Here is a 136498-nt window from a genome sequence, read left to right as displayed (position 1 = left end):
CTGAGAATAATACACATCTGATTAAACACTGGTGTTGTGTAAACAATAGTCAGCTATGCATTCTCGGCCTTAATGTCAGAACTGCAAGGTTACTGCCTCCTGACCTCAAAGAACAACTTACAGCCAATGGTGAAACTGCAAGGAGGCAGAGCTATTGGTCATATCTACATTTAACAGACTTAAAAATAAAGTTCCATTTTTAAAAATCTCAACATGACTCATTTATTCTGTGACAGCACGTCAGGAATACTGATTGTATCTTTCCGAGTGTCCAATGATTTCAGTAGCCTGTTCTTGCATTTTTCATTTACTGTTAATAGCCTCCTGCTTCAGGATAAATGTGAAGCTTAGACAATCTAGCAATCCCCCGGGGAGAAGTGGTTCCTGGACTTTAATTGTCTGCCACACTGTGTAATTATCTCAAAATGCTTAACTGTGGATTACACCATCAGAACATTCTTCGATAATCAGCATCATCACCATCAAAGTGAATCGTATAGAAACATCCCTGCCATAATGTTGAAACAGAACAGGAGTCTGTCACTGTGTCAGCAAGATTTTATTCTTAAGGGTTTTTATTCAGTTCCAAATTTGGGGTATCATTTTCCTTTTGAGTGCTATCAGTTTTGTGCACGGGCCTTTCTTGAGGTGCCCACCATCTCTGGGTTGTTCACAAGGCTTGCTCGGATCCTCTAGGCTGAGGTAGATCTCGACATTGCTTCCATCGTCAGCCTTTCTGCACAACCTTTAGAATTTTAATTTTCTAAAGTTAAAATGAGGAGGCCATTCAGCCCCTCAAGCCTTGCACTGCCATTCAGTCAGGTCGTGCCTTGTCTGTACCTCAGCTCCATCTACCCACTTCTGCACCATATCCCAAAAACACCTATCAATCTGCCTTGAAAGCTCCAACTGACCCCTCAAAACCAGATTCCCACCACCATTTCATATGACAAAGTGCTTCCTGAAATTACCCCTGAAAAGCCTAGCTCTAACTTTAAGGGTTATGCCCTGTTGTTCTGACTCCCCTGACCAGGGGAAACAGTTTCTGTCTCTTTATAGCCAATCAAGTCCTTTAATCATCTAAACACCTCAATTAGATCATCTCTTAATCTTCCAAACTCCAAGGAATACAAATTTACTCAACCTGGCCTCTTAATTTACCCCTTTTAACCCCAGTAACATTACAGTTCATCTGAATTACCCACCCTCCAAAGCCAATATACTCTTCCTGAGGTGTGACGACCAGAATTGCAGGGATAGTAATTGCTTCAAATCTGGTTCCGGGTGTAGCTTGGACCTCATGCCTGATAGTGCGGCTGAAACTAAGGCCACAAATTGGTGCACCTGAATACTTTAAATAAAATCGATGAACTTTCAACAGCCATTCTGTTCACTGATGGATCTCCCAATGGGAGGGGTGGGGGGGGTGGAGAGGTGGGCGCCAATATTACCCTTTCGTCATGCCATTTGAAGACAGCCTGCACCTCTTAAAGAAGTCGCAGGTGTGAACTACAAGCAAGTGTCACTAAGATTGTGACCAAGACTAAGTGGAAGCTATATGGTGATAGTTTGCCTGTGGTGCCAGCCTCTTAACTACTGCCCTTGTTGGTGCCAGACAGCTGGGTCAGACTTTTTTCTTTCTTTCATGGGATATGGATGTCCCTGGCTAGACTGGCATTTCTTGCCCATCCCTAATTGCCCTTGAGAAGGTGGTGGTAATCCTCCTTCTTGAACCGCTGCAGTCCATGTGGTGTAGGTACACCCACAGTGCTGTTAGGAAGGGAGTTTCAGGATTGTGACCCAGCGACAGTGATATGTTTCCAAGTCAGGATGCTGTGTGAGTTGGAGGGGGCCTTGCAGGTAATGGGGATCCCATGTGTCTGCTGCCCTTGTCCTTCGAGGTGGTGGCAATCGCGGGTTTGGAATGTGCTGTCAATGAAGCTTTGGTGATACAAATAGTCGTTTGATAGTACAGAACTTGAGTATTGCTGAAAAAGGATATTTTTTTGTCAGAGATTTTCATCCTGCATCAGGACAGCTCACAAGAAAATGCCAGTGTCAAGGGATACAACATATTTATACTGTATAAGAAAAGAGTGCTGATTGGTTGGCAAGTGGATTGTGATTGGTAGAGGCATTGCCATGAATAATGCTCCAGTTGACTGTGACTGACAGTTAAGTGCCAAGCATTGTTTGAAATTTAAACCAGGCAGCTTGATCTGATTGTTGAAGACATTGCCCTGGGCTATGAACCAGTGAGTAGCTGTCACTTATTTTGTTTATTAAAACAGGCGCAATGTGTGTACATGTTTTTTCGGTCTGCAAAGATTAGGGCCCTGTGTATTAATATATGTAGCTCCAGTACACGCAAATGCAACCTCACCTCTGGAGTTCAGCTCTTTTGTCCATGTTTGGACCAAGGCTATAATGAGTTGTAGAGTTGAGCAGCCTTGGTAGAACCCAAACAACATCAGTGAGCAGGTTGCTGTTGTGTAAGTGCCACTTGATTGCATTGTCAATGACACCTTCTCCCTATTTGCTGATGATCAAGAGTGGACTGATGGGGCAATAATTAGCTGGATTGAATTTGTTCTGCTTTTTGTGTATAGGACATACCCGGGCAATTTTCCACATAGCCGGGTAGATGCCAGTGTTGTAACTGTACTGGAACAGCTTGGCTAGGAGTACGGCAAGTTCTGGAGCACAAGTCTTCAGTTCTATTTCCGGAATATTGTCAGGGCCCATAGCCTTTGTAGTATCCAGTGTCTTCAGCCCTTTCTTGATAATTGGAGTGAATTGAATTGGCTGAAGAATGGCTTCTAAGGCTGAAGACCTTATGAGGAGGCCGAGATGGATCATCCACTCCGCACTTCTGGCTTAAGATGGTTGAAAATGCCTTATCTTTTGCACTGATGTACTGGACTCCCCATCATTGAGGATGGGGATATTTGTGGAACCTCCTCCTTGTTTAATTGTCCACCATCATTCACAACTGGATGTAGCAGGGCTGTAGATCTTAGTCTGAATTCATTGGTTGTGGGATCGCTTAGCTCTGTCTATCGCATGCTGCTTCCGCTGTTTAACTTGCAAGTTGCTTCACCAGGTTGACATCTCATTTTTAGGTATCCTGGTATGCCCTCCTACACTCTTCATTAAACAATGCTTGGTCCATTGGCTTGATGGCAATGGTAGAGTGGGGGATATGCTGGGCCATGAAGTTATAGATTGTGGTTGAGCACAATTCTGCTGCTGCTGATGGCCCACAGTGCCTCATGGATACCCAGTTTTGAGCTGCATGATTTGTTCAAAATCTATCCCATTTAGCATGATGGTCGTGTCACACAACATGATGGAGGGGATCTTCAATGTGAAGACGGAACTTCATCACCACAAGAACTGTGTGGTTGTCACGCTTACCAATATTATCATGGACAGTTGCATCTGTGACAAGTAGATTGGTAAGGACAAGGTCAAGTAGGTTTTTCCTCTTGTTGTTTCCCTCATCACTTGTCTTAGACCCGGTCTAGCAGCTATGTCCTTCAGGATTCAGCTAGCTCAGTCAGTAATGGTACTACTGAGTCATGCTTGGTGATGGACATTGAAGTCCCTTACACACGGTACAATCTGTGCACTTTCTGCCCTCATAGTGCTTCTTGAAATTCTTGTTCAACATGGACGAGAACTGTTTCATCAGATGAGGGGAGTGGGGTAGTGGGGATGGGGGGGACAGTGGCGGTATGTGGCAATCAGCACGTCTGACCTGATGTCATGAGACTTCAAGGGATCCAACATTAATGTTGAGGTCTCCTAAGGCAACTCCCTTTCACTGTATACCACCTCTGTCTGTTGGTGGGACAGGACATAACCAGGGATGGTGATGGTGGTATTTGGGACGTTATCTGTAAGATATGATTCTGTGAGGATGGCCATGTCATGCTGTTGCTTGAGTAATCTGTGGGTACAACTCTCCCAATTTTGGCACAAGTCCCCCAGATATTAGTAAGGGGGGCTTTGCAGGGCCAATAGGGCTGGGTTTGTCATTGTCATTTCCAATGTCTAAGCTGATGTTGAGTGGTCTGTCCGGTTTCATTCCTTTTTGACTTTGTAGAAGTTTGTTACAAATGAGTAGTCTGCTAGGCCATTTCAGAGGGCATTTAAGAGTCAACCACATTGGGTCTGGAGTCACATGTAGGCCAGACCAGGTAAGGATGGCAGATTTCCTTCCCTAAAGGACATTAGTGAACCAGATGGGTTTATAACAAATTATTTCTGAACTGATGGCTCGGCTGTTTTATTGATAAACATGGGCCAGCATTTTGTGACCCCTCCTGCCGGTGGGATATTACAGTCCCATCAAACTGAATGGAGATTTAAATAGCTCGCTGCATCTGCTGGGGGTAGACACGCTGCCACAGGGCCATAAAATCCTGGCCAGGGTGAAAAAAATGACACAAACTGGAAATGGATCAATATCCTGGTCATCTGAGTTCATGATGTTGGTTGAGGGATGAATGTTGGCCCGCCTTCAAATAGTGCTGTGGCATCTTTTATACCCCCTAGAGAGGGCAGACTGCGCTTGGTTTAACATCTCATCCAAAAAATGGCACCTCTGACAGTACAGCACTCCCTCAGTACTGCACTGGACTGTCAGCATAGATCATGTGCTCAATCCTCTAGAGTGGGTCTTGAACCTGCATTCTTTGTTGTGGATGGAAGGCTGTTGACCTAGAACAAAGCCAGTATCTCCCCCCCAGCAGTGGGAATTGTGGAGGCTGGAGGGAAAAAACTCTCTTTCCTGATGGTGGGATAAACTGTTGGAAGTTTCTTCTCCCAACTTTCTCAGTGGGTTAAAGGGGGGGGAGGGGTCAAACTTCCCAACATACGGTGTTGGAAATCCTATTTGCATGCATTAGTATGTCATGAATGCTCATTAAAAGGCCACCTTGCTGGAATTAAATTCACCCTTCGAATTTAATTCACCACCAGTGGGTAATCAAAATGTTAATTTTACTACTGCATATAAGTGGCGTGCACCTGGCGGACTTCACTTTGTTCACGACTCTGAGGTCAGTGGACACTGCTTTTGTCTACTGGGGACCATTTATCAGATGCTAATAGAAAAAACTGCATCGAGGCTGGGAACAGGAGGCAGGGCCAGTGGGCAAGGGTGAGATGGAGGCAGGAACGTGGGGGGGACCAGAGAGGATGGGTGGGATGGAGGCAGGGTTAGGTGGGGGGTTGATGCGAAGGACCAGAGGGGAAAGATGGGAGACTATCTGGGGAAGGAAGCCAGACTGTTCAGGGCATGTTAGAGGGGTCAGCATGGCATGCATGTCTTGGTCCCAGTTTTGGACGGGGGAATGTCTCTCTGGGCAGTGACAGTCTTAGAGAAACATGTCGAAAGGGTTTGGAAGGATGCTGCTGGGGTGGAGAGTACACAGTCACATTCAGGGGAGACAGCTGGATCCGGTATGTGGATCTTCAAGCCTGATGGTGGGGGGACGGGGGGGTGATCTCTAATAGTGAGGCTGCAGCCAGCCTCGAGAACTGGGGTGGGGGGGGGGGTCAAATTCACAAGAGGACATCAGCATTGAAGGAACAGGGATATTAACATAAATAATAATCGGGTCAAGGGTAATGGGCAGGAAAGGAATTAGCAGGTGGTGACTGTGGAAGAGGGTGGGAGGATCTTAGTGACAGGGGGAGGTTGGAAGAGTGCTAGAAGCACTCACAAATTATGTTTGCACCATCTTGGAGTCTCGAAAGTAATGACACAGTTCTAAAAAAAAGCTACTGGATGTGGGAGGTGTCTCAAAGAGAGTGGGAGGAGTTAATGACTCCTTTTTTGGGCAATGAAGGGGCACCCTATAAATGATTTGATCCAGTTATGGTGAACCAGGATGAGGTGTTCACGAGGTTCAAATGTCCATTGAAGGAGCATTGCTCCATGATGAATGAGTCATAAACCTGGGAGAATCCATTCAGGGTTTGGAGCTGGTGTCGAGTAGGTGTGATTGGTCATCTGTACCTGACAGAGGCAGGAAAGAGGGGATGTAGGTGAATTCATCTAAGGGGCATAGATGCTGGGTGGCAGCTAGTTATACACTCTGAACCTCCAAACTCCCAGCTAAACGGTCATGGTTGACAAGGCGTAGTGCAGAGAGCCTTTCCATCCTGCCAAGGTTATGGTCTCTCTGTAGAGTGTCAATGGTAACGGAGAGAAGCACACAGCAGTCATACCTGGGGAAATGAACAATATCTCCATGCACAATCAGGTATGAAGGGGAGCATCAGCCACGTGTGGTCCTCCAGAATGTTCACCTGGAAGGGGTGGGCTGGGGTGATATGTCCTGCTGGTCTGCTGGCTTGGAGATGGAGGGAAACCTGTCAAGGGTTCGCTCAATCAATATGTCAATTTGATTTGTTCACAGACCCAAAAAGCCATCGAGGATGCAGGCTGCGGGCAATCCTGTCTGGCTTCTATTTCTTTATTAATTCATAGGATGTGGGCATCACCAGCTGGGCCAGCATTTATTGCCCATCCCTAATTGCCCTTGTTCAGAGGGCATTTGAGAGTCAACCACATTGCTGTGGTTCTGGAGTCACATGTAGGCCAGACCAGGTAAGGACGGCAGATTTCCTTCCCTAAAGGACATTACAGAACTAGGTGGGTTTTTATAACAATCGACAATGATTTCACGGTCATCATCAGACTTTTAATTCCAGATTTTTTTTTTATTGAATTCAAATTCTACCATCTGCCGTGGCTCTCATACAAATGAGGAGAAGAAGAGTCCATTGCCACAGGGCCAGGAGGAGAAGCAGCCTGAGCTGCAGGAGGGAGCATGGCCCTACAAAGTTTAAGATGCCCCTGAGGGGGGATAATGCAATGGCAACCACTGGCCAGACCACAGGTATAGATGCTGTTCATATATGGAAATTAGCAAAAGACAATGCCACAGGCACCTCCACTTGTCCAGGGATGTGCCAGCTTCTGTCGGATGAACTATGGCCGCAAGGACTTGAGGGACACCCCATGCCGGTGGCATTGAAGGTCACTGCCACGTTGAACTTTTTTGCCAGCCATTCCTTCTAGGCTCCATGGGGGACCTGCATGGCATACAGGTGTTAGGTGCCCTGTTCACTAGAGTTCAACAATTATGTCCAGTTTCATATGTATGTGGAAAGCCAGTGGGATTCGCAGTCATATCTGGTTTTCCCACAAGTGCAGGGCACCATAGGCTGCACAAATGTGGCCTTGAGAGCTCCCTGGCAGCAGCTGGTGAGACTCATCAATCAAAAAGGATTTCACCCTGAACTAGTTTGTGATCACAGAAAGCAAATCCTGCATGTTTGTGCTCTGTTTCCAGAGACCCCTTACGACCGTTACGTTTTGAATCACTCACGGGTCTCAGAGATTTTTGAAGGATCTTGCAATTGCAGGGCTGGCTTCTCAGGGACAAGGGATACTCCCAACAGACATGGCTAAGGAGGCCAGTTGGCTGTCCACAAGGTGCTGCAGCAAACGCACATGCAGCAAACGCCTCCATGATCGTCTGGTTGAGCAGACGATAGGCCTCCGGAAGGTGAGGTCCAGGTGCTTGGGCCACTCGACGGGTCTCTGCAATACTTACCACGGAGTGTGTGCTGGACCATCATTGTCCGCTGTGCCTGCACAACCCAGCACTGCAAAAGGACGATGCCTTGCCTGAGGGAAACATGGGGGAATCAAGATGTCTCCTCCGATGAGGAGGACATTGAAGGGGATGGAACTGACGGGGCCGAGATACCATCACAGCATGAGGCAATAGCAGGGATTCAGTATGGAAGACACGCCATGACAACCTGAAAGCTACCGGCAGAGCCCTCCCTACGGAGGTGCGGGGCCCCGGAATAACACACGGTGTGGGGCCTCGGTATAACACACAGTGCAGGGCCCTGGTATAACACACGGTGCGGGGCCCCGGTATAGCACACGGTGCGGGGCCCCGGTATAATACACGGTGCGGGGTCCCGGTATAACACACGGTGCGGGGCCCCGGTATAACACACGGTGCGGGGTCCCGGTATAACACACGGTGCGGGGTCCCGGTATAACACACGGTGCGGGGTCCCGGTATAACACACGGTGCGGGCCCTCGGTATAACACACGGTGCGGGCTGCCCGTAACATTTTTATACAACTTTCCTCTGATGCTGGGCCCCTGAGCGTGTGCATGAAAAGGAGCCCAGCAGCGTCCCAGCTACTGAAGGCTCGGTTACCCAGCACACACTGAACTGCTGACTGCGATCGGCGGGCCCGGGAGTGGCCAGGGAACGGAGCGCTGCACGCGATCGGCCCCACCCGCGATTTCACGCTGGCTGGCTGGCCAATGAACGGCGCACTCCCATGCATGAAGCGCTCACTCCCGCACATGAGGCGCTCACTCCCGCACATGAAGCGCTCACTCCCGTGCATGAAGCGCTCACTCTCGTGCATGAAGCGCTCACTCCCGCACATGAGGCGCTCACTCCTGTGCATGAAGCACTCACTCCCGTGCATGAAGTGCTCACTCCCGTGCATGAAGCGGTCACTCCCGTGCATGAAGCGCCCACTCCCGCACATGAAGCGCCCACTCCCACGCATGAAGCGCTCACTCCCGTGCATGAAGCACCCACTCCGGCGCATGAAGCGCTCACTCCCACGCATGAAGCGCTCACTCCCACGCATGAAGCACTCACTCCCGTGCATGAAGCGCCCACTCCCGTGCATGAAGCGCCCACTCCCGTGCATGAAGCGCCCACTCCTGCGCATGAAGCGCTCACTCCCGTGCATGAAGCGCTCACTCCTGCGCATGAAGCGCTCACTCCTGTGCACGAAGCATCCACTCCTGTGCATGAAGCGCCCACTCTCGTGCATGAAGCATCCACTCCTGTGCATGAAGCGCTCACTCCTGTGCATGAAGCGCTCACTCCTGTGCATGAAGCATCCACTCCTGTGCATGAAGCGCCCACTCTCGTGCATGAAGCATCCACTCCTGTGCATGAAGCGCTCACTCCCGCGCATGAAGCGCCCACTCCTGTGCATGAAGCGCTCACTCCCATGCATGAAGCGCTCACTCCCGTGCATGAAGCGCTCACTCCCACGCATGAAGCGCTCACTCCCGCGCATGAAGCGCTCACTCCCGTGCATGAAGCGCCCACATCTGTGCATGAAGCGCCCACTCCCGTGCATGAAGTACCCACTCCTGCGCATGAAGCGCCCACTCCTGCGCATGAAGCGCCCACTCCCGTGCATGAAGTACCCACTCCCGTGCATGAAGTGCTCACTCCCGTGCATGAAGTGCCCACTCCTGCGCATGAAGCGCCCACTCCCGTGCATGAAGCGCCCACTCCCGCGCATGAAGCGCCCACTCCTGTGCATGAAGCGCTCAGTCCCATGCATGAAGCGCCCACTCCCGCGCATGAAGCGCTCACTCCCACGCATGAAGCGCCCACTCCTGTGCATGAAGCGCTCACTCCCGTGCATGAAGCGCTCACTCCCGTGCATGAAGCGCCCACTCCTGTGCATGAAGCGCCCACTTCCGTGCATGAAGTACCCACTCCTGCACATGAAGCGCCCACTCCTGCGCATGAAGCGCTCACTCCCGTGCATGAAGTATCCACTCCTGCGCATGAAGCGCCCACTCCTGCGCATGAAGCGCCCACTCCCGTGCATGAAGTACCCACTCCCATGCATGAAGCGCTCACTCCCGTGCATGGAGCGCCCACTCCTGCGCATGAAGCGCCCACTCCCGTGCATGAAGCGCCCACTCCTGCGCATGAAGCGCCCACTCCTGTGCATGAAGCGCTCACTCCCATGCATGAAGCGCCCACTCCCGCGCATGAAGCGCCCACTCCTGTGCATGAAGCGCCCACTCCCATGCATGAAGCGCCCACTCCCGCGCATGAAGCGCCCACTCCTGTGCATGAAGCGCCCACTCCCATGCATGAAGTACCCACTCCTGTGCATGAAGCGCTCACTCCTGTGCATGAAGCGCTCACTCCCGTGAATGAAGTACCCACTCCTGTGCATGAAGCGCCCACTCCCGTGCATGAAGCGCCCACTCCCGTGCATGAAGCGTCCACTCCCGTGCATGAAGTGCTCACTCCCGTGCATGAAGTACCCACTCCTGTGCATGAAGCGCTCACTCCCGTGCATGAAGCGCTCACTCCCGTGCATGAAGTACCCACTCCCGCGCATGCGCAAAGTTCAGGCTTGCCTGACTCCGGCACCACCCCCCCAGCCCACACAGGCAGCGCTGAGTGCTGTCGCCTGCGTTTCACACTGGTCGGGCCTTAACTGGCCCTCCAGCATGAAATCACCTTCCGGCCCCAAACGCAGGCAGTGGTCAGCTTCCCAACCTCCCCCGCCCATCCTCCCCGCCCCTCACCCACCCTCACCTGCCCTCGCCCGCCCAGCATGGGTGAAATTCTGCCCTTGAGGTTATAGGAAATAACTAACGCTAATCATAACATGTTAATAATGTTGCAAAAATGATGCAACTTTTAATTTCACCTTACTGGATAGTCAGACAAACATATGAAAGAAAATTATACTCACGAAATCCAATATGGTTATATGAGTATTTGAAGTATCTCTGTCTCAAAACCCAGGGAGGGGGAATTCAACAAAGGAACTCGAGCCCCTTTGAGTCCCAAGATGGCTGAATGCTGACTGACCTGTCTTAGCTCATAGTGTATACTCCTAGAGTCAGTTTAGCTGAGATTAAAAAAAAGGCTCACTGACTTCTCCTAACTAATAGTCAAGTTTTTTTAAAGGAATATGTTCAGCTGTAAGTCACAGAATCTTTAATTATTCATTATATTTGTGTTGATGAAAACATTATGTTATCTTACCTGAGAGTGCCCTCGGTTTATTAAAGTCTCATTTATGAATGCTAAAGTCTGCAGACACGCACCTGGGTATTGTGGCTGTGTCCCAATTCCTCTCACAATCTGAACAACCTTCTTTACTTTATACAAATTGGTGATAATTCAAGTTAGTAACCATTTTTATATCAAGCTGACATTCTATTGTGTTATCTTGGGAGTATTACTGTAAAATCTTAGGTGCTCCATGAGGTTTGCGAGTCTCTTTGTGCCTGATTGGACTCCGATGGGGGCCAACATTCCAGAGACTTAACTGACCATGGGACATTGAAGAAATTATTAGCGAGACAGATTCCAAGAGACTTGCAAATGGCTAAATTGAGAATTTACTTGTAAGTGTGCAGAATACATACAATGAGGGGACACCCCTGCCACCTGCGTGTCTTTAATACTTCTTAATCTTTTTTTCCTCTACCGCTACATCTTGGTGCAGCCCTGACATCGGTAGCTGAGGTGGAGGCAGCCTGCTGACTGCTGTGTCCTGTCGACTGAGATGACTTTGGTAATCATCCTCTGGTAACTCGAGGCCTAGAGGTCCCAGACTGCTAAGGGCCTCCTGCTAAGGTGCAGACTCCTCAGCCTGAACTGTTGGAGGTGATAGAGTCACTGGCAGAGAGGAGGTGCAGAGGTAGGGCACCTTTAGAGTGCCCTGGGGTGAAGACCCCAGTGTCCCCGACAGGCACTCCCTCACCCTGTGTGAGTCTGATGGCACCTCGCTGACTCCTTGAGGAGAAGGAGCACCTGGAAGGAGGTTGTGATGCCCCATTCCCTCTCACCGAGTCATTGTTGCGCTGCACCCATGGCTAGAAAGATGGAGTGCAGGTCCGAGCATATATCCAGCAGTCACTGTGTGTTCTGCTGGACCTGGGTCTCCAAGGTGACTGCTACCTTTTCAATGGAGACAGCCAAGCACTCACATGCCGGAACCAGGGCAGCAGACAGAACATAGAAGGACTTCTCCGGCCTTTGGCCCAGACTGCGGACGGTATCTGACAACTCTACCTGATGGCCCACTGCCTGCTTCTGCTTCTCCAAGAGGCCTGTTAGGGCTGAGTCCAGAGGCTCATCATCTGACTCATGTTCAGCAGGGGCCTGGCCTCCGGCATTCCTCTGAGTGTCAGAGACCTCGGCTGTCCTGCCTCCACTTGCTGTGGGCACATGTCTGTGGGGTGATCATCAGATTGTGAATTCGAGCCTGTTCTAGAACTAGGACCCGCCGAGGTGTGTGTATCTGCGTTGGTGGAGGATGCACATGAACGCAGTGACAGTGTTTCCTCTAAGGATACTGAAACTTCCTCTGCAGAGTTGGGTTGGGGCTGCTGCCTTCTTAATGTCCTCCCCTGTTTTTTGATGGTATCTGGAATAAAGAAAAGAGAGATTTAGTTGATTGACTAAACAGGCTCATACTTTAGAGATCACTCACAGTCAATGCCTGAATAGTGGAGCTGCAGACATCCTCACCAGATTCCTGAGTGGTGTCTGACCTTGCCTGCTGCACAGATACGCTCACACTCCTCCCTGACTATCTCGGCTGACTGCTCCTCAGATGTGGTGAGCGAACACGTTCTGCTCTGTTCCTGGCCCTGCTGGCCAGCCATGTGATTTGCTGTACTCCTCACAGACGCATAAATAATGGGCCGAACAGCGCAAAATCGCAGGTGTTCAGCTGTCCCACCGCCCACTGGGAATCACTCCGATTTCCACACCCACCACCGACTTAGGCTTCGGAGTGAAAGGTTCCTCCCTTAGTTTTAATCGGACATGGATGTTGCTGGGTGCTGGGTAGAAACTGGACCGATTTATAAACTATGTGAGTGAGGTGAAGTGACAGATCATTATTCCCCACAGTAAGTCACTTTGGACAAAGGACTTAAACTGTTTAAAATGCAGAACAAAATAAAATGCAAAGCACCACGATTAAATGAAGCAATGTGTAATGAAGGTTACAGCAATATCAGTCTGGTTTACGCTATCAGATAATGTCAAGATCTTTATCTGTATTACGACTCAATTAAATCCCAGAGCTGGGATGCTTTCTAAAGTACATTATACCCATTAGCTGAAACTAACTGCTCACGGCAGCAAAATTAAAAATAGCCCCTTTCATTTTGTCTGGAGTGGGGTAAACCTGTCATCCAAAGCTCACTGTTGTAGATGTTAACACTGGCCTATGCTCAGGGAGTCGAGACCAGTCAAGTGTGGAACTACAGTGGCATGAGACCTTCTCTCAGCCTAGGTTAGAAAATAAGATGGCAATTGAAAGCTTTTCCCATTAGCCACATCCTTAAAGAAGTTCACTCATAGCAGATCTCCAGGTATACTGGTCTGCGGCAGGCACCATGAGCATAACGTGAATCCTCATTCATTGTACTCGCAAGTACAGCATATCCTGGCTTCCTAGGGTGAGTTGAGTTAATCGAGTTAACAAAAATAAGTGAATAATAATTAGCGAAACAGCCATAAACGATTATAATTACAACACGTGCTCAGTCAAAGTTCCTCTAGTACTAAACCTCACACTGCGACAAATCCAACCCAAATGTATATCCAACCTGAGAGTCCCAGTAGGCTGAAAATTAATCCAATTATATGGAATAACGCCAGAGAAATGTCAGCTTGTGAAAGGAAACAAATTACTCCTGGAAGCTCTAGAGAATAAATCACAGAACGTTGAATATTTAAGCGATTATTAGATTTATTCTATACTTTGGCAATTAACCAAACACTCATCAAAAAACTTGTACATTTGTTTCACTAAAAAGCAATGGAGGAACACAGATAGCACATCCCATCTGGTTCTTGGGATTTCTATTAAAAGACAGTTAAAGTATTTACAAGATGTTACACAGTGCAAATATTTACAGCCACACGTTTTTTTGCAAGCAACCTGTCCTAGAGAATCTGTGTCTGAGATCCATTGTTTCTTTTAATTCTCATGATAATTTCATTTTCCTTGTGAATAGAGTTAGGCAATTCCCTTTGTGTGGTTATGTGCAATCTGTCTATCTGTGTGGTCCACTGAAACTGGGAATTAGAGTCTTATGTTGGGCAGGGTTGCCAAACCTCCACAACTGTCTTATGTTCTCCAGGAATTACAGAGTAATCTCCAGTCGCTGCTGTGAACACCTGGGGACATTATCAATTATCAAAGCATAAGAATAAAAACAGAGAATGGTGGGAATACTCAGCAGGTCAGGCAGCACCTGTGGAGAGAGAAACAGGGTTAATGGGTGGAAACATCCGTGCCCGCTGGAGTCAGGCGTGTTCGTCTGTGTGAGCAGCCAATATGGTGAGAGGGCCGAAAATTGGTTTCACAACGTTGTGAAGGCAGTTTGTGATCCTCCACTCAGCCTGCTGGTGACAGGCTGCGCTTCCCACCACCAGACGTCAGGAACCTCATTGTAAAATATGTACATATCGTGATATGTCCAGCCCGCCGGACTCAGCACCCCCCCCTCTCCCCACTGGATTGTCCGCCCATGTCAGTGTGATTTCACTCCGACGTGTTTCACATCAGCTTATAAGAGGTGTGTACTGGGCGGGCTGCACTTTGAGGGGAACTCAGAGGTGAATGGACATAACATAATGAGGTTCCTGACATCGGATGGTGGGAAATGCGGCCCACCGTCGACAGGCTGAGCGGATGATCGCAACCTGGTTTCATGCCGTTGTGAAATTGATTTTTGGCCTTCTCGCCAGGTTGCCTGTTGGACTTCAAGGTTGAGGCGTGTTGCGAGGTGGGGGCAGGGGGCAGAGCTCGGCAGAGGCTGCCCCCCGGTTGAAGGTAGCACAGAAGCATGTGTGGGGTGGGGGGTGGGGGAGTGTGGAGGTGGGGGTGGGTGAGGGAAGCGGTCACGCATTAGGGACACCTTGTATAAAGTGACCATTCCTCCGCAGCTGAGACAGTTCAGGCACAGCCACAATGATACGATCAGAGTTGGGCTTTTAGCTTATCTGCCCACTCAAGCAACACAGAGGTCTGAAAGTGCCACCAAGCGCTCCAGAGCTTTTCATCCCTCAGGCACAGGCTGCAAACTAATGAGCGTTTTAGTGGGCTGCAGAACAGTTGGACAACTGGGCACATTGTACAATCTCCTTGTTAAAGCTGGCCATGGAGCAGTCACTGCTGGAGGTGCTCACAGCCCTTTGCAATGTCATCATTCAGGTTTGGACCAGTCTCCCGCATGGTTCAAGCTAACCAGTGTAGCCTTGCAGTGTGGGTTAGGAGAATGCCTGTGCCTGAGCTGAGAGCACAGCCTGCAGTCCAGTGGGCAAAGCTGCTGCCAATCGGTCAGGTGGAGTGGGGCAGAGGAAGGTGGGGTTTTGGGCAGCCATACAGCGCACTAAACTCTGACCATCCAAGTGGTGGCCAGCACTTTCCAGGATGCATTAAGGGGCCTTCAGACTTAACCAAGAGAGGTTCTTAGTACACCCAAGCTAACCCACGTGTCTCTCTCTCTTTCATCCAGCAGGAGGAGTACATCAGGAGCATGGAGCCTGGTGAACTAGCTGTATGCCTCGTGGTGTACAGAGCAAAGATGATGGATAAGACAGAAACTGAGGCACCTGGTTGGGCAGAGGGAGGAGCAGCACATTCAGGAAGAAGCAGCGGCTGGGTGTCCCGCACACGCTGCTGAAGAGCCACAGTGACTCGTCACTGGTTGGTGCCTAGAGACACCCAGGGTCTATAGGCATCGCCTTTCTTTCCTGTAGATGACCAAGAACCAGTGTCACCAAAGACTGCGCATAAAAAGCGAACTGGTCGGTCACATCTGCCAGCTACTGCAGTATTTGGCGCCACGGGGACATGGAGGGCATCCACTGCCAGTGGCTGTGAAAGTGACAATGGCACTCAATTTCTACACCAATGGCTCGGTTCAGGGATCCACAGATGACCTCTGTGGGGTATCACAAGCCTCCACTTACAAATGCATCCATGAGATCACAGACGCTATCTTCGTGAGGGCCACACAACTTTGTACATTTCACCCAGAACCAGGAGAGTCAGGATGCAAAAGCGATTGGAATTGCCCAGATCTCGTGTTTCCCACAGGTGCAGGGTACCATCAACTGCAGATCTCCATTGCAACACACGGTCAACAATGTCACCTGCAAGGGTTTCCATTCGCTGAATGTTCAGCTGGTGAGAGACCACCACTAACGCATCCTGCAGGTCTGCGCACAGTTTCCAGGGAGTGTGCACGACACCTACATCCTCAGTCGGTCACAGGTCCCTGATGTGTTCCAGGGTCCACAGAAGCTGCAGGGTTGGGTCCTCAGGGACAAGGGCTGCCCACAGAGGATGTGGCTGATGACACCCGTGCGGTGGTCTCAGACTGCAGCAGAGAGACATTATAATGAGGCTCATGCTACAACTCACAACTTGGTGGAGCAAATGATCGGGATGCTGAAAATGAGGTTCCGGTTCCTGGACAAGTTTGGTGCAGCCCTGCAATACAGTCCACAGAGTGTGTCACACATCGTCATCGTCTGCTGTGCACGTTACAACCTGGTGCTCCAACGGGGAGAGGAGCTGGCGGAGGAGGAGATGCAGGAGGTGGAGGTCTCCGCTGATGAGGACGTTGACAGTGATGAGGGTGAGGAGGTCCTCGAAGGCGAGGATGAGGGTGATGAGGCCCTCACACAGGCCAAGCGAAGCAGGTGTGCTCGGGAGGCCCTCAAAGCTGTTAGATTTGTGGAGGATGATGACAACATTTAAGTGAGGCAACACCATAAGATCCTCATATTGAACCTGTGAACATTTGATTCCAGAGATAAAAACAAAAAAACTGCGGATGCTGGAAATCCAGAACAAAAACAGAATTACCTGGAAAAACTCAGCAGGTCTGGCAGCATCAGCGGAGAAGAAAAGAGTTGACGTTTCGAGTCCTCATGACCCTTCGACAGAACTGTCGAAGGGTCATGAGGACTCGAAACGTCAACTCTTTTCTTCTCCGCCGATGCTGCCAGACCTGCTGAGTTTTTCCAACATTTGATTCCAGTCTGGCTTATGGCAGCGCACATACCCTCTGTGAGAATGCTCCTGTCATGGAGATGCAGCAGAAACCCTAACAGTCACTCAATTGCAGGAGGACGATGATGACAGGCAGTGAGGACTCTCCATAGATCTTCACACAGCCTCTGAGGATGTCTGACTCTTGTCTGGCTGAGGGCAGCTCGCTTGCACTCTGTGATCAGGGTCATATCATAGGGACGCAGCTGTGAAACTTTAAATGTGTCTGATCCTTTGTCAGCCTTCAGCCCCTGACCCCTTCAGGAGCACAGTGTCACTGGTCACAGATGCTGACGAGATGGGGCCAGCCCCACCTTAAAGGTGCTGAGAGCCACACAGAGAGAATGATGGAACTCTGTGACACCTGCCCACAACATTCTGGCAGCAATGAGCAGCACCATCGAGGTGCAGGTATCAGTAATGTGTCCAGGGAGTGTGAGGCCCGACCATTACTTTGGTCTGAAGGCTGCACAGACACAGGGAGGAGGCTGTGGACTGAGACATCTGCCTTTATCGTGTGCAGAAAGGTTTTACATCTGATTGACAAGAACACTGCTCATCAGAACAAGGACCCATAGGCAGGGAGACATTCTTGGGAGTTTATTGTTGATAGTGAACATTATGTACAAGTGATTAACACCGTGCCCAGGCTATGCAATTACATGTTCCTAACATTCCTACGTCTTGGTGTTCCCCCAACATCCTTAGCGGAGGTGGAGGCAGACTGCTGACTGCTATGCCCTGTCTGTGATGAACTTGATGGGCATCCTCTGGAGGACCAAGACCTGGAGGACCCTGGCCTGCTTTCAGGGACCTGCTGTGTGGCAGTGGCACCCTCCTCAAGTGTGGAGCTAGAGCTGCTGGAGTCACTTCAGATGGGCGGACACACCCAGAGTCACTGTGTGGGTGGCCCCGGTGTGCACCTGCTGATCCTCCTCCTTATGAGTGCCCAAGGGCCCCTGGCTGACTCCTTGAGGAGAAGGAGTAGCTGCAGTGAGAACGAGCTACCCCACACCATTGTGTACACACTATTGAAGGCCAACCATAGCATCAGCGATGGAGTTCAGCCCGAGCAGCAGTGCAGGAGCGATGTCCTGGACCAAGGTCTCCATGGCAGCCACCATCCTGCCAGTGTTGACCTCGGTGCATTGGAATGCTGGCACTATCACTTCAGCCTGAAGGTGAACGGACTCCTCCATCGTGCCCTGCAATCTGAGGAGTGCAGTGGACATCCCTTCCTGATGTTCCCGAGTTTGCCTTTGCAGGTCCAGCAACTGTGACATGACTGAGTCCGGAGGCTCCTCATCTGACTTGGACTCAGCAAATTTCTGGCCTCCAGCAGTCCTCCGAGTGCCGGACACCTGGGAAGTCCCTGCCTCCACCTGCTGTGGATCAGACAGTGCGATGTGCTCATCAGATTGTGATCCTGAGGCTACTCTAAAGTTAGGTCTCACTGAGGTATGTGTCCCTGCACTGGTGGGGGGTTTGGTGAGCGCTGTGATGGAACTTCAGGGAGGGTGTCATCAGATTGCTCTTCAGAGGTTTCCTTGGGGTTTGATTGGAGGCCCTGGGTCCTGGACTCCATCGGCTGTTTCCAGGTGTAGCCGTGAAAACGTGGAGAGATGATTAGTTCATGGCAGTGGCCTGTGAAACAGGACACATCACTCACAGCATGGTTATCTGATGGATGTTGCACTGCTGGATCCTCACTTGGTAGAGCAGCGCTGACCTCACCGTCAGCACAGGAATGATCCAGATCCTCGCCGGCCAGCTGGATGTCTCTGTTTTCAAAGTCTGTGAGGACCTTGATTTCAGACATTCCTCCACCAGACTGTGACCTCTCCCTGTTGTCAGGTGCCAGCTTATCCTGAATGAATAGAGATGGAGAGAGTGTAAGCAGGGTGCCTGCCAGGCCAGATGGTAAGTATGCCTGGCATGTGTGGATGGTGAGTGGTGCCATGGACAGGATGAGGACAATGAAGGTGTATGTGAGAGAGTGAATGGTGATGTCCCTTAAGCTGGCAGTGAGTGAGACCCCTGTGGATGTGTGATGGGTTTGTGTGTGTGTGAGTTGAGAGTGATGAGAAGAGTGACTTACTCTGGCGGAATGGAAGAGATCATTCATCCTCTGTGGCATTGGGTGGCTGTGCTCCTTTGGTGCTAACTACCTCTGCCATTACCTCCCAAGCCACATTAGTGATGTTGTTGCCCCTCCTGTGGCCATAACAGGGATAGAGGACATCAGGTTGAGCCTCCACTGCGTCCAAAAGATGCTTGTGGAACATGTCATTGAACCTGGGGGCTGCAGTCTTCTTGCCTTTCAGGGCCATGTCTTCTGTGCAGCAGTCGTGGGCTGAAGCACTGAGCTGGACTTTAAATATCGTGCCCGGTGTGATAAAATGGCAAAGTGATGATGATGCGGGTGAATGAGAGCCCGCTCGCTATGGAAACGACGTGTTTCCTGGGAATGCATAATTAATGCGGCGGGTTTGGGGTGAGACAGCTTGAAAAGCCGCCATAGCAACCAATGGGTAAAATGTCGTTTTACCCACCTGCTACCACACATAGTGCAAATCTGGAACAATTCCACCCATTGTTTCAACTCTATAACCCTTCATCAGAACTAAAAGAGGTTAGCTGGAGCAGGATATTTAAACAAATCATTTTACAATCAAACAAGGCTAACATGGTTTGTGAAAGGGAAATTGTGTTTGACAAATTTATTAGAGTTCTTTGAGGATGTAACAAGTAGGATGGATAAAGGGGAATCAGTAGATGTAACATATTTGGATTTCCAAAAGGTACTCGATAAGGTGCATTAAAGGTTCTGCATAGGATAAGAGCACATGATGCTTGAGGGAATATTTTAGAATGGATAGAGCATTAGCTAACTAACAGAAAATAGAAAGTGGGAATAAATGAATCAATCTATGTTTGGTAAAATAACTAGTGAGGTGCCACAAGGATTAGCGTTAGGGCCTCAACTGTTTACAATCTATACTAATGGCTTGATTGAAAGGATCAATTGTATTTTGTAGCCAAATTTGTTGATGTTACAAAGATAAATGGAAAAGCAAGTTGTGAGGAGGATACAAAGAGACTGCAAAGGGATAGGATGAGTAAACGGCAACAATCATACTTGGGAATATCACCACCTGCAAGTTCCCCTCCAAGTCACGCATCATCCTGACTTGGAAATATATCGCCGTTCCTTCACTGTCACTGGGTCAAAATCCTGGAACTCCCTCCCTAACAGCACTGTGGTTGTGCCTACAGCACATGGACTGTAGCAGTTCAATAAGGCAGTTCACCACCACCTTCTCAAGGGCAATTAGGAATGGGCAATAAATGCTGACCTAGCCAGCGATGCCCACATCCCATTAACAAATAAAACAAAGGCGGAGTATGATGTGGGAAAATGTGAGGTTATCCACTTTGTCAGGAAGAAAAGAAAACCAAAATATTATGTAAACGGAGAGCGATAACAGGATGCAGCGTTACAGGAAGATCTGGGTGTCTTTGTATCTGAAACACAAAAAAGATACAGAAAGCAATTAGGAAGCCAATTGAATGTTGCCTTTGTTACAAGGAGGGGGAAGTATAAAAGTCTTGCTACAAGGGTGTTGCTGTGATGTATAGTTTTGCTTTCCTTATTCCAGAAGGGATATACTTTTACTGGAAGCAGTTCAGAGAAGGTTCATTAGGCTGATTCCTGGGATAAGGAGTTTGTCTTATGAGGAAATGTTGATCAGGTTTGGCCTATTTTATTGGAGTTTAGGAGAATAAGAGGTGCTTTTTGAAATATATAGGATGCTGAGGGAGCTTGAAGAGTACATGCTGAGGGGGTGTTTCCCCTCGGATGGGGGGAGTCCAGAATTAGGGGGCATATTTTCAGAATGAGAGGTTGCCCATTCAAGATGGGGAAGAGGAGTAATTTCTTCTCTCAGAGGGTTGTGAATCTTTAGAATTCTCTACCACAGACAGCAGGTGAGACTGGCTCATTGAATACATTCAAGGCTGAGGTAGACAGACTTTTTGAGTGAAAAGGGAGTCAAGGGTTATGGAGGGCAGGCAGGAAAGTGGAGTTGAGATAACGATCAGATCAGTCACAATTGAACAGTCTAGCAATGGAAGAAGCAAAGAGCTAATGTACATCAATACAACAACCCCATCCGAACCCCTTGCCAACCCCCACATCAATTCACAATTGGAGGACTGTGATATCAATTTGCCTTTAATAGAAATTAAAGTCCAATTAACCCAATTAACTTTGAGATGCACGTTGGATGAAGATGAAACCACCTGGAAGATGACAGTGGTTAAGGGAATATGTTCATTTTAAGCAAATTCCCAAGTAGTAACTTCACCCAGTGTGCTAGATCCTCACAAGTAGCCTATATAATAAGGAGACGACAAAGCTCATCATCTGCTGCGACCTCAGATGCTGGAAGCAATTATTCGTTCCTCTGGAAGGAGAAAGAGTCCAAGAATTTCCCAAAATAAGAGGTCCTTGTATCTTGGTCTCCAATTTGGCCCTTTTTAAATCCTGACAAGGAGCTATTATGTTCCTGGATGAACACTAACATGCAAGGAAGACCCAGGGAAGCGTTAGCAATCTGTAGACAGATGTTTTATGATTGGCCCCAAGCTACAGTGAGGGTATGTATATCAAAACACAACATAGGACTCCAGAAAGACACAATACAAAACAGGGTAACTCGGAACCTGTTCTATAAAGCTATGCTACACACAAAAATAAAGGCCCATCAGCCCCTTCAATGCTCACACTTTCCACTGGGCAATGAAACCTTGTGCTCTACCCTCCTCCACCAGTTCCAAAACCACATAACTATCCCCAGGGTGCTTGTCAGCAACTTAAATAAATATTGTTACAGGATGTATAACACATTATGTGCCACTTTCATTCAAATGCTAGAATTTTGGAGGAGCAGTTTAGTAGCAGTTTAAATCTGTAGAATCTTAGAATCATGTTGCATAGAAGCCAATGGGCCCACTGTGCTGGTTCTTTGCAAGAGTTATTCAATTCATCCCAATCCCTCACTCTTTATCCATAGCCTTGGATTTTTTTCCTTATCAGGTATTTATCCAATTACCCTATGAAAGTTGATATTGAATCTGCTTCCAGCATTACTTCAGGCAGTGTGTACCAGATTATGACAACTCATTGTCTGAAGCCATTTCGCCTCATCTCCCCACTAGTTCTTTTTGCCTATAATCTGAAATCTGTGTCCTCTGGTTAGCTACTGGAAACAGTTTTTTTTCTTATTTACTCTATCAAAACCATTCATGGACATCTCTGCCAAATCTTCTCTTAACATTCTCTGCTCCAAGGAGAACAATCCTGGCTTCTTCAGTTTTTCTGCATAACTAAAGTCCCTCTTTCCTGGTACCATACTTATAAATCTCTTCCACACCCTCTCCCAGGTCTTGACATCCTTGTTGTGGTGCTTAGAACTGGACATGATTTCCTAGCTGAGGGCTGATCAGGGATTATTAAAGGGGTATGACCTGTAATGCATGAAAGTCTTCGCAATTTCTCGCTACTAACTAAACTGCTCGCATCTGCGGTCGATTCTGTATCACTCCTAACATTGAGAAGTGATTATGCAAATCCAGGTTAATTTTAATTTCTATGAGTCTGTCCATTAGCTTCTGGCAGAGATCCAGTTACAGGCAGAATCCACTCGGTGCAACAGGACTCTGAGGCAATTTCAAAAATAGAATTTAGACCTGAAAGGCTCTTGCTGATGGTTTGTTAATTGCACAGTGCAAAAGACCATAAGATCATAAGACATAGGAGCAGAAATTAGGCCATTTGGCCCATCGAGTCTGCTCCGCCATTCAATCATGGCTGATAAGTTTCTCAACCCCATTCTCCCACCTTCTCCCCGTAACCTTTGATCCCCTTACCAATCAAGAACCTATCTATCTCGCTCTTAAATACACTCAATGACCTGGCCTCCACAGCCTTCTGTGGCAATGAATTCCACAGATTCACCACTCTCTGGCTAGAGAAGTTTCTCCTCATCTCTGTTCTAAAAGGTCTTCCCTTTACTCTGAGGCTGTGCCCTCGGGTCCTAGTCTCTCCTACTAATGGAAACATCTTCTCCACGTCCACTCTATCCAGGCCTTTCAGTATTCTGTAACTTTCAATCAGATCCCACCTCATCCTTCTAAACTCCATTGAGTATAGACCCAGAGTCCTCAAACATTCCTCATATGTTAAGTCTTTCATTCCTGGGATCATTGTCGTGAACCTCCTCTGGACCCTCTCCAGGGCCAGCACATCCTTCCTGGGATACGGGGCCCAAAATTGCTCACAATATTCTAAATGTGGTCTGACCAGAGCCTTATAAAGCCTCAGCAGCACATCCCTGCTTTTATATTCTAGTCGTCTCGAAATAAATGCCAACATTGCATTTGCCTTCCTAACTACTGACTCAATCTGCAAGTTAACCTTAAAAGAATCCTGGACTAGGACTCCCAAGTCCCTTTGCACTCCAGATTTCTGATTCTCTTCTCAAAATAGTCTATGCCTCTATTCTTCCTACCAAAGTGCATGACCTCACACTTGCTCACGTTATATTCCATCTGGCACTTCTTTGCCCATTCTCCTAACCTGTTCAAATCCTTCTGCAGCCTCCCAGCCTCCTCAATACTACCTGTCCCTCCACCTATCTTTGTACCATCTGCAAACTTAGCCAGGATGTCCTCAGTTCTTTCATCTAGGTCATTAATGTATAAAATGAAAAGTTGTGGTCCCAACACTGACCCCTGCGGAACTCCACTAGTCACCGGCTGCCATCCTTATCCCCACTCTCTGCCTCCTGCCAGACAGCCAATCTTCTATCCATGCTAGTACCTTGCCTCTAACACCATGGGCTCTTATCTTACTGAGCAGCCTCCTGTGCAGCATCTTGTCAAAGGCCTTCTGGAAGTCCAAGTAGATAACATCCATTGGCTCTCCTTTGTCTAACCTACTCGTTACCTCCTCAAAGAATTCTAATAGATTTGTCAGGCATGACCTCCCCTTGATGAAACCATGCTGACTTTGCCCGATTTTACCATGCACTTCCAAGTATTCTGAAATCTCATCCTTAATAATGGACTCTAAAATCTTACCAATGACCGAGGTCAGACTAATCAGCCTGTAATTTCCCGTCTTTTGCCTCACTCCCTTCTTAAACAGGAGGGTTACATTAGCGATTTTCCAGTCTTCTGGGAAAAGCAGAATGCCAGATTGGTTTGAAACCATAGCTGGGTTTTAATGTGGGTGATGGGTGTCTTGCCCACTAGTTGGAGAACCAAGGAGAACCCTGTGTTGTTTCCTGTGCCCCTCAGGCACTTAACTGGCCAGCGTCAAGCCTTCCTTGGGATATAGGGCACCGGTAGGTGGAAATTCTACTCACCAAGAGCTGCTAGTCAATCAGAGGCTGGCAGTTCTTCATTGCCAGCAATGCCACTGGGAGAAGTGACTGCTGCCAGTCCAAGGACTTCACCGGGGAATTGAATCGCTGGTCACAGGTGAGTAAGGGCGGGATGGGGGGGTCGAGGAGAGAGGGTCTCAGGCAAGGAGGGAAGGGGAGTCGGTAGCAAGGGCAGGGGGATGATTTTCAAAGCACCCAGCGCCCCCCCACTCACTTCCCATGCCAGGTCCCTCGATCAGGCACTGAATGCCTGACAATGAAGGACCCACTTCAATATTCTTGGTATTGTTTGGCTAATACAAAATATATAGTGAGCCTCCAGAGATGTATAAAACACAAGCTTTATTGGAACACATCTTACTGCTGACTTACACCTTCCACAGGGCTGCACAAGAGAGATCAGATCATGTGATGCTACATCACTTCCTCTGATGATGTATGCAGTATATCATTAAACATTATTAACCCTTACACTACAACCCCCAGTAAGCCACTGGCCAATCCGACAGGGTTTGCTGAGAGGTCTTTAGGAGGTGTGGGAAAACCGGGCACTCCCATGTAATCCCTGAGCCACCACTGAATTCTGGTGGGTTCAGGGATAATTGGCATCAATTGCTCATTGATTGACATCCTGCTGCAAGCGGGCGAGTGTCTCATATCAGCCCACCCCACCTCCAACTTAATTTCTTGAAGCCTTGCCACCATCGGCCGACTGACATGTGGCCTCTCCTGTGATTAAGTGGCCCAGTGCCATGCTTCAGGCTGGGTCAAATTCTGCCCCATGACTGAGACATGTGATTTTCTACACTTACTCTATGTGCAGTAGTGCAAATTAGTTCCTAGGGAGGCGATGGTGTAGTGATATTATCATTGGACTAGTAATCCAGAGACCCAGGGTAATGCTCTTCGGGCCTGGGTTTGAATCAGACCACGGCAGATGGTGAAATTTGAAATCAATACAAACCTGGAATTAAAAGTCTAATGATGACCATGAAACCATTGTCGATTGTTGTAAAAACCCACCTGGTTCACTCATCCTTTGGGGAAGGAAATCTGCTGTCCTTACCTGGTCTGGCCTACATGTGACTCCAGACTCGCAGCAATGTGGTTGACTCTCAAATGCCCTCTGAGGAGGGCAGTTAGGGATGGGCAATAAATGCTGGCCTAGCCAGCGATGCCCACATCCCATGAATGAATAATTTTTTAAAAATCGTGACTTTGTGTGTTAATGCCAGTGGATCTGAGCAATAATAAAGTACTTGATGTGGCAAGGCCCTTGCTTTAAACATGGGAGTCACCATCCTTTGGATAAGGCTTTAAGCAAAAACCCCATCTGCCCTTTCTAGGTGGGTATAAAAGCTCCTATGGTACTATTGGAAAGAGTAGGCGAGTTCTCCCAGTGACCTGGCCGATATTCATCCCTACACCAAAATGATCAAAAAACAAATATTTGGATCATTCATTCCATTGTCATATGTAGGATCTTGCTACGTGGAATTGGCTGCTGGCATTCTTACATTACAACAGAGACAATGCTTCAAAAGTATTTAGTTGGCTGTGAAATCGTTGGTCAATTCTGAGGATGTGAAAGGTGTTATAGAAATTCAAACCCCCCTTTTTTTCTTTTGATGCATTGAGTGCTTGTATGTGCGGAACATTCAGTTGTGTTTGGGCCTGTTCTGGAACCTTCTTTATATCTGGTCTCTTCTGGGCCTTTAGGCCAAGTTCAAGAGTGGTAATCATCCCCTCAAGGGTTGTTGGGAGGCAAAGGCCTCTTCTTTTTGGGTACATGTGTCCTGAAGGACATAGCTGTCAGACTGGACCCACAGCAGGTGGCGAAAGATCCATGAGGGAAAACTCTACTTGGTGTCACCAATTCATCATAGATGCAACTGCCCATGACTGTATTGGTAGGAGTGGCCACCACACAGTCCTTCTGGAAACAAAGTCCTGTCTTTACACTGAGGTTGTGTGGCATGACCACTGTGCTCAATTGGATACAGTTAGGTCAGATCTAACAGCTCAAAGCTAGGCATCCATTAGTTGCTATTGGCCATCAGCAGCAGCAGAACTATAATGCACTACAACCGGTAACCTCATGGCCAGGCATATCTACCATTGCCATCAAACTAAGGGGTCAACCATGTTTCAATAAGGGCACCAAGCATACTTAAAAAATGAGGTACCAAAATAATGAAGCTGCAACACAGGACTACATGCATGCTAAAGAGCGAAAGCAGTTTGCAATAAACAGAGCAAAGTGATCCCACAATCAACAGATCAGATCAAAGTTCTGCAGTCCTGCCACATGGATGGTGGTGGACAATTAAACAATTAACCAGGGGATCCAGAAATATCTCATCCTCAGTGTTGGGAGATCCCAGTATGTAAGTACAAAAGATGAGACTGAAGTATTTGCAGCCATATTCAGCCAGAAGTGCTGAGTGGATGATGCATCTCAGCTGTTCTGAGGTCCCCATCATCACAGATGCCAGTCTTCAGCCAATTCGATTCAATCCACATGATATTAGTAAATGGCTGAAGGCACTGAATACAGCAAAGGATATGAGACTTGACAGCACTCTGTTTGCATTGCTGAAGACTTGTGCTCCATAACTAGTTGTGACTCTAGCCAAGTTACTCCAATTCAGTTATAACACTGGCACCTGCCCAACAAAGTGGAAAATTGTACAGGTCAACAAAAAGCAAGACAAATCCAATTCAGCCAATCAGGCTACACTCGATCATCAGCAATAACCTGCCGACCAATACTCAGTTTGGGCCAGTCAGCTCCTGACCTCATTACAGCCTTGGACCAAACATGGACAAAAAATGGACTGATAAGTGGCAAATGTCATTTATGTCACTCAAGTGTCAGGCAATGACCATCTCCAACAAGAGAGAACCTAAACATCTCCCCTTGAATTTCAACAGCATTACTGAATGTCCCACAATCAACACCCGAGTTCAGAAATTGACCAGAAATGTATCTGGATCAGTTGTATACAGCTGCAAGGGAAGGTCGGTGGCTGGAAATTCTGTGCCTCCTGACTCCCCAGAGCCTGTCCACATTTACAAGGCACAAGTCAGGAGTGTGATGGAATTCTCCCCACTTGCATAAATGAGTGAAACTCCAACAACACTCCAGAAGCTCAATGCAGGACAAAGCAGCTTGTTTAGATAACAGTTCATCCACCACCCTATACCATCATTCCCCCCACCACTAGTGCACAGTGACTGCAGAATGTACCATCTACATGAAGCACTGCAGCAACTCACCAAGAGTCCATTGCCAGCACCTCCCAAACCTGTCATTCCTACTGCCTAGAAGGACAAGGGCAGCAGGCACATGGGAACACCACCACCTGCAAGTTCCCCTCCAAGCCACTCACCATCCTGATTTGGGAAAATATCGCCGTTCCTTCACTGTCACTGGGTCAAAATCCTGGAGCTCCCTCCCTAACAGCACTGTGGGTGTACCTGCACCACAAGGACTGCAGAGGTTCAAGAAGGCAACTCACCACCACCTTCTCAAGGGCAATTAGGGGTGGGCAATAAATGCTGGCCTAGCCAGTGATGCCCACATTCCTTCAATGAGTTTAAAAATGGACCTTTAGTTTTATGGCTAATCTGAAAGATGACACCTGTCACAATGCAGCACTTTTTAACTTTTCACTAAACCCTTGGGCTTTTGGTTTGAAGGGGTGTCTCACCAGGGTGGGCCTGTTCTCATTCAGGATCATGTTTCTGTTGGGTTCATACAGGTGAAATTTCAGCAGCAATTTATCCCACATCTTGGTGTGCTCTCAATGTGAGAGTCAAATAAAATCTGCCCTTGGAAGTATATTAACTTTAATGCTTCAAATTGTGGTTTACTCTTTTATTGCCTTGTCTGAATAACCTAATTACAATACAGAGTTTACACAGTGTGGGACCCTTCTTACATTAAATATTCTATTTACCAAGATACATTTTACCAATATGTAATTAACTGTTTTTTAAAATTCATTCCTGGGATGTGGGTGTTGCTGGCTGGGCCAGGATTTATTGCCCATCCCTAATTGCCCTTGTTCAGAGAGCATTTAAGAGTCAACAACATTGCTGTAGGTCTGCAGACACACATGCTAAGGAAGGCAGATTTTCTTCCTTAAAGGACATGAGTGAATCAAATGAGTTTTTACAACAATCAGCAATGGCTTCATAGTTATCATAAGACTTTTAATTCCAGATTTTTATTGAACTCAAATTTTACCATCTGCCATGGTGGGATTCAAACCCAGGCCCCCAGAGCATTACCCTGGGTCTCTAGAATACTAGCCCAGTGACAATACAACTGTGCCTCCACCACCCATATAACTAATACTTCAAGATCCACATGAGCACTTAAAAACCTTTAACTAAGATGTAAACATGGTCTTGTACTAAAACAGGGTATATTTAACAATAACTAGCAATGTTGATGCAAGTCATCAAACCACTTGCCTTCTGTCTTTCTACAGATTCTTATGGGATGTTTTGATATATTCCCAAGTTCCCCCTTCCCTTCCCAGGGTGAATTGGGCCACACCACCTCCTTCATGCTGCTCAAGCCATAAGGATTGTTCAAATTTAAGAATGTCACGAAGCTATTAATGTATATAATATTTTGGAAAATATTTTTCTTTTAAAACAGAGGTTTAGTCTGTAGGTGTGTCTTAACTGAATTAAAGTTAGTTATCTTGGGTGCTTTGATATGTACTAGTTCTGAGATGTAAACAGAGAGGTAGAGTGCATCTGCACTTTTTTGAATACAGCATTCGAGAAGTGGGGCGAAAACTGACACCTATCTAGCAGATACCAAGCAATATCTTGATATTACTAATAAAATTGGTATAATGAAAGGGGTTTTATTGTTAGAAAGGTTTAGTTCAGAGGTTGGTAATTCAATGAGAATTTACATTCAATGGGGGTGGAAGGTATAACTTCAGCAGTTTTTGGGTGTGTAGGGTAGAGGCAATGTGAGCTTAAATGCAGCTGTCAGCCTCCAACTGTCTCCACAGGAACCAAAATGAAAAGAACCTCATTTTGAATTCATAAGGTGAAAATGCTTTGCCTGGTGTTTGGTTAAGTCAATGGGCAGAAATTTCCCCCCACTGGGCGGCTTGTGCTGGTGTGGGTGGGGGCAGGCGCAAACCTGATTGGCCCCCCCCATCGGGTCAGCACCGCCAATTTACATGGTTGGGCCATTAAGGCCCCCCCCCAACCCCCCCCAGCGTGACGTGCCTCAGGGAGGTTAGTTTAAGGATTAAAAGTTTAAATAAAGAAAAGAAAGTATTTTAAGACATATCCCCTTATGTGACAACATAAGCTGGGACATGTCAAGAAACGTGAACGAAAAAATTTATTTAATTTATAAATGCTTCATAAGAACATAAGAACTAGGAGCAGTAGGAGGCAATTCAGCCCCTCGAGCCTGCCCCGCCATTCATTACAATCATGGCTGATCTCATTTCGGCCTCAACTCCAATTTTCCGCCCTCTCCCCGTAACCTTTCAACCCGTTACTAATTAAAAATCTGTCTATCTCCTCCTTAAATTTATTCAGCGTCCTGGCATCCACTGCACTCTGAGGTAGTGAATTCCACAGATTCACGACCCTTTGAGAAAAGTAATTCTTCCTCATCCCTGATTTAAATCTACCACCCCTTAGCCTAAAATTATGGCCTCTCATTCTAGAATGCCCCACAAGGGGAAACATCTGCTCCACGTCTACTTTGTCTATCCCCTTTAGCATCTTATATACCTCAATTAGATCTCTTCTCATCCTTCTAAACTCTAGTGAGTATAGGCCTAAACTGCTCAATCTCTCCTCATAAGACAAGCCCCGCATCTCTGGAATCAATCTAGTGAACTTCCTCTGAACCGCCTCCAATGCAACTACATCCTTCCCCAAGTAAGGGACCAAAACTATGCACAGTACTCCAGGTGCGGTCTCACCAATGCCTTGTACAGTTGCAACAACACTTCCCTATTTTTATACTCTATTCCTTTCACAATAAATGCCAAAATTCCATTTGCCTTCCTTATTACCTGCTGTCCCTGCATAATAGCTTTCAGTGATTCATGCACGAGGACACCCAGATCCCTCTGCACTGAAGCATTCTGAAGTTTCTCTCCATTTAAATAATAAGTCGCCTTTTTATTCTACCGACCAAAATGGATAACCTCACACTTATCCACGTTAAACTCCATCTGCCAAATTTTGGCCCATTCACCTAACCTGTCCATATCCATTTGTAAATTTCTTATTTCTTCATTGCAACTTGTTTTCTCACCTATTTTGGTGTCATCTGCAAATTTAGCTATAGTACCTTCTATCCCTGAATCCAAATCATTAATATAGGTAGTAAATATTGGGGCCCAAGGACCAAACCCTGTGGCACCCCACTAGTTACAGCTTGCCATCCAGAAAAAGACCCATTTATCCTGACTCTCTGCTTTCTGCTGGTTAGCCAATCCTGTATCCAAGCTAGTATATGACCCCTAACTCTGTGTGATCTTATCTTGTGTATTAATCTTTTGTGCATCACCCTATCAAAGGCCTTCTGGAAGTCCAGATATACTACATCTAGAGGATCCCCATTATCCACTTTGCTTGTCACATCTTCAAAGAACTTTAGCAAATTAGTCAAATGCGATTTACTCTTCATAAAACCATGCTGACTCTGATGGATTGTATTTTGACTTTCCAAATGCCCCATTACTACTTCCTTAATGATGGATTCCAACAATATCCCAACAACAGATGTTAAACTAACTGGTCTATAGTTTCCTACTTTCTGCCTCCCCCACTTTTTGAATAAGGGTGTTATATTAGCATTTTTCCAATCCGCTGGAACCTTTCCAGAATCCAGGGAATTTTGGAATATTATAGCCAATGCACCCACTATCTCTGCTGCCACTTCCTTTAAGACCCTGGGATGTAGGCCATCAGGTCCTGGGGACTTGTCACCTTTTAATCCCAATAGTTTGCTCAGTACCTTTTCTCTAGTGATAGTGATTGTTCTAAGTTCCTCCTTCTCTATATCCTCTGCACTACCTGTTACTATTGGGGTGGTACTAATGTCCTCCACCGTGAAAACTGAGGCAAAATATTGATTAAGGGTCTCTGCCATTTCTGCGTTCCCCACTATTAACTCCCAGTCTCATCCTCCAAGGGACCAACATTCACTTTAGCTATTCTTTCCTTTTATATACTTGTAGAAGCTTTTGCTATCAGTTTTTACATTTTGCGCTAGCTTTCTTTCACCTTTGCTTTTTTAATTTTTTTTTTTAGTAATCCTTTGTTGATCTTTAAAAGTTTCCCAATCTTCCAGCCTGCCACTGACCTTTGCAATTTGGTACGCCTTAGTTTTTGCATTTATGTTATCTTTAACTTCCTTGCTTGGCCATGGATGCTTTTTCCCCCTCTTACCATCTTTCTTCCCCTTTGGAATATATTTTACGTGGGAGGAATTGAATATCTCCTTAAATATCTGCCCTACCTTGTAGTCTTCCTGCCCAGTCCACTAGGGCCAAACCTGCCCTCATGCCTATGTAGTTACCTTTGTTTAACTCCAGAACACTAGTGTGGGACTCAAGTTTCTCGCTCTCAAACTGAACTTGAAATTCTAGCATGCTATGATGACTCTTCCCTAGAGGATCCTTAACTATGAGATCATTAATTAATCCCATCTCATTATACAAAACCAATTCCAGAATAGCCTGCTCCCTGGTTGGTTCCACAACATATTGCTCCAAGAAACAATCTACTGCTGAACTACTGTTTGGGGACCTATAGATTACTCCCACCAGGGGCTTATTTCCCTTGCTATTACTTATTTCTACCCAGATTGACTCTATGTCTTGCTCTCCAGTGCCTATATCATTCTTCACTATAGCACTGATCTCTTCATTTACTATCAAAGCTACACCACCTCCTTTCCCTTCCTGCCTATCCTACACTGAGTACCCTTGGATATTTAACTCCCAAACCTGTTCTCCCTGTAACCACATCTCAGTAATCGCCACCAAATCATATTTATTTATCTCTATTTGCACTGTTAACTCATTAGTTTTATTCTGAATGCTACGCACATTCAGATACAAAGCCTTTAAGTTTGCCCTATTGTCAATTTTCCCTACTCTTATATGATTCTTTGGTGCAATATGGCATTCACACACTCTGTCCCTTCCTTTCACTGTTTGGTAACAATCAGCCTCGTCACTAACCTGCACTCTTACCCTCTCCTTAAACTTTGATTTTTTTTACATTTCCATGCAACTGAACCCTCCCTCCCACTATTTAGTTTAAAGCCCCATTTACAACCCTGGTCATGGGACTCGCCAGGACAATGGTCCCAGCCTGATTCAAGTGGAGCCCTTCTGAATGGAACAGCTCCCTCTTTCCCCAGTGCTGGTGCCAATGTCCCATGAATTCGAATCCATTTCTCTCACACCAATCTTTGAGCCACTCATTTACCTCTTTAATCTTATTGACCCTGTGCCAATTAGCTGGTGGTTCAGGTAGTAATCCGGAGATTATTACCTTTTTAGGTTCTGCTTTTTAAATTAGCCCCTAACTGCTCGTATTCCCTCAGCAGAACCTCTTTCTTTGTTCTACCTATATCATTGGTACCTACGTGGACCATGGCAACTGGATCTTTCCCCTCCCACTCCAAGTTCCTCTGCAGCTCAGATGAGTTATCCCTAACCCTGGTACCAGGTAGGCAACACAGCCTTCAGGACTCTCGATCCTGACTACAGAGAACAGTATCTATTCCCCTAACTCTACTATCCCTGATTACAATTACATTTCTCTTTTCTCCTCCCACTTGAGTGGCTCCCTGTACCACGGTGCTGTGGTCAGTTTGTTCATCCTCCCTCCAGTCCCTGCTCTCGCTCACACAGGGAACAAGAATCTCAAACCTGTTGGATAAGGGCAAGGGCTGAGGCTCCTGCAGTGCTACTTCCTGGATCCCCCTACCTGCCTCACTCATAGTCACACTCTCCTGTCCCTGACCACTGGCCGAATTTAAGGTAGTTAATCTAAGGGGTGTGATTGTCTCCTGAAACACAGCGTCCGGGTAACTCTCCCCCTCCTTGATGTGTCTCAGTGTCTGAAGCTCAGACTCCAGCTCACCAACTCTGAGCCGCAGTTCCTTGAGCAACCAACATTTGCTACAGATGTGGTCACTGGGAACCACAATGGGGTCCACCAGCTCCCGCATTATGCAGCTATAACACTTCGCCCATGGAGAAGGTTCCATGAAAAATGCGAAGGCCGCCTGGGCTCTTCACCTGCCCGCCAACATTAAGGTTGGATGGGCAGCTTGGTTAGTAACTTTAACTGATATTTAAATGGCCTTAATAAGCCTCTGACAGTTCAGCAGGTCCGCAGCCGACTCGGGTGCGTGCCCACCGAACTGAAAGTCTGAATAATGTGCCGTGATGTCGGGACCCACGCCCAATGTCACCGTGTGTCATTTTATGTGTTGGTGAGTGGGCCCCGCCCCTGTTTGCCGACCTGAAAATTCTTCCCTATAGGTTGCTGTTGCCTTAATGGAGATTAGTTTGGGAATTTGCTAAAAGTTATGATAGTAGCAATTTGAAGCCATGTGTACATGCATTTTAATCTGTGTAAATTAATAAAATGTTTCCATTAGCTTAATGTAAAGCCTCGAGAACTGGCGGTCTGATTCCTGAATCCAGAGTCGCATCTCAAACATTACACTTAAAAATATAGGTTATGATGTAGCTTAAAGTTTCCCTCTGGGATTCTTAAATAACAGCTTTACCAACTGCATCGGTCATAACAAGGAAGATTTGTAACACTTCATGAACTGATCCTAACACAAAATAATCTGATGCAGACTTATCACAGGGAGCGATTTATTCGGGAATGTTAACTTTTCTCTTGAAATGTCTGATACCAATTGGGATTTGCTGTTGATTCAGCTTTGGATCAGTGGGTAGCTCTCGTACTCTGAGTCAGCAGTTTGTGATTTCAAACGTCATGTAGGACCTGAGCAGGCAGTCCAGGCTGACATTCCAGTGCAGCTCCGAGGGAGTGCAGCACTGTTGAAAATGCTGTCTTTCAGATGAAACACAAAATGGAGTCCCTGTCCACTCTTTAAGGTGAAAGATCCCATCACATTACTTGGAAAGAACGATTGCATTCTCCCAGTGTCCCACAGCCATCACCTAAAACAGATCATCTGGTCATTTATTCCTCTGCTCATTGTGGGATCTTGCTATGTGTAAATTAGCTGCTGCCATTCCCACGTTACACCACCTTCAAAAGTATTTCATTGGCTATAAAGCATCTTGGGATGTCCCGAGGTTGTGAAAGGTGCTATATAAATGAAAATCTTTTTTTTTCTTTAATATGCTACGGTAAATATTATTTGGTTCCCTTGGAGGAAATGAAATCATTGTGTTTTAAATGTTATTTACTGGTTTCATATTACAGAATAAAGCACCTTGTGCTCTTTGCAACAAATATTTACCAATATCTCAAGTGTCACAATATTTAATTAAATAAAGATCATAATTATTATGTCAAGTGTAATTCCACAATTTGATCTTCCAGTCGCTCCTCAATTTCGTGAGATGCAATGCCAGTGCTGCCCCTGGAGGCGCCAGACCCTGCAGTCACCCTCACTGTGTAAGAATACAGGCTTACGGTATTTGTAAGAGTTAAATGAGCCTTTCACTAGAGCTCCTGGTTTGTGAAAATTGACTGTGTTGGACTATCTGCTGAGCCCAGGCAGGTGCAACATCACAATTGGCCTTGTTATTACAAAAGCTAATTGTTATTGTTAGAAAAGAGAAAAGAACAGTGTCCACAATGATACCTCATCTCTCCTGCCTGCAGGAATACACTGAGAACTTCTGCATTTGTTCAAATGTAATCAAATAGATCAAGCCCTTTAGCGATTGTTCCAGCAGGAAACTGTGCTAGATTGTGGTTAGCATTGAGGCTGCTGGTCCATAGTTTTATTAAATATAAGTTTACTTTATACTTTAAATCTGGTCTTCAAGGGTAATGTTTCATCCATGAAAACAGAGAAAGCTGGTCTTAAGGCTGAAAACAGAATGGGGAGCCCAGGGTCTGTGCCAGGGCTTGTGGTTGGGTAGAATGGGGGTCTGAATAACACAAGGTTGGATGGATATTTTTGCAGTGCTGGTTTTTGGCATCTATCTTTGGGGCTTTGGGTCATGGTTGGTGCAGAAATGTTTGCGAGTCAGAAATATTGCGGAATGAGTCACAACTTCCACCCAAAGGACCATGGTGGGTAATATGATGTAAACTGCTGCTTAAATACTGTAATGTATTAATCCACATTAATGTTTAAATAAAGATCATAGTTATTACTATTAGAGAATTGGCATTGAGCTATCAAACATGTAGTTTTAAGTGACTTCAAATTTATTACAACAGTGTCCACAGAGCCTTGGTCACTTCAGCATAACCTGTTGAGACAACAGCAATTAATGAAAAACTCAGGTGTAGGAGCACATGTAAGAAGATCAATCAAAGCCTTTTAAAGATTAAAAAATTGAAAAATTCTCATCCTTGTTTCCCCTAAGCTGTGCAGTGGTTTATATACAGGTGGTGAGCTGCTGGTGGTTTGGCCGATCTTATCTAGTGTTACAGGCAGGAGGGGGTTTAATTTGAAACAGCCCTGATTTCTCCTCTCACCACCCGTCCGTAGACAGAAAGCTGGTTATGATTTTTGATTTCTGCCTTTGTAAGCGGTGGTGTTTTTTCCTAACCCCTCAGTTTTGGTGTGATCCAATTCTCCATTAATAACCCCATAGCAAATTCAATTTAGAATAGACTAAAAGGGTTCATTTATCTGCATACACTCAAATGCAAGAGGAGGAGTGCAATGTGGCCTCCTTTTCACTCATACAATAAAGGTGGGATAGAAAACAGAAAGAGGTACAGGGCAAAGGCCACAGCGAGGATAAGAATTAATGTTTCACATGAGTCCAGATTTCAGAATCAAAGTCCAATGGTGTATTCTTTCACAGAGTCAGTAGGTTGAAGGTGGATGCTGGATAATCTACTTTTTCAATAGAGGTTACTTCCATTATGAGAAAGGCCCACCGGGATGAATTAGTCTTGTAGGCACTGGTACAGCATTTCCAGTAGAAAACAGAGTGTGAGGAGCCAGGTATTCAAAAACTCCTGGACAGGGCCTGTTTTCTGTGGCTGCCTGCTCGGTGGAAAATGGCAGTCCACCTCTTCCAGCTGTATAAGGCAATATTACAGGTTCTAGCACCTTGGGGAGGATGTCATGTGACATGACTCCCACTTCTCCAACTTGGTTGGACAAACAATATATATTCTTTGTCTGGATTCTTCAGATGGTTAATGTTTCATCCATTAGTAATTTCAAAAAGACGTTTCAGAAGATTCTTGCAAATGGATTGCTTCCACCGGCCACAGCCTGGCCTTAGAAATGTAAGCTAAGCTTGAGGGTAAGGCATCACAGCTGTGTATGAGAAAGGAACTTTTAAAGTGCAAGTAAGAGGCACACGGTCAGTGAGGGGAGACTTCGACCTGAGTGAAACAGAGACCAAGCGAGTATGTTTGGGAATTTGGTTCACGGTGGGAATTTGGCAAATGGGGAAAGAGATGCTTTAGGTAAAGTTTACTGCAAGAAGTAAAGTGTGCTGTGTGGGGAGTTCATTGAAGGGCCAGGAGAAGGTGTATCTTTTCATCTTCTACTCTTGTTCAGTCTCTATTATTTGATTTCCACTTTGGTGCAACAGAAGGAGCAGGTAAACCAGTAATTGGTATTTAGTTTTATCAGTATTGCAAAGTTTACTGGCACTGCCAAAACCTATTGGGAGGTTTAAGCTTTATTAATTGTAATTAATTAATAATCAGTTATTAATTAATTAACACATATTGGAGATGGCAGGGCAAGTGATGTGCTGTTATTACAGGATGTGGGAGCTTCTGGATACTGGTGTAATCCAGGGCAAACACATCTGCAGCAAGTGTTTGCAGTTGCAGGAACTTCGGGACTGCAGCTTATTGGGGGTGGGGGGGCAGTGGAAGTTACCTGGACACTTTATTCCAGGGGGCGGTCACAACCCTTAGGATAGGGTCTTCTGATTGGGTCAGTGGTCAGGGACAGGAGGGTGTGACTGCAAGTGAGGCAGGTAAGGGGACCCAGATGACAGGCCCTTGCAATTGTCCAACAGGTTTGAGGTTTCTCCGGCTTGTTTGGATGGGAGTGGGGGCTGCAGAGTGGATAAGCTATCTCACCATGGCACTGTGGTACAGGAAACCATTCAAGCGGGGGGAGTTACAAGGAATGTAGTGGTAGTAGGAACAGTGTAGTCAGAGGAATTGACACCATTCTCTGCAGCAAAGAGCGTGAGTGCAGACGGCTGTGTTTCCTGCCAGGGTTCCAGGGTTTGGGACATCTGCTCGGAGCTACAGCGGAACTTGCAGTGGGAGAGGGGGTACCCAGTTGTCATGGTCCATGTTGGTAGCAACGCCATAGGCAGGACAAAGAAGGAGGTTCTGCATAGTGAGCATGAGAAGATTGGCACGAAATTAAGAAGCAGAACCTCAAAGGTCATAATCTCTGCATTTTTACCTGAGCCACATGCAAATTGGCATAGGGCAAGTGAGATTAGATAGATGAATGCGTAGCTCAAAGCCTGGTGTGGGAGAAGTGGGTTCCAGTTCGTGGGGCACTGGCACCAGTACTGGGGAAAATGGGATCAGTACACTGGGGTCTACACCGGAATTGTGCTGGGACTGGTGTTTTTGCGAGCCGCATGACTAGGGAAGTAGAGAAGGTTTTAAACTAAGTAGTGGGGGCAAGGGTACAAATTTTGGGAAAATGTGGTAAATCAAAAAGCAGAGACAAGGCAAAAGAGAAAGGCATTATTATGGGAAATGAAAAACAGACTATGACAGGAAGGGATAGAGAGTACAAATCTAACAGTAAATCAACTGATGAGGCTAGAGGTTATAAAAAGAATAAAAGGATAAAACTAAAGGCTCTTTATCTGAATGCGTGAAGCATTGGAAACAAAACAGATGAACTGAGAATGCACATAGAAATAACTAAGTATGATTTGGTGGCCATTACAGAGACATGGCTGCAGAAGGACATGGATTGGGACATGAATATTGAAGAGTATAGGATATTTAGGAAGGAAAGGAAGTGAGGAAAAGGTGAAGGGGTTAGTTAATGGTGGTATTAGCACAATATAGAGGGATGGCCTAAGTTCAGGAAGCCAGGATGTGGAAATGGTTTGGGGAGAGATGAGAAATGGTAAAAGCAAGAAGTCACTTGTGGAAATTGTGTACAATAATAATAGTAACCACATCGTAGGATGGAGCATAAAGGTAGAAAAAATGGGAGCTTGCCAGAAAGGCACAGCGATAAGCATGGGAGATTTTAATCTATATATAGACTGAAAAATTCAGATGGGCAAACTAGCCTAGATGAGGAGTTCATAGAATGTTTCTGGGATAGTTTCTTAGAACAGCATGTTCTAGAGCCAACCAGAGAGCATCGACCCTAATATTATTGAATTTTACATTCAGTTTGAGGGAGAGAGGAGTGGGTCTAAGACTATGCGTTTAAACTTAAATACGGACAATTATAAGGGCATTAAAATGAAGCTGTCCAAAGTGAATTGGCAAATTAGGTTAAGGGATAGGTCAATAGAGATGCAGTGGCAAAAATTTAAGAGGACATTTCAGAATACACAGCATAGTTACATTCCAATGAGTAAGTAGAAGTCCAAGGGACAGAGACACCTTCCATGGTTAACTAGAAAGGTTAAAGATAGTATCAAACTTAAAGAAAAAATATATAATTGTGCAAAGATAGGTGGAAGACCAGAAGATTGGCCAGAATATAAGGAACAACAAAGGATGACTTAAAGATTAATAAGGAGAGAAAAATTAGAGTATGAGAGAAAGGTAGCCAGAAATATAAAACAGATAGTAGGAGCTTCTATAAATATTTTAAAAAGAAACAAGTTAACAAAGTAAACATTTGTGCTATAGTAAATAAGTCTGGAGAATTGATAATGGAAAACAAGGAAATGGCAGATGAATTGAACAGGTATTTTGCATCAGTCTTCATTATAGAGGATACAAATAAAATCCCAGAAGCAGCTATAAATCAGGAAATGGAAGAGGGGGAAGAACTCAGGAAAATTACAATCACCAGACAAGTAAGTGGTACTGAGTAAATTGTTGGAGCTGCGTGCTAACAAGTACTCATGTGCTGATGGACTTCATCCTAGAGTCTTAAAAGAAGTGGCTAGTGAGATAGTTGATGCATTGGTTTTAATGTTCTGAAACTCCCTAGATTTGGGGAAGGTCCCATTAGATTGGAAGATAACAAATGTAACTCTATTATTCAAAAGGGCAGGGAGACAGAAAGCAGGAAACTATAGATCAGTTAGCTTAACATCTGCCGTAGGGCAAATGTTAGAGGCTATTATTAAAGAAACTATTAATAAGTTCAAGGTAATCAGCCAGAGTCAATATGGTTTTGTGAAAGGGAAATTATGTTTAACCAACTTATTGGAGTTCTTTGAGTAGGAAACATGGGCTGTGGAAAAAGGGGAATCAATGGATGTACTGTACTTAGATTTCCAGAAGGTATTTGATAAAGTGCCACATCAAATGTTATTGAGGAAAATAAAAGTTCATGGTATAAGGGGTAATATATTGGCATGGATAGAAGATTGGATGGCTAACAGGAAGCAGGGAGCAGGCATAAATGGGTCATTTTCAAGTTGGCAAGATGTAACGAGTGGTATGCCACAGGGATCAGTGCTGGGACCTCAACAGTTTACAATTTATATAAATGACTTGATGAAGCGATGGATGGGATGGTTGCCAAATTTGCTGATGACACAATGATAGATAGGAAAGTAAGTTGTGAAGAGGATATAAAGAGGCTAAAACAGAGATGAAGTGAAATTTTTTCACAGCAGGTCATCTTTGGAACTCTCTTCCTGAAAAGGCAGTGGAAGCAGAATCTTTGAATATTTTTAGGGCAGAGGTGGATAGATTCTTGATTAACAAGGGGGTGAAAGGTTATTGGGGATAGGCAGGAATGTGGGCTTGAGGTTACTATCAGATCAGCTTATTGAATGGTGGAACAGGCACTATGGGCCAACTTGCCTACTCCTGCTCCTTGTTCGTATGTTTATATATTCGTATATCGATATCTTTGTATAGCTCTTTGGGATTTGATCTCTGCAGTCACAGAGGCATCTGTGCCTTTTTAGAGATAATGAGGTTGCTGCTGTTCTGAAGGCCAGAAATTCCTTTTGTATGAGTCATAGCCAGTCATGTTTCAGTCAGTTTAAAGCCTTTGTCCAGTTTAATTTTTTTTTATAGATTAGCCAGGATATGTATATATATATAGAAATATATATATATATTACAAAAATATAGAGTGAGGTCTCAGCCACCTGATGCTGGAGAGACTGTTGTCTTACTCTGGCAGTTGCTTCAAACTGGTTTATTAGCACTATGTTAAAGATAGGCTCAAGGGGCTGAATGCCCTACTCCTGCTCCTAATTCTTATGCTTGTATATGTTACAGAGCAGGAATGCCACCTGTACAAGCTGTTCCATGCTCTCTTCCAAGCATCGGGCACATGACTGCTGATGTCACTGTTACATCATGGTTGACATCACTCATTACCATAAATGTTCTATTAACCCATTACACAACATTCAGGTTCTAGAGTGTGCAGCAGTCGGGAATATGAATGGGCAGGGAACAAGCAGGCTGCGCTCAATGTTTCCTTTAAGATGCTCAGCCATGCATCAATCTTAGAGGGACCATGCAGTGCAACAAACTGACTACAAACAGCAAATAGAAATTTGAGGGAACAACTTACTCTTGTTCAAACAGTAGTACTTATAACCTGTTGTTGCTGAATACGCTAAACAACTGAGCATCCACAGTCCTCTGGGTCAAGAATTTTAAAGATTCACAACCCATTGAGTGAAGAAATTTCTCCCCATCACAGTATCAAATAATCAACCCCTTATCCTGAGGCTGTGACCCTGTGTTCTAGGTTCTCCAGTCAGGGAACCAGCCAGTCAGCATCAGCCCAGTCAAGCCCTCTAAGAATTTTATCCATTTCAATGAGATCATTTCACATTCTTTTAAACTCCAGTGAATATAGGACCATTCTACTCAATCTCTCCTCAAAGGACAGTCTTCTCATAAGAACATAAGAAATAGGAGCAGGGGTAGGCCTTTCAGCCCCTGAAGCATGCATAAGATCATGGCTGATCTGATTGTGGTCTTAACTCCACTTTCCTGTCAGCCCTCATAACCCCAGACTCTTTTGTCAATCAAAAATCAGTCTAACTCAGCCTTGAATATATTCTATGATCCAGTCTCCACTGCTGTCTGGGAAAAAGAATTCCAAGCTCTAACAACCCTCTGAGAGAAGAAATTCCTCCTTATCTCTGTCTGAAATGGGAGACCCCTTATTTTGAAACTCTGCTCCCTAGTTCTAGGTTCCCCCACGAGAGGAAACATCCTCTCAGCATCTACCCTGTCAAGCGCCATCAGAATCTTATATGTTTCAGTAAGATCACCTCTCATTCCTCTAAACATCAGTGAGTATAGGCCCAACCCCATTTTGCTGTCCATTTAATTCAATGGATATAAACTTGGGTGTGCTGTGTCTTGGATGTACAATCATTTACACCCAATTTTGCCACATGAACATCCACCCCAACTACTCCCATCCCTCTCCTGTGCAATGTTTTTCACTCAAAAACTCAGGAGAAAAACCTTGCTCAAGGGCTTTTGAATTGATGCTACCGAGGAAGCAACATGAAGCCTGCAGCTGGCTAAATCTATAAAATGTAGGACAGTTGGCTTGATAAAAATCGCTTCAGATTTTAGGTAGTTTATCTTTTGGTGGATAGGAGATAATTCACAGAACATTCCCTCAGGATATGAGATGGTTTAGACAGCCTCCATGACAAAACAGTTTGGATCTTTCTAATGAATTGAGAGATCCAGGTGAAAGGCAATAATCCCAGTTCAGACACCATCAAAGGCTGGAAAGAGTGAGGGAAAATGGTTTAACTGAAGAAGAATTGATTACTTGAGATGAAGCTTCGGTTTTATACTTAGGTTTTAAAAACCTGTAAATTGCAAACGGAATGAAAGAATGAGGGAGGTAAGGAGGATCGAGTTTGAATGTTCTGATAAAAAAATGGGTTCATTTAGGAGATGATAACATGGATCTTGCTGTCAATGTGCTGAGGATGAAGGTGGAAGAGTGCAGCAAGAGAGCGCAAGGAGGATGAGAGGAATCTTCTCAGGAGCACTGATCATTTTAAGTTTGAGCTATTTTTTCCATAATGAAGCATAGAAAAGGATCATATGACTCTTTGGGCTGGAGATGTTGGTACAGTCCACTACAAAGTAGAGAATCATCTAGTGAGCCTTCGTTGTTGCATCCTCCCACCCATCACCTTCTCTACAGCAAGTGCTTTAGAGTGTTAACCATGGCTTGGTTAGTAGCCCGCTTGTCTCAGAGTCATAAGGTTTAGCAGGTTCAAGCCCACTTCTGGGCTTGAGTGTAAATTATCTATGCTGACATGCCAGTGCAGTATTGAGGGAGTGATGCACTGTTGGAAGTGCTGTTTTTCAGACGAGATGCTTAAATCAAAGCCCCATCTATCTGTTTGGGTGGATGTAAAAGATCCCACGTCACTAATTGAAGAAGAGTTGGGGAATTATCCCTGGTCATTCAGAAAAAAACAGATTATCTGGTCATGATCACTTTGCTGTGTGCAAATTGACTATTGTGTTCCCTACATGACAACAGTGACTATGCCTCAAAAAGTACTTAAGTAACAGCTTTGAAATGTTCAGGGGTCATGAAAGGTGCTGTATAAGTGCAAGTCTTTCTTTTCTCAGATAAGGCCAAAAGTGGTAATTTCCTCAGATTGTACTAATTTCTCCGCATTCTAGCTCATTCATTTAACCTGTTTATTTTACCCTTTTCAGTCTCTTTGTGTCCTCATGGCTTTATTGACCCATCTAGTTTTGTATCTTTGGTCCCTTCATCTGTCATTGCTATACATTGTAAATAGCCCAGGGACTGATCTATGTGGCACTGCACTAGTTGCATTCTGCCACCCCAAAAATGACCCGTTTATTCCTATTCTCTGTTTTCTGTCTGTTAGCCAACCCTCAATCCATGTTAATTTATTACCCCTGATCCCATGAATTCTAACCTTGTGTAACAACTTCTTGTGTGGCATCTTATTTAATGCTTTTTGTAAATTCAAATATACAACATCAACTGGTTTACTTTATCCACCCAACTAGTTATACCCTTAAAAGTATCCAATAAGTTTATGATACATAATTTTCCTTTCATAAAACATTGTTGATTCTGCCTAATTATATTATAATTTGCGAAGCGTCCGATTACCGGGCCCATACTGATAAATTCTCGCATTTTCCCTCTGGTGTCCTGGCCAATATTCATCCCACTATCAACCTCACTAAAACAGTTTATCTGCTTATTAGTATTCATGGGAGCTTGCTGGGTACAAATTGGATGATGCTGTTCCTACATTACAACAGCGAGTGAGCTACAAAAGTATTTCATAGACTGTAAAATGCTTTGGGATGTCCCGAGGTCATGAATGCTGTTATATAAATGCAAGTCTTTCTTTATTGGTGTGACCTCCAAGCACATGAACAGGTCTCTGGCCTTTTAATGGTAACTCTTATCGAGATGTTATGTTTTCATAGCAGTTAATTCTGAAAGAAGTCTGAATGTTTATGGAGAGTCCAGCAGCAAGTAAATTAATATTAACCACAATGCAATCATTAAGGCAGTGTTATGTTCTGAAAAACAATAAAAAGTACCACACTGATTAATGAGATGAACTGTGCTATTACAGCTGCTTTCTAATTGGAGACTGACCAAGAGACACCTAATTCCAATCTGTTCCATCTGTTCCACTGAGAAACCATTGCATGAGAAACTTGATGGCATTCTTCATTCCCCATTCTGAACAAGCTCAGTACATTACATCAGAATTGCTGGAAGCACTTTTCCAGTACATTCCCCAAAGCCTATTCGATAGCCGTTGCCCTGGCAATAACCTAAAATTAAAATAAAATAACATTAGCAATGTTTTCAGTTATAAAATACTGGCAAAAATCAAACATCCTTTAGCTAATAGCTTGTGGTAAAGCCCATTTAAGTGTACTTGTCAATGATGTCTGCTTCATTCACTATTCTGTGTTCCCCACCCTGCCCAGCACCCTCCCTGTCTCTGCCCTTCCTCTTTGGACACTCAGTGCTGACACCAGCTGCAAAACTTAGCCTCACTCCTTCCCTCACTCTCCATTGAGCACAAATGGAGCAAACTCATCTTCAGTATCCTAAAGATACTGAAAACACCATAACTTCAATAGGACTGCTTCGCTTCTACTCTGTGTGATGAAGACACTTCACCTGCTCATAGTATTTCCTTGCTTCTTCTTGCTAACCCTCAGCATCAGAAACTGGTGCCAGCAGCCAGCCAGGTACAGGTACAGAACCAGTTACTTCCTTGTAAATGAATTCGATACAAATGGCAGCATTTTCTTGGAGTTATAATTGGTTTGGGAATTGCGACAGTTGTGAGGGATTCCTGCACTCTCAGGCTTGCACATGAGATGTGAAAACTGAGTCCGCTCTCTCATTTGGATGTAAAAGATCTCATGATAGTGTTTCAAAAAATAAAACAGGTTGCCCCAGCATCCTGGCCAATAGTTATCCCTCAAACAGCACCAAAAAACACGTTGGACGGAATTGTCCCAGGTTTGCACAAAGTGGGTGGGAAAAAGGGTGTTTTACTCGTCCACCGCAATGGCGGCTTTTCACGTTGTATCATCCCAATCCCGCCTCATTAATTGTACAATCCCGGGAAACTGGCCGTTTCCATGGTGGGCAGGCTCTCACTCACCCACCATGCTGTCACCTCGCTGCTTCCTCATGTTTAAAGTGTAGCTGCACGAACATCTCGCAGTGCTTTGTAAATGAAGTCTCCCAGGATTACTGCAAAGAAGACATGGCCCTGAAAGACCTGCAGCCCCATGGTTTAATGACGCATTCCTCAAGCTCAGTTTGGAAGCTGTGAAGACCCACTGTGATGTTCTCCACCCCTGCTCTGGCTGCAGGAGGGACAGCAACATCACCAATCCAGCATGGGAGTGTGAACGCCCTACAAAAGAGGACAGCCACCCAGTGCCACAAGAGGATGAATGATCTCCTCTGTTCCTCCAGGGTAAGTCACTCTTCTCTTCACTCTCAACTCACACACTCATCACACATCCACTGGGATCTCACTCACTGTCGGTTCAAGGGACATCACCATTCACTCTCTCACACTCACCTTCATTGTCCTCATCCCATCCATGGCACCACTCACCACCCACACATGCCAGGCATACTAATCATCTGGCCTGGTAGGTGTCCTGCTTACACGCAGGACAAGCTGGTACACAACAGGGAGAGGTTGCAGACTGGTGGAGGAATGCCTGAAATCCATGTTCTCACAGACTTTGAAAACAGAGTCATCCAGCTGGCCGGCGATGATCTGGACCAATCATGTGCTGACGGTGAGGTCGGTGCTGCTGTACCAAGTGAGGGTCCAGCAATGCAAGATCCATCAGACAACCATGCTGTGAGTGATGTGTCCTGTTTCACAGTCCCCTGCCATGCACTAATTATCTCCCCTTGCTTTCACAGGCACATCTGGGAAACAGCTGGCTGAGTGCACGACTGAGTGGCCTCCAATCAAGATGCAAAGAAATCTCTGAAGCTGAATCTGAAGGCATCTTCATTGAAGTCCTGTCACAGCGCTCACCCTCACCCTCACCCTCCACCAGCGCAGAGACACACACTTCGGTGGGACCTAGCTTTAGAGTAGCCTCGGAATCACAATCTGGTGAGCACATCGCACTGTCTGATCCACAGCAGGCCGAGGCAGGGACTTCCCAGGTATCCAGCACTCGGAGGACTGCTGGAGGCCAGAAATTTGCTGAGTCTGATTCTGTTGAGGAGCCTCTGGACACGGTCATACCTTAGTTGCTGAAGCTGCAAAGGCAAGCTCGGGAACATCAGGAAGGGACGTAAGCTGCACTCCTCAGGTTGCAAGGCACAATTGAGGAGTCCAATTGCCTTCAGACTGAGGTGATAGCACCGGCATGCCAATGCACTAAAGTCAACACTGGCAGGATGGTGGCTGCCATGGAGGCCTTAGTCCAGGACATCACTCCTGTACTGCTGCACAGGCTGAACACCATTACTGATGCCGTGGTTGGCCTCCAACAGTGTCAACGTGAGAGGGGTGTGGGATAGCTCAATCTCACTCCAACTTCCCCTTCTCCTCAAGGAGTCAGCCAGGGGCTCTCAGGCACCCATAGGGAGGAGGTGCTCACCCCAGGGCCATCCACCCAGGTGACTCTGGGAGTGTCCAGCCCATCCGAATACCCACTTCCAGTGACCTCAGCAGCTCCAGCTCCACAGGCTGAGGAAGATGCCACTGCCACACAGCAGGCACCTGAAAGCAGACTGGAGACCTCCAGGTCTCAGCCCAACAGAGAACACCCACCAAGGTCATCAATGACAGGGTGTAGCAGTCAGCAGGCTGCCTCCACCTCTGCTGTGGATGTCGGGGGAGCACCAAGACGCAGGGTTAGGAAGGTTAAGAAAATGATGCACAGCCTGGGCATAGGTGTTAATCACTTGTGCATAATATTCACTATTGTAAATAAACTCCCAAGAATGTCTCCCTGACTATGGCTCTTTATTATGATGAGCAGTGCTTGTGTCACTCAGTTGTGAAACCTTTCTGCACAAGACAAAGGTAGGTGTTTCAGTCCAGGACACACTTCCCTGTGCTCTGTGCAGCCTTCAGGCCAAAGTGATGCTCCAGCCTCACACTCCCTGGATACATTACTGACGCCTGCACCTCGATGGTGCTGGTCATTGCAGTGGGCAGATTTCCGTCATTCTCTCTGTGTGGTTCTCAGTACCTTTAAGGTGGGGCTGGTCCACATTTCATCAGTATCTGTGTCCAGACTCTGTGCTCCTGAAGGGCTTGGGTGCTGAAGGCAGTAAAGGATCTGGTGCATTTAAAGTTTCATGGCTGTGCGTTCATGATATGGCCCTGATCACAGAGCACAAGCGAGCTGCCCTCAGCCAGGCAGGCATCAGACTTTCACGGAGGCAATGTGAAGATCTATGGAGTCCTCACTGTATGTCATCATCATCCCCCTGTAATCGAGTGACTATTAGGGCCTCCACTGAGTCCCCATGACAGGAGAATTCTCACAGAGGGTATTGTGCGCTGCCATCAGCCAGGCTGGAGTCAACTGTTCACAGATGCAATGTGAGGATCTATGTGTCTCCTCACTCCTTGTCGTCATCATCCTCCATGAGTCTAGCAGCTATGAGGGCCTCCCGAGCACACCTGCCTCACCTGGCCAGAGCGATAGACTTATTGCCGACATTGTCGCCTTCGAGGTCCTCCCCACCCTGATTCCCACTGACATCTTCCTCAACAGAGGAGACCTCCAGCTCGTCTCTCCATTGCAATGCCAGGTTGTGAAGCGCGCAGCAGATAACGATGATGTGTGACACCTTCTGTGGACTGTATTGCAGGGCTCCACCAGACTGAACCAGGCACCAGAACCTTATTTTCAGCATCCCAATGATCTGCTCCACCAAGTTGCGAGTTGCAGCATGAGCCTCATTGTACCTTCTCTCTGCTGCAGTCTCAGGCCACCGCACGGGTGTCAACAGCCAAGTCCACGCAGGTCGCCCTTCTCCCTGAGGAGCCAACCCTGCAGCCTCTGTGGGTCCTGGAAAATGTCAGGGACCTGTGATTGACTGAGAATGTCATGGACGCTCCCTGGGAACCATGCACAGGCCTGCAGGATGCATTTGTAGCAGTTGCAGACCAGCTGCACATTCAGCCAATGGAAGCCTTTGTGGCTGATGTAGTTGAGTGCGTGGTGCCATGGAGATCTGAGCGCCATGTGAGTGCAGTCGATGGCATCCTGCACCTGTGGAAATCCTGAGACCTGGGAAAATCCCAGCGCTCTTGCTTCCTGGATCTCCTGGTCCTGGGCAAAACGCACAAAGCCGTGGGCCCTTATGTAGATGGCATCTGTGACCTCATGGATGCATTTGTGGGTGGAGGCTTGTGACATCCCACAGAGATCACCATGGGGAGCCCTGAAAGGAGCTACTGGAGTAAAAATTGAGCGTCCCAGTTACTTTTTTGGCCATGACACTTGATGCCCTCCATGTCCCCTTGGCACCAAATCCTGCAACAGGTGGCAGATGTGACCGATCAGTTCCCTTGACATGTGCAGTCTTCAGCAACACTGGTTCTTGGTCATCTGCAGGAATGAAGGGCAGTGTCTATAGACCCTGGGTCTAGCTGGGCACCGAGCAGTGATGGCTTACAGTGGCTCTTCAGCAGCATGTGCAGGAGTCCCAGCCGCCCCTTCTTCCTGAGGGTGTTGCTCCTCCCTCTGCCCAGCCAGGCACCTCCGTCACTCTTTTCTCCTTCACCTTCACTCTCTGTTTGCCATGAGGCGCACAACTAGGTCACCAGGCTCCAAGCTCCGGATGTACTCCCCTTGCAGGAAGAAATAGAGAGAGTCGTGTGGGTTAGCTTGGGTGGACTAAAAACCCCGTGTGGTTAAGTCTGGAGGCTTCTTAATGCATCCCGGACAGTGCTGGCCACCACTTGGATGGCCAGAGTTTAGTGCATTGCATGACTGTCCGAAACCCCACCTTCCTCTGCCCCACTCCACCTGACCAATTGGCAGCAGCTTTGCCCAGTGGACTGCATGCTGTGCTCTCAGCTCAGGCACAGACATTCTCCTAACCCACACAGCAAGGCTGCACTGTTAGCTTGAACCATGGGGGAGACTGGTCCAAACCGGAATTATGACATTGCAAAGGGGCTGTGAGCACCTCCAGCAGTGACTGCTCCATGGCCAGCTTTAGCAAGGAGATTGTACAACGTGCCCCATCATCCAACTGTTCTGTAGCCCACTAAAACACTCATTTGTTTTCAGTCTGTGCCCGAGGGGTGAAAATCTCTGGAGCGATTGGTGGCTCTTTCAGGCCTCTGCGATGCTTGAGTGGGCAGATAAGCTCGAGGCCCAATTCTAATTATATCAATGTGGCTGTGTCTGAACTGTCTCAGCTGCAGAGAAATGGTCATTTTATACAAGGTTTCCCTAATGCGTGGCCGCTTCCCTCACCCCCACCCCGCATGTGCTTGTACACTACCATCAAGCTCAGTGCAGCTCTTGCTCCCCCTTCAAAGTCGCCTCAACTGCAGGGTAGCTCTTGCTCCCGCACTACACTGTCAGCCAGCCTGGAAAACGCGACTTGCCTGTGCCCTCGCCCGAATGCACGACGTCTCAACCTTGAAGTCCAAACCTCGCGAGTGCTGCGTAACCTTACTGTGCACTCAGCTCTGAGTTCCCCTTGAAGTGCAGCCACCAAGTACACACCTTATATACGCTGTTGTGAAACACGTCAGCGTGGTTGCTTGGATAATCCAAGGTCAGAGATGATTCCGGTGAGCTGGGCTTATAATGACACGTAGATGTATTACAATGAAGTTCCTGCCATCAGTGGGCAGAGCGGACGATTGTAGACTGGTTTCATGACATTGTGAAACCAATTTTTGGCGTTCTCGACATATTGTCCATTTGTCGCCAAACATGCCCAGCAGGCACGGAAAGTTCCACCCATTATCTGGTCATTATCACATTACTGTTTCTGGGAGCTTGCTGTGCACAAATTGGCTGCTACATTTATTACATTACAACAGTGAATACACTTCCAAATACATCATTGACTGTGAAGCACTTGGAGCATTGTGAGGTCGTGAAAGACGCTCCATAAATGCAAGTCTTTCATATGCTGACAATAATCCTTCCTTCCTCCCTAAAAACATTGGAACTGGGGTAAACCATTTTCCCTTTGAACCTATTCCACCATTCAACACGGTCATGACTGACCTTCTACCTCAACTCCACCTTCTCACAGTATCCCCCAAATCCCTTAATTCCTTTTGTACTCAAAAGTCTATTAACCTCTGTTTTGAATATACTCAATGACTGAATATCCGCAGCTCTCTGGGGTACAGAATTGACAACACTTTGAGTGAAATTACTCCTCACCTCATTTTTAAATGGCCAAACCTTTATCTAAGACTGTGATCCCATGTTCTAGATTCCCCAACCAGGGAACATTTTCTCAACTCCTATCCTGTCAAGTCCTTTAAGAATTTTAAAAGTTTCAATTAGAACATGTCTCATTGTCCTAAACTCCAGGGAACATAGGCATAGTCTGCTCAATCTCTTCTCATAGGATGATCCATATCATAGGATAATAGGAGAGTGTGAGAGGAGGACCCTGGGACAGGCAGTCAGCAGCACCTAGATGCTCTAGTCTATCTAGAGGATTGAGCATCTAGTCTACACTCAAGTCGGAGTAAGGCTAAAATAAAAGCAAGGGCCAATATTCTATTTAGTTAAGATATGTGTGGGGAGCTCAGTCCTGTGATTTGCACATCCTGCGCTATGTGGGAAATCCTAGATGCTCCTGGTGGTCTGGATGACCCTTTGTGCAGGAGGTGCCTCTGAATGGAGCAACTCGAGTTCTGGGTTTTGGAACTTGAGCAGCAGCTGGGGGGACTACAGTGCATTCTCGAGGGTGAGAGGTTCATGGATAGGACATTTCAGGATGTGGTCACCCCGCAGCTTAAAGAAGTGCAAGCAGAGAGGGAGTGGGTGACCACCAGACAGAAGAAGGGGACCGGACAGGTAGTGAGGGAATCTCCTCCATGCATCCTGCTCACAAACCGTTTTTCTGTCTTGCAAAGCAGTGAGAGTGACAGTTGCTCTGTGGAGGTCAATCGGAGCCAAGGCCATGGCACTGTGTGTGGTCCAGCTGCTCGGGGGGAGGAAGAAGTGTGGAAGGGCAATAATGATAGGGGGTTCATTAGTGAGGGGAGTAGACAGGCCCCTCTGTGGCTGTAGACATGACTCCAGGTTGGTATGTTGCCTCCCGGGTGCCAGGGTCAAGGATCTCACGGAACAGCTGCAGGGCATTCTGAAGGGGGAGGGTGAACAGCCAGAGGTCATGGTCCATGTTGGGACCAATGACATAGGAAGAAAGCAATGAGGTCCTGCAAGCAGACTTTAGGGAGTTAGGTAGGAAATTGAAAAGCAAGACTTCAAAGGTAGTAATCTCCAGATTACTCTCGATGCCATGCAGGATTGAGTATAGAAACAGAAGGTTAGAGCAGATGAATGTATGGCTGGAGAGATGTTGCAGGAGGGAGGGCTTTAGATTTCTGGGGCATTGGGACCAATTCTGGGGCAGGTGGGACATGTGCAGGTTGGACGGGTTACATTTGAACAGGAACAGGACCAACGTCCTCACGGGGAGGTTTGCTCATGCTGTTGGGGTGGATTTAAACTAAATTGGCAGGGGGATGGGATCCTGAAAAGTAGTTCAGAGCGGAGAGAGGCTGAGGTGGAATTAGAAGTTAAAATGCTAGTGAGTGAGTCTGGAAGGCAGAGGAACTTAGGCTAGATAAGAAAGAAGTGAGTTTAGCAAGGCTAAGTGGAATATACGTTAATGCAAGGAGCCTGAGGAATAAGACAGAGGAGCTGAGGACACAGATAGGCACGTGGGAGTATGACATCATAGCAATGATCGAGACTTGGCTAAAAGAAGGGCAGGATTGGCAGCTCAACATTCCTGGTAAGAGGGTATTCAGATGAGATAGAGAGGGGTATAGAAGAGGAGGGGGGTTCGCAATATTGATCGAGGAATCAATTATAGCATTGAGGAGAGATGATATCTTGGGAGGATCATCAAATGAGGCTATATGGAAAGAAGTAAAAAACACAAAAGGGGTAAACACGCTGTAGGGTGGGTACTATAGGCCCCCACACAGTCAGGGAGAGATAGAGGATCAAATATGTAATCAAATTTCAGAGACGTGTAAGAATAATAAGGCAGTAATAGTCGGGGATTTTAACTACCCGAATATTAACTGGGATAGTTTTATGTGCAAGGTGGGGGGGATCAAAATTCTTAATTTGAACCCAGGAGAACTTTCTTAGCCAGTATGTAGAAAGCCCAATAAAGGAGGAGGCAGTTCTGGACCTAATATTCGGAAATGAACCTGGGCACGTGGAAGGTGTGTCAGTAGGACAGCATTTTGGAGATAGTGACCATAATTCAGTTAGATTTAGGATAATTATGGAAGAGGATAAGGTTGGGCTGAGAATAAAACTTCTAAATTGGGGAAAAGGTAATTTTACAAAGATGAGAAACAATTTGGCCCAAGTGGACTGGGAGCAGCTACTTGCAGATAAAACTGTGTCAGAGCAGTGAGAGACATTCAAGGAGGAAATAGCAAGAGTACAGGATAAATATGTTCCCGTAAAAACAAAGGAAGGGACCAAGTCTGGAGAACCCTGGATGTTAAGGAACATAAAGGTTAGGATTAAGAAAAAAAGAGAAGCTTACGGCAGACACCGAGGGCTCAGTACAGCAGAGTTCATAGGGGAGTATAAAGAGTGCAGGGACGAACTTAAAAAGGAAATTAGGAAAGCTAAGAGAGTGTATGAGAAAGCATTGGCAGGTAGAATAAAGGAAAACACAAAAGGGTTTTTTAACTATATAAAAAGCAAGAGAATAACCAGGGAAGTAGGGCCAATTAGGCACCATAGAGATAACCTGTGTGCGGACCCGGAAGACGTGGGTACAGACTTCAATGAATTCTTTGCGTCGGTCTTCACAATGGAAAAGGACGACGCAGATATGGCTATCAGGGTGGATGACTGTGAAATTTTAGAGGAAATTAATGTAGAGAGAGAGGAGATACTAGCGGGTTTAGTGGCCTTAAAAGTGGATAAATCCGCAGACCCGGATTAGATGTATCCCAGGCTGTTGGGGGAGGCAAGGGAAGAGATAACGGGGCCCTGCCAGTAATTTTCAAATCCTGTCTGGCCATGGGTGAGGTGCCAGAGGACTGGAGGACTGCTAATGTTGTCCCATCACTAAAAAAGGGAGGAAGGAATAGACCAGAAAATTACAGGCCAGTCAGTCTAAACTCGGTCACAAAAACAGAAAGTGCTGGAAAAACTCAGCAAGTCTGACAGCATTTGTGGAGAAACAGAGTTGATGTTTTGAGCCCATACAACTCTTCTTCAGAGCTACCAAGCTACAGAGCTTCAGAGTCTAACCTTGGTGGTGAGAAAGAATTCTGAGGGACAGAATTTATCTGCACTTGGAAAGACATAGATTAATCAGAGATAGTCAGCATGGATTTGTTAAGGGAAGGTCATGTTTGACAAATTTGATAACATTTTTTGAGGGGGTAACCAGGAGTGTTGATGAAGATATTGCATTTGATGTGGTCTACATAGACTTAGCAAGGCTTTTGATAAGGTTCCTCATGGCAGACTGGTTGAGAAAGTAAGGGCCCTTGGGATCCAAGGCAAAGTGGCATGTTGGATCCAAAATTGGCTGAGAGGCTGGAAGCAGAGGGTGATGTAGAGCGATGTTTTTGTTTCCAGTGGGGGTCTGCAGGGCTCAATGCAGGGGCCCTTACTGTTTGTGGTGTACATAAATGATTTGGACTTAAATGTTGGGGGTATGATCAAGAAGTTCACGGACGACACGAAAATTGATAGGGTGGTAAATAGTGAGGAGGATAGCTGTAAACTGCAGGAGGATATCAATGGGCCGGTTAGGTTGGCAGAGCAGTGGCAAATGGAATTCAACCTGGAAAAAGTGTGAGGTAATGCACTAGGAGAGGGCTAACAAGGCAAGGGGTTATACTATGAATGGTAGGACCCTGAAAAGTACTGAAGATCATAGGGACCTCAGTGTGCATATCCACAGATCCCTAAGGGACAGCAGGGAGATAAGGTGGTTAAGAAGGCATATGGGATATTTGCCTTTATTAGCCGAGGCATAGAATACAAGAACAGGCAGGTTATGCTGGAACTGTATAAAATGCTGGTTAGGCCACAACTGGAGTACTGTGTGCAGTTCTGGTCACCACATTATAGGAAGGATGTGAGTGCACTGGAGAGGGTGCAGAGCAAATTTACCAGGGTGCTGCCTGGGCTGGAGGATCTGAGCTATGAGGAAAGATTGGTTAGGCTGGGGTTGTTTTCGTTGGAGCAGCAAAGGTTGAGAGAAGTCCTGATAGGGGTATGTAAGGTTGCGAGGGGCATAGATAGGGTGGATGGGAAGGCACTTTTCCATTAGTAGAGGAGATAATAACCAGGCAGCACAGATTTAAGGTAAGGAGTAGAAGGCTTAGAGGAGAGTTGAGAAGAAATTTTTTCACCCAGAGAGTGGTGGGAGTCTGGAACTCACTGCCTGAAAGGGTGGTTGAGTCAGAAACTCTCATAGCATTTAAGGAGTATTTACGTATCCACTTGCATTGCCATAGCCTCCAGGGCCAAGGGCCAAGCACTGGAAAATGGGATTTGTGCAGTTAGATCTTTGTTGGCTGGCACAAACACGATAGGCTGAATGGCCTCCTTCTGTGCTATAAATGTCTATGATTCTTTGGGGAGAGTTTTCTCCCCATCGGGGAGAGTTGGATGGGAGCAGGCGTGGGTGGGCATGCAGCCAATCGCCGCCTGTGATCAGCTGCGTGCCACCATTTTACGTGGGCGGGCCAATTAAGGCCCGCTCAGTGTGTCGCACATCTGGAAGCACTGTGTGCTCCCTGTGCGGGCGGGGGGACTAGGCTGATTCAGGGCCTGCACTCTTCCGCACATGCACGTGAAAGAGCGCAGAACTCTCCCTGAGCCACAGAGCTGTCTCAGGGAGATCAGTTTGATTTTTAAAGATTTTAATAAGGACAAAAAAAATTTTTTAAGACATGTCCCTGTATGTGACAGTGTCACATGAGCTGGGACATGGCAATGAATTTTGTTTAAAAATTTTATTAAACTTTAGAAACCTTCGTGAAACCTCATCCCGCCTGTGGAAGAGGTTCCATGATAAATGCGAAGGCTGCCTGGGCTCTTCACCTGCCCAACAACCTTAAGGTTGGACGAGCAGCTGTTAAGTATTTTAATTGATATTTAAATGGCCTTAATAGGCCTTTGACAGTTCGGCGAGCTGCAGCCAACTCTGGTGCGCGCCCGTTGAACTGAATATCTGAATGATGTGCGGTGATGTCGGGAAGCACGTCCGATGTCACCTCATGTAATTTTACTCTACTGTCCCCGCTCGCTGACCTAAAGATTCTGCTCTATGAATCTAATTCCCTCATTCCAGGAACGAGTCAAGTGGACCTTTGTTTTGCTCCTTCTAGGCAAGTGTATTTTTTCTTAGACAGAGAGACGAAAACTAAACATTGAAATCAAGTGCACTGTATAACTATAGTGAGAAGCAGTCTGTGTCACCATTGACCAGAGGAATTGAACTGGACCAGCCATATAAATACTATGGCTACAACAGCAGGTCTGAAACTGGAAATTCTGAAACAAGTAACTCATCTCCTGACTCCCCAAAGCCTGTCCACCATCTACAAGGCAGAAGTCGGGAGTGTGAATGGAATACTCCCCACTTGCCTGGATGAGTGCAGCTCCCACAACACTCAAGAAGCTTGACACCATCCAGAACAAAGCAACCTGTTTGATTGGCACTACCTTAAACTTTCATTCCCTGTGCCACTGAAGCACAGTGGCACCAGTGTGTACCATCTATAAGATGCACTGCAGCAAAAACCAAGGATCCTTTGACAATACCTTCCAAACACACAACCTCTACTATCTAGAAGGACAAAGGCAGCAGATGAACGGGAACACCACCACCTGCAACTTCCCCTCCAAATCACTCACCATCCTGATTTGGAAATATATCACCATTCCTTCACTGTCTCTGGGTCAAAATCCTGGAGCTCCCTTCCTAACAGCACTATGGGTGCATCTACACCATATGGACTGCAACAGTTCAAGAGGCAGCTTATCATCACCTTCTCAAGAGCAATTAAGGATGGGCAATAAATGCTGACTTAGCCAGCAACGCTCACATCACATGAAAGAATTAAAAATATACTTCCTTCAGCCTGACTTTTCACCCAGACAGAGACGCTCTCCATCAAATATGGTGCCAGAGGCCCAAATTCGGAAGTTCTTTCCCCAAACCCAACCCCCCACTCTTTTTGCAAGGGTGTGGGATAAGGGCAGGTTATGGTTTACATATTGGTGGTTTAGGGAGATAGCTGCGTATTTTAATGCTTTCAGTCAGACCTGATTTTCGTTTGTGAGATGTCTAAAACACGGCTTGCGCACCTTGGACCCCCTAGCAGAAGAAAGCCTAAGCTTACCAGAGCTCTTTGGAAAGGTAGGATATCCTTTTGGATATAGTCCGGGGACACCTTGGGAGAGGTCAGGTGCCCTTTGGGATTGTTAAAATTAGACATGAATGTGTGTAAAAATGGATAAACGCATTGGAACTATCAGGCTTAAAGGAACTGTCAAAGGGTGCTGTCAAGCTGTCAAGGCATTTAAATCCCCATGCCATTTAAACATTTGATAAAACTGTCTTCGATGTTAAAAAAGTGCTTGCTATCTCACTCGTCAATTAACATAGCCTGGGGGTTATCATTATAGCATTAGTGCTACATGACTTGATTTCATATCATAATATTATCACAGTGAGGTACCTGTTAGTTCACAGTTTGACTGATAGCTACAAGCTCTGTTGAAATGGAATTATGAACACAAATGTTTGTTTTTAGAAGAGATTAAAGGAAGTTAAATATAGTGCTTTTTTTTAATCAGGGCATTTTTTTCAATAGTGAATTTATCAATAAACACTTAAGAAGTTTATTTAATCTCAGCATGTGTCCTGAGGTCTGCCCAGGGTAGATACTGGGTGAGTTGGCATGGTGGGTATAAAGGCAAAGGGTGGTGAGACATGGGTAGGCATGAGTTGGCACTAAGTTAGCATAGCATCTATAAAGGGCCATGGGTGGGTAAAGGGGCATAGGTTGGCATGGGGGATATGAGGGGCCATGGCAGGTGAATTAAGGGGGTTGAGATGAGTTGGCATGGATGGGGCATGGTGAGTGGGTGAATGGGGGTGATGAAGGGTGAGGGCTGAGAGGCATTTTTTTTGTTCTATTCCTTCTTCACAATGCCAGAGCACTGATGCCACAGCCTGTCTCTGCTTGACAGCCCCTGTGCTGTCTCTGAACTGTTTCCAAGGGTGGCAGGCCAGTGTTCCATTTCACCCCACCACCCCCGCCGCACCACCCCCCCCCCCCCCCCCCCCCCCCCCCCCACCCCCACCCACCCCTTCCCCACCCCCACCACTGGAACGTGTGTCTGGGGCACTTTTTTCCCGGTCAGGTTGGCGCAGCCAGGAATTGTCTCGACCCTGCCCTCCCAATTCAAGAGTGAAAGCTCAGACCCTTTGCTCTTATATTCCAATCCTATAACAAAATAGAATTGAGCAGAACTTTCATTCACCGGGCCCTCAAACCATGGCAAAATAATACAAATTGAGCATTTTCACTCTCTGAAAGGTGAGTGTGGCCTTTGCGCACTGGCAAGACACTTCTGCTTAATTCAGCTGCTAACTTTCTACTTGAAGATTTTTGGAGTTCAGACAGCTGTTGGGCTGTTCCCAGCGACTGAGCATTGCAGCAATCAAAACCGGCAAAGGAGTGAGAGAACGGACAATGAGCGCGCTTTGTTCAAGTGTTGCATGAAAATCAAATCGCCTGGGCATTGAGCACAAAGGTAGCTTATGAAAATAAATACTCTACCCGGTCTGTGAGAAAAACTGAACAAAAAGCAAAATGGTGCAGATGCTGGAAATCTGGGATAGATTTCAGACAGATCTAGCAACTCAAGACTGGGCATCCATGAGGTGCTGTGGGCCATCAGCAGCAGCGGAATTGTACTTGAACACAATCTGTGATCTCATGGCCTGGCATATTCCCCACTCTACCATTACCACCAAGCCAGGGGATTAACCCTGGTTCAATGAAGAGTGCAGGAGGGCATGCCAGGAGCAGCACCAGGCATTCCTAAAAATGAGGTGTCAACCTGGTGAAGCTATAACACAGGACTACTTGTGTGCCAAACAGCACAAGCAGCAAGTGATAGACAGAGCTAAGCGTTCCCATAACCAACGGATCAGATCTAAGCTCTGCAGTCCTGCCACATCCAGTCATGAATGGTGGTGGACAATTAAACAACTCACTGGAGGAGGAGACTCCACATATATCCCTATCCTCAATGATGGGGTTGCCCAGCACATCAGTGCAAAAGATAAGGCTAAAGCATTTGCATCGATCTTCAGCCAGAAATGTAGAGTGGATGATGTATTTCGGCCTCCTCCGGAGGTCCCCAGCATCACAGATGCCAGTCTTCAGCCAGTTTGATTCACTCCACGTGATATCAAGAAACGGCTGAAGGCACTGGATACTGCATAGGCCATGGGCCCTGACAATCTTCTGGCAATAGTACTGAAGACTTGTGCTCCAGAACATGCCGCACCCCCAGCCACGCTGTTCCTGCACAGCTACAACACTGGCATCTACCCGGCTATGTGGAAAATTGCCCAGGTATGTCCTGTACACAAAAAGAAGATCAAATCCAACTCGGCCAATTACCGCCGCATCAGTCTACTCTCCATCATCAGTAAAGTAATGGAACGGGTCATCAGTGGCATTTGCTTAGCAATAACTTGCTCACTGACACTCAGTTTGGCTTCTGCCAGGGCTACTCAGTTGCTGACCTCATTATAGCCTTGGATAAAAGAGCTGAACACCAGAGTGAGGTGAGTGCGACTGCCCTTGACATCAAGGCAGCATTTGACTGAGTGTGGCATCAAGGAGCCCTAGCAAAACTGGAGTCAATGGGAATCAGGGGGGAAACTCTCCACTGGTTGGAGTCATACCTAGCACAAAGGAAGATGGTTGTGGTTGTTGGAGGTCAGTCATCTCAGCTCCAGGACATCACTGCAGGAGTTCCTCAGGGTAGTGTCCTTGGCCCAACCATCTTCAGCTGCTTCATCAATGATCTTCTTTCCATCATAAGGTCAGAAGTAAGGATGTACGTTGATGATTGCACAATGTTCAGCACAATTCGTGACTCCTCAGATACAGAAGCAGTCAATGTCCAAATGCAGCAAGACCTGGAGAATATCCAGGTTTGGGCTGACAAGTGGCAAGTAACGTTTGTGCCACACAAGTGCCAGGCAATGACCATCTCCAACAAGAGAGAATCTAAACATCACCCGTTGACATTCAATGGCATTACCATCACTGAATCCCCCACTATCAACATCCTGGGTGTTAGCATTGATCAAAAACTGAACTGGACTAGCCATATAAATACTGTTGCTAAATACAGAGACTAGGAATCCTGCAGCGAGTGATTCACCTCCTGTCTCCCCAAAGCCTGTCCACCATCTACAAGGCACAAGTCAGGAGTGTGATGGGATAATTTCCACTTGCCTGGATGAGTGTAGCTCCAACAACACTCAGGAAGATTGACACTATCCAGGACAAAGCAGCCCACTTGATTGGCACCCCATACACAAACATTCACTCCCTCCACCACCGACGCACAGTAGCAGCAGTGTGTACCATCTACAAAATGCACTGCAGGATCTCATGAGACAGCAACTTCCAAACCCATGACCACTACCATCTAGAAGGACAAGGGCAGCATACACATGGGAACACCACCACTTGGAAGTTCCCCTTCGAGTCACTCACCATCCTGAATTGGAAATATATCGCCATTCCTTCACTGTTGCTGGGTCAAAATCCTGGAACTCCCTCCCTAACAGCACAGTGGGTGTAACCACACCACATGGACTGCAGCGGTTCAAGAAAGTGGCTCACCACCACCTTCTCAAGGGCAATGAGGGATGGGCAATAAATGCTGGACAAGCCAGTGATGCTCATATCCAGTTAATGTATTTTTAAAAAATATGCCAGGAACTATTCAGTGTGACAGAAGGTGGGAAGTGGCATTCCTGAAACGTTAACTTTGTTTCTCTCCAAAGTTGCTGCCTGACCTGCTGACTATTTCCAGCATTTTTTTGTTTTTGTAGCTAGGAAGAGTATATCACTCCTGCTGAGTATTTCCAGGCACTTTGTATGTCATTTTATTTCTTTTCCTGTGGTTGTGTCATTTATTCCCCTTTACACTCATCCTCCATGTACAGATGAACAGCATTTAAAATGAAACAGTCTAATGAAGAGTCTACCACTGAAATGTAGCTTATATATTCCACACAGCCTGCCTGACCTACTTTGTCTTTCCAGTGTTGTTTATTAAGCCATTTAGCTGGTATCCTCAAGATCCTTCTTCTTATTTGTAAGTTTGAGGGCCCAACACTTTTCATTGAAGAATTCAGTAAATCATTTCTGATTCGGAGTCTGATCACCTGCACGATTATGGCTGGAAAATACGATACGAAAATAAGATTTGGATCCACGAGAGGTGATTTTGAATAAGAATTCCTGCACTGAGACGCAACTAGTCAGAGCGTAAATCAGGAATTCAGGGACAGAAGTCAGTAAGCAGGTAACATATCAATTTATGTTAAAAGTTCAGAATAAGAGTCTTGGCTTCTCTCCACAGATGTTGCCAGAGCTGCTGAGTAATCCAGCAGTTTGGACAGGGTTTTTTGCACTCGATCAGGGCCGGCATGTTCGGGGCGCAATCGGAGAAGTCTGGTGAGACGTGAATCCAGAACACGAGTGTTTCCTCCCTCGTCAATGGCGGGCCGCGTTTCTTGGCGTTGAACGTCGTGAACTTAATTTTCATAAATTTGCATCTCATTATTGTGGTCACATGCCAGAATCAGCCCCGCCCCCCCCCCACCCCCCACCACCACATCAAATTTAAATCCCACATCGACGTGATGTCAGAACCACCTTTAAAAGGTGTACACCCGGCGACCTGAACTTCGAGGGGAACTCGGAGGTGAGCGCACACAACTTAGCGCAGTGCCCGCGAGGAACCCCCATAGGAATTTACAGACTCGGGAGTAGGGATCACAGGCACCTCTCCAAACGGATTCTTCCCAGCTGGCTTTCAGTGCGGAATCAGGGCAAGGGCTCCAGTGCCAGGGGTAGGGGGGGCAAAGCAGCATAGACTGAAGCAAGCACACAAGCACATGTCAGGGGGCGAGGGGGTGAAGAAGCCGCCCAGGCACTTGGAAAAGCATTTCAAGATTGAGCGTTCTTCCGCAGCTGAGACTGTTCAGCATCAGCTCCAGTGACTTGCTCAGAGTCTGGTTTCTGAAGCAATTGTGTCCACTCAAGCAACACAAATTCCTGATTGAGCCACTTATTGCTCCTGAACTCTTAACCCCTTGGGCCAAGCTGCAAAATAATCTGCCTTTTATGGGGCTGCAGAACAATTGGGTGACTGGGCAAGTTAGAGGATCCCCTTGCGATAGGTGGGCATGGAACAGTCATTGAGGGAGGTGCTCAGAACCCTGTGCTTTGCAGTTGTTCAGGCTTTGAGCAGTAACCCTCATGGTCCAAGCCAACCGCATAGCCTTGGAGTGCAGGTGAGGATAATACCTGTGCCTGAGTGGAAAGTGCAGGAGGCAGTCGAGTGGCCAAAGCTGTTGCCACTCGGTCATGTGGTATGGGACAGAGGTGGGTGGGGTTTTGGTCAGGCATCAAGCAAACTAAGCACTGGCCATCCAAGTGGTGGCCAGGACTCTCCAGGGGCCTTGAGACACAGCCGGAGCCAGAGACTTAACCAAGAGAGGTCCTTAGGAAACAATGCTGACCCTCGCATCTCTCTGATACTGATACCTGCAGTGAGGAGACCATCAGAACATGGAGCCTGGTGATCTCGCTGTTTGCCTCGTGGCTTATAAGTAGGATAGAAGACGGAGAAGAATGCAATGAAGGCGCCTCCAAAGGGAGGAGCACAACCCTCCAGATCAAGGGGCAGCAGGGCCTCCCCCTCATGTAGAGGAACATCCACCGTGAGCCGTCGTTCGCAGGCAACTCACTAGGCCCAGGGTCTATAGACAGCACTTGTCCGACCTACAGATGAGCGAGAACCAGTGTCACCAAAGACTGTGATCGTCAAGGGAACTGATTACTCAAATATGCCACCTTCTGCAGGATTTGGCACCTTGGGGACTCTGAGGGCATTCACTGCCAGTGGCATTGAAAGTGACCACCATGCACAATTTCTACGACTTTGGCTCCTTCCAGGACTCCACTGGTGACCTGTGCGGGATCTCTCAAGCTCCCAGTCACAAAAGTACCCAGGAGGTCACGGACGCCATCCTTCCCAAGACACACAACTTAGTCATTTTCCACTGAGGCCAGGTGAGCTCGGAAGCAAGAGCTCTGGGATTCACTGGGATTTGCGGTTCCCACAGGTGCAGGTGCCATTGACTGCACTCACATGACTCTAAGGTCTCCATGACAACAAGCAGTCCGGCTTCTGGGGTCACAGGAAGAGGGGATTTGGATGGGCTGGACAGTCCCAAAGGGCCCCTGGCTGACTCCTTGAGAGGAAGGGGCAACTGGAGTGAGCTTGAGATGCCCTGTACCCCCTCATGTTGACACTGATGGATGCCTGCAAGTGCCTCAACAATGGAGTGCAGCTCTGGCAGCAGTGCAGGACCGATGTACTGGACCAAGGTCTCCATGGTGGCTGCCATCCTACCAGTGTTGACCTCAGTATGTTGGCATACCAGCACTAACACCTCAGACTGAAGGCAGACGGACAACTCCATCATGCCTTGCAATCTGAGGAGTGCAGCGGACATCCCTTCCTGATGTACCCGAGCTTGCCTTTGCAGCTCCAGCAACTGAGGTGGAACTGAGTCAAGAGGCTCCTTAACCAACTCAGACTCAGCAGATTCCTGGCCTCCAACTGTCCTCCGAGCAGCAGCACTCTGGGATTTCCATGCATCCGCTTGCTCTGGATCAGACGATGTAATATGCTCACCAGACTGTGGCCCTGTGGCTACTCTAGAGCTAGGTCCCACCGAGGTTCATGCCTCTGCGATGGTGAAGGGTCAGTGCTGTGACGGGTCTTCAATGAGGGTGTCATCAGGTACCTCTTCTGAGGTGTCTTTGGTGTTTGAGTTGAGGGCCTGTTACTCGGATGCTTCCCAGGTGCACCTACAAAAGGGAGATCAGTAGTGCACGGCAGGGGACTGTGGAACAAGAGACATCACTCACTGTATTATTGTCCGATAGATGTTGCATTGCTGGATCCTCACTCAGTTGAGCACCGCCGACCTCACCGTCAGCACAGGAACAGTCCAGATCCTCATGGCCAGGTGAATGGCGCTATTCTCAAAGTTGGTCAAGACCTTCAATTGAGGCATTTTGCCCCCGGTCTGTGACCTCTCCCTTTTGCTGTGTGCCAGCTTGTCCTGCATGAAGACTTTTGGAGAGAGTGTTAGCAGGACATATGCCTGGCCAGGTGAGAAGGAGACCTGGCATGTGTGGGTGGTGAGTGGTGCCATGGACAGGATGAGGACATGATCCACGGGGCAGATGAAGGTGTGTGTGAGAGAATGAGCGGTGCTGTCCCTTGAACTGACAGTGAGTGAGATCCCTGTGGATGTGTGATGGGCTTTGGCACTGACCATCACTGCCACCACCTCCCATGCTGGATTGATGACCTGGCTTACTGGTCTTCACCCAGAGCAGGGGTAGATGGTGTGTGTGAGAGAGTGAATGGTGATGTCCCTTAAGCTGGCAGTGAGTGAGATCCCTGTGGATGTGTGATGAGTTTGTGAGTGTGTGAGTTGAGAGTGATGAGAAGGGTGACTTACCCTGGCGGAACGGAGGAGATCATTCATCCTCTTTTGGTACTGGGTGGCTGTCCTCTTTTGCAGGGTGTTGGCACTGCCCATCGCTGCCACTGCCTCCCATGCTGGATTTGTCACCTTGGATGAGGTTCTTCATCTAGAGGGGGGTAGAGGGCTTCGCAGCGGCCCTCCACTGTGTCCGGTCAGCTCTCGAGAGAGGCTTCACTGAATTTGGGGACCGCATGTTTCCTCCCTTTGGCAGCCATGTCTTTCTAGTAGCTTTCGATCCCTTAGGGAGAGGAGCTCTGTGGGGGGGCAACATTTAAGTATAGCCCATGGATGACTGAAGGCCTGAAGAGACAGCGGTTTGGGCAAATCAGTGATCTGACGTGAAACCAGTACCTCTCAATTTTTTCAACAAAGTGGCGGAAAAAGCTACTGTTGCCATCAGCGGGTCAAATACTGATATCCCTGCCCACCCTCGGACTTTGCCAACTTCACAGAAAATCCCGACCTTTGTTTTTATTTCAGGTTTCCAGCATCTGCGGTATTTTGCTTTTATTTTATTGACTTACACCTTGGTAGAAAACGGACTTAGTGTCTGCTCTCTCTCTACACCTGATATACGCCTCTCCTGGGTGAGCAACCCCAGAGAAGTCATCCCCTGTAGGGACTGCTTATTCAGTTAAATGTACAAGAACCAATGCTATTTTATTTGATTTGATTATAAGTGGCCTCACCTGTCAAGGTAACTTCATCACCATCTTGAAGGAATTTGCGTGTCTGTCCATTACCAAGATCAATCACTTTTGTTCCTTTCCATGACAACTCCAACATTGAGCCAAAGCTCTCTGGGGTCTGGAAAGCATAACCACAGATATTCTATTACACAGTCCTTGCAAACCTACACATGAAACAAACAGTCAGTGAAAAAACTAATATTGTAATCTAAGATTAGAAAATATTAACACTGAAAATGTACCAATGATACTTCCCACACATTTTACATGATCAGTATTGAATTAAACACTACCTGTAGGAATTTTAGCAACATTGACAGGAGTCCATCAATAATCTACTAATGCAGTTGCACTAAATATCTACATACCAGCGGTCCCTCAGCACCTGTCCCAGTTTCATCTTGGTGTTTTACTCAGCTTCTGAAAGTGTCGTGCTTTGCACACCATCTCGGGCAGCAGATTGGTATGGGGGGGCATGAGGGGCCATGGAGGACCATAGGTTGGCACGATGGATTTGACAGACTATGGTGGTGAGTTGAGGGCTGGAGGCCTATGTGGCTGCTTCCAAATTCTTTCTGGGAGTGGCAGGCCTGACTCCAGTTATCATCCATGCCCCACCCCAGAACGAGAATCCCACCTTTGCAGGCACTTTCTCCCGAGCAGGGTTGCTGAGCCAGGAAATTTCCTGATTCCTGCTACCTGCCTCTAGGATGAAACTCCAGTCCAATATTTCAACTGATGCCTGACCAAAGTCTTGTACAGGCCTCATCTTACAAACAGTTGTCTTGTTCTCTCTATCGCCTCACAGCTTTGCTCATGAATGTTTAGAATCTGAGAACACACTTCATTCTTTATCCAACTTCTTCACTGCTGCTCCCTGAAGGGTGTCTACGCATTGAATATTCACCCTCACCACACTGCACTTTTCCAAGTTAAAAATCATTGCTGGTCCTGAGCATAATCTCCCAACACACTAAGATCAACCTGCAACTGCCAACTTCATCTACAGTCTTAAATTCACACAGATCTTAGTATCATTTGCAAAAAGTTATCTATTCTGACCCAACACCTATATCTATGTCAGTGTTAAAAATTGTAATGAGCAACAGTCCCAAATCGAGTCCCCTGTGGGGCACCACTGGTAACCAGTCTCCAAACTGATCCAAATTGAGAGTAATTGGGCTCCATCCCTCTATCCCTGGAATTAAACATAGCGGGTGGGAGGCTTTTTAACGGAGACAGGTTTGTGGGGTTGGGAAATTTCCGGACTCACACTTTCGGTTTCCTTCACAAAAATCCAGCCCAAAATGTTCGGTTGGGTGCCACAGAAGTTAATGAGTCAGGTAATGTTAGTCTGACAGTGCCACTGACAAGCGCAGTACCATTAAACTGTTGGATCATGTGCTATTTTTAAAAATACATTAGATATATATTAAACGTATTTGAAAGTAAACTCAATTTTAAATAAATGATTAAGTAAAATCATTGTTTTTTTAAATGATGCCAAGTTTGATATTTTTCACCTCTAGCAAACAATGAAATGAAAAAAATAGCTGCTACTCACAGAGCCACTGATAGTTCCAGAGGCCAGCAAGTCCCCAGGTCTTACATTGCACCCATTAACAGTATGGTGAGCCAGCTGTTGCTTCAGGGTCCAGTACATGTGCTGAAGAGAAGCCAACAAACACAGTAAATGAAGACTTGTTTGTTGTAAAGCACATCCAACAACAACTTGCTTTCATAATTCATCTTTAACAGAGTAAAAGGCATTTCACAAGGGTAATTTCAAAACTTCACACAGTCACAAAGAAATATAACGAAGCAAGGAGCTACTTAAAGGGGGAGAGAGGGGCAGAAAGTTGGAGAGGTTAGGGAGGGAATTTCTTCGTTTCTGTTCTCCTCAGCTGAATGGTGGAGTGATGAAAATCAGCGATGCTGAGGGCGCCAGAAGTGGGGGAGCGCAGAGATCTCGGAGGGTTGCAGAGCTGGAGGAGGTGACAACAGTGCTCCTGAAAGTGTCAGGATGGTGAGTGATTTGTGGGGGTTGGGGGGGGGGGGCTTCCAAGTGGTGGTGTTCTCATCTATCTGCTGCCCTTGTCCCTCTAGATGGTAGTAGTTGTGGGTTTGCAAGCTGCTGTTTAAGGAGCCTTGGTGAATTCCTGCAGTGCGTCTTGTAGATGGTACACAAACTGCTGCTACCGTGCATCCGTGGTGGAGGGAGTGAATGTTTGTGGATGGGGTGCGACTCAAGCGGACTGCTTTGTCCTGGATGGTGTCAAGCTTCTTGAGTGTTGTTGGAGTTGCACTCATCCAGGCAAGTGGAGAGTATTCCATCACACTCCTGACTTATGCTGTGTAGATGGTGGACAGGCTTTGGGTAGTCAGGACGTGATTTACTTGCCACAGGAATCCTAGCCTCTGACTTGCTTTTGTAGACACAGTATTTATATGGCTATTCCAGTTCAGTTTCTGGTCAATGGTAACCCTCCCAGGATGTTGATAGTGGGGACTTCAGTGATGGTAATATCAAGGGGTAATGGTTAGATTCTCTCTTGTTGGAGATGGTCATTGCCTGGCACATGTATGGTGTGAATGTTATTTGCCACTATATTCAGCCCAAGCCTGGATATTGTCCAGGTCTTGCTGCATTTGGATATGGTCTGCTTCAGTGTCTGAAGAGTCGTGAATGGTGCTAAACATTGTGCAATCATCAGCGAACATCTCCACTTCCGACCTTATGATGGAAGGAAGATCATTAATGATGCAACTAAAGATATTTGGACCAAGGACACTACCCTGAGGAACTCCTGCAGTGATGTCCTGCAGCTGAGATGATTGGCCTCCAACAACCAAAATCATCTTCCCTTGTGCTAGTTATGACTCAAACCAGCGGAGAGCTTTCTCCCTGATTTCCATTGACTCCAGTTTTACTAAGGCTCCTTGATGCTATACTTGGTCAAATGTTGCCTTGATGTCAAGGGCAGCCACTCTCATCTCACCTCGGGAGTTCAGCTCTTTTGTCCACGTTTGAATCAAGGCTGTAATGAGGTCAGGAGCTGAGTGACCCTGGCGGAACACAAACTGGGCGCCAGTGAGCAGATTATTCCTAAGCAATTGCCGCTTGATAGCAATCCAGATGACCCCTTCCATTACTTTACTGATGATGGAGAGTAGACTGATGGGGGTAATTGGCCGGGTTGAATTTGTCCTGCTTTTTGTGTACAGCAAATATCTGGGCAATTTTTCACATAGCCGGGTAGATGCCAGTCTTGTAGCTGTACTGGAACAGCTTGGCTAGGGGTGCGGCAAGTTCTGGAGCACAAGTCTTCAGTACTATTGCCAGAATAGTGTCAGGGCCCATAGCCTTTGCAGTATCCAGTGCCTTCAGCCGTTTCTTGATATCAAATGGAGTGAATTGAATTGGTTGAAGACTGGCATCTGTGATGCTGGGGACCTCCAGAGGAGGCCAACATGGATCATCAACTCAGCACTTCTGGCTGAAGATTGTTGCAAATGCTTCAGCCTTATCTTTTGCACTGATGTGCTCGGCTCCTCCCTCATTGAGGATGGGGGTATTTCTGGAGCCTCCTCCTCTAGTGAGTTGTTTAATTGTCCACCACCATTCATGACTGGATGTGGCAGGACTGCAGAGCTTAGATCTGATCTGTTGGTTGTGGAATCACTTAGCTCTGTCTATTGCTTGTTGCTTATTCCATTTGGCACGCAAGTAGTCCTGTGTTTTAGCTTCAACAGTTGACACCTCATTTTTAGGTATGCTTGGTGCTGCTCCTGGCATGTCCTCCTGCACTCTTCATTGAACCAGGGTTGAACCCCTAGCTTGATGGTAATGGTAGAGTGGGGGATATGCCAGGCCATGAGGTTAGAGATTGTGTTCAAGTACAATTCTGCTGCTGCTGATGGCCCACAGCACCTCATGGATGCCCAGTCTTGAGTTGCTATGCATGTTCAAAATCTATCCCATTTAGCATGGTGGTAGTGCCACACCACACAATGGTGGGTATCCTCAATGTGAAGCTGGGACTTCATCCCCACAAGGACTGTGCAGTTGTCACTCCCACCGACACTGTCATGGACCGATGCTTCTGTGGCAGACAGGTTGGTGAGGATGAGGTCAAGTATGTTTTTCCCTCTTGTTGGTTCCTTCATCACCTACCGCAGGTGCAGTCTAGCAGCTACGTCCTTTAGGACTCAGCCAACTTGGTCTGTGATGGTGCTACCGAGCCACTCTTGGTGATGGGCATTGGTAAAGTCCCCCACCCAGAGTACATTCTGCCCCCTTGCCACCCCCAGTGTTTCCTCCAAGTCGTGTTAAACATGGAGGAACACTGGCTCGTCAGCCGAGGGAGGGCGGTACATGGTAATTAGCAGGCACTTTCCTTGCCCATGTTCAATCTGATGCCATGAGACTTCATGTGGTTCTATCTTGGCTTCAAAAAGAGGGTTACTCCTGGGACTGGTTTGTGGGATGGCAAAAGGAAAAAGGCCGCTGAATGGGGCAACAGGGACCCCCAACATTGTTTCCGCCCAGTCCAATTTTGTGCATTGCGGGAAAGAGCAGGGTCCAAATGGGACTTGTGCCTTTAACAAGCCACTTAATATCCTTGTGGGCTCATTGACAGCCTGTGCCAGGCAAGCTTTGTAATGTTCAAGGAGGCTCCCAGAGTTCAGCAGCTATTGGGTTTTACGCCAGCTGCATGGAAACGTGAACCATGGTACCTAAAATGGTTTTGCCTCCTTTACAGTTCATCATGAAACATTGTAGCATGTGTTCAGTAAGGAGAGCTATGTCAGTGCTGTGATTGGAAGATGTAAGTACCCCTTAAATAATGCGTTTGTCAGATCATTATTACTGCTAGCCGACTAGCTGTCAAGTAAAAGATCGCCATTGTAAATGCAAAAAAGTGTTGAAATGAGTGAAAGAAGTTATTCTAATGGATAATCAGGTAATCCTATTGAAAGGGATCCTAGTATGATAATCAAGTGTAAATTTTAACGGTTTCCCATTAGTTTTATATATTCTCCTCAGGCACCTTTTGAGATTAGTTTGAGGTTAGTTCTGAGGTTAGTTTGTTAATGTGGAGAATTTTATGGGCTCTTGGCTACAATCCAAGTGTCTAATTGTTTTACAAATGCTTGACGCTGTTTGCACAGCTGGTTTGAAGTGTCAGTTTGTTACTTAGAGAGAGTTATGGGCTATTCAACATTTCCAGCTGTCATAATAGGGTGTGTGAGTTCTATTCGTAAAGTGGATAATGGGTGAGAGGGTTTAGGTTGACCAGGAGGTTTAGATTTCTATAGATTGTGAGGCCTTCCCAATGCAGCTCAACTTTGCTATTGATTCCATTGGACGACTCTGAATGGAGGCAGGCCTTTTAACCTGCCTGCTCGGAATCATCCCACCAGGCCCATCTCCAGGCCAATTAAGGCCCAGACTGCTGGAAAATCCTGTTTCCTGGCAGCCTGGGGAAGGAGGCGGGATCAAAAGAGCAGGATTAGTTCCGCCTCCCCATTCCCGTCTCTGAGATGTAATCTGGCCCACGCTCTCTGCTGTTTGTTTGGAGACCTGCAAGGTTTCTTCCAGAAATACAATGGGAGATCGGGAGGATCCATGCAGAATTTTAGAGCTCATTTCTCTAACCTGGTGAGAAACCATTTCTTTCATCCTAGAATTATCTTGTGTTGTTCTTATCAAACATTGAAAGTATTTAAAGTAAGTGAATGGCACAAGCTGTAACGTAGGGCCTGAGAGAGGGCACAGAGGGAATTTACTAGAATGGTACCAGAGACAAAGGATTTCAGTTAACTGGAGGAACTGGGGAAACTGGGATTATTCTTAAAGCAAAGAAAGTTAAGGAGAGAATGAATAGAGGTGTTCAAGATCATGAAGGGCTTTGAAAAGTAGGAAGAAATTGTTTCCATTGGCAGGAGAGTTGGTGACAAGAAGAGACAGTTTTAACCAATTATCAGTTAACCAATTGTGACCAATGAGTAATTGTGACAGGAGTAAAATGCCAGTCGCTGTGATCTGGAATGTGCTGCCTGAAAGGGCAGTGGAAGCAGATTCAATAGTAACTTTCCAAATGGAACTGAAAATTACGCAGGGCTATGGGGAAAGAACAGGGAATTTGGATAAATGGTAGCTCTTGCAAAGAGCCGTGTCAGACATGATGGACTGAATGGCCTCCTTCTGTGTTGTAAAAGTCAATGACTGCAACTCATTGTAACTTCAACAAAAGGCAGGTGATGGGGAGATGATGGCATAGTGGTGTTGTTGCTGGACTACTAATCCAAAGACCCAGGGTGATACTCAGGGGATCTGGGTTCAAATCTTGCCATGGCAATTGGTGGAATTTGAATTCAATAAAAATCTGGAATTAAAAACGTAATGACCATGCTGATTGTTGTGAAAACCCATCTGGTTCACTCATGCCCTTTAGGGAAGGAAATCTGCTGTCCTCACCTGGTCTGGCCTACATGTGACTCCAGATCCACAGGAAACGTGGTTGACTCTTAGATGCCCTTTAAACAGGGGCAGTTAGAGAATGGCAATAAATACCAGCCTAGCCACATCCCGTGAATGAATAAAAAAGAAGTCATTGGACATTGAGCTCACCTTGAAGTTAGAGTGACAGACAGTTGCTTTTTCAGTCATTGCTTCACCTGCCATCAAACACACACAGAAAATTCTTGAACCAGAGGTCAACATTCTAAGCAATTGTGAAATGTTACTAAAATATACAATTAAATAACAAGCAAGATTTGTTCAACTCTATTCACATTTAAACTGGAATTTCCCAGTCCCATTAGTATTTGGCGTCATGGGGGAAGGGGGTGGTCAATATGGTGAGAAGTCAGTTTCATGCCATTGTGAAACCAGTTTGCGATCGTCCGCTCTACCCGATGCCTCATATTGGGAACGTCATTTTAATACATTTGCATCTCATTGTTACCCTTACTCACCAGAATCATCCACTATGTCACATTTCAGCACAGACTAGAAGGGCTGAATGGCCTGTTTTCTGTGCTGTAGTGTTCTATGGTTCTATGGTTCTATTTACAGCCCAGGTTGGCATGACTTCAGAGAAGCGTCCTTCACAACTGCATTTAAAAGGTTTTCACCTGGTGACCTGAACTTGGAGGGGAGTTCAGAGGTGAGTGCAACCTTGCACAGTGCTCACGAGCATCACCTGTAGGACATCAAGGAGAAGGTGCCGCGCATTTGCTGGGGGCACAGGCAAGTCACTTTTTCCCAGTTGGCTTTCAGTGACATGCTGGGGGCAAGGGCTCCAGCGCGGGTCAGACCTGGGGTAGGGGAGCGGGGGGGCAAGGGGGCAAGGCAGCACAGGCAGAATAAAATACTCAGGCACATACCGGGTTGAGAGAGGAGAGAGAGGGGGTGAGGGAATCAGCCACGCATTTGTGAAAGCTTGTCAAAAGTGAGCATTCTCCCACAGCTGACTCTGTTCAGCAACAGCTACATTGACCTGCTGGGAGTCAGGCCTCTGAAGCTTTTCTGCCCCGTCAAGCAACACAAAAGCATGAAATTGCCACCAAATCCTCCCGAACTTTTCACCCCTCCTGCGCAGACTGCAAATTAATGTGTGTTTTAAGAGGTAGCAGGTCATCTGGCCAACTAGGCAAGTTTTGGTATCCCCTTGTGAAAAGTGACCATGGAGCAGTCACTGGTGGAGGTGCTCACAGCCCCTTGCAATGTCTGCATTCAGGTTTGGTCCAGTCTCCCCCATGGTTCAAGCTAACAGTGCAGCCTTGCAGTGTGGGTTAGGAGAATGCCTGTGCCTGAGCTGAGAGCACAGCCTGCAGTCCCATGGGCAAAGCTGCTGCCAATCAGTCAGCTGGAGTGGGGCGGAGGTGGGTGGGGTTTCGGGCAGCCAATGAGTGCACTACACACTGGCCATCCAAGTGGTGACCAGCACTTTCCTGCATACTTGAAGGGGCCTTCAGACTTAACCAAGAGAGGTTCTTAGTACACCCAAGTGAATCCATGTGTCTCTCTCTTTGATCCTGCAGGAGGAGAACATCAGGATCATGGAGCCTGGTGAATTAGCGGGATGCTTCATGGCTTACAGGGAGCAGAGAAGAAGGAGAGGAGAATGGCAGAGGCCCCTGGCTCAGCAAAGGGAGGAGCACCTCCCTCAAGATGAAGGGGTGGCAGGGCCTGCTGCACACGCAGCTGAAGATCCACAGAGAGCCGTCACTCATTAGTGTCTCATTAGACCCAGGGTCTATAGACGGCGCCTGTCATTCCTGCAGATGATGGAGATCCAGTGTCGCTGAAGACTGCGCATGTGTCACATATGCCACCTACTGCAGGATTTGGTACCACGGGGACATGGAGGGCATCCAGTGCCTGTGGTCATGCAAGTGACTGAGGTGCTCAATTTTTATGCCAGTGGTTTCTTCCAGGGCTCCACAGGTGACCTGTGTGGGATATCACAAACCTCCATGTGCAAGTGTATCCAGGAGGTCACGGACACAATCTTCACAAAGGTACAGAAGTTTGTGCATATCGCCCAGAATCTAGGAAAGCCAGGAAGCAAAAGCGATGGGATTTGCACAGATCTCAGGTTTCCCACAGGTGCAGGGTGCTGACTGCACTCACATGGCACTTAGATCCCCATAGCAACAAGCTGTCAACTACATCAACCACAAGAGCGGTTGAATGTTCGGCTGGTGTGCGACCACCACCATCGCATCCTACAGCTCTGTGCATGACCCCTACATCCTTAGGTCACTGATCCCTGAAATCACCCAGGGTCCACAGAAGCTGCAGGATGACTCCTCAGGGACAAGGGCTGCTCACAGAGGACGTGGCTGATGATGACTGTGTGGCAGCCTCAAGCTGCAGCAGAGAGACAGTACGAGGCTCATGCGCGACCCAGACTTTGGTGGAGCAAACGACAGGCGTTTTGAAAATGAGGTTTCGGTATCTCAACAGGTCTGGTGGAGCACGGCAATACGGTCCCCAGAGGGTGTCACACATCATTGTCACTTGCTGCGTATACCACAACCTGGCACTGCAACAGGGGGAGGACCTGGCTGAGGAGGAGATGGAAGATATTCGATGAGGATGATGGCGAAGGGGATGACAGTAATGAGGTCCTCGAGGGCAAAGATGCCGGCGATGAGGCCATCACACTGGTCAGACGAGGCAGGCACACTTGGGAGGCCCTCATGCCACAAGATTCGTGGAGGATGATGGCGGCCTGCAGGGAGGACGCTCCATAGGTCTTCTTTTTGCCTCTGCAAAGATCTGACTCTCGTCTGAGGGCAGCTCGCTTGTGCTCTGTGATCAGGGTCATATCATAGAGATGCAGCCACAAAACTTTTAATGCACCTGATCCTTTGTCAGCCTTCAGCCCCTGACCCCTTCAGGAACACAGTGTCACTGGTCACAGATGCTGATGAGATGGGGGCCAGCCCCACCTTAAAGGTGCTGAGAGCCACACAGAGAGAATGATGGAACTCTGTGACACCTGCCCACAGCATTCTGGCAGCAATGACCAGCACCATCGAGGTGCAGGTATCAGTAATGTGTCCAGGGAGCGAGGGGCCAGACCATCACTGTGATCTGAAGGCTGCACAGAGCACAGGGAAGAGGCCCTGGACTGAGACACCTGCCTTTATTGTGTGCAGAAAGGTTTCACATCTGAGTGACATGAATACTGCTCATCAGAACAAAGAGCCATAGGCAGGGAGACATTCTTGGGAGTTTATTTACAATAGTGAACATTATGTACAAGTGATTAACACCCATGCCCAGGCTGTGCAACTAATTCTCCTTAACCTTCCTAACCCTGCTGCTATGTCTTGGTGTTCCCCGAACATCCACAGTGGAGGTGGAGGCAGCCTGCTGACTGCTACGCCCTGTCTGTGATGACCTTGACAGGGTTCTCTCTGGAGGGTCAAGATCTGGAGGGTCCTGGCCTGCTTTCAGGGTCCTGCTGTGTGGCAGTGGCACCCTCCTCAGCCTGGGGAGCTGGAGCTGCTGGGGTCACTGGAAGAGGGGATTCGAATGGGCTGGACACTCCCAGAGTCACCTGGGCGGATGGCCCCGGGGTGTGCACCTGTTGATCCTCCTCCCTATGTGTGTCTGAGGGCCCCTGGCTGACTCCTTGAGAAGGGGAAGCTCGAGGGAGATCTAGCTGCACCCCTCTCGCATGCTCACTGTTGGATGCCCATTATGGCGTCAGCAATGGAGTTCTGTCCACGCAGCAGTGCAGTAGCGACATCCTGCAGCAAGGTCTCCATGTTGACCGCCACTGTTCCACTGTTGTCCTCAGTGCATTGGCAGGCCAGCGCTAACACCTCAGACTGAAGGTGGACAGACTCCTCCATTGTGCTTTACAATCTGAGGAGCCCAGTGGCCATCCCTTCCTGATGTTCCTGAGCTTGTCTTTGCAGCTCCAGCAACTGAGATATGATCGAGTCCAGAAGCTCGTGATTGGACTCGGACTCAGCAGATTTCTGGCCTCTAACAGTCCTCCGAGTGCCAGAAACCTGGGAAGTCCCTGCCTCCGCCTGCTATGGATCAGGCAGTGTGATGTACTCACCAGATTGTGATCCCAAGGCTACTTTAGAACTAGGTCCCACCTTGGTGTGTGTCTCTGCTCTGGTGGAGGGTGTGGGTGAGCGCTGTGACAGGACTCAGGGAGGGTGTCGTAAGATTCTTCTTCTGAGGTGTCTTTGGGACTTGAGTCGAGGACTTGGGTCGTGGACCCCCTCATCTGCTTCCCAGATGTGCCTGCAAAAGCAAGGGGAGATAATTAGTGCGTTGCAGGGGACTGCGGAACAGGGAAACTCACACACAGCATGGTTGCATGATGGATGTTGCACTTCTGGATCTTCACTTGGTTAAGACCACTGAACTCACCCTCAGCTCAGGGACAGTCCAGGTCATCGCCAGCCAGCTGGATGACTCTGTTTGCAAAGTCTGTGAGGACATTGATGTCAGGCATTCCTCCACCAGTCTGCAACCTCTCCCTTTTGTTGTGTGCCAGCTTGTCCTGCACAAAGACAGATGGGGATAGTGTAAGCAGGATGCCTGCCAGGCCAGATAATAAGGATGCCTGGCATGTGTGGGTGGTGAGTGGTGCCATGGACAGGATGAGGACATGATCCGTGGGGCAGATGAAGGTGTGTGTGAGAGAGTGAGTGGTGCTGTCCCTTGAACTGACAGTGAGTGAGATCCCTGTGCATGTGTGATGGGCTTTGGCACTGACCACCACTGCCACCACCTCCCGTGCTGGATTGATGACCTGGCTTACTGGTCTTCACCCAGAGCAGGGGTAGGGATCTTCATGCTGGGCCCCCACTGCATCCAGTAGCATCGCTAAATTTGAGGGCAGCATGTCTCCTCCCTTTGGCAGCCATGATTTTGCAGCAGCTTCCGAAGCCTTAGACAGAGCTGGCTCTGTGCAGGGGCGCCATCTAAATGTGGTGCCCAAGTTACTGAAGGCCCAGGGCGACAGCAGGGCAGGCAAATCAGAGACATACTAACATATGAATTAGGACCAGGAGTAGGCCACTCGGCCCCTCGAGCTCGCTCTGCCATTCAATAAGATGATGGCTGGTGTGCATCCAATAATGTATTATTAATGAGGCAACACACACCCGGAATGTTACAATACGGCGCAAAAAGCTGCCATTTGCGGCCGATGGATAAATTGGCCTTTTCCCGCCCACTACCACACTTTGTGTAAATCTGGGACAACTCTACCCTTGGTTTTATTTACTTTTTGAACAGAATCTTGTATATCAGTGGGCTGAACATCAAATCCTACTGACTTCATTGTCAGCTCACTAAACAGTCAGTCCCGCTATTACTAAAAGAGAAATATTGTTCCATTAAAACATGAGATGCAGGTCACATCTGGCCGTCCCACTCCCATCTCACCAAGAACATCCAATGAAACAAGAACCTACTTTTTCAACTATCACTCTGGTTAGATCCAGTGAGGTTCAATCACTATTGGGCGTCATGTGAACGTAGAAACATAAACCGGCTCACAAGAATCATAGAAATTGTAGCACAGGAGGAGAATATTCCACCTATTGTGCCTGGGCTAGGTCTTCAACTGAGTCTGTCTACTCAAATCCCATTTCCCTTCCTTTCTTCTTTATCAAACACATGGTGTTCTCGTCTCTGCCTCATGTAGTAAAGCACTCCAAGTTCTAACAACTCTCTGTGTATGAAAACATTTCTTTGAACATTCACCTTAATTCACTGATAATCCTGAGACTAAGTCACTCTGCTACAATCCCAACAAAGTTTCAGAAGGATCATTTACTGGCGCTTGCAAATAGTGACATGCCTAGCTAACTAGTACATGTCAGAAAATCATGGACGGAGCAGCTGTAATTTCCCACCAGTGACTGTCATTCATTCTCCTAGTGTGAAAGGGTTTCTTTCAGCACTGCTTCCAAATCACACCTGAGAAACGGCGTGCAAATCGAGAGGAGAGAATGAGAATCAATCCCTTCAGGTTTTGAGCAGCACTGCATCAAATGCCTTCCTCCTTCATGTCTTCAGGCTCTCTGCCTGAACAGGGTGCAACAATGCAAATTACATACAAAACATAGATAAATTCCCTGCACAGTGCATGCAAATATGCAGCAAATAGATCTGCACATGGATTTCCACCATTTGCCAGATGGATAAAGAGTAGCATTTAGATAGGTTCACTGGGATTGTGCTGGTTTCCCATCGGTTCCAGCCATGGATCAGAAAAATCCCCAAGTAATTCAGAGCCAATGCAAAAATGAGAATTCAAAACAAACCCATTTCATTAGTGACTTCAGTCATCCAGGACATTGAGTATTTGTATTTACAAAATAAAAGTGACAAATACACTGTTCAACCACCCTTAAAAATTTACCTTTACAAACTTTTGTTCTTGAATTAAAACATCACTGTGTGTAACTCACCTTTAATAGAAACAAAAAGGTTGATGTCAAAAGTGTACGGATCATCACTGCACAGATATGGCAAAGGCTTGGGATCCTGCACAATCGAAAGATCACAGGACAGTAACTAAAGTCATTTGACTATCCAGGCTACTTTCCATATTTAAAACTCAATGTTCGCGCTTCTACAATCGGTGATGTTCTCCACAAACCAACAAACAAAACAACCCAACTTTCTGAAATTAAGAAATGGAGCTATCCCAGTCCAGCTGAGAGGGCACCGAATTGCAAAGATCAGTATTCTCCACCTTCATTCCAGCACATTCCTTAACAGAGCCTGAAGTTAAAAATACTTTAATATAGATAACAGACCAGGATCAGATTTCAATCAATGGTATTAAAATGAAGAATTTCAACTTTTGAGAAAACTATTAAAATGTTTTAAGTAGATTGAAATATAATAAAATAAATCGAATGTTGGACAGTTGTCCAGCCCTTGGTTAAAATGCCCATTTGCTGTAACTATAGCCCTGATTTTAACTCAGGCAGGTGTGGGGAGTGGCAGATGTCAACACATTTGCTCCTTTCCCACCCTCTCAGCTGGTATCTGTCACAGATGCACTGAGCTGTCCTGGCAGCTACTGAGGAGCAGGAGACTGCAGCCAGTGCCTCATCCAAACAGGACTGGCAACCTTTTCCACCTGCTCTGCTCTACCCTGCAGAGTGAGCACCATTTGGAACCTTGTTCTAAGAATGGTCTCAGCGATTCAACAGCTGGGTGACAAATTAATAGACAGCATTTATCATGCTGATGATTAATTTAATCACATTTAACACTTTAGCCTACAGTGATGTTTAGTAAGTTCTGAATCTGCCTGTTTAGAATGCTACTGATTTGAATATTCTTCCATAACAGAACACAATGAAATGGGAGAGGATGGAACAAGAGGTCGGAAGAAGGGTCATACAGTCTCGAAACGTTAACCCTGTTTCTCTCTCCACAGATGCTGTTAGACCTGCTGAGTTTTTCCAGCATTTTCTGTTTTTGTTTCAGATTTCTAGCATCCGCAGTATTTTGCTTTTATATTTATGGAACAAGAGGTGTTTAGCACCCAAGCTGTGTGTAGGATTTCGGGGCAGTGGAATTGTTGTATGGTGTTGGGTGTAGTTCGATAGGTCATATTAAGATATTCGTAGTCTTAGGTAGTTCAACAGTAAGTATTTATTAACTACTAGAAACTATATACATAGGTACAGTAAAGGTCCAAGCTAGGAGCTGTCTCCATGCTTGCTTCTACACATGGGGCTCTGTCCAATACTATGCTGACCCTTAGGTACAGGTCATGTGTTCTCTTATATCACTGTGTGGGCAGTACTGTACTCAGTCCCACATTAATCCTTAATGTGCCAGATACTTATACTACAGGGAATGAGCAGATTATCGGAATCACCAAGCAACTAACTCATCCCTCATATCTCTGGCTGCAAGACGCTGAGGCTTCCCTCCCCTTTCTGATTCTTTATCACCCTGTAATCCTCCTTGTCCAATGGCCAATGTTGCTGTTGTTGTGGCTCCCCTGAATGGGGACCTCTCTGCATACTGAAGTTATACAGCAAGCAGCACTCCACTAAGGTATGGGAGACTCTTTATGGGAATATTGTAGTGAGTCCACAGGCCTGTCTATGGAGGCGCATTTATGGGGTATGTGGAACATTCCTTATTCCAATCCTACTCCAGCCCCTCCCACAACTCTTTCTCCGGTACATCGATGACTGCTTTGGTGCTGCTTCATGCTCTTGTTTGGACCTGGAAACATTTATTAATTTTGCTTCCAATTTCCACCCCTCCATCATTTTCACATGGTTTTATCTGACACTTCCCTTCCTTCCCTTGACCTCTCTGTCTCAACTTCTGGTGATAGACTGTCCACCAATATCCATTACAAGCCTACTGACTCCCACAGCTACCTCGAATACAGCTCCTCACACCCCGCTTCCTGTAAGGACTCCATCCCATTCTTTCAGTTCCCTCGCCTCTGTCGCATCTGTTTTGATGATGCCACTTTCAAAAACAGTTCCTCTGACATGTCCTCCTTCTTCCTTAACCGAGGTTTTCCACCCACGGTCATTGACAGGGCCCTCAACCGTGTCCGGCCCATCTCCTGCGCATCCGCCCTCATGCCTTTTCCTCCCTCTCAGAACCATGATAGGGTCCCCCTTGTCCTCACTTATCACCCCACCAGCCTCCGCATTCAAAGGATCATCTTCCGTCATTTCCATCAACTCTAGTATGATGCCACCACCAAACACACCTTCCCTTCACCACCACTGCACCCCCCCCCACCCAACCCTAGCTCCCCCCCCCCCCCCCCCCCCCCCCGGCCCCTCCACCCCACCCCACCACAGGCAGCATTCCACAGGGATCATTCCCTCTAGGACACCCTGGTCCACTCCTCCATCACCCCCTACACCTCAACCCCTACCCACAGTATCTTCCTATGCAACCACAGAAGGCGCAACACCTGCCCCTTTACTTCCCCCCTCTTCACTGTCCAAGGGCCCAAACACTCCTTTCAAGTGAAACAGCATTTCACTTGCACTTCCCTCAATTTAGTCTACTGCATTCGTTGCTCCCAATGCGGTTTCCTCTACATTGGAGAGACCAAACGCAGAGTGGGTGACCGCTTTGCGGAACACCTTCAGTCTGTCTGCAAACATGACCCAGACCTCCCTGTCGCTTGCCATTTCAACACTCCACCCTGCTCTCATGCCCACATGTCCGTCCTTGGCTTGCTGCATTGTTCCAGTGAAGCTCAACGCAAACTGGAGGAACAGCACCTCATCTTCTGACTAGGCACTTTACAGCCTTCCAGATTGAATATTGAGTTCAACAACTTTAGACCAAGAACTCTCTCCTCCTTCCCCACCCTCTTTCCGATCCCCCTTTCTCCAATAATTTATATAAATTTTTCTTTTCCCACCTATTTCCATTATTTTTAAATGTATTTCCATCCATTGTTTTATCTCTACTTTTTAGCCTATTTCGATCCCTTCCCCCCACCCCACCCCCACTAGGGCTATCTGTACCTTGCTCGTCCTGCTTTCTACCCTTAATGTCACCTATTAGCACATTAATTAGCTAATATCACCACCATCAATACCTCTTTGTCCTTTTATCTATGACATCTTTTGGCAATCTCCACCTATCACTGGCCCTCTATCCAGCTCTACCTGTCCCACCTCCCCTTAAACCAGCTTATATTTCACCTCTCTTTTATTTTTCCTTAGTTCTGTTGAAGAGTCATACGGACTCGAAACGTTAACTGTGTTCCTCTCCGCAGATGCTGTCAGACCTGCTGAGTGTTTCCAGTTATTTTTATTTTTGTTTTTGACCTGTCTATGGCCCCTGAACCTCTACTTCCATATCCCTATAACCGTCCTGGTGATCCCTATACCATTACTGGCTGTTCCTCCAATTGTCTGGGCTCTAAGCTCTGGAAAACCCTTCCTATACCACTCCAGTCCTCTACCTCTCTCTCCTTCTTTAAGGATTCCTCTTTTCTTGATCAAACATTTGGTCACCTGTTGTTATAGGTTCTTACGTGGCTCAATGTCAAACTATGTCTGTTACTGAAATAAAAACAGAAAATGCTGGAAGACCTCAGCAGGTCTGGCAACATCTGTGGAGAGAGAAACAGAGTTAACGCGTCGAGCCTGTATAACTCAATTTCAGAGCTTATACTACAGGGAATGCATCTGCACCCACAGTATTTTGCTTTTATCTTCATGTCTGTTACAGGTCCTGTAAAGAAGCCCGGGAGGTTCTATGTTAAATGCACAATGTAAAAAAATATTCCTCACATGTGGTTGGGTTGTTTAGGAATGTCATGATGCTCCTTGGTGCCAAGCTCCCAGCATTCTTCACCCCCACCAACAGATCCCAGTCTGCTTCTTCGTGTGTTTAGAACTAGAACAATGGTGTATGTGTGCAGAATATAAAGTCAGGATTCTGAGTACTTTGTGCCCACCTCTCATTTGTTCTCCCTTCAGCCGGGAATGAGTTAATACAAAAGAAATACCGTGGATGCTGGAAATTGGAAATAAAAACAGAAAATGCTGGAAAAACACAGCAGGTCTGGCAGCATCCATGGAGAGAGAAACAGATTTTTTTCAGCAGTGACCTACCATCAGAAGCCAGAACTCTGATGAAAGGTCATCAGCCTGAAACATTAACTTTCTTTCACTCTCCATGGAAGTTGCCCAGCCTGCTGAATGAGTTAATAAAATCAAGCATGTTGTATTGAAACATGACGTGTGTGAAGGAGTGCTGCAATGAAGTAATACAGAGCTGAGGCTGCAAAACAGTAACACCTTTGACTACCACCAGTGGTGGTAAAATAAGAAGACCCCTATGTCAAGCTGCTTTGATCAGGAAGATATCAAATACTCTAATTAAAGCAACTTGTTGTTGAATCAGATTACTAAAATCACATGAGAACTTTTAACATTTAAATAGCTGAGACCATTGCATCTTTTAAGGGAAAAGTGGATAAGGGTGGATGACCGCACAGGACTGAGGAAAGCACAGGGGACTGGGAATAGATTTGCTGATATCTACCCCTCAACCAGCATTACTAAAATAGGTTATCTGGTGCTTTATCTCATTGTTGTTTGTGGGAGCTTGCTTTGTGCAAAATGACTGCCATTGCAATATTATAATACTGACCGAACTTCATCAGTATTGCTGATAAGAGACATTTTGCCACAGCTTTTCATCTTGCACTCATAAGGGAAAACAACAAATTTACACTGTATGAGAAGAGAGTGCTGATTGTTAGGAAAGTGGACCCTGATTGGTAGAGGCGCGGCACAGAGAATGGATGGTAACTGGAAATGCTTGGCATTGACATTTCAAACAATGCTTGGCAGTTAACTTTCAATCACCATCAACGGTGCATTCTACATGACAATGCCTCTACCAATCAGCGTCCATTGGCAATCAATCAGCATTCTCTTCTCATACGGTATAAACTTGTTGTTTACCCTGACATTGGTATTCTTGCGAATTGGCCTGATGAGTGCAAGATGAAAAGCTTCAACAAAATGTCACTTTTTCAGCAATACTCAAGTTCTGTACTATCAAACGACTTCAATAGTACGTCATTGGCTGTAAAGCTCTTTGGAGCATCCTGCAGTTGTGAAAAGTGTGACATAAATACAAGATTTTCATCCCAATCAACTAATGACATCAATGTCACAGCTACAGAATCAATGGCCGGAATTTTATGTCCCTCCCCTCCCACTCCCTGCCACCCACTGGGAGCAGGGCTGGCAGGTTGAGAGGGGGCATAAAATTGGCTCTATTGGTGTGGTGCACCCTGCCCGTCACCTACCCATCTTTGATTGTATTTAATCAGTGTTGAGATAGGTGGCCGGCAACCTTGTCCATCCTTGGGCCAATTGAAGCCCTTAAGCAGCCAATGAATGGCCATTTAAGGGTCCCTTCCCACCGCTGCAAGGATCGTCCCTGCTTGAAGAACCCCCCGCCCACCAACCTCGGCCTTTCAATCTTCCCCTTAGCCCCTCACCAAGGCCTAGCTGACTGGCCCCAGCAATTCATCTTCCTCTTCAGTCTCCATCACTGGCTTCTGGTCCAGGAACTGCTGCAGTCCCAACAGCGACCACACCTTCCAGTGCAAATGCTGAGATTGAAGAGTTACAGGCTCTCTGATTAGCCAGCAGCCCTGCCTCTGAGGACTGAGCGCCACAACTTCACACAATGTGAAATAGAGTCATGGCCTCTAGGGTTGGCACGGGTAAGCTTGGGCCCTGACTTTCCAGCCAGTGGGTGGGGCGACCACTTCCACATTATATTCTGGCCAATTATTTCATTGAAATTTACATTCATATGAAACATGCCAGCTAACTTTGTCACCTGCTAATTTACCTGCATAGGATTGGCCACTACAAATGGCAGTAGTGCTTCCATCGATACAACCCAAGGTGAAATGGTAGTTCCGAAACTCTTCCCTAGGAATGGTCCCAGTGGAACATATTCCCATTTCTGAATATCCCGAGCTGCAAAACACCAAACTGATGTCAGTCTGAAGCCAGATTGGCAATGCTTATCTCAAATACTACACAATGAGTCCATACAGAGTTAGTCACAAACATCACTTTCTCTCCCATGTCATGCTTCTTTCTGCAGTATTGGATACGTTAAGCTATAACATTGAAACCTTTCACAACAAGATATGTTTGGTAGTGAAACTGGAGTTTTACTCACAGGGATATTTCCATTATCAGTTTGGGAAGGAGTCTGATGGGGAAAATGGGCAAGTATTGGGCCAGTTGTCTCGGGATAATGTTGCCCGGAGGTGTATTGAGTGCACCAGAGACCAGAGAGTGGCCAACATAACACCCATTTATAAAAAAAGGGACAGAGCTAATCCAGGTAATTACAGGTCAATTATCTTAGTATTTGTGCAGGAAAATTTTAGTCCTCCAGTTGAGGGTGCGATTTCCTCCAGTACAATGAGAAAATAGTGAGAAGAAGCCAGGATGTATTTCAAAAGGGAAAATCATGCTTGACGAATCTCATGGAATTATAGAATCATTGAGGAGGTAACAGACATGCTCGATGGGGGAGAAATGCACTGGATGTATGTGTCCATGCACTTTGACAAGATATTACAAAGGAGGTTACTAGAGAAGATCAAGGAATTAGTGGGAGGATGAAATTAATTAGAAAGGAAAAGACAATCGGAGTTAAGGTTTTCAATGAGATTGGAAAATTCAATGTAATTAGAAAATACAGTGTGATTGGTGTTCCACATGGTTCAGTCCTGGGGCCACTTCTGTTCTCAGTGTATATCTGTGATTTGGAAATAGGACTCAAGGGAATGGTTTCCAGATGATACCAAAATAAAAGGAAAAATACCTTTCGTAGAAGACCTAAAGGAAGCTGCAAAGGGATATTAATAAGATGAGGGAATGGATTAAAAATGGGCAGATGAAATTCACTGCTACAGTCAATGTAAAGTGATGGATTTTGTTCCAAAACATTGAAGCAGTAATGATGCTCTGAATGCAAGTCAGTTCGGTACCGTGGAAGAACAAAGGGATTGGGGAGGTGGGGGGGATAAGTTCACAGGATATGGAAGGCAGCACCCCAAGTTGATAAGATTGTGAAACAACTAATGGAATTTCATATTATAATCACAAGGCTTAGAATATAAAAGCCAAGAGGTAATGCTAAGCCCATTGTAAAATGATGATAAGATCCAAGTTAAAGTACAATGTGTAATATTGGGCTCCACATTACAGGAAGGATATTGAGGCTTCAGAGGGACTGCACAGATTGACTAGGGTGTGGATACAAAAGCAAAATACTGCAGATGCTGGAAACCTGAAATAAAAGCAGAAAATATTAAATATTCTCAGCAAGTCAGGCAGCATCTGTGGAGGGAAAAGCAGAGTTAATGGCCTGAATTTTCAACCTCGAGGCAGGTAGTGGGAGTCAGGAATATTCCTGGCTCCACCCGCCCGCTTCGGGAGAAAATGCCCACAAAGGAGGTATCTTCATTACCCGGGGTTGATGGGGGAGGGGGGGAGGCAGCGGCAGTGGGGTGGAGGATGGTTGCGGGCTGGAGTCGGGCCAGCCGATTTGGAAAGAAGTTCAGAGGCAGCCATAGGGGCTTTCAAGTGTGGAGGCGGGCTGTTTAAAAGGCCCACCTCAGTGCTGTGGGGCTTCACCCCGATCAAAATGAAAACAAAGGCTGTCCAGCCATCAGCCCTCACATCCCCTCATCCCCCACATACTTCCCATGCCCCACACATGCCACCTCATGCCCCTATACCAAGCTATGGCACTCCACCCACCCCCATAGCTCTTATGCCCCTATACCAAGCTATGGCACTCCACCCACCCCCATAGCTCTTCTGCCCCTATACCAAGCTATGGCACTCCACCCACCCCCATAGCTCTTATGCCCCTATACCAAGCTATGGCACTTCCATGCCATTGACCTGCAGACACTGTATAGAACCAATTAACCTATAGTGACAGTAGGATGTATAACAAAAATTTAAAGCAATTAATTCATTCATTACTTTTCACTATGTTAAAAAAAGTCATTTTACTACAAGGCACCAAAAGTGTCAATCATCCAGAACCATTACAGTATCAATAACAAAAACCACGAACCCTTGAAATTGTGAAATTGACAGCAGAGATCAGAGAACCAGAGTTGTCAATCAAACAATGTTTTCCCTGGGGTGCATCCGTTTGAACACAAGTAATGGATTTCTGGGCTCTCAGCCAAGCATATATGAGGTTTTGCTGAGAGCCCAGTTTCCTCCAGGAATGCAACTTATAAATCACACCCACACCCTTGCTCCTGCAATTGAAAATTCAGCCCTTGTGTTTGAGTAAAGCTTTTTTCCTATATGGTCAGTGACCTTTGTTTCACTGGACATTAAACCTGACCCGTGGGAAAATGGTTTACAAATACACAGTCTTACCACTCCAGTCATTCATAAGAACCATCCCAAAGATATGTTCATGAGCCTTGGATACATCAATCGTCTCTCCCAACTTGGTGCCTGGTCCAATGAAGAAAGCCTAGTTTAACAAGAAAGGTGAAGTAAAAGTTGGAGTACATTTCCTTTCAGGTAATTACCAGCACGGAGCTTTATAGGTGGCACAGCTCCTGTAGATGCTGAATGAGAACCACAGCTGGTGTTGGTTGGAGAACAGCACGACTCTCCAACTCTCCAACACCTGAGATTTGAAATCTCAACATTAAAAATAAATGCTAAATGTGATTAACTAACGAAGTTAAGGAAAGCATCAAACTTATGGAAACAGCATATAACAGCACAAAGATGAATGGCAGGTCACGTGATTGGTCGGAATATAGAAAACGCCAGAGAATGATGAAAAGGATAATCAGGAGAAAGAAATTAGAAGTATGAGAGGAAGTGAGCTAGAAATTTAAACATGGAGAGCAAGTGTTTCTACAGGTATTTAAAAAGGATAGGAGTAAGTAAAGTGAGTGTTGGTCCTCTAGAGAGTGACAACGGGGAGTTACTAGTAGATAATATGGAAATGACAGATGAAATGAACAAATATTTTGCTTCTGTCTTCACTATAGAGGATACAAAAAACATTTCAGTAACAGCTGTAAATCAGGGGGTGGAAGGGAGAGGGGAACTTGGTGAAATTACAATCATTAGGGAAGTGGTACTGAGCAAACTGAAGGAGCTGCGGGCTGACAAGTAGCCGGGTCCAAATGAACTTCATCCTAGGATCTGAAAAAAGGTGGCTAATGAGATAATAGATGCACTGGTGTTAATTTTCCAAAATTTGCTAGGTTCTAGAAAGGTTCCATTAGACTGGAAAGTTGCAAATATAACGCCTCTATTCAAGAAGGGAGAGAGGCAGAAAACAGGAAACTATAGGCCAGTTAGCTTGACGTCTCTCATGGGCAATGTGTGAGAATCGATCATTAAGGAGGCTATAGCTGGATACTTAGAGAAACTCAAGATAATCAGCAAGAGTCAGCATGGTTTTGTGAAAGGGAAATCATGTTTGTCCATAGATCTCTGAAGGCGGAGGGGCATGTTAGTGGGGTGGTGAAAAGGGCATATGGGACACTTGCCTTTATCAATCGAGGCATAGATTACAAAAGTGGGGAGGTCATGTTGGAGTTGTGTAGGCCACAGCTGGAGTACTGTGTGCAGTTGTGGTCGCCACATTATAGGAAGCATGTGATTGCACTGGAGGGGTTGCAGAGGAGATTCACGAGCATGTTGCCTGGGATGAAACATTTAAGTTATGAAGAGAGGTGGGATAGATTTGGGTTGTTTTTGTTGGAGTAGAGAAGACTGAGGGGCGACCCGATGGATGTGTACAAGATTATGTGGGGCATGGACAGGGTGGATAGGGAGCAGCTGTTCCCCTTAGTTGAAGGGGATACAAGGGGATACAAGTTCAAGGTGAGGGGCAGGAGGTTTAGGGGGGATGTGAGGAAAAATTTTCTTTACCCAGAGGGTGGTGACAGTCTGGAATGCGCTGCCTGGGAGGGTGGTGGAGGCAGATTGCCTCATATCCTTTAAAAAGTACCTGGATGAGCACTTGGCACGTCATAACATTCAAGGCTATGGGCCAATTGCTGGTAAATGGGATTAGGTAGGTAGGTCAGGTGTTACTCAAGTGTCAGTGCAGACTCGATGGGCCGAAGGGCCTCTCCTGCACTGTGTGATTCTGTGATTCTGTGATTCTGTGATTCTATAATTAACCAATTTATTGGAGTTCTTTGAAGAATTAACATGTGCTGTGGATAAAGGGGAGCCTGTAGACGTACTGTACTTGGACTTCCAGAAGACATTTGATAAGGTGCCACATCAAAGCTTATGGTGTAGGGGGTAACATACTAGCCTGGATAGAAGATTGGCTGTCTGGCAGAAAACGGAGATGTATGCATATATGGGTCTTTTTCTGATTGGCAGGATGTGACGAGTGGAGTCCCACAGGGGTCGGTGCTGGGGCCTCAACTTTTTACAATTTAAATCAATGACTTAGATGAGGGGAGTGAAGGCATGGTAGCTGAATTTGCAGATGACACATAGGTAGGAACGTATGTTGTGAAGAGGACATAAAGAGGTTGCAGATGGATATAGATAGGTTGAGTGAGTGGGCAAAAATCTGGCAGATGGAATAGAATGTGGGAAATTGTGAAGTTGTTCACTTTGACAGGAAGAATAAAAAAGCAGAGTGTTACTAAAGGGAGAACGGCGTCAGAATTCCAAGGTACAGAGTGAACTGGATGTTCTGGTGCATAAGTCACGAAAAGTTAGTATGCAGATACAGCAAGTAATTAAGAAGGCTAATGAATCCTATCCTTTATTATAAGAGGAATTAGACATAAAAGTAAGGATGCTATGCTTCTGGTTATACAGGGCATTGGTGAGACCACATCTTGAATAGTGTGTGCAGTTTTGGTCTCCTTATTTAAGGAACGATGTAAATGTGTTAGAGGTGGTTCACAGGAGGTTTACTAGGTTGATACCTGGAATGAGTGGGTTACCCTTATGAGGAAAGGTTGGACAGACTTGTCTTCAAGAGGTTAGAAGAGTGAGAGGTGGCTTGATTGAAGTATATAAAATCCTGAATGGTATTGACAAGATGGACGTGGAAAGGATGTTTCCTCTTGCGGGTGAGTCCAGAACTACGGGGCACTGTTTTAAAATTAGGGGTCACCCTTTTAGCACGGAGATGAAGAGAATTCTTTTTCTCTAAGAGCGTTGTGCGATTTTGCAACTCGCTGCCTCAGGTGGTGGTAGAGGGGCGGGGTCGCTGAATATTTTTAAGGTGGAGGTAGATAGATTCTTGTTAGGTAAGGGGATCAAAGGTTATGGGGGTAGATGGGAATGTGAAATTCGAACCACAAGCAGATCAGCCATGATCTTATTGAACGGCAGAGCAGGTTCGTGGGGCCAAATGGCCTGCTTCTGCTCCTATTTCATATGTTTGTATGTTCATATGTTCATATGATTGCTTTCCCTTGTTATCCAGGACACCAGAGGAATTTGAAAAATTTACAAGAGGAACTCCCCCGGTCTGTTGCTACTATGGGATCTTTTTTACATCAACCTGAGAGGGCACACAGGGCCATGATTTAACATTCCATTCAAAAGATGATACCTCTGTCAGTGCAGCACTCCCTCAGTGCTGTATTGGAGTGACAGCCTGGATTATGCACTCAAGTCACTGGAGTGGGAATCAAATCCTGGACCTTCTGACTCAGAGTTCCAACAACTGAACCAGGCTGACACTTTGTACAAAGCTTACCTGAGTTTGAATAAGGTTAGCTAAATCATTCAGCTTTTTTTTAATATGTTCATTCATGGGATGTGGGCATCGCTCACAAGGCCAATATTTATTGCCCATCCCTAATTGCCCTTCAGAAGGGGATGGTGAGCTGCCTTCTTGAACCGCTACAGTCCATGTGATGTAGGTACACCCACAGTGCTGTTAGGGAGGGAGTTCCAGGATTTTGACCCAGCAACAGTGAAGGAATGGCATTATAGCTCCAAGTCCGGATGGTGTGTGGCTTGGAGGGGAATTTCCAGCTGGTGGTGTTCCAATGTGTTTGCTGTCCTTGTCCTTCTAAGAGGTAGTGGTCGTGGGTTTGGAAGGTGCTGCCTGAGGAGTCTTGATGAGTTCCTGCAATGCAGCTTGTAGATGGTGCACACTGCTGCTATTGTGCATTGGCGGTGGAAGGAGTGAACGTTTGTGGATAGGGTGCCAATCAAGTGGGCTGCTTTGTCCTGATTGGTGTCAAGCTTCTTGAGAGCTGTGGGAGCTGCACTCATCCAGGCAAATGGAGAGTATTCCATCACACTCCTGACTTGTGCCTTGTAAATGGTGGACAGGCTTTGGGGAGTCAGGGGGTGAATTACTCACTGCAGGATTCCTAGCCTCTGACCTGCTCTTGTAGCCACAGTATTTATATGGCTAGTCCAGTTCAGTTTCTGGTCAATGGTAACCCCCAGGATGTTGATGGGGGCAATTCAGTGATGGTAATGCCATCGAACGTCAAGGGGCGATGGTTGGATTCTCTCTTGTTGGAGATGATCATTGCCTGACAGTTGTGTGGTATGAATGTTACTTGCCACTTATCAGCTGAAGCCTGGATATTGTCCAGGTCTTGCTGCATTTGGACATGGGCTGCTTCAGTTTCTGAGGGGTTGCGAGTGCTGCTAAACATTCTGCAATCATCAGCGAACATCCCTATTTCTGACCTTATGATAGAAGAAAGGTCATTGTTGAAGCAGCTGAAGATAATTGGGCCTAGGGCACTATCCTGAGGACTTCCTGCAGTGATGTCCTGGAGCTGAGATGACTGACCTCCAACAACCACAGCCATCTTCCTCTGTACTAGGTATGACTCTATCCAATGGAGAATGTTTCCCCCGATTCCCATTTACTTGTTTTGCTAGGGCTCCTCGATGCTAATCTCAGGTCAAATGCCGCCTTGATGTCAAGGGTAGTCACTCCCACCTCACCTTTGGAGTTCAGCTCTTTTGTCCATGTTTGAACTAATGAGTTTAAAGCAATGAGGTCAGGAGCTGAGTGGATTTTGTGGAACACAAACAGAGCATCAGTGAGCAGGTTATTGCTAAGCAAGTGCTGCTTGATAGCACTGTTGTTGACCCCTTCCATTACTTTACTGATGATGGAGAGTAGGCTGATGGGGCGGTAATTGGCCAGGTTGGATTTGTCCTGCTTCTTGTGCACAGCACATATCTGGGCAAATTTCCACATAGCCAGGTAGATGCCAGTTGTAGCTGTGCTGGAACAATTTGGCTAGGGATGCAGCAAGTTCTGGAGCACAAGTCTTCAGTACTATTGCCAGAATGTGTCAGGACCCAAAGCTTTTTCAGTATCCAGTGCCTTCAGCTGTTTATTAACATCACGAGGAGTGAATCAATTCGGTTGAAGACTTGCATCTATGATGCTGGGGATGTCTGGAGGAGGCTGAGATGGATCATCCACTCGGCACTTCTGGCTGAAGATTGTTGCTTCAGCCTTACATTTTGCACTGATGTGCTGGACTTCTCCATCATTGAGGATGCAGATATTTGTGGAGCCTCCTCCACCAGTGAGTTATTTAATTGTCCACCACCATTCACGACTGGATGTGACAGGATTGCAGAGCTTAGATCTGATCTGTTCGTTGTGAAATCGCTTAGCTCTGTCTGTTGCTTGTTGTTTATGCTGTTTGGCACGAAAGTAGTCCTGTGTTGTAGTTTCTACAGGTTGACACCTCATTTTTAGGTATGCCAGCTGCTGTTCCTGGTATGCTCTCCTGCACTCTTCATTGAACCAGGATTGACCCCTGGACATGATGGTAATGGTAGAGTGGGAGATATGCTGGGCCATAAGCTGTATACATCTCTGCTGCTGCTGATGGCCCACAGTCTCTCATGGATTCCCAGTTTTGAGTTCCTAGATCCATTCGAGATCAATCCCATTTAACATGGTGCTAGTGCCACACAACATGATGGAGGGTATCCTCAATGTGAAGACAGGACTTCTTCTCCACAAAATGGTCACTCCTACCAATACTGTCATGGACAGATGCAACTGTGACAGGAAGGTTGGTGAAGATGAGGTCAAGTATGTTTATCCCTCACCACCTGCCGCAGACCCAGTCTAGCAGCTATATCATTTAGGACTTGGCCAGCTCAGTAAGTAATGGTGCTACTGAGCCACTTTTGGTGGTGCACATCGAAGTCCCCCACCCAGAGTAATCCTGCGCCCTTGTCACCCTCTGTGCTTCCTCCAAGATCTTAAATATTGTTTGGCAAAAGGTGCGAAATTTGAAAAATGACTATCTTATTTTTAAAATATGATATTGAAAGCTTGAGATTTACACGATTAGGGGTAAATACATTGCAGGGAGTCAGAGGGGTCATGGCATCCTCCAGTCATATTGAGTTGGCCGATATTTGACGTCAGGGCTCGGCCAAATTGTACTGCAAATAATTTACGCAGTTAACTTTTAGATTCTTAACTGTGATCGTGTTGCTGATTTGGAGGGATTGGAGTCACAGCCACGCTTTGCCAAGTCAGCCAAATCTGAACTTTGACCCTCCCCTTGAACCTTTGTCCTGAGCTTAACCCCATGTTACAAAACAGAAGAACTGGTTGCGGCTCCTGGACACATCATTCTGGAAATCCTGGCTAAAGGGGCAGAGGTCAGGTTGTTCTCCAAGCTGTATTGGGAAGTGTGCCAGACTATTTTGTGGCTGCTCTCTGGAAACCTCTTTTAGAACCTTTGATTAGGACCCTTTATGCCTGACAGAAAAGGGCAGAGTGCATTGTGCTTAGTGCCTGACTGAAAAGGTCAGAATGCACGATGCACACTTCACCCAACTGTGCCTGAAAATTACACCTATTGAAGGACCCTAATTTACATAATGCAGCCCAACTCCCCCATTTCATTGGGGGAAGTTGGACACGCCTGGTCCACAATCATATTAGGTTGGCCTTGGGCATCTCGGGAGCTGCCACCATTTCCCTGTACTTTGCATCCTGTAAAATGGGCAGTCATTGGTTGAAAATTACTCTCATTGACTTGAATTTGTCCTGCCTCAGAGAGACTCAGAAATATTGGCCATTTTGCAATGTGCAGCAGGCATCTGGGAACACCACCCTTGCAGGATCTGCTTGAAGTCACACACCATCCTGCTTTGGGCACATTTGTTCCTTTGTCATCACTGGGTCAAAATCCTGGAACTCCCTCCCTAACAGCACAGTGTGGTACCTACACCACAAGGACTGCAGGGGTTCAGGAAGGCAGCTCATCACCACCTTCTCAAGGACCATAAATGCTGGATGCATATGGTGGCACCACTTTTTCTAGTCAGAATCGATGATTAGTTAATTCCCCTGTCAATCACACCTGGAGCCCACACTGCTGTATGTAATTATGATTGGCTTTTGGGCATCATTTGTATCATGTGAATACCCTCCACTGACTATTTTGCTGCAGAAATCGCGTTGCTTTTATTGTTAGGATAGGATGTGGTAGCTTCAGTTACAAGTTTGGCTTGCTGTAGTTTGTAGATTCTCCTTTTAAACAGTCTCTGTAAACTGCAGTAGTGCACTAAATAGACTCCCTTTGCTTTGCTGTGTACTGAGTAAATAGCTGTTGCTTGCTGCAAAACAGACCATCTCTCTCAAGTTCTGTCGAAGGGTCATGAGGACTCGAAACGTCAACTCTTTTCTTCTCCGCCAATGCTGCCAGACCTGCTGAATTTTTCCAGGTAATTCTGTTTTTGTTTTGGATTTCCAGTATCCGCAGTTTTTTTGTTTTTATCTCTGTGTTTAATTGACTGCCACTGCTCTTCAAGAAATGCCTACCTCCTTGAAGAAGTTCTGTTCTTTTCTGCGACAAGATTTCCGTTCCTCTCTTTTGCCTTGCTCACCTTCATTGCTTTCCATTTCCCTTCTGGTGTTTGTTGTTCTATTGTTGTTGACATCTTTTGATGATCTGCTTCTATCACTGCTTGTTTGTCCCTACAGCCACACCCCCCCCCCCCTCCACTTCTCTCAAGTTCTGTCGAAGGGTCATGAGGACTCGAAACATCAACTCTTTTCTTCTCCGCCGATGCTGCCAGACCTGCTGAGCTTTTCCAGGTAATTCTGTTTTTGTTTTTTCATTTGTTGTGAATCCTGGCCTGGCGTAAGACCCACCCTGCCTTCAACTCAATTGGTTGATATACCGGTGTCAATAGACACTGACAACTGTTGGCCTTGTTAGTGACGCCAATCGCAAATTTCAATGAAATAAACATACCATCTCCAATTCAAAATCCAGAAGTTTGCAAGCTCGAAATACAGGCGGCAGTGCTGTAATGAGAATGTTTTGATTCACCAGTTAAACATTACCATGGCAATCATATGCAATGTATTCTTTATAATCTTGAATTTAATAATATTAGTGTAATAGTTATTCTGACATATTGAATGTGCGTCCAGTCATAAAATTATGAAACAACACTAAGAACCAAACATCATACTTGGTAAATATTTTATTGGATTCCAATTCAGCCAGGACATGACAGAGCTTCTACAATCACCCGTGAGGAGTCTCTGGGCTAAATTTTATGATTTAGCCATGAGCAGAGCCTTGCTTGAGGGAAGAACAGGTGGCTTATCTGTGATTTAGAGCACACTTGGTTTTCCATTGAGCGCCAGTGGATGACATAGTTAAAAAAATAAATGGACAGCAACTCCACATTGAAATATCCTTCGATCACAACAAACTGGAAATCAGCAGCATTAACCCCTCAAATAACTGAACATATAATCAGATTGTGAGGTCTTAATCTAGCTCCGAGTGCCTGTGATTCACAAGAAAAAAACCTCCCCACAAAATGGGAGTCTTTTCCTCTGGGGCACAAGAATAACCAGAGTGGGACTGAAAGCCTCACTGGTCAGAATAGGTGAAGGCTCCTAATTGGGGTTAGATAGAGGTGATGGGATTCTGCAACTAGTCGAAGTTAGAAACACGCTCCATTCACCAAAAGTACTGACAGCTCACAAAATCCAGAAGAGGTACACAAACCTACACATGGCCGAAAAGGAAAGGGATTTATGGGGTTAATGGGGTAAAACTTGACCGTGAGATAAAGTAAAATGGGTGATAATGAATTCTCAGTCCATTTTACACATCTCCTCATTTTTATATCCATTAACTTCAAACGAAATCCAACTCAGAAGAGGTGTAAAATGGACTGCCAACCTGCAGAAGTGGTTATGTACATCAATAGCTTTATACAGGCTCCCTCTGTGCTTGTGTACCCATCTCCAGCAAAGGCAAGGAGTAAAGTTATACAAGCTGAACTAACCAGTGAAACTTTACAAAAAGCAGCAACACTATCTGCTCGGAGACCAATTTGAAAAATATCTGGAAAATTCCTGGCTGATCCCCCTTCCATATCTTATTACCATTTCACCAGACAGCAAGATACGCAATGGAGGATCTCAGCCACTGGCTGGAGAGCTGGTGGAAGCCCCGTGTTGCCTCTTTTAGGGATGGCCTGCTGAATTCAGTGCCACGAGGTACATAACTGGACAGTGGCAGGCCTTCCCTGATCGACTTTTGGACATCATTTTTATTATGTGACCACCCTCCACTGGCTATTTTGCTGCAGGAATCACGCTGCTTTTATTGTTAGGATAAGTTGTGGTAGCTTCAGTTGCAAATTTTTCTTGTGGAGGAAAACTCGCCCCCTGAGAGCTGCTGGCCAGTCAGAGGCTGGCAGCTCAATTGAACAGCGACATTGCCAGTTCTACACCCACCTAGGCCCAGGATCATCGGTGTGTTGCAGGCCACAGGTGAGTGATGGCAGGAAGGGTGGGGGTGGGGGGTTGCAGTGGGTGCTGGTGGTGGAATTGTCAGCAAGGGCACAGGGGTGACTCTCAGCAGATCCCTTCCTTCCTGATGCTGGATCTCTTGACCAGGCACACAATGCCTTTGAGAGGGAGCCTGCAAGCAGGCCCTCGTGGGCTTGTTGTATTCCCTGCATGGTGAGCTCCCAACCAGCTGCTGGGTTAATACCAGCAGCAGAGGGATGAGACCCTTAAGTGGGCATTAATTGACCACTTATGGGTGTCAACTGGCAGCAGCTAGGAAGGCCATCCACAGACCTTCCTGCCATGGACGTGATCGTGGGGGGGAGGAGGTGGGAGGGTGGAAGGGGTCATCATCTTCCACCCTCCCAGTTGTTGTTGTATATTCACCAAGTGAAGGGAAAGATTTCATTTCCATTTAATACATGGTCCCTGCTGAAGCATTTCACCTCCCTCATCAACTGCTTGCAACCATTAAAATAAATTTCTATTAAGTGGTGTCAGGCACTGCTACTATCTTTTACCCTTATCAACTGCTGAAGGGCATTCCGGACACGAAATCGATGTGACAGTATCATCAGGATCTCTGAACTGTGATATCAAGAGGTGTAGGATTCCAAGCTAGTCAATAAAGTTATTCTTAGCCAGATTTAAATGGCCCTTTCTGATGTCCGTGATTTGAGGAATAAAAATGTCACAGTGGCTTTTAAAAAGTCTTCTATCTAAACAATTTCTCTAGATTGAAAAATATTTTTCATCACTCATTTAAGTCAGAAATGTAACTCCATGTGGTCTCATACTTACTCTCATCTGATCTTGTCTGTCCCATGGGTCTTCTGATGGGGGTACCAGACACGACAACAGATGATGCACGGCCATTGTAAGCAACAGGTAAATGCAACCTGGGAGTGGAGTACAGGAAAATGGTTTAAACTCTGGCTTTTTCTGCAGCGCCAAACTTTATTTTACATAACAAAAGGACTGGATCATGCTCAATGAATGCAAACTGACCTCAGACATATACATTTTCCAGGTAAGGTTGAACTCATGTCAGTCACAAGCTAGATATATGTGAGGGAGGTCACTGTGCCCAATCAGAAAGACAACCAGTCAAAACCAGGTGGAAATTTCGACTGGTCTTAATTGGTTGCAACTGGAGTAACTGGTTTCAACTGGATATACAGAAGATGACTGGTAATTATGGACAAGACCCAGTTTAGATTCCCTCTTGCCCAGTTGGCAGCAGACTTTAACTGGAAGCACTTTAACTTGTTAATTGGTTTAACTGAAACCAGTTGTCATATATGCTGGAACCAGTTGGAATTAAGTGGGACCAATAGACATGTTAGTTAATTCAACTGCTACCATTTAGCAGGGCCCCCATCCAAGGGACCCCCAACTGTTTCATCTTCACTACTGGGGAGTCCATGGCTCTATCATTCCATGTGAACAAGTTTCTGATATCAGTCTTAAATTTGCCATTTATTCGCTAAAATGTGTCCCCATTTCTAATTGTCTTGATTTAATTTGAGCTACTTTTTCAAGATTTATCTTCTCCAAAGTGTCAACCATTATATACACCTTCATCGGATTACCTCTCCATCGCCTCCCTGTGAGGTCAACATCCCAATTCTCCCCAGTCTTTCCTCTTACACTCGTGGTCAGTCTTGTGAATTGTCTTTGGAGTGTGATCATTAGTAGCTAGGACTGAACACTCACATAGGGCGCAATTGACCAAGATTCTCTCACTTTCTTTGACCATGTAGAGCAGTCATTGGAACATAATATTTGAATCACATGTTATTTCTATCTGATAAACAAGGAAATTCAACCCTCCCCCATATCAACTCCTTGAGCAATGGCAGGACCTGGTCACTTATGATTAGGAATAATTTGTCCACTGTTGTGTGATTCAACATAAAAATATGCAAAAGACAAGATTATTACTTGGGACTAAAACGAATCACAAATTGTGAAGGGAAAGTGCACAATTACGGAACCTTGAACAATGCAAACTGTCTACTGCCAGAATTCAAGGTTCAGATGCAGTAACAAAATGCACAACATCCCTGAAACATTTCTGTTTACCCATCAGGCTTTAGAGGAGAGGTTATTCTAATTAGTCTGTTATTTTTGTAGGATTCTCTCCATGCCAATCCCACATACCCCCGCCCCAAAAAAACCTAACACCAAAAGGCCAACCTGAACATGAAACTGTCAGTGACACCTCGATATTTATAAGAGAGGATTTGGGAACCAACGTTCAACCCATTTAAACTAAACATCTAACATCTGCAAGAAAATTAAACAGTAAAGACCATTCGTTGATCACATGAAGTTAACTCCAGATGCAAAGGTCAGGAAGGAGGGGCTGCTGCCTGAGTCATGGGGTCTCTGCCCCTTTAATGGGGCTTGGAATGCCCAGAGTCTGGCCCACACCTGGAGTTGGGTGCAGGCCTGATGGAGCTCCAGTGAATTGTCGGGAGTGGCTGAACTTCTTTCCCATGTGGAAGGGTTGTTCATGGCCAAATGCAGGGGTACCAAAAAAAATTGCATGGTTTTCCGATGCTCACCTGTCCACCCAACAGTCTCCTGGGAGTGGAATATCGTACAGGGTCCTGGGGAAAGGGGATGGAAGCTGAATTGTTGAAAGGTCGGCTGGGGCAGCATGTGTTGGTGATTCTGCAGCTGCTGTTCCAGACCCACATCAAGAGGCCAGTCTGCCTCAAATTTAACCGGGTGAAATTTCTGGACTTTGAGCTCTAGGCCGGGAGTTTCCTTCCAGCTGCTCCTGTTCACAGTCAGTGCAACTTCAACAGAAGTGCAACAGGAACCCTGTTCAAGCAGAGAAGCAGGGTTTCTGCCACACGTCTTGCATCAAAGTTACACCAGCGCAGCAGGAGGAACTCAGAGGAAATTTCCACCTCCGGTCCCGTGGGTGATTTGACAAATCTGTTACAAGAGAAATGTTGGTGTTGATTGCAGCTGCCAGCAAGATGGCTGTTGGATCAGCTTGTTGTTCATGGTCAATTTCTGAGATTCTCATGAGTGTGAGTGCAAGTTTCAGCGAGCAGAAGAGGCATCACTGGATGGAGTGTCTGAGATTCAGGAGCAGACTGGCCACGAGCATCCAACTTTAACACCCACAGTGAGCAATCAAAGGTCTAACTGGCACTGGCGTGGGCATGGGTTTTCCAACCCTCCTGGACTCTCCAGAATTAAAAATGAATCTCCTGCACACTGTTGTGAGAAAAATTGCAGGTCATTAAAGGAATTGTCTGCTTTCATCATTTTCCTTGAAAACCTTAATTTATTAGTTCTAAATCATTGGTGTTCTGGAACCTCCTGAATTCCAGACACTTGGAAAGCTGCACCTGAAATATTTCAAGACAGGGTTACTGGCTCAGCACTAACCAGTTTGGCATGAGGGCATTGTCCTTTCCTCGAAACATGATTCCAACATTTGTGGCATGCTGACGGGATGAATAAAAATCTGTGTAATCCCCTAGAAATAAAAAATATACAATGCAGAACAGTCCGCTTTATTGACATTTAGAGCCATTCCCAGTCTCTGTTACTCTATAATAAGGGTTATGCTTTAAGAATATTATTCCTCTGACTGGACAAGCTGCAATGCTGCCATGTTAGAAGAAAAGCTTCATATACCTTTCGTACCAAAACGTATCACAATCTTGGTTTAGATGGTTAAGGGGAGATTCTTGCCCTTTGCTTACTGCTCTCTGCTGCCCCCTCACTGCACAATGACCAAAAGCAACTTCCTAATACACAACAAAAACAGAATTACCTGGAAAAACTCAGCAGGTCTGGCAGCATCGGCGGAGAAGAAAAGAGTTGACGTTTCGAGTCCTCATGACCCTTCGACAGAACTTGCGTTCGAGTCCAAGAAAGAGTTGAAATATAAGCTGGTTTAAGGTGTGTGTGTGGGGGGCGGAGAGATAGAGAGACAAAGAGGTGGAGGGGGGGGGTGTGGTTGTAGGGACAAACAAGCAGTGATAGAAGCAGATCATCAAAAGATGTCAACGACAATAGTACAATAGAACATATAGGTGTTAAAATTAAAGTTGGTGATATTATCTAAACGAATGTGCTAATTAAGAATGGATGGTAGGGCACTCAAGGTATAGCTCTAGTGGGGGTTTTTTTTTATATAATGGAAATAGGTGGGAAAAGGAAAATCTTTATAATTTATTGGAAAAAAAAGGGAAGGGGGAAACAGAAAGGGGGTGGGGATGGGGGAGGGAGCTTACGACCTAAAGTTGTTGAATTCAATATTCAGTCCGGAAGGCTGTAAAGTCCCTAGTCGGAAGATGAGGTGTTGTTCCTCCAGTTTGCGTTGGGCTTCACTGGAACAATGCAGCAAGCCAAGGACAGACATGTGGGCAAGAGAGCAGGGTGGAGTGTTGAAATGGCAAGCGACAGGGAAGTTTGGGTCATTCTTGCGGACAGACCGCAGGTGTTCTGCAAAGCGGTCGCCCAGTTTACGTTTGGTCTCTCCAATGTAGAGGAGACCACATTGGGAGCAACGAATGCAGTAGACTAAGTTGGGGGAAATGCAAGTGAAATGCTGCTTCACTTGAAAGGAATGTTTGGGTCCTTGGACGGTGAGGAGAGAGGAAGTGAAGGGGCAGGCGTTGCATCTTTTGCGTGGGCATGGGGTGGTGCCATAGGAGGGGGTTGAGGAGTAGGGGGTGATGGAGGAGTGGACCAGGGTGTCCCGGAGGGAGCGATCCCTACGGAATGCCGATAAGGGGGGTGAAGGGAAGATGTGTTTGGTGGTGGCATCATGCTGGAGTTGGCAGAAATGGCGGAGGATGATCCTTTGAATGCGGAGGCTGGTGGGGTGATAAGTGAGGACAAGGGGGACCCTATCATGTTTCTGGGAGGGAGGAGAAGGCGTGAGGGCGGATGCGCGGGAGATGGGCCGGACACGGTTGAGGGCCCTGTCAACGACCGTGGGTGGAAAACCTCGGTTAAGGAAGAAGGAGGACATGTCAGAGGAACTGTTTTTGAACGTAGCATCATCGGAACAGATGCGACGGAGGCGAAGGAACTGAGAGAATGGGATGGAGTCCTTACAGGAAGCGGGGTGTGAGGAGCTGTAGTCGAGATAGCTGTGGGGGTCGGTGGGTTTGTAATGGATATTGGTGGACAGTCTATCACCAGAGATTGCTCCAGGAGAAAACAAAAGACTATTTACTGACAACAGCCTGGACAATAGCTCAAAAGTGAAGCAAGTTTCAACAGCATCAGTCACAGAAAATATCTGAAGTGTTTGTAATCTTAGCGCTATTAACGTTAACAAGGTAACAGAATCACCAGGAGCACCTTGCATGTGAGAGGTTTATCAGCAGCAGAATGGGCCGAACCCTGAACTTACACTTCTCATGGGATCGGGGGTGGGGGGGGCTGTTGGGTAGGGGCTGGCGAGAGCAGACCCTTGGTCTGTCCTAAGGGTGCGCACACTGTGGGTGAGTCTCTGTGCTCTTGAGGGGTGGGGGGGGAGGGGCGGGGGTGCAGTGCGGACAGGACAGGGCTGCTGGGGGTGGGGGGCAGAGATTAAAATGATGCTGTCTGAGGTGATGAGATGACAAAGTGTGAGCATTGAGGGGTATCTGAGTGTGGCAGCGGGTGGGGGTGTAGTCTAAACCTTCCACCTCAGTGGGAATGGAGGTGGGGACGGGAGGGTTTTAAAGAACTCTCCCTACAGTTACCCTCCCAACTAGGGTGTGGAGCATTTCCCTGACCAGGTAGGGCCTCATGGAAGAGCCGGGCGACGGATAAGAGGATGGTAAAAAGGAAGAGAGCGGAGAATAAGGGGAGATGGGAGGGGAAGTGAAGATTAGGAGGAGGAGGAGAAGAGAGGGAAGGCAATGAGGGTGGAGAGAAGGAAGGAGGGAGGAGACAAATGGAAAGGAGGAAGGGAGAAAGTAGAGGGCAGGATGGGGAGGGGCTGATGTCGATGGGTGGGAAAAGGGAGCGGTCAGGAGGCAAGATGCAGCTCAATGAGGTTAGCAGGGGAATGGTGGCTAAATGGGAAGCTGTAGTGTTCATTTTTGGTGAGGAGGGGGGGATACACAGAAATATTGAGCACAGGGCAGCAGGAGCCAATATGTTACTGTGGGGAGCAAGAGACATTATGCTATGTGTTAGGGCACTGGGAAAGGTAGAGAGTGATAGTGCTGTTGCCTTGTCTTGGGCCTATTGATTGTGGCTCCATGCTGAGAATGCTGGATCACTGAGTCCACAGGTTTTGGGGATTTCTTGGATTAGGTTAATTGAAAGATTGTTTTATCAAAATTCACTTTGATGCTAAAAATGCCTCCTTAACTGCTGAGACCTGTCTCTCAATGCTAAAGTTAGCTGGCACTAAATCCATGGGAATTACACTGTTACTAGGCAACAGAGAGTGAGCAACTCTCTGCTTTTTTTACACGTTGCTTTGCCCCTGACATTGTTGGGGGGTGGGGGTGGGGATTTTAACTCAAAGTGTTCAGCAGAAAACAAATGCGTGGGGGGTGGGAGGAAGTGGATAAGACCAGGAGACTTACAGCAGTGTGTAGAGGGAGAAGCATTCTGGGGTTAACAATATCACAAAACCAGAATTACCTGGAAAAACTCAGCAGGTCTGGCAGTTTTGCTGAGTTTTTCCAGGTAATTCTGTTTTTGTTTTAGATTTCCAGCATCTGCAGTTTTTTGTTTTTAACAATAACATAGTCTGGTTCGAGCTCAGACAGGCAAGGGATAGAGACAATCAATTGAGTTTATGGCTGGGTCTAAATACAATGGCTTAAAAGTGGTAACTTGATAAAGTTTGATTAATGCAACCGAAATAGGTTTATCACAAAAATTAAGCATTTTTAATCATAGTATCAATCCACTACCTGTAAGTAAGCTGATGTTAAATTACTTTAAAAATGCATGGAAGCATTTCCAGTTGGGGAACAGTCAATTTCTTGGTCAATGAAAACCAAATTTGCATTCAGAACCTTCTAAAATGTAGCTATTAGGGTCCTTGTGCCCGAAAGATCGCTTAATTTTTGGAGACTCCTTGAAGGCCTGAAAACAAGCACAGTCAGTGGAAACTCTGAAGGTGATGGATTCACCCAGGGGCACGGACAGTTTTGTGGACGGGACAGCTTTGTGGGATGTTTTTTAAACTAGAGGGAAAGGTATCAGAAACTCAAGTTGCACCTGTGTTTAAAATTCTGTCATCTTTTGCAGTTGTTTCAATTTTGGCTGAGCTACAGAAGAAAAGAGTCTAAGCCCAAGGAATCTCCAGGCTGACGATTGTTGGGGACAGGCTGGATAAACCACTTGGTTTTTTTTCCCCCCGCATTTTGTAAGCTCATTTTATAAATTCATTACCTAGAATCTAGAACATAGAAATAGGCCATCTGACCTATCACGAGCCGTCTCTCTGGCAATTGAATGGTAGTTAGAGTTCCAACATACCGATATGTGCAGGGAGATGCATTCTGGCTGAAGACTGGGGCACAAGTGCTCTGCAAAACAACAGAGGGTTTATAGAAATACACAACCATGTCCAGTTTCATTGCTCTCAGAGTCAGAACCTTGGTGCATTTGTTTCACAAGCACTGCCTAATATTCAAGTTAAAACCAATACATATGAATAAAATGAATTGGTTGGTGATTACAACTGCCATCTTCTCACTGTTTGGAAGACTGGAGCAATATTTCCCTGGAGTTCATTGGTTCACTTATAAAGAGGCTGCTTTTGGAGGATTGGCAGCTCTCGCCTTCTTGGATGGCATAATCTCAACTTAGTCCCCTGTGACACCACTCCTTCCAGGCTGGAGGTCTCCTCTCACTGAGTCCACCTCGAGGGTCACAGGTCAAGGTTGAGAAACCCTCAGCCTAGGAGTTTCATACTCCTTAGCTATGTCTCCCTTGGTGTGTGTCCCTGTATTTGGGTAGTTCATTCCAAACAGACTCTCAAGAAAACTCTCGGTTATGTGCAGCACCCGCCATATTTCATGCCCTATTGACAGTAGGAGAGTGCCCTGGATTGGTGTGGCCTTAGGTCTTTAATCAGACACAATGGGAGCCATCATGAAAGCAATATTTCACATGAGAGGCTTTGTTTTTATACGAAGCCAGCAACTCAGTGCTCAAGATCAGAGTTCAGCATTAGCCCCATATCAGTTCCTACATTTGATGCTAATTAAGGTTTGCTTCCCCCATACTTTGCTCCCAGAGTTTGCTGGTGCAGAGCTGAGAAAGAAAGGATGATGAAACACTGGGTTTTCATTACTCCGCATTTAATATCCACTTTTATGAGTTTCTCGGAGACTGTGCAGACCCCATCACTCAGGAACAGGAAACTGTCCAAATGACATGATAACACGGTGGCAATGCTGCCTCCTGGATACAATAATCCCCTCAGGATGTGAGCTTTAGTGCTTGTGGTCAGTCCCTGTGGAATGGGGGATCTTGGGAGAAGACAGACAGAAAGCTCCTGGAGAAATTTCTCTCAGGCCAGACAAAACCTTTTCTAAAGAGAGTCAGGACCCTTATATTGAAATAAATTACAAATATAGGTAAAATGCAGGTCCATCAGGTAGGGCACATTTCAGCTGAAGATTAAAGGGCACTGTGTTTTCCTTCACAATCTCCCCTTCCCTCTGCTTCCCCAACACCTGCCCATTTTTCACTTCCCACCCCTGTGCTCCACAGTCAGTACATGATTCTTTAGTTGCTACGCTTCCACCCTCTGGACCTCACTCCCTCAGCACTCCCTCTGTGCCTTCTCACTGACCAGCTAGCCTGTCTCTCCTCTGTCCCTCCCTGATCATTGTCTGCTGCCGTGTAATGAGTCCGAACAATATCTTTGTATGTGAGGAGCAGGACAGGATCAGGAGGTATTTTTACTCTAAACGAACGCTAAACGTTTTGGTGAAGAAGCCCAAATATTAAGGGGATCTCATCTCCCAGCCTCATTTTCATTGGAGAGGATCCACATCATCGTGAGTTGACACTATGATTTTTTTACTAAAAAGAAACTGAATACAGGGCAGTGTTTGTGCACCAATCTACCTAAAAGTTTGATCTTGCAGCCTATATTAACTTGAGTTCATCCATAACTCTGCTGGCTGCATCCTAACTTGCCCCGAGTCCCACTCACCCATCACTCCTGTGCTTGCTGACCTATGTTGGTTTCTTTTCCGCCAATGTCACAATTTAAAACTTCTCACCCTTGTTTACAAAACCCTCTAAAGGCCTTGTCCTTCCCTATCTCTGTAACCTCCCACAGCCCTATAGCCATCCGAGATCCCTGCGCTTTTTCAATCCTGGCCTCTTCCACATGCCGGGTTATCCTCGCTGCATGTAAAAATGTCATGTATGAACATGGGTGAAGCTGCTTCCAACATATGCCCCATCTGAAGGAGCTGCATCTTACCTCTGAATTGTAGCTTTGGGAAAATATAAAGGTCCTGATGCTCTCCTTAGGCACAAACGCTCCTTAGAAAGGATTTTGGCCTGTGAGAAATGTATCTTTTCAAGCCTCCTCGCTGCACCACTAGTGGCTGTTCCTTCAGCTGTGTAGGGACTAAGCTCCGGAATTTGTTCCCTAAGCATCTCCGTGCCTCTCTGTCTATCCTCCTTTAAGACACTCCTTAAAACCTACCTCTTCGATCAAGGTTTTAGTCAACTGTCCTCATGTCCTTTATGTGACGCAGTGTAAACGTTGATATAATAATGTTCCTTTGGTGTTTTGATATGTTAAACGCACTATATAAATGCCAGTTGTTGTTATAAAGGATTTACGCTGGGACTACATTTCTCCTGAATTGATACATTGCCCTAGAATAACCTGCCAACCAATCAGTAGATGCTCCAGCAAAGTGCATCTTTTTGTCAACCAATGCTCATCCAGGTTACTCAACATTAAATTTAAAATATTAATTTTTACATTTCCACGTAAACTTTCTTACTTTTTCCTCAGTTCTTTGTTATCCCGTAGCGTGGATTCGTCAGCTGACAGGAGCTGCTGGAGAAAGGCTCGAGCTTCCCTCCAGGCTTCGCAGCCAAGGGCCATGAAGGGGTTAAGAGTTTGCTGCAAGACACATAGGGCAAATCTTGAAAATCATTAGTTTCACAGATCTGCAGGAATTCACACTACATGGCACAGGCACGATGGGCAGAATGGCCTCTTTCTATGAGTCTAATACACATTTTCATTGCAAATAACTGATTCAATGGCATTCTTCTGGATATAGAGAAGAACTCTCCCCTCTTATACGAACTTTGGAAAGCAACTGGCAGATTTCATGTGTGGTAGATGTTTCATTGTGTGGTCAGGGTCTGGACGGGGGTTTTGGGAATTGTCTATTCTCCCGAAATATGCTGCACGAGTCTGTAGTTTCTCAAAACCATTACTCTTTATTTACAGCAAGAATTTACATATTTGGGTCTCTACACGAGGTTGGAGCTTTACCTCCTCCCAGATCACTCTTACTTCTCAGTCATGTGCTCTGGCATCAGTATTACATCAGCATCATATATGCTTCTGATGCCAATTGAAGCCAAGGTGGTGTTAAATAGGGGATCTATTAAGATCCCGTTGCTCGCCAGACTGGGACTCCCAGTCGACAATGCTGGCTGTTCATATGGTGGCTCCAGGGTGGAAATGGGGGCTGGGTTGATAGATCATGTGAGGGACCCCCACCTCCCTAAATGAACCATGACAGCTGCTGGGAAACAGCTGTGGTCACTGACCACCCCCTGGAGGGGTTGCCCCTCTAGAATCATGGCCAGGCAGCTGTGGCTTTTCAGAAAGTAAAAACAAAACGTTAGCTGACCTTCTCTGTCGCAGCCTTCATGCTCAGATTGGCTGTCCCCACCTCGGCCAGTGGGCCTGCTGATCACTGAGTGCTGGAGGGCCTCCCATTGGCCATCCGGCATTGGGAACCCACCCACCACCCCTGATTGAATGGTGAGTCCACTCCCTGGCCTTTAATCAGCAGGAGCACTGAAAATTGTGATGGGTGTATCTAAAACATCCCATGTGGGGTCAGGACCCACAACAGACCCATTTCTGGTTCCCCACCCTGATTGAAAATCCAGCCCCATAACTCTGCTCATAGTTTTAAAATTACTTGTAGAATCAGGAAACAGACATTGAAATCCTGAAGTTTCAGATAATGTGAGATGCTCATATCTCGAAACTGTCATGGCTTGTTTTCACGAGTAGAGCTACAAGAGCTGGTGTCTGTCTAAAGAAGTAAAAAGCATTATATCTGGACACTCTACATTCTGAAAAGGGCCTGAATTATCTTTGGGAGGATCTTCCAGTTTTGAGGTTCAAGAGGGGGTGGTTGAGGATATCTTCCACCGTGTGGTCTGCCCTGACTAAACGCTGTGTGATCCTGTGAGCCTGTAGAATCACATTCTGATAAAAGGTAATAAGAGGACATTCTTCACTGTCTGTTAACACTGGTCAATCATTGCCTGCAATGATGTGATGATGTTGGAGATTGTAAAGTGAGACACTGAATAATTGGTTGACAACGTTCGCACATCCTTGTACGCAGAGTAAAGACCTCCAAGTCAATCAGATATATATTGTAATGATGATATGAACTTGAGGCTAATTGTGTCAGCTTCCAAGCTCCTTCCTGTCATTACATGGTGTCAGGTGTTGAGCCCAAGTGTGCTTTCTGAGACCAATTTATGATTTGCAAGAAATCAAAATGAGATAAGAAGTAAAATGGAATGTGTTTGGAGAAATGAAGAAGCTGCAGTCTTATTTTGCAATAACTTGCATCGAATGAACTCTAGACAGACAGAAAGTTAAACAATCTGATGGAGAGAGAGCCTCAGCACAGGGGCTAGGGAAGAATATCCAGAATCCTTATGTTTAAACTGCTATGGATGAGAATTAGATGTGACAGATACAGAGACATTAGTTCTATTTGATTACAGCAGAGGGTGCTGGGACAGCTTGTACATCTTTCATAATTTAGGACTTACCCTAGGGCCCCACATTCGCTCTGCTCGTCCACCCCTGACCTGGTCCCACAATCCCCCCAACTCCTCACCTCCTTTCCAGCATCCCCCACTCCCTCAGCTCCTCACTCATCTCCCCGGTTTCACACTGCTCAAAATCTTAGCCCTCAGGTGAGTTTTCAACCATAACCCTCTGGGATTTCTGTGTTCCTCTAATACTGGCCCCTTGCACCACATCCCCAACTTGCTTCACTCCATCAGCTACCTTGACTTTAAGCTCTGAAATTTTCATTCTACCTATCTCCACTGCCGTCTCCTCCTTTAATATGCCCCCTAAAACCTTCCCTATGACCAAGCTTTCGGTCATTTGTTCTCATATTCTTTGCAGTGACTGTGTTGAATTTTTTTCTGAAATCACTCCTTTAAGCAGGATGTTAAAGCTGTTAAAGATGTTAAAACAAATATAAGTTGCTGTTGTTAGACTGCCTGTGGATTACAGAAATATTCAATTCTGGTAGATGCTGATAATCCTTCGGTGCCAACAATTTCTCATTGCAGATTAGTGCAAATGAATTGTCATCATCAAGGGATGTAAGCAGATCTTTAACACCAGTCTCTAAAAGCATTGATTCAGCATTTTCTAATCCCATCAAGTCTCCAGCATTGAGCAAAGCTGAGTCTTCAGTCTTGAGTGTGTTCAGTGTCTCCTTACTTGGTGTAGTTGATGATCATAGGTTACTCAAGGACCTAAGCATCACATGGCAACTTGCTACAACATGACAACAAGTATTTCAGGCAACAAAAGTAGTGTTGGTGATCATGAATAGGCTGAATTCATTGAAAGCTTTTGGGCGGATGTTGGTATTGACCAGCTGACCCACTGTGTAGGCGACAAGCCCAAGCTGGAGGATGAGGCTCCACTCCAGGTAGTGCAACCTCAAACTTTGGCCTCCATCACATTGAGATCACAGCTCCTTCCTTCTTTCTCTCCAATCTTCTTTGATGTTTGCTAATGAAATGAATGATAATTTGCCTGAAGGTAACTCTCCAGTTGGTACAAGACCCAAGTCAGGAGTGTGAAGGAATACTCCCCACCTGCCTGGATTGCACCAACCCAGCGACAGTTAAGGAACGGCAATATAGTTCCAAGTCAGGATGGTATGGTGATTATGACGATCCTGCCCAATATTTATTCTCAATCAATATTGCTGAAGCAGGTCGGCTGGTCATTACCCCTTGCTGCCGTGGTTCCTACATTGCAACTGTGACTACACTTCAGAAAAGCACTTAATTGGCTTTGGGACATCCTGAGATTGTGAAAGGTGCTAGTTCTTTCTTTCAGTCAGGAGTATCTCAACAATTACCAAGGTTTTAAATGGGTTCAAAGGGACTATAACTTACTTCACAGAATGAAACAAAGCCACTAATTCCAGCAATTGGTGCACATTACCTGGGTGAATACATGCTGATGTTTGGAGAGAACTGAGCCAGTGAAGAGATGTTTAACAACACTGAGGTCTAAGATCTGGTCTCCAATGGCAACGCCAATTCTATGTGTAGGCTGGAAGGAGAAAAGAAAGCAGAGATCAATCAAAAATGGAAGTGGATAAGTATTGAACGGGAAGATTGACAGTTCCTGTTTGAGAGCTCACCTTAGGACAAGTTCAATACAGTTAATGGTCTCTGTGTTGCCATTTCCACCATTCCCTATTATATAAATTTCTGCTGCTGAGCATTTCACACATTCATCTGGGGGTCCCTCACTCGTTCAATTAAAGAAGGTCCATGCACAGCCTGTGCTGAATTAGTCCGAAGCAGACACAGTGCTAATTGAGGCCACAATAAATTAGAAAAATGGAACCCAGAACTCCTGATCACAATCCAATGACCCTGCTCTGGGTCTGACAAGGACAAAACTGGACTGGGCTAGGCTAGGCAGGGTAGCACTGGACTCAGCTCAGAGTACTGGACAAGGCTATATCAGGCTGAACAACACAAGACTTGACAAGGTTTGGGCTGATCTGGCCTGGACAGGAGAGAACAAAACTGAGTTAGACAGGACATGACTGGGTTGGGCTGCAATGTGTCACATGGCCAGATATCCCACTACTTTCATCAACTAGGTTTAGGTACAAAATCAAATCAGGTAGCAGATTGGCACCGCCAGCAGTGAAATGTGACTGACATCAGTGACGACTTCTGGGGAGGGGCAATAAAAAACTGGGAGGGAGGGTAAATACCTTAACAGCTGTCTGAAATCACCAAAAACACACCACCGGCTCAATTCTGCCCAGTTGTGTTCTGTACTTACTTTTTGTGCAATTTCCCACAGTGCCAAGTACTCTAACATTGAGAACGTAGCCGCTTTCAATCTCTGCATGTATAACTCACCTTTACATACAGCTACATTTTGATTAGCAGTAATGAGCTTTAAAATGCTAGGTTATCTTCTCAAATTAAGACAGCTCGTTTGCGGAGAATACGACAGAAATGCCTTCAGAAAATGCTCAACTGACTCCTTTCCATACACCACCAGTTCCAAAATGTTCCCCCATTAGCGGTCCAAGATTAGAAATCTTGACATAGCGCATTGCTATGGCACTGGGGGAAAGTAAAAGTTATAGGGCTGCCTTACACTGTGCAATTAAACTATTTGTTATAGGGATTCAGGTGGCACTAGTAAGGCAGTGATAACCCAAGGGGTCTGGCCTATGTGTGATTTTACATGGTTGAATAGTCTCAAAGCACCTAGTGAATGACCAATGAGTTACCAAGTAAAGTAAAATTAAGTAAAGCCGAGTAAGGTATGGCTGGCTAAAGGTAAATGGAGATCCTTATGTCAGAGAGTTGCTTTTGTACAAGCTTGGAATTATACTTGGAGATATAAAACCCTGCAAACATTTGGATGTTGTGGTCATGCTAGACAGCCGAATCATGAGATATGAAATGGCCTTAATCATCAGTAGTGATCTGATATTGTGCAGTGTTCCGAATGGGCCCTTAGCAAAGGTATGCAATCTTGTCAATATTGTTGAGGCACTAATATTCATCTGAACTAGGATATATTTATTAATGAATAAATTAATGAAACCAGGACCTGGATTTGAAGGACATCACATGAATGAATTACTAAAGCTGTATGAGCACTGAGGACAGGTACAATCAGCAGCTGGCAAGATTATTCTCTAGATTTTTATAATTCGTCTTGGGATGTGAGCATCACTAGCAAGGTCAGCATTTATTACCTATCCCTAAGTTGCCTTGAGAAGATGGTGGTTGATTCTTGATTTTTGGTTCTTCTTGAACCGCTGCAGTCCCTGTGGTGTAGGTACACCCACAGTGCTGTTAGGGAGGGAGTTCCAGGATTTTGACCCAGCAACACTGAAGGAAAGGCAATATAGTCCCAAATCAGGTTGGTGTCTGCTTGGAGGGGAGTTTCCAGGTGGCGGTGTTCCCATGTGCCTGCTGCCCATGACCTTCCAATTGGCAGAGGGTTTGGAAGGTACTGTTGAAGGACCCTTGGTGAGTTGCTGTACTGCATCTTTGCAGGTGGTACACACTGCTGCCACTGTGCACTAGTAGTTGAAGGAGTGAATGTTTAAGATGTCAAATGGGTGCCAGTCATGTGAAATACTTTGTCCAGGATGGTGTTGAGCTTCTTGAGTACTGTTGGAGTTGCACTCATCCAGGCAAGTGGAGAGTATTCCATCACACTCCTGACTTAAGCCTTGTAGATAGGTTTTGGGGAGGCAAGAGGTGAGTTACTCAATGCAGGATTCCTAGCCCCTGGCTTGATTTTCTAGTCACAGAATTTATATGGCTGGTCCAGCTAAGTTTCTGGTCAATGGTAATCCCCAGGACGTTGATGCATGTCTATACCATCCAATTCTTCACACCCCTCCTTTTAACTACAGCATCGTTCCCCTCTTTCTTCTGAATACAGATACAAAATACTCATTAAGAATCACACCCACATCTTGCACCTCTGTACTTCTTGGTCTCTAATTGGCCTTACTCTTTCCTTAGTTATCCCTTTGTTCTTTCTGTGTTTATGAAACATTTTTGTGTTTTCTTTGATTTTACTTGCCAATATTTTTAATGTACTTTGTTTTCTAAATTTCATTTTAAATTTCACCCTATATTTTTATACTCCTCTTGGCTTCCTACAGTAATGGGATCACAAGCTTCCTTTTTTTTTGCCTTATCTTTTTCTGCGTACTCTTTGGCATCCAGGAGACACCAGATTTGGGAGACCCACTCTTTTTCTGTTTGGGAACACATTTGTTTTGAACTCTCTCTCTCTCCTTCTCGAATAGCTCCTGCTGCTCGGACACAGATTTACCTTCAACTCCTATAACTGTTTCCAGCCCACTTTTGTCAAACCACATCTCAGTTTAGTAAAATTGCTCTTGCTCTATTATGCCCTTCTCCATAACGACTCTAAAAATAACCAAATTATGATCACTAGCTTGTTCTCCCACTAGTACCTTGTCTATCTGCCCAGATTCATTTCCTAAAACTAAATTTTAGAAGTGTCCCTTCTCTTGTTGACTTGCTATCTTCTGTTTAGAAAAACTCTCTCAATGCATTTTAAAAATTATGGGCCCTCTATACCTTTTACACTGAATTTATCCCAGTTAATATTTGGGTAGCTGAAATCCCCTATTATTACTGCCCTATTGTGTCTGCACTTCTCAGCAATTTGCACACATATTTGCCTTTCTATCCCCCTTTGACTGTTTGGGGATCTATTTTACACTCCCAGCTGCATGATTTCCCCTTTTCTGTTCCTCAGTTCAGCCCATATGAACTCGTTTGATGCTCCTTCCAGTATATTATTCCACTCCATAGTTGTAATTGTCTCTTTAACCAATATTGTGACACCCTCCACTCCGTGTTCCTCTTTTCAACCACCTCTCTGTCCTGCCTAAAACATGTACCCAGGAATGCAGAGCTGTCATTCCTGCCTTTGTTTAAGTGATGCTTCATGTAAAGTTGTAAATAATTAACATATTTTCAGCAGTAACCGTTATTTCCAATAATTTTTAAGATCCTGTTGACTTTTCTGACAATGATTGCTGATCAGGTCGGCTTCCTGATAGCAATCCAAGGACATCATCATCATTCTAATGTCACAGTTCTCCAACGACCATCTGTTAAGATCAGTGTAGTGTCGGCAGACAGATGTTATATGCTAGCTTCACAGCACTCTGACTGGAAAACAAAGACCTGTGCTTAGCCTGCCAGTGACTCATAGACTCAAAGATGTTTACAGCACAGAAGGAGGCTGTTCAGCCCATCATGTCCATGCTGCTCAACAAAGATCTCACTACACTAATCCCATTTTCCAGTGCTTGGCCAGTAGCCCTGGAGGCTATGGCAACACAAGTGAATTTCTAAATACTTCTTAAATTTTACGAGAGTTTCTGACTCAACCACTCCTTCAAGCAGTGAGCTCCAGACTCCCAACACCCCCAGGGTGAAAAAATTTCTCCTCAACTCCCCTCTTAGCCTTCTACCCCTTACCTTAAATTTATGCCCCCTGGTTATTGACCCCTCTACCAATGGAAAAGGTGCCTTCCAAAGCACCCTATCTATGCCCTTCATAATCTTATACACCTCTCAATCTTTGCTGCTCCAAGGAAAATAACCCCAGCCTATCCAATCTTTCCTCATAGCTCAGACCCTACAGTCCAGGCAGCATTGTGGGCCAGGATCTTTAGGTCGGTAAGCAGGGGGGCAGGGCCCACTCGCCAATGTGGGTGGAACTCCCGATGTCACCCTGTGTCATTTCCATTTTCAATTCGGCGGGTGCACAGCCGAATCAGCTGTGTGCTCACCGACCTGTCAACGGCCAACTGAGGCCATTTAAAAACTAATTGAAATAATTAATAGACCTGCCCATCCAACCTTAAGGATAGCGGACAGGCCAGGAGCCCTGGCCGGCTTCATATAAAGCATGAAACCTCATCCACCTGAGGGATGGGGTTTCATGAGGGATTTAAAAAATTTAATAAAGGTTTGATTAAAAGTGATGGACATATCCCAACTCATGTGACAGTGTCACATGAGGGGACACATCAGGGAAATTTTATTTGTGCCCCTTTCACCATTTTTAACTTGGGCGCCATTCCCCCTGAGGCAGCACTTAGCCTCAGGGAGATCAGTGCACTCTTTCACGGGCATGTACGAAAAAGCACACTCTCAGCTGAGGGAATTCCCCCCCCCCCTCCACTGCCTGCACAGGGAGCGCATAGCACTTCCTGGAGGATGTCATGCTGGGCAGGCCTTAATTGGCCTGCCCACGTAAAGTGGCAGCTCGCCCCCAATCACCCCCAATCCTGAATTCCCCCCCCCCCCCACCATTGATGGGGGGAGAATTCTTCCCCTGGTAAATATCCTCTGCACCCTCTCCAGTGCAATCACATCCTTCCAATAATGTGGTGACTAGAACTGCACGCAGTACTCCAGCTGTGGTCTGATCAGTGTTTTATACAGTTCCAGCATGATTCACTCATCCATACAATGGTAGCTTTCTTTAACTACATGTAAATTTCTATAAATGCTCTCTCTTGCCCACATTGCCAAAAGTTTTCTCACAATAAGTTTCTGATACTGATGCAAATCCCTGTGAAATCTCTGACCAATTGCTCATGCTCCTCTTGCACTTTGAACAGTTGACCTCCTGCAGTCAGACCTACAGTATGCCTTCCCAGAAATAACCACTAGCGATGCCTGAGATGTCTCTTCACTCCATCTAAAGCATTCTAAAATGGGCAATGATAATCAACGGCTATATGTCTTTGTACCTGAGCGCATGCCATCCTTCTCCACACTATCCAGCCTTACCCTGGCTTTATCCTCTCTATGTCACTCCCAGGTGAGGCCAATTATACAATGGTGACATTGGTAGGGAACCTGAAGATCAGACAGAAGCTCTAAGCTACACAGGCCCGGTAGCAGCCTCTCACCTCGTCTCACACTCCCAGTACAATACTGAGGGAGACTGTTAGAGGAGCCACATTTTCGATGTGATATTAAACCAAGGCTCCACTGTCCTCTTAGGTGGACATCCACTATTCCACAGCACTAGTTCAAAGGGCAGAGGAGTTCTTCCTGGTGTCCTGGCCAATATTTATGCTGCAAGCAATATCACTTAAAACAGATGATTGTTTATCTGTTTCTGGGAACTTCTTGTGGCCAATTAAGTAGGTGGCCTACATTACAACAATTTCAATTTGGGATGTCTTGAAAATGTGAAAGGCGCTATATAAACGTAAGTTCTGATGCTCAATAGTTGATGAACATTGAACAGAAAACCAGGCACTTTTATAGGGCATGTTCCCAAACAAAACAAACTGACCAGAAAATAACACAACCACTATGAGTGTACCAACACCCAAGGGCTTTCATACCCCATCTGAGGATTTGCATTCATGTGTCAACATTGCGGAGAAGAATTTATAATAAAAACCGCCGGCATGTTTCCAGTGCTACACTGGGTTTAAAGTTGTTGAAAAGTCCAGGTTAAAGTTTTCAATTTCAGGCACATTGCTGCACTGGTTGAAACTGACATCCCTCCTTCTAATACATTCGATTCACTTACGTTGTCCGCAGTGGAAAACACACCGAACGGGAGGTTCTGGATCGGGAAATCCGAGTGTTCTGCTACTTTCACGAAAGACATGTTTAGAGTTGAGAAACAGAGCGAATGACTGCGGTTCTCTGCCGTGTCAAAGTTTAACAGTTAGCAGAGCCAATACCAGTGTCAGTGTAGCGAAAACGCCCAGAGTCAGGAGCTGCCCAGAGTCTGCTTGCACAATGTGTTTGATCTGTACCTGCATTTAATACTAATCAGTTTGAGAAGGTACGAAGTGCAACCCGGTTAAATGGCATTGGAAATCCCTGCCGAACTCTAAAACATACTGTCTCAAATTAGGGCACCTAGTTTGATCTCCCCTCAACTAGCAACATCACAACTTTACAACTATTGTGTCAAAGCCTTTCGTAATCTTAATCAGGTCACCTCCTCGTCTTTTTGTTCCTAGAGAAAAGCATCCCAGCCGTTCAATCCTTCCTGATAGGTAGAACCTCTCAGCTCTGACACCATTCTAGTATTTGTTTTGCACCTTCTCTAGTGCCTCTATATTATTTTTATAATATGGACACCAGAATTGTTCACAGTGCTCCAAGTGTTTGTTAACAAAGATTCTATACAAGTTTCCTATAACTTCTCTGCTTTTCAATTCCATCCCTTGAGAAATGAACCCTTAAAACCTCGGTTACTATGTTTTGTGTTTTGTGTATTTTCACTCAGAGCGCACTGCTCCTCGATTTCTAATTCTATTTGTACGGAGTATATGGTCTCCATATTCTTCCTACTAAGAGGTAACACCTCAGACTTATTTATTGTGAAGTTAATTTTGACAATTACTCATAAATTCTGAATGTTTATGAATGTACCTGTACTTTCATGCACTCCTTTGCAATAACTACAACTCTCCAATGTGGTGCATCTGCAAATTTTGAAATAGTACTTCCGATTCCTGAATCCGAATTGTTTATGTAAATGGCAACAACAATGATCCCAGTACCAAACCTTGCGGAACACCACTTCCTAACTTTTGCCAGTCTGAGTAACTACATTTAACCCCTACTCTCAACTTCCGGTTTTGTAGTCAACTTGCTATCTATCCTGTTACTTATTCCTCGGCTTCTCCGGTTATTTATTATTATTAGCCAGCTTGAGAACCTTCAAGCTGGAGTTGTTCAGAAGTCCTTCTGCAAAGTGAAGCATATACTCGTCAACTAAATTGTTCTCCTGAAGACACAGCTCCTCAAGGATGGTGTTCCTTTTCAGCATTAAAGCCAAAGCCTTGGCACCTTGGCTGCCAACATTGTTACCTACAAGACTTAGTTCTAACCTAAGTCAGGAGTCTATCTTATCAAAGGTTTTTTTTTAAAAAAAATTCAGATATATTAAAGCCAGTGCTTGTTTGCCTTTTCTGCTACTTCTAACAATTCCATAAGTTTGAGATCTAGCTGCTGTTTTTTCTGACAGAGTCCACAATTTCTCCAGCTAGGGATCAAAGCCCAAAAATTTGCATATACAGGCAAGAGATTGACTGACTAAAACTGTACAGTTTACTAGGTTAGAGTTTCTGACTAGTCATCCAGCTAGGACATCCTGCCCATTAGGACATTGACCCTGAAGTGGGGAAGAGTGAAACCAGCACCTCAGTGACTGTCCAAGAGAAAACAATTATTATCAGTATTCCAGAACACCAGATCAGGTATCATATTAACAAGTCTGCTATTAGATTGATGCTGTTCCAATCAAGTGACATCTTGGAGCCAACTGGATGCTGCTGCTTACCTCACTGCCTCTGCCCCCAAGTTGGTTAGCAGACAAATGCTGATTGGAACCATTGTTAGTTGGGCAGCAGGCACCAGGAGTTCTTCCTTAGTGGCAAGAGGAGTCCCATATCTCACATAAAATAAGAGTGTATTGCCACTATTCCCCTTGACTACATCATAGACACACAGCATGCCCTATCAAAATTGTGATTGCTCTAGCAGCAGAGAAGTTCTCACACAATCCTACATGGAATGCTCTCCATTAACTTATATTCCGAGTCCCAATTTCTGCACAGCTATTTGAGAGAAATATGTCTGCATCATAGTGCCAAGGACCTTATCAAACCAGCCCACAACTAACAAATCACCCTGATGTTTTAGAGATTGAAGTCCAATGCCAGATGGCAGGCTCACTCATGGCCAACTACTTAATCTGAGCTGTCATTTAAGGGTGTTTGACAGAGATGTACTTGGTCATGAGGCTGACTTCATCCCTTCTCAGAGGAGTCTCAAAAGAACTGCATCCAAAGTCATCCTATAGAACTATCATTGGAATGGATTCCAACAAGGGTCCAATAACAATGGAATCATGTCGTAGGAACATTTATCTTAATTTATTCCTAGCATCACCAACAATGGCAGCATTTATTGCCCATTGCACAGCACATTCCCGATTGTTGCACTACTTCTTGCTGTAGGGCTTTGGACTCTATACTTTCTGCAGAGATAGGCTTTTTAACTATTGCTCCTTTAACCTGGATACTGTCTTTTACCATATCCCAAGCTTTCTCCACACGATTCTCAATTCTAACCCATGGAGTTGCATGACTAATGTGTAGCCTAATGCTGCCTTTAACTCTGGCCTGATCTGCTTTAGAAAAGTGCTCCTGGTCAAATTCTGCTGCCAGTGTGAGAGGAGGCTGGCCTTGCAAAAACACATAGAACCCATATAACCATCGGACAAATACTCCTGGATGCTCCCGTTGTCCCTGCTTACAAGACCTCATCTTTTCACTAACATCCATTTTCTCAACACCTATCCCTTTAAGGGCTGCATCTAATACTTCATTTGCTGTTCTTTGATATATATCAGGATGAAGTCCCATCTTAAATCCTGAATTGCAAGCTGCAAGAATTTTTCTCTTAACATTCTCTCCCTCTGACTCTGGGTGTCCCAGCCTGAAATGCTAATACTGTGTCAAGTCCCTTACTCAACAGTCCCCAGCTTCTGAACATAAGCCTGTAATGCATTAGGTGTCAAACTGTTCAAAATCATCCTGTACACCACTATTCCTCTGTGAGGAATCATCTCACGTTGTGCCTGTACTACTGTGAATGGAGCTGAAGCCTTTGAAGGAGAAGAACTCTCTACCTCCATACTATCTCCACTATATTCCAACTTTCTCATCTCATCAGCTGAATTCTGGGACCATGTCATCGCTGCTAAGATTACTGCCTGCTGTCTTCCTAGTTCCTTTTGCAACTGCTCAATGTCTACTTGACACGGGCTATGATCTGTCTTCCTGGAAGGCAGCTCAATTGTTTCGTGGAGTGCTCCACGTGCATCCTCCAATTCCTGTCCAAGACACAGGTTTTCCTCCTGACACTGTTTCAACGCTGGGTGGATTCGACCCAGATTTGCACGATGGGTGTGAGAAAAGTCACTCTACATGCTGGCTGCAATGACAGGTTTTATTGTCCCCTTCCTGGCGCGTCCTGCCTCATTAATAAAGCATTCACAGGAAACAGGTTGGATCATGACAGGGCAGCCTCTGATTCGGCTGCCCTAATGTCAGCTCAGGTCTTCAGCAATCTGGGCACCATATTTAGAGGGTGCCCCTGCACAGAGCTCTCTCTCTCTAAGCAATCGGAAGCTGCTGGAAAGTCATGGCTGCCAAAGGGGCGAAACATGCTGCCCTTAATTTAGTGACGTCTCCCTCAGGCGCCTACTGGAAGCAGTGAAAACCTGCCGTGAAGTCCTCTACGCCCAATCTGGGCGAAGACCAGCAACCAAAGTGAAAAATCCAGCATGGGAGGCAGTGGCAGTGTTGGTCAGCACCAATGAACTGCAAAAGAGGACAGCCACCCAGTGCTGTAAGAGGATGAATGATCTCCTCTGTTCCGCCAGGGTAAGTCACTCTTCTCATCATTCTCAACTCACACACACACAAGCCCATCACACATCCACTGATATCTCACCCACTGCCAATACAAGAGACATCACCATTCACTCTCTCGCACACACCTTCATCTGCCCTGTGGATCGTGTCCTCATCCTGTTCATGGCATCACTCACCACCCACACATGCCAGACATCCTTCTCATCTGACCTGGCAGGCATCCTCCATCTTTATTCTTGCAGGACAAGCTGGCTCACAACAAAAGGGAGAGGTCACAGACTGGTGGAGAATGTCTAACATCAAGGTCCTCACAGACTTTGAAAACAGAGCCATCCAGCTGGCTGGTGAGGCTCTGGACTGTTCCTGTGCTGACAGTGAGGTTGACAGTGCTCTACCAATTGAGGGTCCAGCAGTGCAACATCCATCAGACTGTGAGTGAGTTCCCCTGGTCCGCAGTCTCCTGCCATGCACTAATTATCTCTCCTTGTTTTTGTGAAGCAGCCAAGGGAGCCCACAACCCAGATCCTCGATTCAAGCCCCAAAGACACCTCCGAAAAAGAGTTTGATGACACCCTAATCAAAGACCAATCACAGTGCTCACCCTCACCCCCCACCAGTGCAGAGACAGACACCACAGTGGTTCTAGAGTAGCCTCAGGGTCACAATCTGGTGAGCACATCGCCCTGTCTGAACCACAGCAGGCGGAAGTAGGGACTTCCCATGTCTCTGGCATTCGGAGGACTGCTGGAGGCAAGAAATCCACTGAGTCTGAGTTAGATGAGGAGCCTCTGGACACGGTCATACCTCAGTTGCTGGACCTGCAAAGGCAAGCTCGGGAACATCAGGAAGGGATGTCCGCTGCACTCCTCAGATTGTAAGGCATGATGGGGGAACCTGTTTGCCTCCAGGCTGAGGTAATAGTGCCGACATGTCAATGCACCGAGGTCAACACTGGTAGGATGGCGGCACTTGATCCAGAACATCAGTCCTGCTCTGCTGCGTGGGCTGAACTCCATTTCTGGTGTCATAATTAGCCTCCAACAGTGTGTACATGAGAGAGGTGTGGGGAAGTTCGGTCTCACTCCAGCTACCCCTTCTGCTCACGGAGTCAGCCAGGGGCCCTTGGGCACTCATATGGAGGAGGATCAGCAGGTGCACAGCCTGGGGCCATTCACCCAGGTGAATCTGGGAGAGTCTGGCCCATCTGAATCCCTTCTTCCTGTGACCACAACAGCTCCAGCTCCACAGGCCGAGGAGGGTGCAGCTGGCCACAGCAGGACACCCAAAACAGGAAGGGGTCCTCAAGGTCTCGGCCCTCCAGGGGATGCACGCTAAAGTCATCACAGACAGGGCATAGCAGTCAACAGGCTGCCTCCACCTCCATTGTGGATGCCAGGGAGCACCAAGACGTAGTGGCAGGTTAGGAAGGTTAAGAAACTGTAGTTTCATTGCCTGGGCATGAGTGTATGGGTGTTAATTACTTATACATAATGTCAACTATTGTAAATAAACTCCCAACAATGTCACCCTGCCTATGGCTCCTAGTTCTGATGAGCAGTGTTTGTGTCTTTCAGATGTGAAACCTTGGTCCCTGCTCAAGATAAAGGCAGTGATGGTCTGGCCTCACACTCATTGGACACATTACTAGTGCTTTCACCTTGATGATGCTTGTCGCAGCTGCCAGAATGTCATGGACAGGTGCCTGTGTGCATTCTCTCTGTGTGGCTCTCAGCACCTTTGAGGTGGGGCTGGCCACCATCTTTTCAGCATCTGTGACCAGTGACGCTGTGCTCCTGAAGGGGTCAGGTGCTGAAGGCTGACAAGGGATCAGGCGCATTTAAAGATTCCCGGCTGAGTTTCCATGATATGACCTTGATCACAGAGTGCAAGCGAGCTGCCCTCAGACAGACGGGATTCAGACATTCACAGACACTATGTGAAGATCTATGGAGTGTGCTCACTGCCTGTCATCATCATCCTCCTGCAGTCTAGTAAGTATTAGGGCCTCCGTTGTGTCTCCCTGACATGAGCCTGAGCACTGAGGGTATGTGCACTGCCATCAGCCACACAGGAGTCAAATGTTCACAGATGCAAGGTGAGGATATCAGGACTGTCCTCACTGCATCTCATCATCATCCCCCGCGAACCTTGCAGCCAAGAGGAATTCCCGAGTGTGCCTGCCTCATCCAGCCAGTGCGATGACCTCATCGCAGGCAACCTCGCCTTCGAGGATCTCATCACCGTCATCCTTGTTGGAGGAGACTCGCAGCTTTTCCATCTCTTCCTCAGCCTGGTCCTCCGCCCATTGCAGCGCCAGGTTGTGTAGCACACAGCAAACTACGATGATGCATGGCACCCTCTGGGGACTGGATTGTAGTGCTCCACCATTCCTGTCGAGGCATCAGAGCTTCATTTTCAAAATGCTTGTCATTTGCTCCACCAAAATCAGGGTCGTGGCATGAGCTTCATTATATCGTCTTTCTGCTGCAGCCTGAGGCATCATCTGCTACGTCCTCTGTGAGGAGCCCTTGTCCCAGAGAAACCAATCCTGCAGCTTCTCTGATCCTGGAAGATGTCAGGGATCTGAAACCTGCTACGGATATAGGAGTCGTGGACGAACTCTGGGAATCGTGCGCTGACCTGCATGCAGTACATATGAGATTGACATCCATTATAATCACACGCAACACTGAGGGATCATGAGCATGTCATCTTGACCATTCGTGCCAGCCTCAGTAAGACTTAAGCTCCCCAGCATCTCCTGTGTTTTGTATCTTTTATAGGTTTAATTAACCTGGACAAAAGTGGGCACAATATGTCACCATTATGTATGTATGCTGTTGACACATAATCTAATTTTTAAAATTCATTTATGGGATGTGGGTGTCGCTGGCTGGGCCAGCATTTATTGCCCATCCATAATTGCCCTTGAGAAGGTGGTGGTGAGCTGCTTCCTTGAACTACTGCAGTCCATATGGTGTAGGTACACCCACAGTGCTGTTAGGGAGTTCCAGGATTTTGATCCAGTGACAGTGAAGGAATGGCGATATATTTCCAAGTCAGGATGGTGAGTGGCTTGGAGGGGAAATTTCAGGTGGTGGTGTTCCCATGCGTCTGCTCCTCTTGACCTTCTAGATAGTAGTGGTCGTGAGTTTGGAAGGTACTGCCTAAGTAGCCCTGCTGAGTTCCTACAGTTCAACTTGTAGATGGTACACACTGCTGCCACTGTGCGTCCATGGCGGAGGCATGGTGGAGGGAGTGAGTGTTTGTGGAAGGGAGTGCCAATCAAGCAGGCTGCTTTGTCCTGGGTGGTGTCAAGCTTCTTGTGTTGTGGGAGCTGCACTCCAACAAGTAGCAAAATGCAGACCTATGTATATACTTGAAACCTTTTCTTTTGTTAATAAATATTTTAATTTTAGTTTTAAAAAATTCTCTGAAGTCTTGGTGGGCTTATTACTTCTGAATTCAGGGCACGCATCTCAAAATAAATACAAATTTCAAAACCGTTGTGACAGCATGATTAAGTTTCCCTCTTGGATTTATCCATCCGGCACATGTCCATCTGCCATGTCATAACAAACTGGGGACTCTTTGCAGGATATTTGAAAATTCCTTGACTGGTTTGGAGTTGGTGAATCTTAAGGTTACGAGTACAAGAAGCACTTTAAAAATCCCTCACACCAACTCCTGAATTCAAAGTGGTGAGACTGCAAAAATGGCTATAACCGTGGCTAAAACTTTTTAGGATGTAGAAGGTATAACTCTGATTGGGTTACAAAAAGTATCTAAGGGTGAGTTAACAGAGTTGGTGGATAAGTTGCAGTTGAGGTTACCTCAGGGCCAAAGAAAGCAAATTATAGTTGAAGTGACAGCACAACATTTGAAGTTGGAAGTGAACCTGACACCAGTGAGCCACAGCTGGGGGTCATGAGACATCCGTTACAAATCAAGAAGTTTGAATTTGAACAAGCAATGGAAATGAAAAAATTTGAACTAGAGACAGCAGAAAAAGAAAGAGCAGAAAGGGAAAAAGAGAAACTATTTCAAAAAGAAATGGAAAAGCGAAAACTTGATCTCCAGAGGGAAACGTTAGCAATGGAGGAGAGAGACAAGGAAAGAGACTGAGAGAACAAACTTAAAAAGCTGGGATAGAATTTTTGGATTGGCGGGCAGGGGCGGGGCCCACTTGCTGATGTGTAAAATGACGTCGGGCATGCGTCCTGAAGTCACCGCACATCATTCAGATCTTGTGTCCGGCAGGCGCACACCAGAGTCGGCTGCGCGCCCACTGAACTGTCAAAGGCCTATTATCAATTAAGTTGATTAACGGAGCTGCCCGTCCAACCTTAAGGTTGTTGGGCAGGCGCAGAGCCCAGACAGCCTTTGCATTTATCATGAAACCTCATCCACGGGCAGGATGAGGTTTCATGAAGGTTTTAAAGTTTAATACAAATTTTTAATAAAATTCATTGATATGTCCCAGCTCATGTGTCACTGTCACATGAGGGGACACGTCTTAAAATTTTTTTTTTCTTTAATAAAATTTTTAAAATTGAAACTAATCTCCCTGAGGCAGCTCTGTGCCTCAGGGAGATTTCTGCACTCTTTCGCAGGTATGTGTGAAAGAGCGCAAGTCCCGAGTCAGCCTCCTACCCCGCCCGCACAGGGAGTGCACAGCGCTTCTGGGGTGTGCATCACACTGTGCGGGCCTTAATTGGCCTGTCCACGTAAAATGGTGGCCTGCCCATGCCCACTCCCATCCAACCCCACCGATGGGGAGAAAATTCTTCCCCTAGACTTTCAAAAAGGGACCTCAGATGCTGAGAAAGGTTCTGATGATGGAAAAACATTTAATCTAAAACCCAGTTGGGAGATGTTTGAATTTGTGCAAGCTCTTCTGAAGTTTCAAAAAAAGAGATGTGGAGGCATTCTTTATTTCATTTGAGAAGATAGCCAAACAGATCAAATGGCCACAAGAAAACTGGACATTGCTAAGTGAGTGGGTAGAGCTCATGAGGTTTATACTTCACTGTCGGTGGATTACCATGTGGTAAAAGCTGCTATTTTGAGTGCATATGCGTTGGTTCCTGAGGCATACAGGAAGAAATTTAGGAATATAAGAGAACAGCTTGGGTAAGCTTATATTGAGTTTGAGAGAGTAAAGCAAAGTAATTTTGATCAGTGGATACAGGCATTAAAGATAGAGGCAACATATGCAGCTCTTAGAGAAGTAATTCTTTTGGAAGAAGGATAGAAAGTGGGAAGGTGAAAGGAAGGTAGGTAGTCAGGGAAGAGGTGGAAATTCTTTCTCATACTGAAAAGGATGATGATAAAGGTAGAAATGACACTCAAAAGCTGAGATGTAAGAAGGTTGGGTACATGAAGTCAACGTGTTGGAAATTACAGGAAAAATCTGTTGAAATTATTGGGATGCAGGAAAGTTCCTGAAGTAAAAGTACTTTGGTTCTGAGGTTCAAGAACAAGAAAAAACAGTGGTTTGTGTACTGGTGAAGCAGGAAGAATCAGTGATAGGTAAAGAAGTGGGAACGAGTTCACAACACATAACCAAGGGAGATCTGAGGAGCAGGTTGCAGAAATGTTTAAAAATGTTGTATGTGAAGGGGAAGTCTTTCCATGTCTAAAGGGTGTAGCAGGTCTAGTCAATCCTTAATGCTATGGGATATTTGTTGTTCGGAGGGAGTATTGCAGGTGACAATAAGTGTGGGTCAAGGAGATGTGAAACCTATTCCATTGTGGAAAGTAAATTTAAAGAGTAAGTGAAAAATAGATGAGCTGATTGTTGGAGTAATGTTCATTGCAGGGGTTCAATTTATTTTAGGTAATGATATAACTGTGTCACAGATGTGGGTGATGCCTATAGTAGTTGAGCAGCCTGAAGAGTGTTGCAGAAAGAGCATCCTGGATTGTTTCCAGATTGTGTGGTAACAAGATCACATGCTCACGGGTTGAAACAGAAAGAAGAGGAAGGTGAAAGGCACAGAAAAGGTGTTGAAGCTCAACTAGCTGACATTGTTTTTGATAAGATTGTTCAGGAGGAATGAATGGAAGGGAATGTGGCTGAAGTGTTTAGCTCAAGACAGTTGGCAGAGTTACAGAAAAAGGATCCACAAATAAAACAGTTATATCAGACAACTTACTCAGAAACAGAGGCAGAATGTATTCCAGAATGTTATGACATTAAGGGTAATGTGTTAATGAGAAAGTGGCAACTGTATCAGGTTTCAGCAGTTGAAGAATGGATGGGAGTGCATCAGATTATTATACCATTTGGATAAAGAAATGAGATACCGAGAAAAGCTCATGAAATTCCAATGGGGGAACATTTATGAATTAGAAAGACACAGGTGAAACCACAAAAAAATTTTCATTGGCCTGGATTGCATAGAGATGTAGTCAAATTCTGTAGAACATGTCACACATGTCAAGTGATAGGGAAATCACAAGCAGTGATTAAGCTGGCACCTTTAATTCCAATTCAAGCATTTGAGGAACCTTTTACTAGGGCCATGATTGGTTGTGTAGGACCCCGCCCCAAGACTAAAAGTGGAAATCAGTACTACTGACAATAATGGATGTGTCTACTGGGTTTCCCAAAGCAATACCTTTGCGAAATATTACAACAAAAGGAATGGTGGGAGAGTTGACTAAATTTTTTACAAGACATGGTTTACTAAAAGAAATACAATCAGATCAAGGTTCAAGTTTCATGCCACAACTGTTTAAGGAAGTAATGAACAGTTTGGAGGCAAAACAGTTTAAGTCAACAGCTTATCATCCAGAATCACAAGGGGCTTTGAAAAGATGGCGTCAAACTTTAAAACCCATGATGAGAGTGGATAATCAAGGACTATTCACAGGATTGGGATAGGGGAATTCCATTCTTGTTTTTTGCTATTAGGGATGCTCCTAATGCATTGACTGGATTTAGTCCTCTTGAATTAGTCTATGGTCATGAGGTAAGGGGACCAATGAAATTGATTCATGAGAAATTGGCGGGTCAAAATTCAGAAACTACTCTCCTGGATTATGTATCAAACTTCAGAGAAAGATTGGATAGAGTATGAAAGTTAGCTAGGCAACATTTAAAGGTATCACAGCAAGTGATGAAAATGAGAGCCACAGCTCGTAGTTTTGTTATTGGGGAAAAAGTGTTATGTTTGTTACCAGTACTGACTGACTCATTAAAAGCAAGATTTGGTGGGCCTTACTGGATTGAGGAGAAACTGAGTGATGTAAATTATTTATTAAATACTCCAGATAGAAGAAAGAAGCAGAGGGTGTGTCATGTAAATATGCTTAAAAACTACTTTGACAGGGAAGAGGACCAAAAGGAAATAATAGTGGTAGTAGGTGATGAGAAAGAGGTAGAAATTAAGGATTCTGAAATTGATTTTCCTCTAATTAAATTGGATAATGAGGGAGTACTTAAAAATTTTAAAAAAATATTAAGTTACCTTCCAGCCAAGTGTCAAAGTGATAGGGAGAAGCTATTGTATTCACACAAAGCTATTTGTGGGAATAAGCTAGGGAGGACATATTTAGCTATACATGATGCGAGTGTAGAAGGTTCAACTTCAATAAGGCAACATCCTTATAGATTAAATCCAGCAAAGTTATCACAAATACAGAAAGAAATTGAATTCATGCTTCTAAATGACATCACTGAGTCCAGTTGCCGTAACTGGAGTTCACCTATTGTGATGGTACCAAAACTGGATGGAAGACAAAGGCTATGTGTAGACTATCAAAAAGTTAATGCAGTGACAAAAGCAGATTCATATCCTATACCGTGGTTGGAAGATTGCATTGAGAAAGTGGGACAATCACAGTTTATCCCAAAAAAATGACTTACTGAGGGGATATTGGCATGTACCATTATTGGAGAGAGCAAAGGAGATATCGGCTTTTGTGACTCCAGATCGACTATATCAGTTTAATGTTATGTCATTTGGTATGAGAAATGCACCTGCACGTTTCAAAGGCTGACAAACAAAGTAATTGCAGGATTGAGCAATTGTGCTGTTTATATTGACGACTTGGTAGTTTTGTCAAATGTGGGAGGAGCATTTACAACATCTGGAAGTATTATTTAGTCAACTACAAGAAGCTAATTTGGTGATGAACTTGGCTAAAAGTGAATTTGCAAAAGCACAAATTACATGTCTAGGCCATATCATTGGACATGGTAAGGTGACTCTGAGAGATGTGAAAGTCAAAGCTATTGTAGATTTTCCTGTGCCTACAATAATGAGAAGTTTTGCGATTTCTGGGCATGAGTGGGTTTTAGCAGAAATTTGTACCAAATTTTAGCCAAGTGGTTGCTCCATTGACTGAACTATTAAAAAAGAACAAGACGTTTCAATGGACATAGGGATGTCAGGAGGCATTTGATAGTTTGAAAACTGTATTGACTATGACACCAGCTTTGGCAGTACCCAATTATGCCAAGCAATTTAAGTTGGCAGTTGACGCAAGTGATATAGGCATTGGGACCGTATTGTTACAAGAAAATAAAACTGGAATTGAGAAAACGATAGGGTACTTTTCACTGAAGTTGAATGTACAACAGAGAAAATATTCAGCAATCGAAAAGGAGATTCTGGGTCTGGTGTTAGCGTTGCAGCGTTTTGAGGTTTATGTTACAAAAAATTCATCAGAATCAATTGTTCATACACAATCCTTTAAAACCTCTGGAAAGATTTCGAGACCGAAGTGCAAAGCTATTCAGATGGAGTTTATTACTGCAGCCATTTAATCCATAGATTATACATGTGGCTGGCAAGGAAATTGAATTGCAGATGCATGCTCAAGAGTTAAAAACTCAAAGGGAAAATGGACATTTCAAACCTGGACACTGGACTGAAATTACTTCTGTTGATACCAAGGATTTGTATATATATTATGTTAATGCATGCATCTGGTAATGTAATAGTGTGAGTATATAGATAAATATAGTAGGTAGTGCAAAATGGGTTAAGAAAATGAAGCTGTCTTTTTAAATTACGACGGTTCATTTTTCGAAAAGGAGGGAGGCGTCATGAAGGTATAATAATTTTCATAATATTTTTCTGGTTTATTGTAAAGTTGGTTTATGGGGGTTGTGTTTTTCAGTGTGTGTGTGTCTGTGTGTGTGTGTGTTTTTGTGTGTGTGTGTGTGTGTGTGTGTGTGTGTGTGAGATTTAATTACATTTTCTAGCCAAGCAGACTGTGAGCTGAAGTTATCAAAATGTGTAGAAGTGTCTTTAATATGCTAATGAGTAAACATGGTTGGGGCTTTAGCGTGGAAAATATAAAGGGAATTTGCATTTTTAGATAGATGAAGGGGGATTTGAATTTCAGAGGTTAATGAGAATAGTAGCAATATGAAAAGATTTATATTATGAGAAAGGTAAAAGTTCCAAAGACACATGGAAACAATGGAATTTATATATTAAAAAGGGAGAAACATGTATAAAGGAGAATGAAGCTATGTGTCTGGAGAAGGCATTATAAGATCTAACAGAAGGGTCAGAAGCCTCCAGCATTTGTGCATAAACCTGCTGTCGACAGAAACCAAAGCTAGAAATAGCCACTTTGAATTCTACTGTCCAAGGTATTGTGTTAATTTGCTGTTTAGAATCTAAAACATCTATTTTTGGACAGTTGCCTTAAAGGGTGTATAACTGGGAGTCAAGATAATTAGGGATTTTAGGAGTTATGAAAGTAGTAATTTGTAGACCTATGCGTGTACTTGAAATCTTTTCTTTTGTTGATAAATATTTTAATTTTAGTTTTAAAAAAATCTCAAGTCTTGGTGGACTTATTACTTCTGAATTCAGGGCACAGATCTAACAAAAATACAAATTGCAAAACTGTTGTGATAGCATGATCAAGTTTCCCTCATGGATTTGATCTTCTTGGCACACACCATCTGCTGTGTCATAACACACTACCCTGAGGAACTCCTACAGTAATGGACTGAGATCACAGAATCTCACAGTGCAGAAGAGGCCCTTCGGCCCATCAAGTCTGCACCGACACTTGAGTAACACCTGACCTACCTACCTGATCCCATTTACCAGCACTTGGCCCATAGCCTTGAATGTTATGACGTGCCAAGTGCTCATCCAGGTACTTTTTAAAGGATGTGAGGTAACCCGCCTCCACCACCCTCCCAGGCAGCGCATTCCAGACCCTCACCACCCTCTGGGTAAAAAGGTTTTTCCTCACATCCCCCCCTAAACCTCCTGCTCCTCACTTTGAACTTATGAGATGATTGACCTACAACAGCCACACCCATCTTCCTTTGTGCTAAGTATGACTTCAATTAGTGGGAGAGTGATGTCAAGGGCATTCACTCTCACCTCCTCCGGAGTTTAGCTCTTTTGTCCTTGTTTGCACCAAGGTTGTAATGAGGTCAGGAGCTGAATGACCCTGGCAGAACACAAACTGAGCATTGGTGAGCAGGTTATAGCTAAGTGCCTCTTGATAGCACTGTTGATGATCCCTTCCGTCACTTTACTGATGATCGAGAGTAGACTGACGGGGCAGTAATTGGCTGGGTTGGATTTTCCTGCTTTTTGTGTACAAGACGTATCTGGGCAATTTTCCACATTGGCAGGAAGATGCAAGCGTTGTAGCTGTACTGGAACAGTTTGGCTAGGGGTGCAGCAAGTTTTGGAGCACAAGTCATCAGTACTATTGCTGGAATAATATCAAGGCCCATAACATTTGCAGTATCCCGTGCCTTCAGCCGTTTCTTGATACCACATGGAGTGAATGGAATTGGCTGAACTGAACTGGCAACTGTGATGCTGGGGAACAATGGAGGAGGCTGAAATAGAACATCCACTCCCATCTATCTGCTGCCCTTGTCCTTCAAGATGGTATTCTTTTGTGTTCTTTTGTTCTGTTGTCTGTGACATCTTTTGATGATCTGCTTCTATCACTGCTTCTTTGTCCCTACAACCACACCAACCCCCCATCACTTCTCTCCCCCCACCCAAACCCCACCCCCCACACCCCCCCCCCCCACCCCCCCCCACTCTCCCCACCCCCCCCCCCTCCCACACACACCTTAAACCAGCTTATATTTCACCCCTTTCTTGGATTCACTCAGTTCAGTCGAAGGGTGATGAGGACTCGAAACATCAACTCTTTTCTTCTCTGCCGATGCTGCCAGACCTACTGAGTTTTTCCAGGTAATTCTGTTTTTGTTTTGGATTTCCAGCATCCACAGTTTTTTTGTTTTTATCTCTGTGTTTAATTGACTGCCACTGCTCTTCAAGAAATGCCTACCTCCTTGAAGAAGTTCTGTTCGTCTCTGCAACAAGATTTCAGTATCTCTCTTTTGCCTTGCTCACCTTCATTGCTTTCCATTTCTCTCCTGGTGTTTGACAAGGTGTTTACTAAAACCCGCTTTCACAGCCATATCTCCTTTCTCAGTGACTGTCTCCGTCTCCGACATACCCCACGTGGATTTCAGCTGAAATTCCACCCCTCATGATTCGAACCCACCCAGGATTACAGGTATCTCCGGGACATAAAACGTTTCTCGGACTGCTGTTCCCGTCACATTCTGAGATCCACACTCAGTGCCATGCGCCGCCATATGAACACACTTGACCTCTCCCTCCAGCAGCACCGCCGTACCCTTTTTCAAAGCTGTGCGTGCCCCCAATTTCATTTTATTCTTCGTCTCATCCGATGCCTCAACAAGAAACTTTTTCTTTTTCTCTCAAGTACTAAGGAACGCAAGCTCCAACAACTCATTGACACCAACACCCATCTAGGACACTCCACCCCTGCCTGTCCCTCCGTCCCCACCCCTCTTCCAATCCCAGCCCCAGCCGTGTATTCACTATACCCCCGACCTTCCCCTCTCCGATGCTGAATGTTCAGTGCTCAGCAAAGGACTTAGTTTCATACCCTTACGCCCTCACCTCAATGAATTTCGGGCTCGGCATGATACTGAACGCTTCTTCCGCCGTCTTCGTCTCCGGGCTCACTTCTTTGGGCAGGAGTCCTCTCCCAGTTCAACGGATCCTTTCACCCACCTCCAATATTCTCCCTCCACCTGGACCCTTCCCTCTGGATTCTTACCTTCTCTTGATCTTTTCATTGAGAACTGTCGGCGCGACATTAGTCGTCTCAATTTCTCTGCTCCTCTTACCCATTCTAATTTGTCTCTCTCTGAACTTACTGCACTCCATTCTCTCAGGTCCAACCCTGACATTGTTATCAAACCCGTTGACAAGGGTGGTGCTGTTGTTGTCTGGCGCACTGACCTCTATCTCGCTGAGGCTGAGCATCAACTCGCAGACACTTCCTCCTACCTCTCCCTGGACCATGACCCCACCACTGAACATCAAGCCATTGTTTCCAGGACTGTCACTAACCTCATCTCCTCTGGAGATCTTCCTCCCACAGCTTCCAACCTGATAGTCGCCCAACCTCGGACGGCCCGCTTCTATCTCCTACCCAAAATCCACAAACAGAACTGTCCCGGTAGACCGATCGTGTCAGCTTGCTCCTGCCCCACAGAACTCATTTCTTGTTATCTTGACTCCCTTCTCTCTCCCCTTGTCCAGTCCCTTCCCACCTACATCCGTGATTCCTCTGACACCTTACGACACATCAACAATTTCCAGTTCCCTGGCCCCAACCGCTTCCTCTTCACCATGGACGTCCCATCCCTCTCCACCTCCATCCCCCACCAGCTTGGTCTGAGGGCCCTTAGCTTCTTCCTCGAACAGAGGCCCAAACAATCCCCATTCACCACTACTCTCCTCCGTCTGGCTGAACTTGTTCTCATACTGAACAATTTCTCCTTCAACTCCTCTCACTTCCTCCAAATAAAAGGTGTGGCTATGGGTACCCACATGGACTCCAGCTATGCCTGTCTCTTTATGGGGTATGTGGAACATTCCTTGTTCCAGTCCTACTCCGGCCCCCTTCCACAACTCTTTCTCCGGTACATCGATGATTACTTCGGTGCTCCTTCATGTTCTCGTCGGGACTTGGAAAAATTTATTAATTTTGCTTCCAATCTCCACCCCTCCATCATTTTCACGTGGTCCATCTCTGACACTTCCCTTCCCTTCCTTGACCTCTCTGTCTCAATCTCTGGTGATAGACTGTCCACCAATATCCATTACAAACCTACCGACTCCCACAGCTACCTCGACTACAGCTCCTCACACCCCGCTTCCTGTAAGGACTCCATCCCATTCTCTCAGTTCCTTCGCCTCCGTTGCATCTGGTTCGATGATGCTACCTTCAAAAACAGTTCCTCTGACATGTCCTCCTTCTTCCTTAACCGAGGTTTTCCACACATGGTCGTTGACAGGGCCCTCAACCGTGTCCGGCCCGTCTCCCGCACATCCGCCCTCATGCCTTCTCCTCCCTCCCAGAAACATGATAGGGTCCCCCTTGTCCTCACTTATCACCCCACCAGCCTCTGCATTCAAAGGATCATCCTCCGCCATTTCCGCCAACTCCAGCATGATGCCACCACCAAACACATTTTCCCTTCACCCCCCCTATCGGCATTCCGTAGGGATCGTTCCCTCCGGGACACCCTGGTCCACTCCTCCATCACCCCCTACTCCTCAAACCCCTCCTATGGCACCACCCCATGCCCACGCAAAAGATGTAATACCTGCCCCTTCACTTCCTCTCTCCTCACCGTCCAAGGGCCCAAACACTCCTTTCAAGTGAAGCAGCATTTCACTTGCATTTCCCCCAACTTAGTCTACTGCATTCGTTGCTCCCAATGTGGTCTCCTCTACATTGGAGAGACCAAACGTAAACTGGGCGACCGCTTTGCAGAACACCTGCGGTCTGTCCGCAAGGATGACCCAAACCTCCCTGTTGCTTGCCATTTTAACACTCCATCCTGCTCTCTTGCCCACATGCCTGTCCTTGGCTTGCTGCATTGTTCCAGTGAAGCCCAACGCAAACTGGAGGAACAACACCTCATCTTCCGACTAGGCACTTTACAGCCTGAGTATTGAATTCAACAACTTTAGGTCTTGAGCTCCCTCCTCCATCCCCACCCCCTTTCTGTTTCTTCCCCCTTCCTTTTGTTTTTTCCAATAAATTATATAGATTTTTCTTTTCCCACCTATTTCCATTATTTTTAAATATTTTTACATCTTTTATGCTCCCCCACCCCCACTAGAGCTATACCTTGAGTGCCCTACCATCCATTCTTAATTAGCACATTCGTTTAGAAAGTATCACCAACTTTAACACCTATGTGTTCTTTTGTTCTGTTGTCTGTGACATCTTTTGATGATCTGCTTCTATTACTGCTTGTTTGTCCCTACAACCACACCAACCCCCTCCACTTCTCTCCCCTCCCACCCACCCTCCCCCACATACACACACACCTTAAACCAGCTTATATTTCACCCCTTTCTTGGATTCACTCAGTTCGGTTGAAGGGTCATGAGGACTCGAGACGTCAACTCTTTTCTTCTCCGCCAAAGCTGCCAGACCTGCTGAGTTTTTCCAGGTAATTCTGTTTTTGTTTCGGATTTCCAGCATCCGCAGTTTTTTTGTTTTTATTTTTGTATCTATGGGTTTGGAAGATGCTGTCTAAGGGGCTTTGGTGAATTCCTGCAGTGCATCTTGTAGATGGTACACACTGCTGCTACTGTGCATTGGTGATGGAGGGAGTGATTGTTTGTGGGTGGGGTGCCAATCAAACAGGCTGCTTTGTCCTGAACGGTGTCAAGCTTCTTGAGTGTTGTTGGAGCTGCACTCATCCAGGCAAGTGGTGAGTATTCATGATTGACCTACAACAGCCACAACCATCTTCCTTTGTGGTAAGTATGACTCCAATTAGTGGGAGAGTTATGTCAAGGGCAATCACTCCTGACTTGTGCCTTCTAGATGGTGGTCGGAATTTGGGGAGTCAGAAGGTGAGTTACTCGTCGGAGGATTCCCAGCCTCTGACCTGTTCTTGTAGCCACAGTATTTAAAAGGCTAACTCTGTTCAGTTTCTGGTCAATGGTAACCCCCAGGATGTTGATTGACAGATGGGAACACCACCACCTGGAAGCTCCCCTCCAAGTCACTCACCATCCTAACCTGGAAATGTTCCTTCACTGTTGCCGAGTCAAAATCCTGGAACTCCCTCCCTAACAGCAATGTGGGTGTACCCACACCACATGGACTGCAGCAGTTCAAGAAGTCAGCTACCACCTCCTCAAGGGCAACTAGGGATGGGCAATAAATGCTGGCCCAGCCAGTGAAGCACACATCCCATGAATGAATTTTTAAAAATCCACCCGGCACTTCTGGCTGATGATTGTTGCAACTGCTTCAGCCTCATCTTTTGAACTGATGTGCTGGGGATATTTGTGGAGCCCCTTCCTCCAGTGAGTTGTTTAATTGTCTACCACCATTCATGACTGGATGTGGCAGGACTGGGGACATGAACGGTTGATTGTGGAATCAATTAGCTCTATCTATCGCTTGCTGCTTATGCTGTTTGACATGCAAGTGTTGTAGTTTCACCAAGTTGATACTTCATTTTTAGATATGCCTGGTGCTGCTCCTGGCATGCCCTCTTCATCGAACCAGGGTTGATCCCTTGGCTTGATGGTTATGGTAGATTGGGGGCTATGCCGGGCCGAGGTTACAGATTGTGTTCAAGTACAATTTTGCTGCTGCTGATGGCCCACAGTGCTTCATGGATGCCTAGTCTTGTGTTGCTAGATCTGTTCAAAATCTGTCCCACTTAGTACAGTGATAGTGCCACAGAACACGATGGAGGATATCATCAATGTGAAGAAAGTACTTAAGTCTCCACAAAGACTATAGTGCTACTGCTACTGTCATGGACTGATGCATCTGCAGCAGGCAGGTTGCTAAGTATGAGGTCAAGAATGATTTTCCATCTTGTTGGTTCCCTCCCCACCTGTCACAGACCCAGTGTAGCAGCTATGTCCTTTAGGTCTCGACCAGCTCGGTTTGTAGTGGTGTTACCGAGCCATTCTTGGTGATGGACATTGAAGCCCCCCCGACCCAGAGTACATTCTGTGCCCTTGCCGCCCTCAGTGCTTCCTCCAAGTGGTGTTCAACATGGTAGGAGTACTGATTCATCAGTTTTTTTGGGGTTGGTGGGTGGGTGGGTGGAACGCGGTGCGGTTGGATGTGCAATATATAGTAATCATCAGGAGGTTTTCATGTCATGAGACTTCAAGGGGTCTGGAGCCCATGTTGAGGGCTCCCAGGGCAACTCCCTCCTGTATACCACTGTGCCACCACCTCTACTGGGTCCACCCTGTCGGTGGAACAGGACCTGCTCAGGGATAGTGATGCGGGTGTCTGCAATGTTGGCTGTAGGGTATGATTCCATGAGTATGACTATGTCAGGCTGTTGCTTGACTATTCTATGAGGCAACTCTCCCAATTTTGGCACAAGTCCCCAGCTGTTAGTTCAGAGGACTTTGCAGGGTTGACAGCACCGAGTTTGCCTTTGCAGATGCCGGGTGGTCCAGCCTATTTCCTTTTAGACTTTTTAGCAATTTGATGCAACTGAGTGGCTTGGTAGGCCACATCAGAGGGTATTTAAGAATCAACCACATTACTGTGGGTCTAGAGGCACATGTAGGCCAGACCAGCTAAGGATGGCAGATTTCTTTCCCTAAAGGGCATTACTGAACCAGATGGGTTTTTATGACAACGACTTCTAATTCCAGATTTTTATTATTGAATTCAAATTCCAGCATCTACTGTGGTGCGATTTGAACACAGGTCCCCAGAGGATTATCTTGGTCTCTGGCTGACTAGTCCAGTGACAATACAACCATGCCACTGCCTTCCTGTAATTTATTTGAGAGGTTAGCTGGTACTGATTGTGATGTCTACAAGTGCTCATTGGTTTTGTGTAGTCGCTATTTCCCAGTACATCCAGAGCAATTCCTGTCCATACTAGATTACTTTCGGAAGAAACCTCCTCACCTAAAGATGGTAAGAATGGGGAACACTCTACCACAAGTGCTTGAAGTAAAGGATTCATTTAAGTTAATGCTAGACAAGCATTAAAGGCAGAAAGGAGCCAATGGTTACAATAGTAGATTTAGATGTGGAAAAATAGGCGGTGGCTCAAGTTGAG

General features: G+C 46.0%; 1 protein-coding gene across 3 annotated transcripts; it reads right to left on the bottom strand.

The window, feature by feature from the left end:
* Positions 1-44114: 44114 nt before the first annotated feature.
* On the bottom strand, positions 44115-115618 carry fah (fumarylacetoacetate hydrolase (fumarylacetoacetase)). Of its 3 annotated transcripts, XM_041175134.1 has the most exons (14): positions 115500-115618; positions 109344-109454; positions 105880-106001; positions 103379-103428; positions 99320-99410; positions 96710-96807; positions 94347-94399; positions 86500-86599; positions 83924-84054; positions 77998-78073; positions 71666-71712; positions 66596-66697; positions 65032-65149; positions 44115-44553 (listed from the first exon to the last, which is right to left on the bottom strand). In XM_041175134.1, exons 1-14 carry the CDS (start codon positions 115578-115580, stop codon positions 44477-44479), a joined length of 1257 nt encoding a protein of 418 aa, XP_041031068.1. In that variant the 5' UTR covers positions 115581-115618; the 3' UTR covers positions 44115-44476. The 3 variants fall into 3 exon arrangements, with proteins under 3 accessions (XP_041031068.1, XP_041031069.1, XP_041031070.1); XM_041175135.1 differs by lacking the exon at positions 109344-109454 and having other exon boundaries at positions 115500-115602; XM_041175136.1 differs by lacking the exons at positions 77998-78073; positions 83924-84054.
* Between the last annotated feature and the right edge of the window lie 20880 nt (positions 115619-136498).

Source organism: Carcharodon carcharias, chromosome 26 (assembly GCF_017639515.1).
Source record: "Carcharodon carcharias isolate sCarCar2 chromosome 26, sCarCar2.pri, whole genome shotgun sequence".
Classification (NCBI taxonomy): domain Eukaryota; kingdom Metazoa; phylum Chordata; class Chondrichthyes; order Lamniformes; family Lamnidae; genus Carcharodon; species Carcharodon carcharias.
This window is presented reverse-complemented; position numbering and strand designations above follow the sequence as displayed.

What these genes read in the sequence shown, in the direction of transcription:
- fah (XM_041175134.1), bottom strand. Translation starts at nt 115,580, where the DNA reads ATGTCTTTCGTGAAAGTAGCAGAACACTCGGATTTCCCGATCCAGAAC. An exon ending in AATGCCCTCATGCCAAACTG is followed by an intron (nt 96,808 to 99,319) that starts GTTAGTGCTGAG and finishes CTCCACTCCCAG; the next exon opens with GTTGCATTTACCTGTTGCTT. An exon ending in CTGGAACTATCAGTGGCTCT is followed by an intron (nt 65,150 to 66,595) that starts GTGAGTAGCAGC and finishes TATGCTTTCCAG; the next exon opens with ACCCCAGAGAGCTTTGGCTC.